This window comes from Drosophila miranda, assembly GCF_003369915.1.
Source record: "Drosophila miranda strain MSH22 chromosome Y unlocalized genomic scaffold, D.miranda_PacBio2.1 Contig_Y1_pilon, whole genome shotgun sequence".
Classification (NCBI taxonomy): Eukaryota; Metazoa; Arthropoda; class Insecta; order Diptera; family Drosophilidae; genus Drosophila; species Drosophila miranda.
Window position 1 is genome coordinate 52,413,359 of NW_022881603.1, and position 127,395 is coordinate 52,540,753.

General features: G+C 46.6%; 4 protein-coding genes and 1 pseudogene across 4 annotated transcripts; all 5 read right to left on the reverse strand.

The window, feature by feature from the left end:
* Positions 1–40,115: 40,115 nt before the first annotated feature.
* LOC117190570 (rho GTPase-activating protein 19-like) lies at positions 40,116–41,403 on the reverse strand. The gene is made up of 3 exons (XM_033395627.1): positions 41,289–41,403; positions 40,275–41,226; positions 40,116–40,199 (listed from the first exon to the last, which is right to left on the reverse strand). Exons 1-2 carry the CDS (start codon positions 41,329–41,331, stop codon positions 40,310–40,312), a joined length of 960 nt encoding a protein of 319 aa, XP_033251518.1. The 5' UTR covers positions 41,332–41,403; the 3' UTR covers positions 40,116–40,199; positions 40,275–40,309.
* A 5,083-nt stretch (positions 41,404–46,486) lies between these two features.
* On the reverse strand, positions 46,487–89,005 carry LOC117190569 (rho GTPase-activating protein 19-like). Its single transcript, XM_033395626.1, has 6 exons — positions 88,636–89,005; positions 88,349–88,569; positions 87,800–88,286; positions 64,664–64,768; positions 46,817–47,028; positions 46,487–46,746 (listed from the first exon to the last, which is right to left on the reverse strand). Exons 1-6 carry the CDS (start codon positions 88,770–88,772, stop codon positions 46,703–46,705), a joined length of 1,206 nt encoding a protein of 401 aa, XP_033251517.1. The 5' UTR covers positions 88,773–89,005; the 3' UTR covers positions 46,487–46,702.
* Positions 47,027–48,087, reverse strand: LOC117190571 (rho GTPase-activating protein 19-like). Its single transcript, XM_033395629.1, has 3 exons — positions 47,932–48,087; positions 47,645–47,865; positions 47,027–47,582 (listed from the first exon to the last, which is right to left on the reverse strand). The coding sequence occupies exons 1-3, from the start codon at positions 48,066–48,068 to the stop codon at positions 47,050–47,052; spliced, it is 891 nt and encodes a 296-aa protein (XP_033251520.1). The 5' UTR covers positions 48,069–48,087; the 3' UTR covers positions 47,027–47,049.
* Positions 89,006–90,204: 1,199 nt separating the features above from the next.
* Positions 90,205–94,117, reverse strand: LOC117191723 (annotated as a pseudogene).
* Positions 94,118–115,803: 21,686 nt separating this feature from the next.
* LOC117191724 (rho GTPase-activating protein 19-like) lies at positions 115,804–116,979 on the reverse strand. The gene is made up of 3 exons (XM_033396510.1): positions 116,686–116,979; positions 116,399–116,619; positions 115,804–116,336 (listed from the first exon to the last, which is right to left on the reverse strand). The coding sequence occupies exons 1-3, from the start codon at positions 116,820–116,822 to the stop codon at positions 115,804–115,806; spliced, it is 891 nt and encodes a 296-aa protein (XP_033252401.1). The 5' UTR covers positions 116,823–116,979.
* Between the last annotated feature and the right edge of the window lie 10,416 nt (positions 116,980–127,395).

Here is a 127,395-nt window from a genome sequence, read left to right on the forward strand (position 1 = left end):
TATTCGCACTTATTGACGAACTAAAGTTCCGCACGTGGCTGTTTTTTGGCGGTTATTTTGCAAATATTAATTTTCAAATAGCTGCACTGTTTTTGCACCAAATTAACACGCGACTTCACTGGCGAACAGCGCGTGATCGCGCGGCAATTATGATATATTTTCCACTCGGAAAAATCACTTCTTACTTGACTCAAACAACGGTATAGCGGAACGCTTGGAAAACACGTCTGCTTCGAGTAGCAGTCAGAAAGCAACTCGAGTAGATAGGGACAGAATGAATCTGATCTCTCAGCTTTATTTTACGTGGCGGTTCCTTAGGGAGGGATTTCAACCACGGCGTCTAATGTTTATTTGCAGCTTAGCCTCGATTAGTGCGATATATATACATATATCACGCCCCTAAAAGGAAGCTATAGCTATGTACATAGAGACTCTTCCGGTACCAATTGAAAGTATCCTGGTCGGGCATACAATCCCCCTTGGTGAGGGGCGAGGTGTATCTAACACGTCTTCCGATCTATGGGTCTCGGCACCCGGTTGAGAGCGCAACTCCACGAGGAGCCTAGCGGCTCTCCCGCGTAACGTTTGGGTATCAACCACAGCCACCACGATACTCCCACTAGGGGGCCGACCTCAATGTGCAGCCTTGGAACTTGGACTCAGCTCGATCCTCCCTTTTAGCCCCGACCGGCCTGGATAGGGAATCCACCCAGCCCGTGCGCCGCTTGCGCGTTCAGCAGCTGCTGTCGCCTGGAGAACGCCAGTCCGGCGAACCCGTCGAGAGTCCGCATTCTCTCCTGAGAAGCCGTCACATCGGAGAAGGTCCAGTCGCCATCCGTGTACTGCACTCCAAGTCCATCGAGGTCTCGCAAGTCTGTATAGAGGGGACAAGCACATAGGAAGTGCTGCCAATCCTCGCGTTCTGCGCCGCATAGACATACTGGCGTGTCGCTAAGGCTTCTTCCATGCAGAAATGCATTGAGCGATCCGTGGCCCGTCAGCAGGAACCCAGCGCGAAGCGTGAAGCCAAACCTTCGTTCGCTGTAGACGAAGCCTGCGTTCGTGATAAAGCGGTGCGTCACCCGACCTGGGGAGTCACCATCATCCCATCTGCGTTGCCACTCGCACAACAGGCCTTCGTCTAGTCGCGCCATCTTCTGCTTCCAGCTAAGATTTGCCAAATCTTCGCCGTACAGCCAATCGCTCTCCTCCAGCGGGTAATCACGCTTTAGTTTGAAGCTGATTGCCAGGCGTCTGGCAACCAGATCAAACGGGGGGCTTCAGCTAGTACATGCAGAGCCATGGTGGACACTGTTCGGCATACCGGTAGGCATCCAATCAGGACGATCCTTTGGCACGCAAGCAGATGCCTCCTGGCGTCGTCGTCACGACAGACCAAGCCGAGGCACCAAATAGTGCACAGGGCACCATGAGTCCGGCATATATTGTCCGCTTTGCGCGGGGACTGAGTCCCCAGTCAACCCGCAGTACGCGCGACAATGCCCCTACGACTCCGGGCAGCTTATCACGCAAGCCCGTGATGTGCGGGAGAAAGCTCAACCGCTCGCCGACCGTGATGCCTAGGTACCGATACTTGCGCTTATATGGCAGGCTTGCTCCAGCAAACCGTACCACTGGCGGCCGTCTAAGTATGCCTTTGAGCAGCATGATCGCCGTCTTGCTAGTTGAAACGGCAACGCCGACTTCAACTCCCCAAGCGCCTACGATGGACATTAACTCACCTCCTTTTTGTTCGAGCTCTGATCGGGCATTCCCTTCGATGAGCAAGTCGTCAGCATACGCGCTGAGCGCACCAAGGGGCTCTAAGCGCTGGAGCAACACGTCCATTAAGATGTTCCATATAAATGGACACTTATGGACCCCTGCGGGCAACCTCGTGTCACCGGAACAGTGGCTACTCCATGCCTACTGACGATGCTCGCACTCCGGCTGGAGAAGAAACTTCGCCACAAGCTTGCTTCTCGGCATCCCAGCTCAAGGAGGCGGCGTAGTGCAGCATTCCACTCGACGTTGTCGAAGGCTCCCTTGAAGTCCACGAAGACTCCGAGCACGTATTTCGACCGGCTGGCCGAAACAGTACTCACGACGTGTTTCCAAGCATCCTCCACACAACGTCCTTGGCGAAAGCCAAATTGCCATCTGCAGCCAACCGATTCACCATGATGCCCTCAAGCACTTTGCCCAGCACTGGCAACAGACAGATACCCCGATATGAGGTAGGATCGGTCCGGTCCTTATCGGGTCCCTTCAGGAGTGGAACCACCCTAGGATGCTTCCATTCCGTTGGGAAATACCCTGTCTCCAGGCAGCGGGAATACATCGCTGTCATGTGCTGAGGGATGGCACGCCACAATGCCTTGCAAATGGCACCAGTGATTCCGTCCATGCCGGGAGAGCGTCTGCTCTTTAACCTTGCGAAGCATGCATCAACCTCGAAAGCTTCGAGGGCCGGTGGAGCCTTGATCGGGATGGCAATGTGTGCATTCGACTCCGCAACAGGAAAGAAGTTGCGAAGGAGCACACCCGCACAGTCGCGACATGTTGCGACCAGCCTACCATCCGTTCGAAGGTATCCAATCTCCGTGCTCTTTTTGCGGCCTCGGCAAATCCTGTAGACGTGCCCCCATGGATCATCTCTGTTCTCTCCCACGAAGCGTCGCCAGTTGTCTTCCTTCGATCTCAGGATGATCTTCTTGTACTGCGCTGAGGAGATCCTCAACGCGAGCATAAGTTCCTCTGCTGCGTCGGTCTCGTGCCGACGAGCGTCCTGGAGCCTTCGCCTCAGTCTCCTGACCTCTCGGCGTTTGGAGTGTAGTTCGGCTGTCCACCAAACTACTTTTCTGGCGGCTCTCGGTTTGCTGCGTCCCAGCACTCTGTCGCACACACTGTGCACTACAGAGCGCAGTGCAGACACTTGGTTGTACAACGGGGATTCGGCGATGTCTTCCGGTAATTCGGCTGTCTCCCTTACCACTTCTTCCTCGAACAATCGCCAGCGCGCATTGGAAAGCTTTCAGGACGGCACAGGAGCAATGGGCTCAGCTGCGTCGTTCGGGTCAGTCGTCACCTCAACATGGATCGTGTTGTGATCGCTGGTGTCCCATTCCTTCACTTCCCAATCGTATGTGGCCCACATAGTCGCAGCTTGGTTGACGATTGTCACATCGATATCGCTTTGGCCTCTACGGTTATCGAATGTAAACACCCGACTGGCTTCATTGAGCACGCCGGCTCTCATCTCGGTTATCCACTCAGACAGCAGCTCACCCCGTGCATAGTTAGCTTGCCCCCGATTGTGTACGGAGAGTTTGCTAAGCCACGCTGGGGATACTGCGTTCGCGTCGAGCCCAAAGATGACAGGAGTGCGGCTGCCCAGCAGCAGCACCGCATCTAAGTACCTGAGGTACGGCGCCAAGTCGGTGTTGAATTGGCAGTACACGGAGCATAGGAAGATTGAGCCGAATCTTCCCGTAACTCTGACGCATACTCCAAAATCCGTGGTAAGGGTCTCCATTGGCATGCAGATGGCGTCCGGTTCGTCGACGATGATAGCAGCTTTTCCAGAAGGAAGGCCGGTAATCCGCCCTGCTCCATCAACGTACGGCTCCTGGACCAGTGCGAACTGATGGCCAGAGCTGCGCATGATGGCTCCGAGTTCCATCACAGCCGCTCGGCCACGGCCACAATTAGCTTTGATGAAGCTAAACATTAATGTGCCCCCGTTCTGTCCACACCGGTGGTACACGTTCTCCTTTAGGCGACATTGCGACACCTTGTGGTCGAAGCCTGCACATCTGTGGCAGGCGTATGTTCGGACCAAGGAGCGGCATGTACACGCACTCGTGCAACGCCTCCTGTGCCTTTGCGTCGACCTCTAGCGTCACGTTGATCGTGGCACCGTCGGTGACCGACAAGGGTTTACTAACCAGGTGAACCGAATTTTTAAATTCCGCGACAGTCATGGCCTCCTCCAGGTTCTTTGTGAAGAGCTCCTCCATGAACTCTTCAGGTGTGATGGACGTGTCCACGTCATACACCTCGACCTGAGGTTTGGTCTCCGGCCTCTTCTTAACCTACAGTCCTGCTTCGGTAAACTTGCTGCTGGCCACTACCTTCCTCAGTTCGCTCACTGAAGGGGTGCGAATAATCGCTCCTCCGCTCTTCAGCTCGCGAACCTCGTGAATCCGAGCATAAGACCCTAAACGGTTCATGCAAGGAATAATTCGATCTACAAAGTGGAAGGAACAACGGTATAAAATTTCTAGTCAGTCTAATAGGAATCGTGAAGTTTATGCAGCTCAACAGATCAGGGCTGTCTATGTCACCCCTGATCAAGTTGTGCATAAATATCACACCAAGCATTTTTCTACGGTTAACTAAGGATGGGAGGTTTACTAATAGTAGTCTACTAGAGTAAGATGGGAGTCTTACACCCGCATCCCAGTTAAGGCCCCGCAGAGCAAAGAGTAAAAAGTTTTTCTGTACTGATTCTATACGGTCCTGGTGTACTTTGTACTGAGGGCACCATACACAGGAGCCGTATTCTAAGATCGGACGAACAAGCGAGGTATAGAGAGTCTTTGTTATGTACACGCATTCGTGCAACGCCTCCTGTGCCTTCGCGTCGACCTCTAGCGTCACGTTGATCGTGGCGCCGTCGGTGACCGACCAGGGTTTACTGCCCAGGTGAACCGACTTTTTAAATTCCGCGACAGTCATGGTCTCCTCCAGGTTCTTCGTGAAGAGCTCCTCCATGAACTCTTCAGGTGTGATGGACGTGTCCACGTCATACACCACGACCTGAGGCTTGGTCTCCGGCCTCTTCTTAACCTCCAGTCCTGCTTCGGTAAACTTGCTGCTGGCCACTACCTTCCTCAGTTCGCTCACTGAACGGGTGCGAATAATCGCTCCTCCGCTCTTTAGCTCGCGAACCTCTTGAACGCCGACTCCAAGTGTCGGCACCACGGTCTTCTTTACTCGCTCCACAAGCTCCTTCCTGGTCTCCTCCGGGTTCTTGCTCCTTATTAGAGCAGACCAGGTATCCCTAGGCCTTGGGATCGGTGCAGCGACGGCGCTCGGTGCGGGCAGGCCTGGGAAGGCTGTCGCATACGCAGCGGTTGTGACGGCGGTGGTGCCCGTGTGGGCAGCAGCAGCGGGTCTCGGTGGAGGCGGCATCCTTGCCCTCTCCTCCAGGCGCACCTTTTCTCCAGCCAGGGCCATGACCAACTCGTCGTACCGGTTGGTGGCGACGAGGATTCCCATGGAAGCCTCTGGCGGCATCAGCCCCTTCAGCACAGCCTCGTTCACCGCCATCCTGATCGCAGACATTTCCGCGATGATGGCCGAGTAGCCTGCCGCGACAATGCCAGTTGCCGGGCATGTGGCAGCGGCAGCGGTGGTGGCAGCGATGGTAGCAGCGGCGGCAGAGGTACTGGCAGCGGGGGGGGCAGCGGCAGCGGCGGCGCCAGAGGTGCCTGGAGTCTCCTCAAAGGGGAGCGATGGTGGCGGCGATCTCTCGGCTGGGATCGGCAGCTCTCCGGCTAGCCCAATCCCAAGCCCGATCTTCTTGGCTCCCTTTTTGGCGGCTGAGGACTTCGGCCGACTCCGCCTGCGGGCGGGAACGCTCGACGACGAGCTCGCCCCTACACTAGCCAGGCTAGTGTCGCTGGCGTCGGCCTCCGTATCCACTTCCATACCCGGCGAGTTATGGCTCCCTCTATTGGCGTGACTCGACACTAAACGGCACTAGTGGAGACGCGAACCAAAAGTCTCAGCGGAGACACGAACCGCAAATTCTAGCGGAGAAAAACCCGAAAGTTTTTGCAGGCAGCGATGGTACCATCCGAAAAGCTCCGAACTCAAGCCAAAGCTTCGAACCAAAGCTTCGAACTCGAACGTGCTGACGAACTATTCCGACTTGTTGTCGAACTATTCGCACTTGTCGACGAACTAAGGTTCCGCACGTGGCTGTTTTTAGCGGTTATTTTGCAAATATTAACTTGCAAATAGCTGCTCTGTTTTTTCACCAAATTAACACGCGATTGCACTGGCGAACAGCGCGTGATCTCGCGGCAATTTTGATATATTTTCCACTTTTTACTTTACTCGAACGACGGTATAGCGGACCGCTTGAAAAACACGTCTGCTTCGAGTGGCAGTCAAAAAAGAGTAGATAGGGACAGAATGAATCTGATCTTTCAGCTTTATTTAACGTGGCGGATCCTCAGGGAGGGATTTCAACCACGGCGTCTAATGTTTATTTGCAGCTTAGCCTCGATTAGTGCGATATATATACATATATCACGCCATCACGCACCACCGCTACATACGCAGGAACCTGGTACGATGCGCCAGTTAGCGCCCCTAAAAAGAAGCTATAGCTATGTACATAGCGACTCTTCCGGTACCAATTGAAAGTATCCTGGTCGGGCATACAATCCCCATTGGTGGGGGGCGAGGAGTATCTAACACGTCTTCCGATCTATGGGTCTCGGCACCCGGTTGAGAGCGCAACTCCACGAGGAGCCTAGCGGCTCTCCCCGCGTAACGTTTGGGTATCAACCACAGCCACCACGATACTCCCACTAGGGGGCCGACCTCAATGTGCAGCCTTGGAACTGCACAACCCGTGGTACCGATCTTAAGGACTCAGCTCGATCCTACCTTTAAGCCCCGACCGGCCTGGATAGGGAATCCACCCAGCCCGTGCGCCGCTTGCGCGTTCAGCAGCTGCTGTCACCTGGAGAACGCCAGTCCGGCGAACCCGTCGAGAGTCCGCATTCTCTCCTGAGAAGCCGTCACATCGGAGAAGGTCCAGTCGCCATCCGTGTACTGCACTCCAAGTCCATCGAGGTCTCGCAAGTCTGCATAGAGGGACAAGCACATAGGAAGTGCTGCCAATCCTCGCGTTCTGCGCCGCATAGACATGCTGGCGTGTCGCTAAGGCTTCTTCTTTGGACGTTGACATGCAACGACTGCATCTTTCAAGAGGCGATGCAGTTACTGCACCGTCAAGTGGCCCGTGTGACACCAGCAGAAGGCTGTTACGCGCGGATCCCAGGCAAGGCGCAGCCCTCCTCCCGCCCAACCAACCGAGGGGCACTGCCGCATGACGCACGGTGCGTAGCCGAACCGAACGCGAACATGCAAGAAAGATAGCTATTAGACTAACATTCGAGGAAAATTAGTACTAAACTTACTAAGAAACTAAGCATGCAATCAAAATACAAATACCACTACAGTTACTAATTAATAGAAAGGTGTGTAAGGATTAATAATTTAATAAGAGGAAGAGAATTAGTGGTGGATATAATATGGTAGAGGGAATTATAATCCGAGCATAAGACCCTAAACGGTTCATGCAAGGAATAATTCGATCTACAAAGTGGAAGGAACAACGGTATAAAATTTCTACTCAGTCTAATAGGAATCGTGAAGTTTATGCGGCTCAACAGATCAGGGCTGTCTATGTCACCCCTGATCAAGTTGTGCATAAATATCACTCCAAGCATTTTTCTACGGTTAACTAAGGATGGGAGGTTTACTAATAGTAGTCTACTAGAGTAAGATGGGAGTCTTACACCCGCATCCCAGTTAAGGCCCCGCAGAGCAAAGAGTAAAAAGTTTTTCTGTACTGATTCTATACGGTCCTGGTGTACTTTGTACTGAGGGCACCATACACAGGAGCCGTATTCTAAGATCGGACGAACAAGCGAGGTATAGAGAGTCTTTGTTATATAGGGGTCGTCAAATTCCTTTGACCACCTCTTTATAAACCCAAGCACGCCCATGGCCTTATTTACCATGGTAGAAATGTGTTCGGAAAACTTTAACTTGGGGTCTAACATAACACCCAGATCATCCACCAGGGTAATTCTCTCAAGAGAACCACCAAATAGGGTGTAGGGAGCCAACAAAGGGCTAGAACGATGAAATGTCATAACTTTGCATTTCGAGGCATTAAGGTGTAACAAGTTTGCACAACACCATGACTGAAAGTTATTGAGATCGGATTGCAAGCGAGAATGAAATGAAATGTCCTTGTACTGGACACAGAGTTTAACATCATCCGCATACATAAGTACTCGAGAGTATGTCTTGTGGTACTCCCGAAGAAACCTTTACTGGTAAAGAGAGGGAGTTTTTGAAGAGGAGTCTTTGAGACCTAGAACAAAGATAGCTAGAAATCCATCTCAGGAGGTTGGGAAGAAACACTAAAAGGTCAAGTTAATGCGCTAAAAGGGAATGGTTTACAGAGTCGAATGCTTTACTAAAGTCGGTGTAAATAACATCCGTCTGTAAGTTACATTGAAAGCCTTTAATAATGAAAGAGGTAAACTCTAACAAGTTCGTGGTGGTTGATCGCCGCCTTATAAATCCATGCTGAGTTGGAGATATAAGTGACTTGCAGAGATGTTGCAAGTGCGGAGTTAAAACCTTCTAAAACATTTTAGGAATAGCGGATAACTTTGCTATACCTCTATAATTTTTTGCATCAGACTTGCTACCTTTTTTATGGAGAGGAATTATAAACGATTGCTTCCAGATCGGGGGGAAGCAAGAAGAATCAATGGACAGGTTGAATAGTTTATGCAAAGGTCCACACAGAGCCTCGGCGCAGTACCTGAGTACACAACCTGGAACCCCGTCTGGACCCGGTGAAAACACCGGCTTAACTAGTCGAAGATCATGAAGTAGGGAACATTCATTTAACAAGGGACCGAAAATGCCGTTCGACCTCGGTAAACCGTATGGGTACGGATGACCAGAGTAGCTTTCCTCAGAATAGGTGGTTTGGAAGAATTGGGCAAAAAGATCGGCAATTACCTGATCATTATTTGCCGACGTATTACAAAATGATAGCGAGGATGGGTGTGCGGACGTTCTACGCTTACTGTTTACGAAGCTGTAAAACTGTTTAGGGTCCTGAGAAAAACGTATTTTGCATCGAGATAGGTAGTTCTTATAGCATTGAGCATTAAGAACTGAAAAGTTTGACCGAGCTAATACATAGCGAGAGTGAGAAGTTCCATGCAGAAATGCATTGAGCGATCCGTGGCCCGTCAGCAGGAACCCAGCGCGCAGCGTGAAGCCAAACCTTCGTTCGCTGTAGACGAAGCCTGCGTTCGGGATGAAGCGGTGCGTCACCCGACCTGGGGAGTCACCATCATCCCATCTGCGCTCCCACTCGCACAACAGGCCTTCGTCTAGTCGCGCCATCTTCTGCTTCCAGCTAAGATTTGCCAAATCTTCGCCGTACAGCCAATCGTTCTCCTCCAGCGGGTAGTCACGCTTTAGTTTGAAGCTTATTGCCAGGCGTCTGGCAACCAGATCAAACGGGGGGCTCCAGCTAGTACTTGCAGCGCCATGGTGGACACTGTTCGGCATACCGGTAGGCATCCAATCAGGATGATCCTTTGGCACCCAAGCAGATGCCTCCTGGCAACCACTTGCGTCGTCGTCACGCCAGACCAAACCGAGGCACCAAATAGTGCGCAGGGCACCATGAGTCCGGCATATATTGTCCGCTTTGCGCGGGGACTGAGTCCCCAGTCAACACGCAGTACGCGCGACAATGCCCCTACGACTCCGGTCAGCTTATCACGCAAGCCCGTGATGTGCGGGAGAAAACTCAACCGCTCGCCGACCATGATGCCCAGGTACCGATACTTGCGCTTATATGGCAGGCTTGCTCCAGCAAACCGTACCACTGGCGGCCGTCTAAGTATGCTTTGAGCAGCATGATCGCCGTCTTGCTAGTTGAAACGGCAACGCCGACTTCAACTCCCCAAGCGCCTACGATGGACATTAACTCACCTCCTTTTTGTTCGAGCTCTGATCGGGCATTCCCTTCGATGAGGAGGAGCAAGTCGTCAGCATACGCGCTGAGCGCACCAAGGGGCTCTAAGCGCTGGAGCAACACGTCCATTAAGATGTTCCATATAAATGGACCACTTATGGACCCCTGCGGGCAACCTCGTGTCACCGGAACAGTGGCTACTCCATGCCTACTGACGATGCTCGCACTCCGGCCGGAGAAGAAACTTCGCCACAAGCTTGCTTCTCGGCATCCCAGCTCAAGGAGGCGGGGTAGTGCAGCATTCCACTCGACGTTGTCGAAGGCTCCCTTGAAGTCCACGAAGACTTCGAGCACGTATTTCGACCGGCTGGCCGAAACAGTACTCACGACGTGTTTCCAAGCATCCTCCACACAACGTCCTTGGCGAAAGCCAAATTGCCATCTGCAGCCAACCGATTCACCATGATGCCCTCAAGCACTTTGCCCAGCACTGGCAACAGACAGATACCCCGATATGAGGTAGGATCGGTCCGGTCCTTATCGGGTCCCTTCAGGAGTGGAACCACCCTAGGATGCTTCCATTCCGTTGGGAAATACCCTGTCTCCAGGCAGCGAGAATACATCGCTGTCATGTGCTGAGGGATGGCACGCCACAATGCCTTGCAAATGGCACCTGTGATGCCGTCCATGCCGGGAGAGCGTCTGCTCTTCAACCTGGCGACGCATGCATCAACCTCGAAAGCTTCGAGGGCCGGTGGAGCCTCGATCGGGATGGCAATGTGTGCATTCGACTCCGCAACAGGAAAGAAGTTGCGAAGGAGCACACCCGCACAGTCGCGCCATGTTGCGACCAGCCTACCATCCGTTCGAAGGCATCCAATCTCCGTGCTCTTTTTGCGACCTCGGCAAATCCTGTAGACGTGCCCCCATGGATCAGCCTTCGCCTCAGTCTCCTGACCTCTCGGCGTTTGGAGTGTAGTTCGGCAGTCCACCAAACTACTTTTCTCGCGGCTCTCGGTGTGCTGCGTCCCAGCACTCTGTCGCACACACTGTGCACTACAGAGCTCAGTGCAGACACTTGGTTGTCTAACGGCGATTCGGCGGTGTCTTCCGGTAATTCGGCTGTCTCCCTTACCACTTCCTCCTCGAACAATCGCCAGCGCGCATTGGAAAGCTTCCAGGACGGCACAGGAGCAATGTGCTCAACTGCGTCGTTCGGGTCAGTCGTCACCACAACATGGTGTAGTGGCCAGTGAAGCAAACCCAGATTAAATTCCCTAATAATTTCCCAGATATAAAGCAGATTCAAATCACGCGCCAACTTGATTAGTTCGAACACCAAGGCTTTAAAAACAGCTACTTCGAATATGGAGCTTTAATTGCTCGAATGTTCTTTTTCGTCTCTCGAGACCGAATTCCATGGAAGGGTCCCGTTAAAGCTCGTCTATGCCGCTTAAGCCGACAGCGACGGTGAACACGCGGATCAATTCCATTTTTCTCCCAAAACACTTCGGTTGTGCCTGCGCCAATAGTGCCAAACTCTAGTGGAAGTTCACGTGTCCCTGTATTACATAATACATACCAAATTACATAACTGCAAGTCGGCGGAGAATCGACTAAAAAGCAAGATCAAGCTATATTGTGTGGTGAAAGTGCAAAGTGCTACGTAGAGAAAAAGAAGAATCTCTTGGTCACTGGAGGTCTGCCGTGCTTTGGCGCTCTCACGCCTAACCCCCCCACGCAACCTCCAGTGTCTTATTTTTGGCCGCTTCGAATTACCAGCGTTTCCGTTGTACGGACGATCTGTATCGACTTTTGAATGCCCTCTAATCGTATCTTGCGAGATGCAAATCAACATCCTTGATGCGGAATCGACAACGCCTAGGAATTAAAGTGGAAATTTATGTCAGCTAAAATTGTGCAGAAGATGTGAATACAAGATCAGGAATCGGAATCTAGGGTGACCTGTGTCGTGGACAACATGTGATCATCGATTCGTGAGTACGAACATACCCGCGAAATAGCAGGGTATAGCAGCGGTGCAGCGTAATGAAAGGGAGAGCGTGATAACTCACACGCCAAGAGCGAGCTTTCGTTCGAAGAGAATTCGGACATATGCGGGCGTATGCACACACATATAAACGTGCATTAATTTGATCATCGACATTCTCTTTGCTTTGTCTTGTTCTTTTCTTCTGCTTGCATTCTTGTGTTTGCACTTCAATTAAATTTGACTTTAAATGTAAAATCATATAAACATATACAGTTATATTAAGGAATATCTTTCCTATAGAATTAATTTCTTTACCATATGTCTTAAGTCCTTTTCTAATCAACTCAATGTTAAGCCTTGATTCACTCTGGCAATGTCGGCCAAAATATCATTCTTTAATTCTTTACTATTTTTATATAATTAATATTGTTCCACAGCTACCGAAGCAGTTCATTGGGCCCAACGAGCTCGTCAAGGAAAGTGTTTGAATTTGGTAATGATCATTAGTTTCGTATTGAATGGAAATGTTGACCTTCGTGAGTAAAAAGGCTCAGTTTTGCTATGAATTGTATTTTATATTCTTAAGTTAATGAACCTTTTGTTATATATGAATCTTTTGAATCTTGATTAATATAACTATTTTGAATTAACATGAATTTGGAATAAATAACAACCGTTCTGTCTAAGTACATAATGCCAATGATGCATCGAGTGTAATAATGCAGCGGTAGTTACGGTAGGGGCCATGCCAACATCGTTCCACGCATTGCCGAAGGTAGGGAGGGTTTAGAGGAACTAGTGATCTCCTACACCTAGGACCACTAAATTAAATACGCGACTACCGGATTCCTTCTTGCCATCTATGCCGACCGGGGATTGATTACATTTGTTTTTTTTTGTTTTGATCAAAGTAGATTCTGTGTCAGTGCACTTAAATTTTTATAATATGGCGAGAACAAGGAAGTATAGGGATAGGAAAGACCCCGAACCCATCCGGCGAGCTGAGCCCAGAGCGCAGTATAGTGCACTAACCCCGATTCCCTTTCCTGCTGAGGCTGCATTGCCAACAAGATTAAACCAGCCCGTAGCCGTAACATTATAAAATGGCGCCCAACGTGGGGCCGAAGACGTAAAATTATAAAATGGCGCCCAACGTGGGGCCTGAAGACGAAACGACGTGTTATAATCGGGAAAGTGTAGAAAAGATACGATTATTTCCAGATGAGGATAATTCCGAACGGTTGGAGTAACCTTCACGGTTAAGATCTGTTAATACATCCATTAGCCTGTTAATTAGAAAATTCGGTATATCGTGTAGACGTGTAGTCAGCTTTTGGAATGGAGATTTCAATTCGACTGAGTAGGGATTGGTCTACCAAGAAATGACGGCGTGAACTGTATAGATGTCTGAATAAAATATTTTAGTAGAATAAAGATGTTAGTGCCGTGTATCTGAGCTGTGGAATTTGCGATTGCAATTCAGGATTTTGTATTGATCGACCCAACCAGACGCACGACCACTTTCAACTTTATAGGAACCTGACTTGTTCGGTACTTGGAATGGCGGGTCTTAGAGAAACTTTGAGTTCCCGACGAGGATCAGACATAGTCTAATAGGAACCTTTAATATCCATTTAATTCAATAATCATAGAGGCAGAAGAGAGGAGTTACACATCGACGTAGAATTGGCATTTGTGGAAAAGACAAAAAATATTTTGCTGATTGAAAAAAAAAAAAAAATTAAGAGGAAATATGGCCAGTAAAGATAATAGCTTTGAAACTGCATTAAATCAGCATGGCTATTGTCGCATTTACCACGATAAACTTGAGAAAGATCAATTGTTTGCCACGACACCGTGTCAACATCAATTTCACCATTCCTGTTTGACCGAGATGCTTAAGAAACAGAATACTTCCTTAATATGGAATGAAACCGCAACCAATGCTTTTGAAGAATTGAAACGAAGATTAACATCAGCTCCAATCCTCAGAACTCCTGAGTTTTCTAAGAAATTCATCTTATTGTGTGATGCTTTTGGTCTTTTGGTCTCGGGTGCGTCCTAGCTCAAGAAAATGAAGAAGGCTTCGAAATGCCAATTGGATACATGTCGGTTAAGTTATCCAAAGCTCAACGGAATTATTCCGTTACAGAACTAGAATGTCTAGCAGTTATTAAGGGAATTAAGAAATTTCGAGCTTACATAGAAGGCCAGGAATTCTTAGTAATAACCGACCATGCAGCATTGCAGTGGTTGATGCGACAAAAGGATTTGTCTGGAAGGCTCGCGCGATGGGCTATACAGTTACAGGGTTTTGATTTTCGCATTGAACACCGGAAGGGTTCACAAGATGTTATTGCTGACACTCTGTCAAGGCAAAATGAATCGTCAGTAGATGAGTTTATAGATCTAGGGCCGATCATCGATTTAGAGTCCGAGCATTTCACCTCGTTGGAATATCTTGATTTAATTGAACGCATTCAGCAGAACCAAGAGAAACTTCCAGATTTAAAAATAACAGATGGCTATGTATACAAACGCACCGAAGCTTCGATTGGAGATTCTGAATCTGACCACCAGTCGTGGAAATTATGGGTACCCTCTGGCCTAGTCAGTAGTGTTATCAAACAAGCCCATGATTCTCCTAGCGCATCACATGGCGGGATGGGTAAAACCGTTGAAAAACTTAAGAGATACCTGTTCTGGCCCAAGATGTTGGTTCAAATCCGAGAGTATGTGAATAATTGTGTCATTTGTAAACAGACCAAAAGTCCCAATATAGTATTACGACCACCATTGGGAAAGCCAATGCAATCAGAGAGACCATTCCAACGACTCTACATGGACCTGTTAGGTCCATACCCTCGTTCAAAGGCAGGGAATATCGGATTATTAATAATCGTGGATCATTGTACAAAATTCCATTTCCTCTGTCCATTGAAACGATTCACTTCCGGAAAGATTTGCGAGTACTTAGAAAATTCCATTTTCTTTACGTTTGGAGTGTCGGAATCCATCTTAACGGACAATGGTTCTCAATTTCGATCAGGATTCTTTGAGGCTTTTCTAACTCGATTTTCAATTAAACATATTTGTACCGCTTTTTATTTGCCTCAAGCGAATGCAAGCGAGCGCTTAAACCGATCGGTTTTGGCGGCGATCCGTGCGTACGTGGGGAAAGATCACACTACCTGGGATCAACGACTGAATGAGATTAACGGTGCTATTCGATCCAGTCTACATACAACCACCGGATATTCTCCTTACTTCCTTACGATTGGGCAAAACATGATTTTGAATGGCAAGGATTACGAATTGCTCAGGAAACTTAACTTGCTATCAGATGATTCTAGAGTTAATTACCCCGATGCTCTGCAGTTGGCAAGGTATGCAGCAAAGGTCAACAATGCAAAGGCTCATGCAACCAACGCGTGGGTATACAATTTGAGGAGTAGAAACATACAATTCAACGTCGGAGATCAGGTTTACGTTCGCAATTTCTCCCAAAGCAACGCCTCTAAACAATTCAGCCATAAATTAGCGCAGGTGTTTGTGACCGCAACAGTAACGAAAAGTCCTGTTTATTACGAATTATCGAACGAGAAAGGAAAGAAAATGGGAGTATAACTCGTAAAGGATATTCAAACCCGCTAATTCACTGTCCTTCTTTTCTTTTCGATTACGATCCCTGTCGATCACTCCGGCACATAATCTGGTGGTGGAGAGTGTAGTGGCCAGTGAAGCAAACCCAGATTAAATTCCCTACTTGATTAGTTCGAACACCAAGTCTTTAAAAACAGCTACTTCGAATATGGAGCTTTAATTGCTCGAATGTTCTTTTTCGTCTCTCGAGACCGAATTCCATGGAAGGGTCCCGTTAAAGCTCGTCTATGCCGCTTAAGCCGACAGCGACGGTGAACACGCGGATCAATTCCATTTTTCTCCCAAAACACTTCGGTTGTGCCTGTGCCAATAGTGCCAAACTCTAGTGGAAGTTCACGTGTCCCTGTATTACATAATACATACCAAATTACATAACTGCAAGTCGGCGGAGAATCGACTAAAAAGCAAGATCAAGCTATATTGTGTGGTGAAAGTGCAAAGTGCTACGTAGAGAAAAAGAAGAATCTCTTGGTCACTGGAGGTCTGCCGTGCTTTGGCGCTCTCACGCCTAACCCCCCACGCAACCTCCAGTGTCTTATTTTTGGCCGCTTCGAATTACCAGCGTTTCCGTTGTACGGACGATCTGTATCGACTTTTGAATGCCCTCTAATCGTATCTTGCGAGATGCAACTCAACATCCTTGATGCGGAATCGACAACGCCTAGGAATTAAAGTGGAAATTTATGTCAGCTAAAATTGTGCAGAAGATGTGAATACAAGATCAGGAATCGGAATCTAGGGTGACCTGTGTCGTGGACAACATGTGATCATCGATTCGTGAGTACGAACATACCCGCGAAATAGCAGGGTATAGCAGCGGTGCAGCGTAATGAAAGGGAGAGCGTGATAACTCACACGCCAAGAGCGAGCTTTCGTTCGAAGAGAATTCGGACATATGCGGGCGTATGCACACACATATAAACGTGCATAAATTTGATCATCGACATTATCTTTGCTTTGTCTTGTTCTTTTCTTCTGCTTGCATTCTTGTGTTTGCACTTCAATTAAATTTGACTTTAAATGTAAAATCATATAAACATATACAGTTATATTAAGGAATATCTTTCCTATAGAATTAATTTCTTTACCATATGTCTTAAGTCCTTTCCTAATCAACTCAATGTTAAGCCTTGATTCACTCTGGCAATGTCGGCCAAAATATCATTCTTTAATTCTTTACTATTTTTATATAATTAATATTGTTCCACAGCTACCGAAGCAGTTCATTGGGCCCAACGAGCTCGTCAAGGAAAGTGTTTGAATTTGGTAATGATCATTAGTTTCGTATTGAATGGAAATGTTGACCTTCGTGAGTAAAAAGGCTCAGTTTTGCTATGAATTGTATTTTATATTCTTAAGTTAATGAACCTTTTGTTATATATGAATCTTTTGAATCTTGATTAATAGAACTATTTTGAATTCACATGAATTTGGAATAAATAACAACCATTCTGTCTAAGTACATAATGCCAATGATGCATCGAGTGTAATAATGCAGCGGTAGTTACGGTAGGGGCCATGAAAACATCGTTCCACGCATTGCCGAAGGTAGGGAGGGTATAGAGGAACTAGTGATCTCCTACACCTAGGACCACTAAATTAAATACGCGACTACCGGATTCCTTCTTGCCATCTATGCCGACCGGGGATTGATTACATTTGTTTTTTTTTGTTTTGATCATATGGCGAGAACAAGGAAGTATAGGGATAGGAAAGACCCCGACCCCATCCGGCGAGCTGAGCCCAGAGCGCAGTATAGTGCACTAACCCCGATTCCCTTTCCTGCTGAGGCTGCATTGCCAACAAGATTTAACCAGCCCGTAGCCGTAACATTATATTGGATCATGTTGTGATCGCTGGTGTCCCATTCCTTCACTTCCCAATCGTATGTGGCCCACATAGTCGCAGCTTGGTTGACGATTGTCACATCGATATCGCTTTGGCCTCTACGGTTATCGAATGTAAACACCCGACTGGCTTCATTGAGCACGCCGGCTCTCATCTCGGTTATCCACTCAGACAGCAGCTCACCCCGTGCATAGTTAGCTTGCCCCCGATTGTGTCCGGAGAGCTTGCTAAACCACGCTGGGGATACTGCGTTCGCGTCGAGCCCAAAGATGACAGGAGTGCGGCTGCCCAGCAGCAGCACCGCATCTAAGTACCTGGGGTACGGCGCCAAGTCGGTGTCGAATTGGCAGTACACGGAGCATAGGAAGATTGAGCCGAATCTTCCCGTAACTCTGACGCATACTCCAAAATCCGTGGTAAGGGTCTCCATTGGCATGCAGATGGCGTCCGGTTCGTCGACGATGATAGCAGCTTTTCCTCGGCGGTCCTGGAATACTCGCATTCCAGAAGCAAGGCCGGTAATCCGCCCTGCTCCATCGACGTACGGCTCCTGGACCAGTGCGAACTGACGGCCAGAGCGGCGCAAGATGGCTCCGAGTTCCATCACAGCCGCTCGGCCACGGCCACAATTAGCTTTGATGAAGCTAAACATTAATGTCTAGCTTGCACCCTCGCCAGTTACGCTGCGTAGATCGGGCACGCCGCTGACAGCATGGAATATGCTGCAGGGTACCCCTAGAAGCGGCAGTTGCGGCAGTCCACGGGGTTGGGACACCGTGCAACGTTGTGGCCGTTCTGTCCACACCGGTGGCACACGTTCTCCTTTAGGCGACATTGCGACAACTTGTGGTCAAAGACTGCACATCTGTGGCAGGCGTATGGTCGGACCAAGGAGCGGCAGCGGCATCTAAACCACTTTTTTTTTTTTTGTGGACGTTGACATGCAATGACTGCATCTTTCAAGAGGCGATGCAGTTACTGCACCGTCAAGTGGCCCGTGTGACACCAGCAGAAGGCTGTTACGCGCGGATCCCAGGCAAAACGCAGCCCTCCTCCCGCCCAACCGACCGAGGGGCGCTGCCGCATGACGCGCGGTGCGTAGCCGAACCAAACGCGAACATGCAAGAAAGATAGCTATTAGACTAACATTCGAGGAAAATTAGTACTAAACTTACTAAGAAAATAAGCATGCAATCAAAGTACAAATACCACTACAGTTACTAATTAATAGAAAGGTGTGTAAGGATTAATAATTTAATAAGAGGAAGAGAATTAGTGGTGGATATAATATGGTAGAGGGAATTATAATCCGAGCATAAGACCCTAAACGGTTCATGCAAGGATTTATTCGATCTACAAAGTGGAAGGAACAACGGTATAAAATTTCTAGTCAGTCTAATAGGAATCGTGAAGTTTATGCAGCTCAACAGATCAGGGCTGTCTATGTCACCCCTGATCAAGTTGTGCATAAATATCACACCAAGCATTTTTCTACGGTTAACTAAGGATGGGAGGTTTACTAATAGTAGTCTACTAGAGTAAGATGGGAGTCTTACACCCGCATCCCAGTTAAGGCCCCGCAGAGCAAAGAGTAAAAAGTTTTTCTGTACTGATTCTATACGGTCCTGGTGTACTTTGTACTGAGGGCACCATACACAGGAGCCGTATTCTAAGATCGGACGAACAAGCGAGGTATAGAGAGTCTTTGTTATGTACACGCATTCGTGCAACGCCTCCTGTGCCTTCGCGTCGACCTCTAGCGTCACGTTGATCGTGGCGCCGTCGGTGACCGACCAGGGTTTACTGCCCAGGTGAACCGACTTTTTAAATTCCGCGACAGTCATGGTCTCCTCCAGGTTCTTCGTGAAGAGCTCCTCCATGTCCTCTTCAGGTGTGATGGACGTGTCCACGTCATACACCAAGACCTGAGGCTTGGTCTCCGGCCTCTTCTTAACCTCCAGTCCTGCTTCGGTAAACTTGCTGCTGGCCACTACCTTCCTCAGTTCGCTCACTGAACGGGTGCGAATAATCGCTCCTCCGCTCTTTAGCTCGCGAACCTCTTGAACGCCGACTCCAAGTGTCGGCACCACGGTCTTCTTTACTCGCTCCACAAGCTCCTTCCTGGTCTCCTCCGGGTTCTTGCTCCTTATTAGAGCAGACCAGGTATCCCTAGGCCTTGGGATCGGTGCAGCGACGGCGCTCGGTGCGGGCAGGCCTGGGAAGGCTGTCGCATACGCAGCGGTTGTGACGGCGGTGGTGCCCGTGTGGGCAGCAGCAGCGGGTCTCGGTGGAGGCGGCATCCTTGCCCTCTCCTCCAGGCGCACCTTTTCTCCAGCCAGGGCCATGACCAACTCGTCGTACCGGTTGGTGGCGACGAGGATTCCCATGGAAGCCTCTGGCAGCATCAGCCCCTTCAGACATTTCCGCGATGATGGCCGAGTAGCCTGCCGCGACAATGCCAGTTGCCGGGCATGTGGCAGCGGCAGCGGTGGTGGCAGCGATGGTAGCAGCGGCGGCAGAGGGACTGGCAGCGGGGGTGGCAGCGGCAGCGGCGGGGCCAGGGGTGCCTGGAGTCTCCTCAAAGGGGAGCGATGGTGGCGGCGATCTCTCGGCTGGGATCGGCAGCTCTCCGGCTAGCCCAATCCCAAGCCCGATCTTCTTGGCTCCCTTTTTGGCGGCTGAGGACTTCGGCCGACTCCGCCTGCGGGCGGGAACGCTCGACGACGAGCTCGCCCCTACACTAGCCAGGCTAGTGTCGCTGGCGTCGGCCTCCGTATCCACTTCCATACCCGGCGAGTTATGGCTCCCTCTATTGGCGTGACTCGACACTAAACGGCACTAGTGGAGACGCGAACCAAAAGTCTCAGCGGAGACACGAACCGCAAATTCTAGCGGAGAAAAACCCGAAAGTTTTTGCAGGCAGCGATGGTACCATCCGAAAAGCTCCGAACTCAAGCCAAAGCTTCGAATCAAAGCTTCGAACTCGAACGTGCTGACGAACTATTCCGACTTGTTGTCGAACTATTCGCACTTGTCGACGAACTAAGGTTCCGCACGTGGCTGTTTTTAGCGGTTATTTTGCAAATATTAATTTGCAAATAGCTGCTCTGTTTTTTCACCAAATTAACACGCGATTTCACTGGCGAACAGCGCGTGATCTCGCGGCAATTTTGATATATTTTCCACTTTTTACTTTACTCAAACGACGGTATAGCGGACCGCTTGAAAAACACGTCTGCTTCGAGTGGCAGTCAAAAAAGAGTAGATAGGGACAGAATGAATCTGATCTTTCAGCTTTATTTAACGTGGCGGATCCTCAGGGAGGGATTTCAACCACGGCGTCTAATGTTTATTTGCAGCTTAGCCTCGATTAGTGCGATATATATACATATATCACGCCATCACGCACCACCGCTACATACGCAGGAGCCTGGTACGATGCGCCAGTTAGCGCCCGTAAAAAGAAGCTATAGCTATGTACATAGCGACTCTTCCGGTACCAATTGAAAGTATCCTGGTCGGGCATACAATCCCCATTGGTGAGGGGCGAGGAGTATCTAACACGTCTTCCGATCTATGGGTCTCGGCACCCGGTTGAAAGCGCAACTCCACGAGGAGCCCAGCGGCTCTCCCCGCGTAACGTTTGGGTATCAACCACAGCCACCACGATACTCCCACTAGGGGGCCGACCTCAATGTGCAGCCTTGGAACTGCACAACCCGTGGTACCGATCTTAAGGACTCAGCTCGATCCTACCTTTAAGCCCCGACCGGCCTGGATAGGGAATCCACCCAGCCCGTGCGCCGCTTGCGCGTTCAGCAGCTGCTGTCACCTGGAGAACGCCAGTCCGGCGAACCCGTCGAGAGTCCGCATTCTCTCCTGAGAAGCCGTCACATCGGAGAAGGTCCAGTCGCCATCCGTGTACTGCACTCCAAGTCCATCGAGGTCTCGCAAGTCTGCATAGAGGGGACAAGCACATAGGAAGTGCTGCCAATCCTCGCGTTCTGCGCCGCATAGACATGCTGGCGTGTCGCTAAGGCTTCTTCTTTGGACGTTGACATGCAATGACTGCATCTTTCAAGAGGCGATGCAGTTACTGCACCGTCAAGTGGCCCGTGTGACACCAGCAGAAGGCTGTTACGCGCGGATCCCAGGCAAGGCGCAGCCCTCCTCCCGCCCAACCAACCGAGGGGCACTGCCGCATGACGCACGGTGCGTAGCCGAACCGAACGCGAACATGCAAGAAAGATAGCTATTAGACTAACATTCGAGGAAAATTAGTACTAAACTTACTAAGAAACTAAGCATGCAATCAAAATACAAATACCACTACAGTTACTAATTAATAGAAAGGTGTGTAAGGATTAATAATTTAATAAGAGGAAGAGAATTAGTGGTGGATATAATATGGTAGAGGGAATTATAATCCGAGCATAAGACCCTAAACGGTTCATGCAAGGAATAATTCGATCTACAAAGTGGAAGGAACAACGGTATAAAATTTCTACTCAGTCTAATAGGAATCGTGAAGTTTATGCGGCTCAACAGATCAGGGCTGTCTATGTCACCCCTGATCAAGTTGTGCATAAATATCACTCCAAGCATTTTTCTACGGTTAACTAAGGATGGGAGGTTTACTAATAGTAGTCTACTAGAGTAAGATGGGAGTCTTACACCCGCATCCCAGTTAAGGCCCCGCAGAGCAAAGAGTAAAAAGTTTTTCTGTACTGATTCTATACGGTCCTGGTGTACTTTGTACTGAGGGCACCATACACAGGAGCCGTATTCTAAGATCGGACGAACAAGCGAGGTATAGAGAGTCTTTGTTATATAGGGGTCGTCAAATTCCTTTGACCACCTCTTTATAAACCCAAGCACGCCCATGGCCTTATTTACCATGGTAGAAATGTGTTCGGAAAACTTTAACTTGGGGTCTAACATAACACCCAGATCATCCACCAGGGTAATTCTCTCAAGAGAACCACCAAATAGGGTGTAGGGAGCCAACAAAGGGCTAGAACGATGAAATGTCATAACTTTGCATTTCGAGGCATTAAGGTGTAACAAGTTTGCACAACACCATGACTGAAAGTTATTGAGATCGGATTGCAAGCGAGAATGAAATGAAATGTCCTTGTACTGGACACAGAGTTTAACATCATCCGCATACATAAGTACTCGAGAGTATGTTAATACTGAAGGTAAGTCATTAATAAAGAGTGTGAAGAGTAAGGGGCCTAGATGGCTGCCTTGTGGTACTCCCGAAGAAACCTTTACTGGTAAAGAGAGGGAGTTTTTGAAGAGGAGTCTTTGAGACCTACAACAAAGATAGCTAGAAATCCATCTCAGGAGGTTGGGAAGAAACCCTAAAAGGTCAAGTTAATGCGCTAAAAGGGAATGGTTTACAGAGTCGAATGCTTTACTAAAGTCGGTGTAAATAACATCCGTCTGTAAGTTACATTGAAAGCCTTTAATAATGAAAGAGGTAAACTCTAACAAGTTCGTGGTGGTTGATCGCCGCCTTATAAATCCATGCTGAGTTGGAGATATAAGTGACTTGCAGAGATGTTGCAAGTGCGGAGTTAAAACCTTCTAAAACATTTTAGGAATAGCGGATAACTTTTCAATACCTCTATAATTTTTTGCAACATTCTTGCTACCTTTTTTATGGAGAGGAATTATAAACGATTGCTTCCAGATCGGGGGAAGCAAGAAGAATCAATGGACAGGTTGAATAGTTTATGCAAAGGTCCACACAGAGCCTCGGCGCAGTACCTGAGTACACAATCTGGAACCCCGTCTGGACCCGGTGAAAACACCGGCTTAACTAGTCGAAGATCATGAAGTAGGGAACATTCATTTAACAAGGGACCGAAAATGCCGTTCGACCTCGGTAAACCGTATGGGTACGGATGACCAGAGTAGCTTTCCTCAGAATAGGTGGTTTGGAAGAATTGGGCAAAAAGATCGGCAATTGCCTGATCATTATTTGCCGACGTATTACAAAATGATAGCGAGGATGGGTGTGCGGACGTTCTACGCTTACTGTTTACGAAGCTGTAAAACTGTTTAGGGTCCTGAGAAAAACGTATCCTGCATCGAGATAGGTAGTTCTTATAGCATTGAGCATTAAGAACTGAAAAGTTTGACCGAGCTAATACATAGCGAGAGTGAGAAGTTCCATGCAGAAATGCATTGAGCGATCCGTGGCCCGTCAGCAGGAACCCAGCGCGCAGCGTGAAGCCAAACCTTCGTTCGCTGTAGACGAAGCCTGCGTTCGGGATGAAGCGGTGCGTCACCCGACCTGGGGAGTCACCATCATCCCATCTGCGCTCCCACTCGCACAACAGGCCTTCGTCTAGTCGCGCCATCTTCTGCTTCCAGCTAAGATTTGCCAAATCTTCGCCGTACAGCCAATCGTTCTCCTCCAGCGGGTAGTCACGCTTTAGTTTGAAGCTTATTGCCAGGCGTCTGGCAACCAGATCAAACGGGGGGGCTCCAGCTAGTACTTGCAGCGCCATGGTGGACACTGTTCGGCATACCGGTAGGCATCCAATCAGGATGATCCTTTGGCACGCAAGCAGATGCCTCCTGGCAACCACTTGCGTCGTCGTCACGACAGACCAAACCGAGGCACCAAATAGTGCGCAGGGCACCATGAGTCCGGCATATATTGTCCGCTTTGCGCGGGGACTGAGTCCCCAGTCAACACGCAGTACGCGCGACAATGCCCCTACGACTCCGGTCAGCTTATCACGCAAGCCCGTGATGTGCGGGAGAAAACTCAACCGCTCGCCGACCATGATGCCCAGGTACCGATACTTGCGCTTATATGGCAGGCTTGCTCCAGCAAACCGTACCACTGGCGGCCGTCTAAGTATGCTTTGAGCAGCATGATCGCCGTCTTGCTAGTTGAAACGGCAACGCCGACTTCAACTCCCCAAGCGCCTACGATGGACATTAACTCACCTCCTTTTTGTTCGAGCTCTGATCGGGCATTCCCTTCGATGAGGAGGAGCAAGTCGTCAGCATACGCGCTGAGCGCACCAAGGGGCTCTAAGCGCTGGAGCAACACGTCCATTAAGATGTTCCATATAAATGGACCACTTATGGACCCCTGCGGGCAACCTCGTGTCACCGGAACAGTGGCTACTCCATGCCTACTGACGATGCTCGCACTCCGGCCGGAGAAGAAACTTCGCCACAAGCTTGCTTCTCGGCATCCCAGCTCAAGGAGGCGGTGTAGTGCAGCATTCCACTCGACGTTGTCGAAGGCTCCCTTGAAGTCCACGAAGACTCCGAGCACGTATTTCGACCGGCTGGCCGAAACAGTACTCACGACGTGTTTCCAAGCATCCTCCACACAACGTCCTTGGCGAAAGCCAAATTGCCATCTGCAGCCATCCGGAATGGTGTCCTTCAGACGATTCACCATGATGCCCTCAAGCACTTTGCCCAGCTCTGGCAACAGACAGATACCCCGATATGAGGTAGGATCGGTCCGGTCCTTATCGGGTCCCTTCAGGAGTGGAACCACCCTAGGATGCTTCCATTCCGTTGGGAAATACCCTGTCTCCAGGCAGCGGGAATACATCGCTGTCATGTGCTGAGGGATGGCACGCCACAATGCCTTGCAAATGGCACCTGTGATGCCGTCCATGCCGGGAGAGCGTCTGCTCTTCAACCTGGCGACGCATGCATCAACCTCGAAAGCTTCGAGGGCCGGTGGAGCCTCGATCGGGATGGCAATGTGTGCATTCGACTCCGCAACAGGAAAGAAGTTGCGAAGGAGCACACCCGCACAGTCGCGCCATGTTGCGACCAGCCTACCATCCGTTCGAAGGCATCCAATCTCCGTGCTCTTTTTGCGACCTCGGCAAATCCTGTAGACGTGCCCCCATGGATCAGCCTTCGCCTCAGTCTCCTGACCTCTCGGCGTTTGGAGTGTAGTTCGGCAGTCCACCAAACTACTTTTCTCGCGGCTCTCGGTGTGCTGCGTCCCAGCACTCTGTCGCACACACTGTGCACTACAGAGCGCAGTGCAGACACTTGGTTGTCCAACGGCGATTCGGCGGTGTCTTCCGGTAATTCGGCTGTCTCCCTTACCACTTCCTTCTCGAACAATCGCCAGCGCGCATTGGAAAGCTTCCAGGACGGCACAGGAGCAATGTGCTCAACTGCGTCGTTCGGGTCAGTCGTCACCACAACATGGTGTAGTGGCCAGTGAAGCAAACCCAGATTAAATTCCCTAATAATTTCCCAGATATAAAGCAGATTCAAATCACGCGCCAACTTGATTAGTTCGAACACCAAGGCTTTAAAAACAGCTACTTCGAATATGGAGCTTTAATTGCTCGAATGTTCTTTTTCGTCTCTCGAGACCGAATTCCATGGAAGGGTCCCGTTAAAGCTCGTCTATGCCGCTTAAGCCGACAGCGACGGTGAACACGCGGATCAATTCCATTTTTCTCCCAAAACACTTCGGTTGTGCCTGTGCCAATAGTGCCAAACTCTAGTGGAAGTTCACGTGTCCCTGTATTACATAATACATACCAAATTACATAACTGCAAGTCGGCGGAGAATCGACTAAAAAGCAAGATCAAGCTATATTGTGTGGTGAAAGTGCAAAGTGCTACGTAGAGAAAAAGAAGAATCTCTTGGTCACTGGAGGTCTGCCGTGCTTTGGCGCTCTCACGCCTAACCCCCCCACGCAACCTCCAGTGTCTTATTTTTGGCCGCTTCGAATTACCAGCGTTTCCGTTGTACGGACGATCTGTATCGACTTTTGAATGCCCTCTAATCGTATCTTGCGAGATGCAACTCAACATCCTTGATGCGGAATCGACAACGCCTAGGAATTAAAGTGGAAATTTATGTCAGCTAAAATTGTGCAGAAGATGTGAATACAAGATCAGGAATCGGAATCTAGGGTGACCTGTGTCGTGGACAACATGTGATAATCGATTCGTGAGTACGAACATACCCGCGAAATAGCAGGGTATAGCAGCGGTGCAGCGTAATGAAAGGGAGAGCGTGATAACTCACACGCCAAGAGCGAGCTTTCGTTCGAAGAGAATTCGGACATATGCGGGCGTATGCACACACATATAAACGTGCATTAATTTGATCATCGACATTCTCTTTGCTTTGTCTTGTTCTTTTCTTCTGCTTGCATTCTTGTGTTTGCACTTCAATTAAATTTGACTTTAAATGTAAAATCATATAAACATATACAGTTATATTAAGGAATATCTTTCCTATAGAATTAATTTCTTTACCATATGTCTTAAGTCCTTTCCTAATCAACTCAATGTTAAGCCTTGATTCACTCTGGCAATGTCGGCCAAAATATCATTCTTTAATTCTTTACTATTTTTATATAATTAATATTGTTCCACAGCTACCGAAGCAGTTCATTGGGCCCAACGAGCTCGTCAAGGAAAGTGTTTGAATTTGGTAATGATCATTAGTTTCGTATTGAATGGAAATGTTGACCTTCGTGAGTAAAAAGGCTCAGTTTTGCTATGAATTGTATTTTATATTCTTAAGTTAATGAACCTTTTGTTATATATGAATCTTTTGAATCTTGATTAATATAACTATTTTGAATTAACATGAATTTGGAATAAATAACAACCGTTCTGTCTAAGTACATAATGCCAATGATGCATCGAGTGTAATAATGCAGCGGTAGTTACGGTAGGGGCCATGCCAACATCGTTCCACGTATTGCCGAAGGTAGGGAGGGTTTAGAGGAACTAGTGATCTCCTACACCTAGGACCACTAAATTAAATACGCGACTACCGGATTCCTTCTTGCCATCTATGCCGACCGGGGATTGATTACATTTGTTTTTTTTTGCTTTGATCAAAGTAGATTCTGTGTCAGTGCACTTAAATTTTTATAATATGGCGAGAACAAGGAAGTATAGGGATAGGAAAGACCCCGACCCCATCCGGCGAGCTGAGCCCAGAGCGCAGTATAGTGCACTAACCCCGATTCCTTTTCCTGCTGAGGCTGCATTGCCAACAAGATTAAACCAGCCCGTAGCCGTAACATTATAAAATGGCGCCCAACGTGGGGCCGAAGACGTAAAATTATAAAATGGCGCCCAACGTGGGGCCTGAAGACGAAGCGACGTGTTATAATCGGGAAAGTGTAGAAAAGATACGATTATTTCCAGATGAGGATAATTCCGAACGGTTGGAGTAACCTTCACGGTTAAGCTCTGTTAATACATCCATTAGCCTGTTAATTAGAAAATTCGGTATATCGTGTAGACGTGTAGTCAGCTTTTGGAATGGAGATTTCAATTCGACTGAGTAGGGATTGGTCTACCAAGAAATGACGGCGTGAACTGTATAGATGTCTGAATAAAATATTTTAGTAGAATAAAGATGTTAGTGCCGTGTATCTGAGCTGTGGAATTTGCGATTGCAATTCAGGATTTTGTATTGATCGACCCAACCAGACGCACGACCACTTTCAACTTTATAGGAACCTGACTTGTTCGGTACTTGGAATGGCGGGTCTTAGAGAAACTTTGAGTTTTTATTTATCTAAATATTCCCTAGTAATAATAGCTATATCTCTTGTGACGCTTTTCGTTCCTCCTTTTGTCCATTTAGCCTTGTCTTGGAGTTCTCGGTTAGTGTTTCTTTTTTCTTGTAACATGAATATAGTATCTGAATATAGTTTCTAATAAAATGATTGTTAAGATGAATATGTGCTAGACGTTACCGCAGTTGGGGGAACCATGCCGCTCTTGAGCGAAATAGGATGACCAATACCGGACACTCCAGGGATCCTGATATTATTATTGGCTCTTTCAGGATCATGGTAGGGTGGGCGTGGCACGACTCCGTGCCAGCAAAACAGAGATGTCCGCCGCGGTGGTAGATCCCTACTCCTTCTCTGCACTATCTTTGCCCCACTATACTTTCCGTACCCCTAACGATCCTTTCCTTGTCTGTCCCCCTCCCATTACCAAAAAGAGTACGCGAATTTTAATAAAATAATACCAGCAGGAGCGAAGCAACCTAACTGGAGGGTTACCCTAAAGAACCCATCCCCATTTCCGACCAGAGATCAGCCGTGGAAGCGAGCGCGTACTCCTTCTCAGTTAGCCGACCACCAGCTTCATCGTGCGAAGATTCTCTTCGTTACTCGTTACAATCTGTTGTCTTTCTGAATCCGTCATTTGTGGCTCCCTATGTTGTTGGACCTCACACTGTTGACCAACCGTCGGCGACTCTTGCTCTGACTCCATCTGTCGGGTCTCCCGATGTAGTCTTTTGGCAAATCGGCTCTTGAACATAGGCGTATTTAATGTCAGGCAGGCATAAACGTCATCATCCGAATCCGTTTCGATCGCGGCTCATTATCCAACAGCGGAGGCACATTATTTAGCCATTCTTTTACATTGTGTGCGTCCGCCTGTGTCAATGTAGGTAACAAGCATTTTCTGCTCCTGCTAGTGGTGGTACCTTTTGCTGTCGTCAATTGTTTTTGCTGTTGCTGGTCATTGTTTTGTTGTATGCCGGTTAAAGGTTCGGCATAAGTCAATGTGTTTGTTTTTGTTTTGGTGTTGGCGTAGGTCAGGGTAGCTTCGTTTGGTTTGCTGTTTGTGTTTGTGTTTCGTTTTGCGTTTTGTTTCGGCGTTGTCGGCTTTGTCGGCGGGAGAGAGCAAGCATCTCTCTTTTTGTCATGTGTGCTTGTGTGCATGTTTACGGCAAACGTTCTAGGGCATGCAGAGACGCGCTTTCGTTTTGTTTTTGCGCCGAGGGTTCAGATGCTGAGAGAGCGCAAGCGTCGCTCTCTATGATGCTTGAGTGAGTTGTTTCGATTGGGCGCGAAAACATATGGGCGTAGTTCTTGTTTTTATTGTGTGCATTTAAATGCTCTTTGGTGAGAGCCGCTATCTTTAGCAGCCGTTGCGCTTTCGCTTCTGGAAGCAATTTTTGTCGGCGTCTTTGTCGGTGTCTTTGATGATTGTTCATGTATGCAGGCTTCAGTTTTTTTTTTTTGGGATTGGCGGCATTTTTTTTACATATAGACTCCTGTCCAAGAAGCGACGCTCAAACTCCAGAACCGTCGCTCCCAAGGAACTCTGGGAACTCTCTGGCGATTCCATCTCCAACTCACCCGCTTCGGCTGATGATTTTCTTGCCGAGTTGTCCAATAAATCCATATTGTAGGTCGTCAATCTTGGAGCAAGTGCGTCAGTATGGTGGCCTGGTCCAGTTGCGTCAGTAGCCTTGCTTTTCTTTCCTCTTTTATTGCAGCTAGATTTTTGCTGCGTGGTCCAGAGTTTATTGAGTTTATTGGCTTCACTGTTGTGGAGATAATGTTTTTTATCCCCAATCGGCCAGCTGGCCGCAGCTGGCGGCTACGCTGGGATGATCGTCGAACGCAGCAATCGGCGCTTATTTACGAAGGCGGCTTGTCGTGATTACGTCTTGATCATCGGGAACCTCTGTAATTGCATAGAATGGCAGGAAATTTGGCAATGTAGAAACTGTTGAAAGTTGAATTTCATTTGGCGTGGATATGTAGGTTTTTAATATATGGAAAAGTTCGCGCTGCAGTTCCTGATTCTCCGATCGCAGTTTTTCCACTTGCACCTGGCACTCGAGCAGCTGCTTCCTGCATTGCTGCTCTAAGTTTTGGTACTCCAGCGTTGTGGGTCGAAAATCGTCAATAGAGATGCACGAGGAATTTTCAAAAGCGGTTAAAGCTGCACGCTTATTCTCCGAGCTATCAATGATTCCTGATACTATCCAACCAAGTTTTGTCTCCTGAAATGTTGGCAATTGGGCTGATAGTCGAATCTGTCCGACGCACATTAAATCGAAGAACAAGCCAGAACCTATCAACAGATCGATACGTTGGGGCTTGGAGAAATTAGGATCAGCTAGTTTTAGATTATTCGGCATTGGCCAATCCTTTGCGTCTACGCCGAAGTTAGGCTGCATTTCCGTAATTGAGTTGGTGACAATTGCAGCGAAGGAAGCTCGATAGCTTGCGTCCTGGGATTGTACAACTATATGTACAGACTTGCTCGAAGGTAGAATGGAATCTCCGATTCCAGAGATGTGAACATAAGACGAGCGATGATCCAACTGCAACTGATCAGCAAGTCTAGATGTTACAAAGTTTGCCTGTGATGCAGAATCCAAAATGTCACGACATGGGATAAGTGCTCCATAACGATCTGTTACATGGACGAGGGCAGTAGGTAGCAACACGTTCTGGCTAGGCTGAGATTTCTGGATCGAGGGGGGAGGGCTAGAACACCCGCTTGCTAGAAGCACAGTCGCGGCCTCTTGCTGGATCGATTCCTCGGCCGGTGAAGAGGAAGATAAAGCACCAGTTCCCGATGGAATGTGGAGTAGCGTGTGATGTTTGGCCTGGCAATGCCTGCAAAGTCCTGACCTGCACCTCTGCAATTCATGGCCTTTGTGGAGGCAGTTCAAACACAAGCGGCTCTTCTTTGCTTCTTTGTATCGTTCAAACGCAGAGAGATTCAGGAATGCCTGACATCTAGATATGTAATGCTCGGAGGAATTCCAATGGTTACATATGGGGTTAGGATGGTCGTTACTGGAGGTGATAAGGGTGACAGGTTTGTCTTCTCCCACCTGTTAACTAGGACTTGTTGCCATGGCTGATCCCAAATTCTCCAGCATCCGACATCTCGCTTCCAAAAATGAGGCCTTGCTTGACCACCGAGGCAATCCTGACGTCGGCAAGTTCTCTTCCCATTTCTCCTTTGTTTTGTGGTCCAGTTTCGTGCCTATGATGAAGATCAGCAACCCATCCGAAATCTCCTGCGGGGTCGCCAAGGTCTGAAGTGCACGCAAGTGCGAATTGATTTTGTCGCTGAGCGCGCGCAAGCCGATAGCTGAGCCCTTCTCCACCCCTTGCAGCCCGAAAATAGCCTTGACGTGTGCCTGAAAATGTAACAGTTTATTATCGAATCGCAACATTAGCAAATTCAACGCCTTGTCGTAATTCTCCTCAGAAAGTTCCAAGGAACGAATCGTATCCAGCGCAGCACCATCTAGACATCCACGAAGATATTGGAATTTTTCGATGATTGGTATACGATGGTCTTTGTGCACCATTGTCGCGAACATCGAGTGGAATTCTGGCCAATCCATATAGTTCCCCCCGAATCGCGGAAGCTGCAACTCGGGCATTCGAGCACGGCCTATACTATTATAGGCGAACAACGATGAATTCCCCTCGAGAGTATGCCGAGCCGTTGAATTGGCAACATTTACCGTGCAAGCAGCCATCAACTCCCGCGACAGCCTGGACCTAACCTTCACATAAACATTCGAAAAGTCCAGTCGGGCATCATGGGCTAACTGCAGGAAATCCAGCCTTTCAAGGCTCGTTTGAGCGGCATCGAAATCCGCATTCATTCGCTCGATTTGCTCTAAGCGAGCTTGAAGTTCTGCCTCATCTAGCTCGGCAAGCTCTTCCTTGGTGAGAAAGCGATCCATGGCCTTTAGTTGGCGCGCGATGGACTCGGCCTTGTGCTTGTAGAAATCTACATCACTCGGCATTGCTGCGTTCGCGACATTGGTAGGCTCAGGTGCTGCCATGTTGAGGTTTTAAAAGAGTCACTCAGCACGACCGAAAAAGACACCCTGTATACGTATAAACGGGGGAACCGAAAGCAAAGGGATTACAGCTAATGCCTTTAGCTGTGCGGCTGTGCGAGCTGTCCGATTCCGCTTTGTACTCCGCTTGTGTGTATTAGTGAGTTCGCTGCACTGCCTACCGCACTACAGTGACCGAATTGTCGCGACAGAGAAATTAATAGCCAGCAATGCGTGTATGTAGGTGTATGTAAGTGTGTTTTAGCACCGAATTGTGCTTAACCGCCGAAAATTTGCTAGGGCTAACAAATGTCGATCGCGAATGATTATTAATTGACACTGCAACTCAGAGATCACGTCGGGGTCACCAAATTTTATGTGGAGATAATGTTTTTTATCCCCAATCGGCCGACTAATTATTTCGAATTAAATAAAACTCGGCGCAGAAATAAAATTACGATATGTTCTTTAATGCGTGACATCCAAATTGCAAGTGTGGCTTGCCTGCCCTTTGCATTGCCGCTCCGATCGCTAAGCGCAGCTTCGCTCGGCCGACGTCGGTAGGCAGACGCAAAGCGGAGATAGCGAAGAGCGAGCTGGCAGAGAGCGTTTAGCAGGGCAAGCAAGCGCAAAGCTTTAACAAACAAATGAGTGACATAGACATAAGTAACAAACAAAATAAGCGGCTGAGGGCCAAGAATTGGGTGCTATTTGGCAAGCAGCTAATCGGCTGGGTTCTGCTCCGAACAACTGTATTACGGCGCCGATCACAGATGATTAGATTGATTTAATTGCAATTATTTGGCACATATAGTTCATTTCCCGGTTTATACATGTATTTTAAAGCATTTAAAATTCCACAAATAACAACAAAACACAAGTCACTTTTTTTTTTGTAATGTAATTTAATGCGAGTGCACGACCAAGTTGCGCACACTCGCCCGCCAGATTTGCTACTGGCGGAATTTATTTCAGCTTTTTCTTATTACCCTTACATTGGCAATTTACATTTAAGCTTGACTTACAACAATAATGTTCTTTTGAATTTTTGCGGGCAATTGACATTAACATTAACATCTAGAGACATGTTTACATTCTATCAGTCTGGCAGCCCTATTTTGACATTCGCAACAATTGACGTACATTTATACAAACAGGTGGTCACAAAGAGATGAGTAATGAACAAAATTGCAACATTAATGACATTTATAGACTAATTTAATTCTATTTATTTTCTATTTCAGGTACTGGAGGATCATCGTCGTCGTCTGGAGCACTGTGGATGGCACAGGGCGCATCCACCTCAGCGCTATATGTGCACGTGTGTGTGATGCAGCAGATCACGCATCTGCGGCATCAGAATTGGCAGAGGCTGGATTCAGGAGTTGGCGTGAATGGTGATGGTGATGGTGTTTGGCGAGCGACTCTGGTCCGGCCGCCCACGTTGCTTCTACCTGGAGATCTGGGGATTGGCACTGGTCCGGCCAATCAGGGTGCGTTGACCAGTGGAAATGGCCGCAAATGAGTGCGGATTGGCTGCATCCGAGTGGCTGCTGGTCCGCCCACCCAGGATACACTGTCGATGTAGATGGAGATGGAGCGCTGGCCAGAGTCATCTGTATTGGCTGGCCTCGTCGTTGGATTGCTGCTGCTGTTTTGTGATGATGATGGCGTGACGTCACGGCCATCGGTTGACGGCAGCGTAATCGGAGGGGCGTCCAAATTGGGCCCAACTTGCAACACAATGTTGCGGTTGGTGGCGAGGCAGGTACTGGAGAGGCTGATCTGTGAGTGTATTGTCAGGTAAGTGTGATTAGTAGAAGTATTGGCTATTTTGTGTTGATGCGTGAATTGATGTTTTTCTTCTTTTAGCAGCAGCCTGTGGACTGGATGTTGTTGGCGACGGCGATAGGGCCTTCAAATTTCGCCCATTTGGCAGGAATTTGATGGCGAAATTGATGTGGCACCTGCTGGAGATGCAGCTCTATCGGAGGCGTGGCAGGTACGTATGTTTTGTGTGTGCTTGGACCATTTTGTGTTGAAGTGTGTATTGATGTTTTTCTCCTTTTAGCGGCAGCCTGTGGACTGGATGTTGTTGGCGACGGCGATAGGGCCTTCAACTTTCGGCCATTTGGCAGAAAGTGGATGGTGAATTTGGTGTGGCACCTGCTGGAGAGGCAGCTCTATCGGAGGCGTGGCAGGTACGTATGTTTTGTGTGTGTTTGGACCATTTTGTGTTGATGTGTGTATTGACGTCATTTTTGGTTTGTTTACAGTGGCTGCTCTGGACCTGTGCGGTGGATTGTCACGAGCGTCGTCAATAAATCCTAAAATGTCGTCCAATTGGCATCAAATGTGTGGTGTTGATGACGGGGCAGCTGCTGAAGGGGCAGATCCGTCGGAGGCGTGGCAGGTACGTGTGATTATTGTGAGTTTTGTCCATATTTTGTTGGTATGCGAATTGACGTCATTTTGTTTTATTTCAGTGGCTGCTCTGGACCTGTGCGGGGGATAGTCAGGAGAGTCGTCAATATATTCTAAGAATGTCGTCAAATTAGCAGCAAAAGTTTGGTCTATTTGTCGTGGCATCTGCTGATGGGGCAGCTCTGTCGATGGCGTGTCAGGTGAGTACGTATTGGTCATTTTTCGTGGTTATGTGAGTTAATGTTTTCCATCTGTTTTTAGTGGCTGCCTCAGGACCGACTTTTGGGCTCAGTAGTCAGAGTAGAAGCTACCGTAGGCATCCATGATCTCTTCCGCTATCTCGTCGTCAAATGAATCGTGGTCCGTCCACTGGTCGTCGCCATCGTCGCTGAGTGCTTCGCAGTCCATATCAGAGTCCTCCGATACGGCTGCGGCGTCAGGTTGTGTATTGGCGGCGGGTCTTGGAGGTGTTGGTGCTGCTGCTGGTGTCTGTGTTGGAGGATTGGCCACTGCTGAGCCACTGCCCTTTGCTTCAGTCAGGTTTGTAATTAGTGTGGTAAGTTCTTGCAGTCTTTTCTCTAAATTTTCAATTTTAACGGCGTACTCTTTTAGCATTTCCACACACTTGCCATCGCATTGGACGGCTGGCTGCTGCTGATGCTGGGGATTTCTCGGTGTCTGGAAACGTTTTGGAGTTGTCTGCACCCGTTGATCGCGCTGGCATTGGCGCCCCTTGGCCTGTGGCTGGGAATGATGGCCGCGATGCTGGTGCTGCTGCTGGTGCTGCCGACCCAAATTGTGTCCGCGCTGCTGCTGTTTTTGTTACTGCTGCTGCTCATCCCTTAGCTTCTGCTGGATCTTGGCCAAATGGTTTTCGGCCGGATTGGCTTGCGCACCTCGGCTATACAAGGGCCTGCGGGTGTTGGGCGTTGCTGCTGCAGCTGGTGTTGGTGTTGGTGCTGCTGGTTTGGCCCCCTGTCGGCCGCTTGAATGCTGCTGTTGCTGTTGCTCTTGGTGTTGAGGCCGCTTCTTTTGAGATGGCTACTGCTGCTTGGGGGCGTGGATATGGGGCTGCTGTTGCTGTTGCTGGGAAGGACGACGACTGCTCTTCGGCTGTTGCCGTTCTGCCGCGCGTGGCTTCTGCTTCTGCTCAGCATTCCCAGACCGCAACACCCTGCCTCTGGTGCCTGTGTTTGCTGTCTGCTGTTGTTGTTGCTGGGATTGGCGACTCGGCTGCTGAGTTCGTCAGTTCGCACTGGTCCAGGAGCCGTACGTCGATGGAGCAGGGCGGATTCCTTCCTTCCTGCCTTCCTTCTGGAATGCGAGTATTCCTGGACCGCCGCGGAAAACATGCTATCATCGTCGACGAACCGGACGCCATCTGCATGCCAATGGAGACCCTTACCACGGATTTTGGAGTATGCGTCAGAGTTACGGGAAGATTCGGCTCAATCTTCCTATGCTTCGTGTACTGCCAATTCGACACCGACTTGGCGCCGTACCTCAGGTACTTAGATGCGGTGCTGCTGCTGGGCAGCCGCACTCCTGTCATCTTTGGGCTCGACGCGAACGCAGTATCCCCAGCGTGGTTTAGCAAGCTCTCCAGACACAATCGGGGGCAAGCTAACTATGCACGGGGTGAGCTGCTGTCTGAGTGGATAACCGAGATGAGAGCCGGCGTGCTCAATGAAGCCAGTCGGGTGTTTACATTCGATAACCGTAGAGGCCAAAGCGATATCGATGTGACAATCGTCAACCAAGCTGCGACTATGTGGGCCACATACGATTGGGAAGTGAAGGAATGGGACACCAGCGATCACAACATGATTCATGTTGTGGTGACGACTGACCCGAACGACGCAGTTGAGCCCATTGCTCCTGTGCCGTCCTGGAAGCTTTCCAATGCGCGCTGGCGATTGTTCGAGGAGGAAGTGGTAAGGGAGACAGCCGAATTACCGGAAGACACCGCCGAATCGCCGTTGGACAACCAAGTGTCTGCACTGCGCTCTGTAGTGCACAGTGTGTGCGACAGAGTGCTGGGACGCAGCACACCGAGAGCCGCGAGAAAAGTAGTTTGGTGGACTGCCGAACTACACTCCAAACGCCGAGAGGTCAGGAGACTGAGGCGAAGGCTCCAGGACGCTCGTCGGCACGAGACCGACGCAGCAGAGGAACTTGTGCTCGCGTTGAGGATCTCCTCAGCGCAGTACAAGAAGCTCATCCTGAGATCGAAGGAAGACAACTGGCGACGCTTCGTGGGAGAGAACAGAGATGATCCATGGGGGCACGTCTACAGGATTTGCCGAGGCCGCAAAAAGAGCACGGAGATTGGATGCCTTCGAACGGATGGTAGGCTGGTCGCAACATGGCGCGACTGTGCTGGTGTGCTCCTTCGCAACTTCTTTCCTGTTGCGGAGTCGAATGCACACATTGCCATCCCGATCGAGGCTCCACCGGCCCTCGAAGCTTTCGAGGTTGATGCATGCGTCGCCAGGTTGAAGAGCAGACGCTCTCCCGGCTTGGACGGCATCACAGGTGCCATTTGCAAGGCATTGTGGCGTGCCATCCCTCAGCACATGACAGCGATGTATTCCCGCTGCCTGGAGACAGGGTATTTCCCAACTGAATGGAAGCATCGTAGGGTGGTTCCACTCCTGAAGGGACCTGATAAGGACCGGACCGATCCTACCTCATATCGGGGTATCTGTCTGTTGCCAGTGCTGGGCAAAGTGCTTGAGGGCATCATGGTGAATCGTCTGAAGGACACCATTCCGGATGGCTGCAGATGGCAATTTGGCTTTCGCCAAGGACGTTGTGTGGAGGATGCTTGGAAACACGTCGTGAGTACTGTTTTGGCCAGCCGGTCGAAATACGTGCTCGGAGTCTTCGTGGACTTCAAGGGAGCGGACTTCAAGCTTGTGGCGAAGTTTCTTCTCCGGCCGGAGTGCGAGCATCGTCAGTAGGCATGGAGTAGCCACTGTTCCGGTGACACGAGGTTGCCCGCAGGGGTCCATAAGTGGTCCATTTATATGGAACATCTTAATGGACGTGTTGCTCCAGCGCTTAGAGCCCCTTGGTGCGCTCAGCGCGTATGCTGACGACTTGCTCCTCCTCATCGAAGGGAATGCCCGATCAGAGCTCGAACAAAAAGGAGGTGAGTTAATGTCCATCGTAGGCGCTTGGGGAGTTGAAGTCGGCGTTGCCGTTTCAACTAGCAAGACGGCGATCATGCTGCTCAAAGGCATACTTAGACGGCCGCCAGTGGTACGGTTTGCTGGAGCAAGCCTGCCATATAAGCGCAAGTATCGGTACCTAGGCATCACGGTCGGCGAGCGGTTGAGTTTTCTCCCGCACATCACGGGCTTGCGTGATAAGCTGACCGGAGTCGTAGGGGTTGACTGGGGACTCAGTCCCCGCGCAAAGCGGACAATATATGCCGGACTCATGGTGCCCTGCGCACTATTTGGTGCCTCGGTTTGGTCTGTCGTGACGACGACGCAAGTGGTTGCCAGGAGGCATCTGCTTGGGTGCCAAAGGATCATCCTGATTGGATGCCTACCGGTATGCCGAACAGTGTCCACCATGGCGCTGCAAGTACTAGCTGGAGCCCCCTCGTTTGATCTGGTTGCCAGACGCCTGGCAATCAGCATCAAACTAAAGCGTGACTAATCGCTGGAGGAGAGCGATTGGCTGTACGGCGAAGATTTGGCAAATCTTAGCTGGAAGCAGAAGATGGCGCGACTAGACGAAGGCCTGTTGTGCGAGTGGCAACGCAGATGGGATGATGGTGACACCCCATGTCGGGTGACGCACCGCTTCATCCCGAACGCAGGCTTCGTCTACAGCGAACGAAGGTTTGGCTTCACGCTGCGTGCTGGGTTCCTGCTGACGGGCCACGGATCGCTCAATGCATTTCTGCATGGAAGAAGCCTTAGCGACACGCCAGCATGTCTATGCGGCGCAGAACGCGAGGATTGGCAGCACTTCCTATCTGCTTGTCCCCTCTATGCAGACTTGCGAGACCTCGATGGACTTGGAGTGCAGTACACGGATGGCGACTGGACCTTCTCCGATGTGACGGCTTCTCAGGAGAGAATGCGGACTCTCGACGGGTTCGCCGGACTGGCGTTCTCCAGGCGACAGCAGCTGCTGAACGCGCAAGCGGCGCACGGGCTGGGTGGATTCCCTATCCAGGCCGGTCGGGGCTAAAAGGGAGGATCGAGCTGAGTCCTTAAGATCGGTTGTGCAGTTCCAAGGCTGCACATTGAGGTCGGCCCCCTAGTGGGAGTATCGTGGTGGCTGTGGTTGATACCCAAACGTTACGCAGGGAGAGCCGCTAGGCTCCTCGTGGAGTTGCGCTCTCAACCGGGTGCCGAGACCCATAGATCGGAAGACGTGTTAGATACACCTCGCCCCTCACCAAGGGGGATTGTATGCCCGACCAGGATACTTTCAATTGGTACCGGAAGAGTCGCTATGTACATAGCTATAGCTTCTTTTTAGGGGCGCTAACTGGCGCATCGTACCAGGGTCCTGCGTATGTAGCGGTGGTGCGTGATGGCGTGATATATGTATATATATCGCACTAATCGAGGCTAAGCTGCAAATAAACATTAGACGCCGTGGTTGAAATCCCTCCCTGAGGAACCGCCACGTAAAATAAAGCTGAGAGATCAGATTCATTCTGCTGATATGCCACCGCCACCTCCACCCACCCTTGGTCGAAATTGGTCCTTGGTCCTCCCAATACACACACCCCACCTATTGTTATAAGAACAATCAAGTGCCTCTATAACAATCCGTTCGCTACCAGTCGGCTATCTGGAGCTACTGATTATACTTTGCGCGGAACTTAGGCACTTTATATTTCATCTTGCTACGCTACGAAAATGGTATTTATTACACACAGATTGAATCAGTATCGGATCACCGCAAAATTATATATCTGCTATAGGAAACATCAGCCAGAACTATAATTTGTACTGGATCGTGCTTTAATATCACTATACGCTCATACATAAGTACCAAATATAGATGGTTGCGTTGCGTGGGAGCCCAACATCCATTTTGAAAGATACAGATTTATTGGTCATCTGACTTTAGGAGCACATGCATGCAGGATACTTCCAATTCTAGAAATCCAATATATCTATGTGGAATTCCACTTACAAGAGTATTTCATTTTCGGCGTAAGGCTTCATTTCCGGGGCATTTTTCTATTTATTGCATCGTGTGAAAGTAGATAATAGCATTACCTACCAAAATAATTGAATGGGCGTAAATCGCCTGGAGAGCATCTAATCTGGCTCTTAACACACATCATCGTACTCATCACGCCGAAAACACATGTAGGTAGGTTTCTAAACTGTGACAAAATTCCTATTCCAACGGTCACATGGCGGTCAAGTTATCAGGAAAGTGGCGTCCTCATTGATGTTGATCGTTTGGATTTGAATTTGTATACGCGCGTGGAGGAGCATCGAACGGGCAGTGGACACATTCAACCAGGTGGCAGCGAAGTGAAGCGGCTGGCCTGCTGATAATCGTCTATCGTTTGATATGGGTTGAACATTTCAAGTGTTCCACTGGGGAGAATCCGCTTTTCACCCGGTTCCTTGTTTTGTGTTAATGCAATAGAGGTGTTTTTCCCTAGATAACATTCTATTTTGTTTCAAGTATGGCACTGCACATACACACAAGCCATGGTTCGACGATAATTTACAGATAATTTCCAGTCATCATATCCTCAGAATGGATTAGTGCTTTGGGTACATTCAAGTCTTTATTACGTCGCATACAAAAGTGTTTACAGTTTCAGTTTAGCCGCATTTATGGCATAGCTGCAGGATGATCAAAATGGTGTTATATAACGAAACGGCTGGGTGCAGTGATCCATATGGATTTCTACTTCTTACGCTCTGCCTCCTCCATGGCGCGCATCATTTTGGCATCATGCTTTTCGTGACGCTCCCTTATGGCACGCTGGAGCTCCTCGCGATGACCGAGCGAGTGGAATCAATGAGCTGTGTCCCAAAGGAACGCAACGGAGTGGAGACAATGTGCTACCTTGTCCGTTTTGCTTGTTAAACTGCTTGATGAGGCGACGCTTCTTGGAGGACTCCGGAAGGCTCTGAATGTGCGCGTACAGCTGCGCCAGTGCAGTGTCCGTGTAATTGCTGTTGTTTGCCGCTGCCGTGGCGGCACGATCTACAAAAGTGTACACCGTGTTGACCGTCGAGTCGTCCGAGATGGATTTTTCAAGGGTTTGCTCCGGTGACATGGTTTTTTTGCGTTTGCGCTCAAGAAAGTACGCCCGAATATCGGTGGCTAGCTTTCCGGGAACTTCGAAGATTTCCAGACCCCGCTGAATCATGTAGGACACAATGCTGGACATCTTCTTCGCCGTATAGTGGAGCGCCTCAGGCGGCATTTGCCTGGGGCAAATCAGGTGCGGTGTAAACAAGATGGCCAAATTCTCCGCGGACATCTTGTTGCTCTCCTCACACGCTGCCACCGAATGGAGCATTTTAATAATGTGCTGCAGTAACTCGCGATGCTCTTCGGGGAGCAGGAGGAGCAGCTGCACCGAGTTGAGAAGATGTTGTTGGCGCTCTGCGGTAGCCGCCACCGGACCCCCCACTAATGCCTGGCTAAGCGGCGCTATCTGAAGATGTGCTGGATAGTGGGCGTCTGTAAGCAAAGGCTCTGGCAGCTCGGCCAGAAAGCTCTTAAAAACAGTGGAACAGTCGTGAGCCGAGAATCCTGTCAGTTCCAAATCCAAGGGCTGGTCGTGCTGTATGTGCATTCGTAGCTCGTTCTGCCTGGAAACGGCTCCTGTCTTGCGAAATAGTCCCTCCTGGGTGAGATCTGCAGAATAGCATTTCCGCATTTAGAATAATTCAATTTTCCGGACTCTCCCTGTCACTTACTCTTCTCCAGCATAAGAAACTCTTTGAGCTCCTCCAGGTGCATCAGAAAGCCTGCATCAATTTGTTGCTGCAGCGTTTCAGTGGGACTGTTGCCCGCCGATTTACTGCCTGCCCCAGCCGTGCAGCCTGTGGCAGGTCCGCGATTCTGCTTGGAGAGGCGATTCCACTTCTTTTAGCCTTGCTGGTGGAATTTAATTGCGGAAAATTGGGCGAGACGCGCTTCAAAAATTGAAATATTGAACTGGCAGAGCTGTCACTGGCGTCCAAAGAACATTTTGTGCGAAAACGCCATGTCAATGTTAAAGAATTATAAGCTGTACACTAATGCTTCTTTATTTACAGCTGAAATTAGTTAGTAAATCTCTTAAAGAACTCGAAATTACAAATTTCGGAACAGCCGATTGAGGCGCCCATACACATGGCGCCAAAGCTGGCCGATAAACCGGCTATATACTGTGGTAGGACCGATCCCTTGGACATGTTGTGTTCTGTTCTGTTCTGTTCTCCGTGATGCAAAAAATGGAACTGAAACTGACACGCAGACCGTTATTTGGCTTGACAAATTGCCCTGCATGAGATAACCAAAGCGTCGACGCTGGCGTACAACTGGCACGCTGGCAGAGGGGGAAATACTTGAAGTTGGAGAGAGTCGTAAATCAGATTCTACAGTTTCCCTTTAGAACGGCGGCGTAGGCAGAGGTGTGGAAAGCGCGCTTTAACGTAAGCAAAAGTCCCCAAAAAGCAATCGGAATCTGAAACAGCTAATTAAATGACTGCTGATATGCCACCGCCACCTCCACCCACCCCCAATACACACACCCCGCCTATTGTTATAAGAACAATCAAGTGCCTCTATAACAATCCGTTCGCTGCCAGTCGGCTATCTGGAGCTACTGATTATACTTTTGCGCGGAACTTAGGCACTTTATATTTCATCTTGCTACGCTACGAAAATGGTATTTATTACACACAGATAGAATCAGTATCGGATCACCGCAAAATTATATATATCTGCTATAGGAAACATCAGCCAGAACTATAATTTGTACTGGATCGTGCTTTAATATCACTATACGCTCATACATAAGTACCAAATATAGATGGTTGGGTATGTTGCGTGGGGAACCCAACATCCATTTTGAAAGATACAGATTTATTGGTCATCTGACTTTAGGAGCACATGCATGCAGGATACTTCCAATTCTAGAAATCCAATATATCTATGTGGAATTCCACTTACAAGAGCATTTCATTTTCGGCGTAAGGCTTCTGTGGAGATAATGTTTTTTATCCCCAATCGGCCGACTAATTATTTCGAATTAAACAAAACTCGGCGCAGAAATAAAATTACGATTTGTTCTTTAATGCGTGACATCCAAATTGCAAGTGTGGCTTGCCTGCCCTTTACATTGCCGCTCCGATCGCTAAGCGCAGCTTCGCTCGGCCGACGTCGGTAGGCAGACGCAAAGCGGAGATAGCGAAGAGCGAGCTGGCAGAGAGCGTTTAGCAGGACAAGCAAGCGGAAAGCTTTAACAAACAAATGAGTCACATAGACATAAGTAACAAACAAAATAAGCGGCTGAGGGCCAAGAATTAGGTGCTATTTGGCAAGCAGCTAATCGGCTGGGTTCTGCTCCGAACATTCACCCCCCGTTGGAAGGCAAAGGCTTTCAACAGATCCATCCTGAAGGGGCAGAACCGCTATTTTTCCAACGGCCCTCTTGAAGATGCTTGCTTGGGCGCAGCTGGCGGCTACGCTGGGATGATCGTCGAACGCAGCAATCGGCGCTTCTTTACGAAGGCGGCTTGTCGTGATTACGTCTTGATCATCGGGAACCTCTGTAATTGTATAGAATGGCAGGAAATTTGGCAATGTAGAAATTGTTGAAAGTTGAATTTCATTTAGCGTGGATATGTAGTTTTTTAATATATGGAAAAGTTCGCGCTGCAGTTCCTGATTCTCCTATCGCAGTTTTTCCACTTGCACCTGGCACTCGAGCAGCTGCTTCCTGCATTGCTGCTCTAAGTTTTGGTACTCCAGCGTTGTGGGTCGAAAATCGTCAATAGAGATGCACGAGGAATTTTCAAAAGCGGCTAAAGCTGCACGCTTATTCTCCGAGCTATCAATGCTTCCTGATACTATCCAACCAAGTTTTGTCTCCTGCAATGTTGGCAATTGGGCTGCTAGTCGAATCTGTCCGACGCACATTAAATCGAAGAACAAACCAGAACCTATCAACAGATCGATACGTTGGGGCTTGGAGAAATTAGGATCAGCTAGTTTTAGATTATTCGGCATTGGCCAATCCTTTGCGTCTAGGCCGAAGTTAGGCTGCATTTCCGTAATTGAGTTGGTGACAGTTGCAGCGAAGGAAGCTCGATAGCTTGCGTCCTGGGATTGTACAACTATATGTACAGACTTGCTCGAAGGTAGAATGGAATCTCCGATTCCAGAGATGTGAACAGCAAGTCTAGATGTTACAAAGTTTGCCTGTGATGCAGAATCCAAAATGGCACGACATGGGATAAGTGCTCCATAACGATCTGTTACATGGACGAGGGCAGTAGGTAGCAACACGTTCTGGCTAGGCTGAGATTTCTGGATGGAGGGGGGAGGGCTAGAACACCCGCTTGCTAGAAGCACAGTCGCGGCCTCTGGCTGGATCGATTCCTCGGCCGGTGAAGAGGAAGATGAAGCACCAGTTCCCGATGACATGTGGAGTAGCGTGTGATGTTTGGCCTGGCAATGCCTGCAAAGTCCTGACCTGCACCTCTGCAATTCATGGCCTTTGTTGAGGCAGTTCAAACACAAGCGGCTCTTCTTTGCTTCTTTGTATCGTTCAAACGCAGAGAGATTCAGGAATGCCTGACATCTAGATATGTAATGCTCGGAGGAATTGCAATGGATACATATGGGGTTAGGATGGTCGTTACTGGAGGTGATAAGGGTGACAGGTTTGTCTTCTCCCACTTGTTGCCATGGCTGATCCCAAATTCTCCAGCATCCGACATCTCGCTTCCAAAAATGAGGCCATGCTTGACCACCGAGGCAATCCTGACGTCGGCAAGTTCTCTTCCCATTTCTCCTTTGTTTTGTGGTCCAGTTTCGTGCCTATGATGAAGATCAGCAACCCATCCGAAATCTCCTGCGGGGTCGCCAAGGTCTGAAGTGCACGCAAGTGCGAATTGATTTTGTCGCTGAGCGCGCGCAAGCCGATAGCTGAGCCCTTCTCCACCCCTAGCAGCCCGAAAATAGCCTTGACGTGTGCCTGAAAATGTAACAGTTTATTATCGAATCGCAACATTAGAAAATTCAACGCCTTGTCGTAATTCTCCTCAGAAAGTTCCAAGGAACGAATCGTATCCAGCGCAGCACCATCTAGACATCCACGAAGATATTGGAATTTTTCGATGATTGGTATACGATGGTCTTTGTGCACCATTGTCGAGAACATCGAGTGGAATTCTGGCCAATCCATGTAGTTCCCCCCGAATCGCGGAAGCTGCAACTCGGGCATTCGAGAACGGCCTACGAACAACGACGAATTCCCCTCGAGAGTATGCCGAGCCGTTGAATTGGCAACATTTACCGTGCGAGCAGCCATCAACTCACGCGACAGCCTGGACCTAACCTTCACATAAACATTCGAAAAGTCCAGTCGGGCATCATGGGCTAATTGCAGGAAATCCAGCCTTTCAAGGCTCGTTTGAGCGGCATCGAAATCCGCATTCATTCGCTCGATTTGCTCTAAGCGAGCTTGAAGTTCTGCCTCATCTAACTCGGCAAGCTCTTCCTTGGTTAGAAAGCGATCCATGGCCTTTAGTTGGCGCGCGATGGACTCGGCCTTGTGCTTGTAGAAATCTACATCACTCGGCATTGCTGCGTTCGCGACATTGGTAGGCTTAGGTGCTGCCATGTTGAGGTTTTAAAAGAGTCACTCAGCACGACCGAAAAAGACACCCTGTATACGTATAAACGTGGGAACCGAAAGCAAAGGGATTACAGCTAATGCCCTTAGCTGTGCGGCTGTGCGAGCTGTCCGATTCCGCTTTGTACTCCGCTTGTGTGTATTAGTGAGTTCGCTGCACTGCACTGACCGAATTGTCGCGACAGAGAAATTAATAGCCAGCAATGCGTGTATGTAGGTGTATGTAAGTGTGTTTTAGCACCGAATTGTGCTTAACCGCCGAAAATTTGCTAGGGCTAACGAATGTCGATCGCGAATGATTATTAATTGACACTGCAACTCAGAGATCACGTCGGGGTCACCAAATTTTATGTGGAGATAATGTTTTTTATCCCCAATCGGCCGACTAATTATTTCGAATTAAACAAAACTCGGCGCAGAAATAAAATTACGATATGTTCTTTAATGCGTGACATCCAAATTGCAAGTGTGGCTTGCCTGCCCTTTACATTGCCGCTCCGATCGCTAAGAGCAGCTTCGCTCGGCCGACGTCGGTAGGCAGACGCAAAGCGGAGATAGCGAAGAGCGAGCTGGCAGTGAGCGTTTAGCAGGGCAAGCAAGCGCAAAGCTTTAACAAACAAATGAGTGACAAACAAAATAAGCGGCTGAGGGCCAAGAATTAGGTTCTATTTGGCAAGCAGCTAATCGGCTGGGTTCTGCTCCGAACAGCTTCATTTCCGGGGCATTTTTCTATTTATTGCATCGTGTGAAAGTAGATAATAGCATTACCTACCAAAATAATTGAATGGGCGTAAATCGCCTGGAGAGCATCTAATCTGGCTCTTAACACACATCATCGTACTCATCACGCCGAAAACACATGTAGGTAGGTTTCTAAACTGTGACAAAATTCCTATTCCAACGGTCACATGGCGGTCAAGTTATCAGGAAAGTGGCGTCCTCATTGATGTTGATCGTTTGGATTTGAATTTGTATACGCGTGTGGAGGAGCATCGAACGGGCAGTGGACACATTCAACCAGGTGGCAGCGAAGTGGAGCGGCTGGCCTGCTGATAATCGTCTATCGTTTGATATGGGTGGAACATTTCAAGTGTTCCACTGGGGAGAATCCGCTTTGCACCCGGTTCCTTGTTTTGTGTTAATGCAATAGAGGTGTTTTTCCCTAGATAACATTCTATTATGTTTCAAGTATGGCACTGCACATACACACAAGCCATGGTTCGACGATAATTTACAGATAATTTCCACTCATCATATCCTCAGAATGGATTAGTGCTTTGGGTACATTCAAGTCTTTATTACGTCGCATACAAAAGTGTTTACAGTTTCAGTTTAGCCGCATTTTTGGCATAGCTGCAGGATGATCGAAATGGTGTTATATAACGAAACGGCTGGGTGCAGTGATCCATATGGATTTCTACTTCTTACGCTCTGCCTCCTCCATGGCGCGCATCATTTTGGCATCATGCTTCTCGTGATGCTCCCTTATGGCACGCTGGAGCTCCTCGCGATGACCTGCAGCGGTGTGCCTGAAAGGAGCGAGTGGAATCAATGAGCTGTGTCCCAAAGGAACGCAACGGAGTGGAGACAATGTGCTACCTTGTCCGTTTTGCTTGTTAAACTGCTTGATGAGGCGACGCTTCTTGGAGGACTCCGGAAGGCTCTGAATGTGCGCGTACAGCTGCGCCAGTGCAGTGTCCGTGTAATTGCTGTTGTTTGCCGCTGCCGTGGCGGCACGATCTACAAAAGTGTACACCGTGTTGACCGTCGAGTCGTCCGAGATGGATTCTTCAAGGGTTTGCTCCGGTGACATGGTTTTTTTGCGTTTGCGCTCAAGAAAGTACGCCCGAATATCGGTGGCTAGGACACATGTAGGACACAATGCTGGACATCTTCTTCGCCGTATAGTGGAGCGCCTCAGGCGGCATTTGCCTGGGGCAAATCAGGTGCGGTGTAAACAAGATGGCCAAATTCTCCGCGGACATCTTGTTGCTCTCCTCACGCGCTGCCACCGAATGGAGCATTTTAATAATGTGCTGCAGTAACTCGCGATGCTCTTCGGGGAGCAGGAGAAGGAGCAGCTGCACCGAGTTGAGAAGATGTTGGCGCTCTGCGGTAGCCGCCACCTGACCCCCTATTAATGCCTGGCTAAGCGGCGCTATCTGAAGATGTGCTGGATAGTGGGCGTCTGTAAGCAAAGGCTCTGGCAGCTCGGCCAGAAAGCTCTTAAAAACAGTGGCACAGTCGTGAGCCGAGAATCCTGTCAGTTCCAAATCCAAGGGCTGGTCTTGCTGTATGTGCATTCGTAGCTCGTTCTGCCTGGAAACGGCTCCTGTCTTGCGAAATAGTCCCTCCTGGGTGAGATCTGCAGAATAGCATTTCCACATTTAGAATAATTCAATTTTCCGGACTCTCCCTGTCACTTACTCTTCTCCAGCATAAGAAACTCTTTGAGCTCCTCCAGGTGCATCAGAAAGCCTGCATCAATTTGTTGCTGCAGCGTTTCAGTGGGACTGTTGCCCGCCGACTTACTGCCTGCCCCAGCCGTGCAGCCTGTGGCAGGTCCGCGATTCTTCTTGGAGAGGCGATTCCACTTCTTTATCTTGCCCTTATCTTCGTAGACGATTTCATGGCACGGCATGTCGAACCTGCAACCCATAAATCGGTAAGCACTATATTTCGATGGGATGGCAGCGTCGCTCGTGGCAACTTACTCGTCGGTGTTTAGTTCCAGCTCGAAGGAGAGGTGCATGCGCACCAGAGACTTGTATTTTTCATAATTGCTGTTGCGCATGCGTGTCGCTAGGTCGCGGTCATTAAATTCATTGATGTTGGCGTATTCCATGTCCATTGTTATACGCAAGGGCGTATACAGGGCGACAGCAGTAGCCAAAGCAACAAAACAACAACAGCACAGCACAAACGAAAAGGACTTCCGTAGATTCGAATCCCAGCACTCACACGCTCACTTTAACAAATATTACTTTTCTAAAAGTACAATATAGAAGGTTTGTGGCCTGACAGCATATTTGTTGATAGCTTTGCTGGTGGAATTTAATTGCGGAAAATTGGGCGAGACGCGCTGCAAAAATTGAAATATTGAACTGGCAGAGCTGTCACTGGCGTCCAAAGAACATTTTGTGCGAAAACGCCATGTCAATGTTAAAGAATTATAAGCTGTACACTAATGCTTCTTTATTTACAGCTGAAATTAGTTAGTAAATCTCTTAAAGAACTCGAAATTACAAATTTCGGACCAGCCGATTGAGGCGCCCATACACATGGCGCCAAAGCTGGCCGATAAACCGGCTATATACTGTGGTAGGACCGATCCCTTGGACATGTTGTGTTCTGTTCTGTTCTGTTCTCCGTGATGCAAAAAATGGAACTGAAACTGACACGCAGACCGTTATTTGGCTTGACAAATTGCCCTGCATGAGATAACCAAAGCGTCGACGCTGGCGTACAACTGGCACGCTGGCAGAGGGGGAAATACTTGAAGTTGGAGAGAGTCGTAAATCAGATTCTACAGTTTCCCTTTAGAACGGCGGCGGAGGCAGAGGTGTGGAAAGCGCTCTTTAACGTAAGCAAAAGTCCCCAAAAAGCAATCGGAATCTGAAACAGCTAATTAAATGACTGCTGATATGCCACCGCCACCTCCACCCACCCCCAATACACCCCCCCCGCCTATTGTTATAAGAACAATCAAGTGCCTCTCTAACAATCCGTTCGCTGCCAGTCGGCTATCTGGAGCTACTGATTATACTTTTGCGCGGAACTTAGGCACTTTATATTTCATCTTGCTACGCTACGAAAATGGTATTTATTACACACAGATTGAATCAGTATCGGATCACCGCAAAATTATATATCTGCTATAGGAAACATCAGCCAGAACTATAATTTGTACTGGATCGTGCTTTAATATCACTATACGCTCATACATAAGTACCAAATATAGATGGTTGGGTATGTTGCGTGGGGAGCCCAACATCCATTTTGAAAGATACAGATTTATTGGTCATCTGACTTTAGGAGCACATGCAAATTAAATAACTGCGGTAGCGGATTGTGTTTTTAAAAAGTTTTTATTTTACTTCTAACTTCACTGATATAGATTTAAGTAGAGGGTCACAAAGGATTCCGGACAAAGGGTTTGCGCGATCTTAATTTTTAGCTCGACTTTGCGGTGTCGCTTCTGGATCAAGACTGACTTGAACTTTCTGATCTTTGCATCGTTGATCCCTTTCGGGAATAGTTTTTCTATAAACATTTCAATTGATTTCGCCATCCCGAGTATTGGATTTCGTCATCCAAAGAGAGAACTGTAAAATGCCTAAAGTGCAGGATCTGCAGAAAGCCGGGAGTGAGATTGTTTATGAGAAGCCGGGTGTGGGCAAACATTGGTTTTCCATTTAGGCGAGTGTCAAAGATTGGGATTGCGGCGGGAGCCCTTGAGATTGTACATCTTAGAAATCAATTAGGCGGAAGCCCAAGATTGAAATTGTTTTCGTTTTGGAAAGCCAAAGATTGTTTACAACTCGTATAAGAGCTCAATAGAATTGGGTACGTTAACTCCCCCCTTTCTTAAATGTTTCGTCCCGATACATTTTGAAGTTCTGATAGAGCTCTAATTTCTTCTGACAGTATTTGAATGTTGCTTTCCACTATTTCTTCTGACGGTATTCTTATTGATTTAATAAGTACAAATTTGGTTAATTTATAGCCGAAGTAAAATAACATTATCAATATCAAAATGATTAAGAATAATGTTGTTAATGGTAAGGCCGTATTACCTAATGTTATAAGGGGATTGTAAATATTAACATTATCAAAAGAAAATTGCTTATCATTCGATTGTATATAATCAACTAATTCAAAATCGCTATATCTATGATGCGATATATATCTTTGAATTTTACCCTTATCATTTATGTGGGTTATATTATTTATTACAATTGTGTTGTTGAATATAAGGAGATACGATCCTAACAAAGTAGTATTGTCTACGATATTTTTGCCTGAAACTAATATGGCACCATCCTGAATGATGTCTATTTCTTTGTTTTTTTCCCTTTTTTTAGTGCAGTTGGCTTTAAAGCCATTAAGTAAATTGGTGAAACAGGTCTTCTTTAAATTTATTTGTGCGTAATTGTTAAAAGTTTCACTTTTAAAATTATTCATTAAATAGTATTTCTCCTTACATTCACAAACTTTTTCACTTATAACTAACATTCCATCTGTGGAGATAATGTTTTTTATCCCCAATCGGCCGACTAATTATTTCGAATTAAATAAAACTCGGCGCAGAAATAAAATTACGATATGTTCTTTAATGCGTGACATCCAAATTGCAAGTGTGGCTTGCGTGCCCTTTACATTGCCGCTCCGATCGCTAAGCGCAGCTTCGCTCGGCCGACGTCGGTAGGCAGACGCAAAGCGGAGATAGCGAAGAGCGAGCTGGCAGAGAGCGTTTAGCAGGGCAAGCAAGCGCAGAGCTTTAACAAACAAATGAGTGACATAGACATAAGTAACAAACAAAATAAGCGGCTGAGGGCCAAGAATTAGGTGCTATTTGGCAAGCAGCTAATCGGCTGGGTTCTGCTCCGAACATTCACCCCCCGTTGGAAGGCAAAGGCTTTCAACAGATCCATCCTGAAGGGGCAGAACCGCTATTTTTCCAACGGCCCTCTTGAAAAGGCCTTTTTGAGTGCGGATGACGGCTACTCTGATGGTTCCATCTTTTCCTGGGATGACGCTCTCAATGCGGCCAAGCGGCCACCTTAATGGTGGCAGCGTTTCCTCCTTGATCATGACGAGCGCTCCTAGCTTGATGTTTGGAGACGATGACCGCCACTTGCTCCGCTCCTGAAGAATCGAAAGATACGCCGTGCTCCATTTTCTCCAAAACGCCTGCTTCATTTGACACAGCCGCTGCCATCGACTAAGTAGGTTGACCCGGAGATGCGCCACATCTGGCTCGTCGAATGCAGCTTTCGGGGCTCCATTGAGAAAGTGGTTTGGCGTGAGCACATCTAGATCATCGGGACTTTCTGTAATTGCATAAAGCGGACGGGAATTTAACAAAGCAGAGATTTCACAAGCCAAGGTCTGAATTTCATCAAGAGTAAAAATGTAGGTCCCGACGATGCGATGAAAATGATATTTAGCTGCTTTAACAGCCGCCTCCCACAAACCCCCAAAATGAGGTGAGCGAGGGGGGATGAATTTCCAGTCGATTCCACTAGAAACGCAGAGATGTGACACAGCCGACGTATGAGGATCGCTGAGGAACATTTGCCGAAGCTCCAAAAGCTCATTTTTTGCTCCTACAAAATTTGTAGCGTTGTCTGACCAGATGATTCGAGGTTTGGGACGTAGACTTATAAAACGCCTTAATGCTGCCAGAAAGGATTCTGTAGATAGATCCCGAACGACTTCCAAATGAGTTGCTTTGGTGCTAAAGCATACGAAGACAGCGATGTAACATTTGATAGGAGGCCTGCTTCTGACTTCCGACTTGTGATAAAAGGGTCCGCAAAAATCAACGCCCGTTGTGTGGAATGCTGGATTAGTCCTTACGCGATCCGCAGGCAAGTTTCCCATGATATGTTCCCTCAGCACTGGCTTCAAACGAAAGCATCTAACACATTTGCGAATGATTCCCGCAACATATTTGCGTCCGCCAATAGGCCAGAATTTTTGCCGAAGCAGTCCGAGCAATCCTTGAGCTCCTGCGTGGAGAAACCTTTCGTGAAAGAAGATAATAATTGAGACAGTGACAGGATGTCCCTTAGGAAGCAGGATCGGGTGCTTCGCGTCGTAGTCCAATTCGGCATTTTGGAGGCGGCCTCCAACACGCAGCAATCCAAAGCTATCCAGAAATGGATTCAGTGAGGCCATCGTGCTTTTTGGGGGTAGGGCCTGTTTGCTGGCGAGGGCCCTTATCTCTTCCGAAAATTGTTGCTGCTGTATTGCCCTTATGAGCAAATGCGTACCATTTTTGATGTCGATTACGGTAAGTTGACCCTTCGACCGCGCTATGCCTTTGTCCTTGAGAATGTAGAATCGATATATGTAAGCAAAGACGCGCTGCACGGATCCGAATGAGTTTTGAAATTTGCAATCGTACGATACATCCCTTTCGTTTGAAACAACCAATGCTGCATGACGACGTTCTGGTACATCGGTCGGCAATTGCAAGCCTGCAGGCCACTCTGAGCTCTCAAGACGCAAGAATGGTGGTCCAGAGATCCAAAGGCTGCTATCCATTAGTTCAGCGGGCGTGGCTCCACGTGATATGATGTCGGCAGGATTCAACTTTGTGGGCACGTGATGCCAAGTCATTCCAGCGGTGAGCTCCTGAATCCGCTGAACTCGATTAGAAACAAATATATTAAAATTCAATGGTGATTCTCGAATCCAGGCAAGGGCTATGGACGAATCCGACCAGCAATGTATTTGGCATGGAGCTGATAATCCCTTAACTATGGTGGACACTAGTTCGGCTAATACGAGGGCAGCGGACAGCTCAAGCTTGGGGATAGTCATACTTTTCAAGGGCGCGACTCTGGATTTAGAGCATAAGAGATGACTTTGCACAATGCCAAGAGCTTCCGAACGCATGTATACACAGGCGCCATATGCTGCTTGGCTCGCATCACAAAACGCGTGCATTTCTAATCTGGCTTGCTGCCGAAGCACGTAACGTGGAAACTTAAAGTTTTTAACCATCGACAACTGCGAAGTCAGCTCAATCCAAGTCGTATGTAGATCCTGGGGCAGGCTTTCGTCCCAATTCAATTTTAGGCTTTCGTTCCATAGCGACTGCATAAATATTTTAGCTTTTGTGATGATGGGAGAGATGAGCCCTAGAGGATCGTAGAACCTAGCTAGTGTAGACAGGACCGAACGCTTCGATATTGGGCCTGCAGCGGTTCCGACGTGAGCGAAGCTAAACAGAAGATTGTCCGTGGTGGGATCCCAAACTAGACCAAGCGCCTTGGTTACTTCAGTCCCGTCATGAAAGGTAAGGAACTTTTCGCGATCCGCTTCCGATACGCCTTCCAAAGCAGCGGGTTCATTGGAACACCATTTACGTATGGGAGAACATCCTTTCGAAAGTAGCTCCTTTACCTGCTGACGAATTTTGATGACAGAATCAATGCTGTCCCCTCCAGATATGAGATCATCGACATAGAAATCTCTTCGAACAACATCAGCGCCAAGCGGAAAACGCAACTCTTCATCATTTGCCAATTGATGCATAGCACGAATTGCTAAGAAAGCGGCAGGTTTGGTTCCGTAAGTAACAGTCTCCAACTTGAACACCTGAATCTCCTCCTTCGGGTCATTGCGCCATAGGATGCACTGCACGTGCGTATCGGGATGGGAAACGCGTACACAGCGGTACATTTTGCAGATATCGCCACACAAGGCGACTTTAAAAAAGCGGAAACGAAGCAGAGTTATCAGAATTTTAGGTTGGATGGTGGGTCTATCCTGCTTGTGGACGCAATGGTGAGGCAAGAAGTACTGCGGGAGGTCTGACTGCCGCGAAGCTGGCGACATTTGTCCTAAATCACGATACTCCTGAAGAAACTCCATATATTTTGCCTTAAGCTGTGCATTTTTTGCTAGCTTCCTCTCCAAATTGAGAAATCTACGTAGCGCCTGCTGATACGATTCTCCTAATTCCTCTAGACTGAATTTGGTTGGCAAACGCACGGAGTAAGCTCCGGACTCAAGGCGAATGCAGTTTGTGACGAAATGCTGTTCGCAATGAACATCTTCCTCCGAAATTGATGAGGGCGAATAATCTCCATCGACTTCCCAAAACCGCCTTACAATATCGCACAAATTAGTCTCGCAAGCGGAGATGACAGGGGGATCTTCAACGGCTGCTAGCGCCGCACGGGCTTTCTCAGAGTTTTTAATACTTCCTGACACTATCCAGCCAAGTTTCGTCTTCTGCAATGTTGGCAATTGGTCTGACAGTCGAATCTGTCCAACGCACATTAATTCGAAAAACAAACCAGCACCTATCAACAGATCGACACGCTGGGGCTTGGCGAAATTAGGATCAGCTAGTTTTAGGTTATTTGGCATTGGCCAATCCTTTGCGTCTAGGCCGAAGTTAGGCTGCATTCCTGTGATTGAGGCAGTGATAATTGCAGAGAGGAAACCGCGATAGCTTTCGTCTTGAGATTGCAGGACGATGTCCACATCCTTGCTGGATGGTAGAATTGACTCTCCAATACCGGCGATTTTAACGTGAGACGGGTGAGGATCTAACTGCAGCTGATTGGCGAGTCTCGATGTTATAAAGTTAACCTGAGAAGCGGAATCTAAAATGGCACGACATGGAATAAGCGATCCAAAACGGCCCCTGACATATACGATTGCAGTAGCTAGCAGCACGTTTTGGCTAGGCAGAGATTTTTGACTCGAGGGGGGAGGGCTAATATATTTGCTTGCTACTAGGGCACTTGCAGGATCATGCTGGGTCGATTCCGTGCTCGGCGACGGCAACTCAGCGTCAGAGCCCGACTGCATGTGGAGCAGTGTGTGATGCTTGGCTTGGCAATTTCTACATGCCCCTGACTTGCAGCGTTGCAATGAATGGCCTTTGTTGAGGCAGTTTAGACATAAATGGCGCTTCTTCACCTCCTTGTATCGAGAAAAAACAGGGAGATCTATAAATGCCTGGCATCGGGATATGTAGTGATCGGAGGATTTGCAATACTTGCATGTTGAGCTATTATGATCGTTAATGGAGGTGATTAGGGTGCTAGGTTTACTTTCTCCCACCTGCTGGCTAGGAATTGTTACCATAGCCGATCCCAAATTTTCCAGCATCCGACATCTTGCTTCCAAGAATGAGGCCATGCTTGACCACCGAGGCAATCCTGACGTCGGGAAGTTCTCTTCCCATTTCTCCTTGGTCTTGTGGTCCAATTTCGTGCCTATGATGAAGATCAGCAACCCATCGGAAATCTCCTGCGGGGTCGCCAAGGTCTGAAGTGCACGCAAGTGCGAATTGATTTTGTCGCTGAGCGCGCGCAAGCCGATAGCTGAGCCCTTCTCCACCCCTTGCAACCCGAAAATAGCCTTGACGTGTGCCTGAAAATGTAACAGTTTATTATCGAATCGCAACATTAGCAAATTCAACGCCTTGTCGTAATTCTCCTCAGAAAGTTCCAAGGAACGAATCGTATCCAGCGCAGCACCATCTAGACATCCACGAAGATATTGGAATTTTTCGATGATTGGTATACGATGGTCTTTGTGCACCATTGTCGAGAACATCGAGTGGAATTCTGGCCAATCCATGTAGTTCCCCCGAATCGCGGAAGCTGCAACTCGGGCATTCGAGAACGGCCTACGAACAACGACGAATTCCCCTCGAGAGTATGCCGAGCCGTTGAATTGGCAACATTTACCGTGCGAGCAGCCATCAACTCACGCGACAGCCTGGACCTAACCTTCACATAAACATTCGAAAAGTCCAGTCGGGCATCATGGGCTAACTGCAGGAAATCCAGCCTTTCAAGGCTCGTTTGAGCGGCATCGAAATCCGCATTCATTCGCTCGATTTGCTCTAAGCGAGCTTGAAGTTCTGCCTCATCTAACTCGGCAAGCCCTTCCTTGGTTAGAAAGCGATCCATGGCCTTTAGTTGGCGCGCGATGGACTCGGCCTTGTGCTTGTAGAAATCTACATCACTCGGCATTGCTGCGTTCGCGACATTGGTAGGCTCAGGTGCTGCCATGTTGAGGTTTTAAAAGAGTCACTCAGCACGACTGAAAAAGACACCCTGTATACGTATAAACGTGGGAACCGAAAGCAAAGGGATTACAGCTAATGCCTTTAGCTGTGCGGCTGTGCGAGCTGTCCGATTCCGCTTTGTACTCCGCTTGTGTGTATTAGTGAGTTCGCTGCACTGCCTACCGCACTGCACTGACCGAATTGTCGCGACAGAGAAATTAATAGCCAGCAATGCGTGTATGTAGGTGTATGTAAGTGTGTTTTAGCACCGAATTGTGCTTAACCGCCGAAAATTTGCTAGGGCTAGCGAATGTCGATCGCGAATGATTATTAATTGACACTGCAACTCAGAAATCACGTCGGGGTCACCAAATTTTATGTGGAGATAATGTTTTTTATCCCCAATCGGCCGACTAATTATTTCGAATTAAATAAAACTCGGCGCAGAAATAAAATTACGATATGTTCTTTAATGCGTGACATCCAAATTGCAAGTGTGGCTTGCCTGCCCTTTACATTGCCGCTCCGATCGCTAAGCGCAGCTTCGCTCGGCCGACGTCGGTAGGCAGACGCAAAGCGGAGATAGCGAAGAGCGAGCTGGCAGAGAGCGTTTAGCAGGGCAGGCAAGCAAGCGCAGAGCTTTAACAAACAAATGAGTGACATAGACATAAGTAACAAACAAAATAAGCGGCTGAGGGCCAAGAATTAGGTGCTATTTGGCAAGCAGCTAATCGGCTGGGTTCTGCTCCGAACACCATCATTTTGTGAGATGGCTCTTGCATGGTAAAACTTGCAAATATCTTTAATTTGAGGATATTTTATGTAAATGATTATTAAATCAGCATTTCGAATTATTTTAACCGTTGCAATGTCCAGCAGATCAGACAGTTCAACAGGATGTTTTTCATGCTTATAAATGTCCTCTATTTCGTTTTTATTTAAAATTTTTGTATTGAAAATGTTTACTTTTAAGAGGGTTATGGTATCAACTAAATTTAGTAGGTCAAAAGTTATTAATTTTAAACGATGCTTTCTCAGTATCGTTTCTTCATTGAAGATGACATTTTTTAATGAATTTGACAGCAATTCAATTTCTTTGAAAAATTTGGAATTTATTACAAATTGTTTATTATTATTTTCAGTTAATTCATTTACTTTATTTTGTATTTTCAAAAAGTCGTCATGATCAGGGCTGCCTGCTATCCATTTCCAAATGGTACCTAATTCATTTATTCCCCTTTCATTCCGTTTTGGAACTAATTCTGAAATCATTAATTTTAATAGACTTAAGTCCATTGATATTTCCCACTCATCGTCTGAATTAATTGATTTGCTGACATATTTGGATTCTTTATCAATTATCTCTCTATAAAAACTCAAATTAGTAATATGGAAAAGTTCAGCGTATGTTTCATAAGTGTAAACGTCTCTGTCGTCTTTGAGCAATAGATAGTCACTATGCGTATAGTCAATTACTTCCGAAGTCGTCAATATAACAAAAGTCAGTATTAGTATATTCGCATACATTTTCTGGAAAAAAAAAAATTTAATATTTGATGTTATCTTTATGTATAACTCTGTTTCTATTGTTGATTATAATTTTATTCGGTCGATTTTCCTTAACTACCTGCTTTTTGTATCGGGATTGAAGTTTATTTCTTTCCCCGAATTTCTTTTCATAAACTACTTCTCCTATTTTATAATCTTTTTCTCTTCTATCTTTGTTATGTAGCTTAAGCATTTTGGTCTGAGCTTCCTTAAGTAATATTGGATTATGCTTGTGTTCTATTTTGTTATACAATATGTCATATGGCATTTGATTGGTCGTTGAATGTATCGTCAGGTTATATTTCAGTGCCGCCCTTATTATTATTTCTGAATAATCTGTTAGATTTAGTTCATCCTTGATGCACCGCGCTATTTCTGTTAGTGTGGAATGTACCCTTTCTACCTGACCATTTGAGGTGCTGTGTCTGGGATCAGCATAATAAATAGTTAAGTTACTTCTTTGTATGAATGATCTAAATTGTGCTGAAGCAAAGCTTGGTTCGTTGTCAGTCATTAAAGATGTTGCTAACGGAAAGTGTTGCAAAATTTCCATTACCTTATTTTCAATGTTTAATTTACTTTGAATTTCCTTGACCACCAAGTATTTGGAATAAGAATCTATACAAGTTATGAATGTTAGGTTTTGGGCATAGTATATGTCTAAGTGTAATTGATCTCCTTCTTTTGCTGGAATGGGAGCTTCCCCAATTGGAATTTTTACAGGGTGTCTGTGATATTTGTTTTTGTTACAGATCTCACAATTTTTTATATATTCTTTTAATTTTTTGTGCAGGTTTGGCCAATAATACAACTTAGTTATTTGTTTGTAATTTTCGTCTAGTCCTCTATGGGCGCTGCAATGTGTTTCTTCTATAATTATAGCTTTATCTTCTGAATTTACTACATCTTGGAGGAACTTTCTCGTGAAGAGAAATTTATTTATGAAGTTTTCCTTTAGCTTATTTTGGATAAGGTATAAATCTTCTAAAGTGCAGTGTATTCCTGTGGTTAAGTGAGGCTGAATAAATTCTTTTAAAATGATTAGCAGATTGTCTACCGTATCAAATTCAATAATATGTCGGGTATTTTCATAAACTCTTACTAACTCATGAACTGTGAATCTCCCTTGCGCTAATAGTAGCTGCTGTTTAAATTGGTTTAGAGGCTTGCTAGTCTCTTGAATGACGTTTTCAAAACTACTCTCTGCTGAATGCTGAGTATTTATGTCTGATTCTGAATCTGTCTGGTCGACATCACTATCTGTCATATGATTTATTTTAATCCGAGATAAAGCGTCCGCTACTACGTTAGTTGAGCCTGGCTTATAAATGATTTTTGGTGTGAAACTTTCTATGAAGTAATAACAACGTTTCATTTCAACATTTGGATTTTTTTGCGACATTGCAAAGGACAAAGGTTGGTGATCTGTATGTATTTCAATTCCACTCACTCCGTATAAATAATTTCGCAAATTTTTTAATGCCCATACAATAGCTAATAATTCCTTTTTATTAGTAGCATATAATTGCTCGGTTTTACTTAAAGTTTTAGAAATAAATGTTATGGGATTCCCATCTTGCTATGTCCGATGCATCTGTGGTTAATGTGAATTTTTTATTGTAATCTGGTTGTACTAATTCAATATGTGCTATTAAACTGTCCTTTAAATTATTAAATGCTCCCATTGCTGGTTCATCCAGCTGTATTAATGTTTTCTTGGATGCCCTTTGTGAAACTTTCCCATTTACCATTTACCATTTACCATTTAGCCCATTTACTCCACTCAGATATTTTGTTAATAGTTTGGCAATTGTAGCATAATTTCGGACAAATTTTCTGTAATACCCTGTTAGTCCTAAGAAGCTACGTAGCTCTCTGATATTTTTAGGAATTGGATAGTTTTGTATTGTGGAGATTTTGTCTAGATCTGTTTTAATGATATTTTGGGAAACAATGTATCCCAGAAATTTGGTTTCCAATTGAAAGAATTTAGACTTTTCTAGGGAAATTTTCATGTTAGCGTTTTGCAATATCTGTATTATATGAATTAGTTCTTTATAATGTTGTTCTATAGTTTTTGAAAATATTATTATATCGTCCATATAGACGTGACAAGTTTTCCCAACTTGTTCTCTAAGTATATCGTCCATTGCCCTTTGGAAAATTCTGGGAGCGTTCGTCAATCCCATAGGCATTCTTAGAAATTCATATTTGCCGTTATTTATGGAAAAAGATGTTTTTTCAATATCTGATTCCCTCATTAAAATCTGATAGAAACCTGACTCTAAATCAATGGCCGAGAAATACTTTGCCTTACCTAAATTGGCAAGGATTACTGAAGGATCTTGCATAGGGTATCTATCCGGTATGGTGTTTTCATTAAGTTTCTTAAAGTCTATTACTAATCTATGTTTAGGAGCTCCGTCCTCATTTACTCCCTTCTTTGGTACTACTATTACCGGTGAATTATATGGGCTTTTACTAGGTCTGATTATACCTTCATCTATCATTTTACTTATTTCGTTATTAACGAAATCGTTAACCGAATAAGCGTATGGATACTGCTTGCCATATACCGGTCTATCATGTTCAGTGTTAATCTCTCCTTTTATATCCGTTCTAAACGGTAACTGTAAATTTATATTGGCATGGCCTTCTTCGATGATAGATACCATTTTCTCTCTGAGATTTTCTAAATTGTCCTCTTTGTAGGTTATTGTGTTATACAATTTCATTTTTTTCAATTCAGAATTCGCATAATTTTGAATGTCGGATATTTCTACGACGGCGCGTTCAGGATTTTTGCATCCCAAACTTTTAAATTGTTCATTGTCGGATAATTCAAAGACGGCGTGTTCAGGATTCTTTAATCCCAAACTATTTGAACTTTTAGTGTCGGATAATTCTACGACGTCGTGCTCAGGATATTTGAATCCCAAACTATTAAAACTTTGGATGTCGGATAATTCAACGACGGCGGGTTCAGGATATTTGAATCCCAAACTATTGACGGATAATTCTTCGTCGGCGTGCTCAGGATTTTTTGATCCCAAGCTATATAAACTTCCTTCTACCTTTACTGAATCACTTTTCATTTATTTTTCTTCTTCAAAATATTTTTTTATTATATATTCCTTCAACGGAAGGATGGTTTTTCCTTCTATAAAGGTTAATTTGTTTAAAGAGAGGACCTCGTCATATATTAGTTTCTCCTCATTGTCTTTATAACTTAAAGTCCCCTTTCCTGTATCAATAACAGCTCCGATTTTCTTTAATAGGTTAAATCCTATTAGTAAATCTGCCTCCATTTCATCTATTTCATAAAACACTTGTTTTGTGTTGAAAATAGTTATATTATGGAAATATTTAATTATTGAAAACCCATTCACTGTAGCAACTTTCTTATAAATTGCTAATTCTTTTTTATTTTCGTAAATTCCCTTTTTTATATAACAGGAAGTTGCTCCCGTATCTATCAAAACTTTTAATTCTCTGTTTATTTTTTTATCTACTCTTTTTAAGTAGGGCAGACCTACTTCGGGAGCTGATCTAAAAAATGGTCCTCCTCAATGTTATTCATCCGCATTGCTTTATTAGCCGGTTGTTCCGACATTTCGTTTGGCTTTCGTTTCTGCGCCTGATTTTCGTTAGACTGATTATTCGGTACTACGTTTGCCCTAAAATGCTGAGCTTGGTTATAATTGTTATTATTTCTCCTATAATAACCGTTAGTATTCTCCCGATAATTTCTATTATTATTATTTCCCCTGAATTGATTGCTGTTCTGTCGGTTCTTGATTTGTATCGATTCGTCTACATCCATTGGTTCTGGGGCCTGATTTTGTTGTCTATTACCCAAGAAATAGGGTTGTCCCCATGACATGTTATTCCTCTGAAGATCCCTTTTTTGGTCGAATGGTGAACTATTAGTCCTTGGTTGTCGTTGGTTGAATCTTAATGTATTGTAGTTATTATTCCCTGAATTTCTGGGGCCACTGAATTGGTAGGCAAATTGGGCCCGAATGTTATTTGACTGCAATTCCTGTACCTTTGCCAAGGCATTCGGTAAATCTGGGGGATTCAATGAAAATAGGATTTCTGCAATGCCGCCGTTTAGGCCAGTGACAAAAATGCGTAAGGCATTGTCTCTAATTTTCTTATTTGATTCTTTCGTGATTTCACTGTCCTTTCCCTGAGTCATTATTGTCTTATTTATTAACAAGGTCATTTTCTTGTTAACCTCGTTATAGAAATCTATTATTGAAAGGTTCCCTTGTCGGAGAACGCTTAACTCCTGTTCAATTATGTAAATTGGTCTCTTGTCACTGTAAACAAAGTCAAGTCATGAAAGTATGGCATCAAAATTTAAAACTGTCCCTTGGTTGGTCAGTGCGTCATGTGCTGGTCCTGTTATTTTGTTTCTCAAAATTGTTAAGGCAATATAATATTGCTTACTTCCTTTCTTATATAACTTCACTGCAGTTTCTGCAGCTTCCCTCCATCCTACGTATTGGTTTAATCCACCATTGAAAATTGGTAGGGATTCTATTACCTTTAATGTGTTGTCATCTTTTATTGTCTCGTCTATTGTTTCTGCCTGATAATCTGATACCTGATCGGATTTAGTTTCTATTTGTTGTTTTAAATTTACAATTTGCTCCTGTACTTGTGAAATTTGAAGTGCTATCAATTGTTTGACCAGTTCTGCAGTGAGATCGGTCCTTGTTTGGGAGTTAATCATTTTTAGTTTTTCAAAATCTAAAGTTTGTTGATCCACTTTAAATTTTTCTTATATGTTTGTTTTTATAATCTAATATAACCTAATTGAACTTATATATTTATTAATACAACTTTTGCTCACGAACTATCCGGTAGGGGTCGTCCTTCTTAGTTTGGCTGACAGATCTTCGAACGGGTCTTCCTTCTTGATTTGTCTGACAGGTCTTCGAACGGGTCTTCCTTCTTAAATTTCTTTGTTTATCTGGGTCTTCTGGGGGTCTTCCTTCTTTGGTTTAGCTGATAGTTTCACTTTCTTTGTGTTTTGGTTTGGTTGGTTTTGTTTAAAAACTTTGGTTTTTTTGGTTTTTTTGTATTTTTGAATTGTCTTGATTAGCTTTTGTATTTATTTGTATTTTGTATTGTATTTGTATTTGTATTTGTATTGTATATTGTATTTATTTTTGCACACCCTAAGCTCCGGTTTGTTTCCTTTTTATCTCACTTTTTCTTATCTTATATCTCACAGTCACTCCGCGTTTTTATATCTGAAGGATTTATTCCATTAATTAATTGTCCTTCGGGTTTCGGCACGACGCAACACTTTTATTATTCGGTGCTTTTTATACAACGTCGCCCCACGTTGGGCGCCAATTAAATAACTGCGGTAGCGGATTGTGTTTTTAAAAAGTTTTTATTTTACTTCTAACTTCACTGATATAGATTTAAGTAGAGGGTCGCAAAGGATTCCGGACAAAGGGTTTGCGCGATCTTAATTTTTAGCTCGACTTTGCGGTGTCGCTTCTGGATCAAGACTGACTTGAACTTTCTGATCTTTGCATCGTTGATCCCTTTCGGGAATAGTTTTTCTATAAACATTTCAATTGATTTCGCCATCCCGAGTATTGGATTTCGTCATCCAAAGAGAGAACTGTAAAATGCAGAACTGCAGAAAGCCGGGAGTGAGATTGTTTATGAGAAGCCGGGTGTCGGCAAACATTGGTTTTCCATTTAGGCGAGTGTCAAAGATTGGGATTGCGGCGGGAGCCCTTGAGATTGTACATCTTAGAAATCAATTAGGTGGAGGCCCAAGATTGAAATTGTTTTCGTTTTGGAAAGCCAAAGATTGTTTACAACTCGTATAAGAGCTCAATAGAATTGGGTACGTTAACTTGCATGCAGGATTGTTTACAACTCGTATAAGAGCTCAATAGAATTGGGTACGTTAACTTGCATGCAGGATACTTCCAATTCTAGAAATCCAATATATCTATGTGGAATTCCACTTACAAGAGTATTTCATTTTCGGCGTAAGGCTTCATTTCCGGGGCATTTTTCTGTTTATTGCATCGTGTGAAAGTAGATAATAGCATTACCTACCAAAATAATTGAATGGGCGTAAATCGCCTGGAGAGCATCTAATCTGGCTCTTAACACACATCATCGTACTCATCACGCCGAAAACACATGTAGGTAGGTTTCTAAACTGTGACAAAATTCCTATTCCAACGGTCACATGGCGGTCAAGTTATCAGGAAAGTGGCGTCCTCATTGATGTTGATCGTTTGGATTTGAATTTGTATACGCGTGTGGAGGAGCATCGAACGGGCAGTTGACACATTCAACCAGGTGGCAGCGAAGTGGAGCGGCTGGCCTGCTGATAATCGTCTATCGTTTGATATGGGTTGAACATTTCAAGTGTTCCACTGGGGAGAATCCGCTTTGCACCCGGTTCCTTGTTTTGTGTTAATGCAATAGAGGTGTTTTTCCCTAGATAACATTCTATTTTGTTTCAAGTATGGCACTGCACATACACACAAGCCATGGTTCGACGATAATTTACAGATAATTTCCACTCATCATATCCTCAGAATGGATTATTGCTTTGGGTACATTCAAGTCTTTATTACGTCGCATACAAGTGTTTACAGTTTCAGTTTAGCCGCATTTATGGCATAGCTGCAGGATGATCGAAATGGTGTTATATAACGAAACGGCTGGGTGCAGTGATCCATATGGGTTTCTACTTCTTACGCTCTGCCTCCTCCATGGCGCGCATCATTTTGGCATCATGCTTCTCGTGATGCTCCCTTATGGCACGCTGGAGCTCCTCGCGATGACCTGCAGCGGTGTGCCTGAAAGGAGCGAGTGGAATCAATGAGCTGTGTCCCAAAGGAACGCAACGGAGTGGAGACAATGTGCTACCTTGTCCGTTTTGCTTGTTAAACTGCTTGATGAGGCGACGCTTCTTGGAGGACTCCGGAAGGCTCTGAATGTGCGCGTACAGCTGCGCCAGTGCAGTGTCCGTGTAATTGCTGTTGTTTGCCGCTGCCGCGGCGGCACGATCTACAAAAGTGTACACCGTGTTGACCGTCGAGTCGTCCGAGATGGATTCTTCAAGGGTTTGCTCCGGTGACATGGTTTTTTTGCGTTTGCGCTCAAGAAAGTACGCCCGAATATCGGTGGCTAGCTTTCCGGGAACTTCGAAGATTTCCAGACCCTGCTGAATCATGTAGGACACAATGCTGGACATCTTCTTCGCCGTATAGTGGAGCGCCTTAGGCGGCATTTGCCTGGGGCAAATCAGGTGCGGTGTAAACAAGATAGCCAAATTCTCCGCGGACATCTTGTTGCTCTCCTCACGCGCTGCCACCGAATGGAGCATTTTAATAATGTGCTGCAGTAACTCGCGATGCTCTTCGGGGAGCAGGAGAAGGAGCAGCTGCACCGAGTTGAGAAGATGTTGTTGGCGCTCTGCGGTAGCCGCCACCTGACCCCCCATTAATGCCTGGCTAAGCGGCGCTATCTGAAGATGTGCTGGATAGTGGGCGTCTGTAAGCAAAGGCTCTGGCAGCTCGGCGAGAAAGCTCTTAAAAACAGTGGCACAGTCGTGAGCCGAGAATCCTGTCAGTTCCAAATCCAAGGGCTGGTCGTGCTGTATGTGCATTCGTAGCTCGTTCTGCCTGGAAACGGCTCCTGTCTTGCGAAATAGTACCTCCTGGGTGAGAACTGCAGAATAGCATTTCCGCATTTAGAATAATTCAATTTTCCGGACTCTCCCTGTCATAATTGCTGTTGCGCATGCGTGTCGCTAGGTCGCGGTCATTAAATTCATTGATGTTGGCGTATTCCATGTCCATTGTTATACGCAAGGGCGTATACAGGGCGACAGCAGTAGCCAAAGCAACAAAACAACAACAGCACAGCACAAACGAAAAGGACTTCCGTAGATTCGAATCCCAGCACTCACACGCTCACTTTAACAAATATTACTTTTCTAAAAGTACAATATAGAAGGTTTGTGGCCTGACAGCATATTTGTTGATAGCTTTACTGGTGGAATTTAATTGCGGAAAATTGGGCGAGACGCGCTGCAAAAATTGAAATATTGAACTGGCAGAGCTGTCACTGGCGTCCAAAGAACATTTTGTGCGAAAACGCCATGTCAATGTTAAAGAATTATAAGCTGTACACTAATGCTTCTTTATTTACAGCTGAAATTAGTTAGTAAATCTCTTAAAGAACTCGAAATTACAAATTTCGGACCAGCCGATTGAGGCGCCCATACACATGGCGCCAAAGCTGGCCGATAAACCGGCTATATACTGTGGTAGGACCGATCCCTTGGACATGTTGTGTTCTGTTCTGTTCTCCGTGATGCAAAAAATGGAACTGAAACTGACACGCAGACCGTTATTTGGCTTGACAAATTGCCCTGCATGAGATAACCAAAGCGTCGACGCTGGCGTACAACTGGCACGCTGGCAGAGGGGGAAATACTTGAAGTTGGAGAGAGTCGTAAATCAGATTCTACAGTTTCCCTTTAGAACGGCGGCGGAGGCAGAGGTGTGGAAAGCGCGCTTTAACGTAAGCAAAAGTCCCCAAAAAGCAATCGGAATCTGAAACAGCTAATTAAATGACTGCTGACATGCCACCAGTTGCTTTTTGACTGCCACTCGAAGCAGACGTGTTTTTCAAGCGGTCCGCTATACCGTCGTTCGAGTAAAGTAAAAAGTGATTTTTCCAAGTGGAAAATATATTAAAATTGCCGCGAGATCACGCGCTGTTCGCCAGTGAAATCGCGTGTTAATTTGGTGAAAAAACAGAGCAGCTATTTGCAAATTAATATTTGTAAAATAAACGCTAAAAACAGCCACGTGCGGAACCTTAGTTCGTCAACAAGTGCGAATAGTTCGACAACAAGTCGGAATAGTTCGTCAGCACGTTCGAGTTCGAAGCTTTGGCTTGAGTTCGGAGCTTTTCGGTTGGTGTCCCCGCTAAAACGTTCGGTTTTAGTCTCCGATAGAACTTGCGGTTCGTGTCTCCGCCGAGACTTCTGGTTCGCGTCTCCACTAGTGCCGTTTAGTGTCGAGTCACGCCAATAGAGGGAGCCATAACTAGCCGGGTATGGAAGTGGATACGGAGGCCGACGCCAGCGACACTAGCCTGGCTAGTGTAGGGGCGAGCTCGTCGTCGAGCGTTCCCGCCCGCAGGCGGGGTCGGCCGAAGTCCTCAGCCGCCAAAAAGGGAGCCAAAAAGATCGGTCTTGGGATTGGGATAGCCGGAGAGCTGCCGATCCCTGCCGAGAGATCGCCGCCACCATCGCTCCCCTTTGAGGAGGCTCCAGGCACCTCTGGCGCCGCCGCTGCCGCTGCCACCACCGCTGCCAGTACCTCTGCCGCCGCTGCTACCATCGCTGCCACCACCGCTGCTGCCACCGCTGCCACCACCGCTGCCGCTGCCACATGCCCGGCAACTGGCATTGTCGCGGCAGGCTACTCGGCCATCATTGCGGAAATGTCTGCGATCAGGATGGCGGTGAACGAGGCTGTGCTGAAGGGGCTGATGCCGCCAGAGGCTTCCATAGGAATCCTCGTCGCTACCAACCGGTACGACGAGTTGGTCATGGCCCTGGCTGGAGAAAAGGTGCGCCTGGAGGAGAGGGCAAGGATGCCGCCTCCACCGAGACCCGCTGCTGCTGCCCACACGGGCACCACCGCCGTCACAGCCGCTGCGTATGCGACAGCCTTCCCAGGCCTGCCCGCACCGAGCTCCGTCGCTGCACCGATCCCAAGGCCTAGGGATACCTGGTCTGCTCTAATAAGGAGCAAGAACCCGGAGGAGACCAGCAAGGAGCTTGTGGAGCGTGTAAAGAAGACCGTGGTGCCGGCACTTGGAGTCCGCGTTCACGAGGTTCGCGAGCTGAAGAGCGGAGGAGCGATTATTCGCACCCCTTCAGTGAGCGAACTGAGGAAGGTAGTGGCCAGCAGCAAATTCGCCGAAGCAGGACTGGTGGTCAAGAAGAGGCCGGAGACCAAGCCTCAGGTCGTGGTGTATGACGTGGACACGTCGATCACACCTGAAGAGTTCATGGAGGAGCTCTTCGCGAAGAACCTGGAGGAGACCATGACCGCCGCGGAATTTAAAAAGTCGGTTCACCTGGTCAGTCACCGACGGCGCCACGATCAACGTGACGCTAGAGGTCGACACGAAGGCACAGGAGGCGTTGCACGAATGCGTGTACATAAAGTGGTTCAGATGCCGCTGCCGCTCCTTGGTCCGAACATACGCCTGCCACAGATGTGCAGGCTTTGACCACAAGGTGTCGCAATGTCGGAGAACGTGTGCCACCGGTGTGGACAGAACGGCCACAACGTTGCACGGTGTCCCAACCCCGTGGACTGCCGCAACTGCCGCTTCAAGGGGTACCCTGCAGCACATTCCATGCTGTCAGCGGCGTGCCCGATCTACGCAGCGGTACTGGCGAGGGTGCAAGCTAGACATTAATGTTTAGCTTCATCCAAGCTAATTGTGGCCGTGGCCGAGCGGCTGTGATGGAACTCGGAGCCATCATGCGCAGCTCTGGCCGTCAGTTCGCACTGGTCCAGGAGCCGTACGTCGATGGAGCAGGGCGGATTACCGGCCTTCCTTCTGGAATGCGAGTATTCCAGGACCGCCGAGGAAAAGCTGCTATCATCGTCGACGAACCGGACGCCATCTGCATGCCAATGGAGACCCTTACCACGGATTTTGGAGTATGCGTCAGAGTTACGGGAAGATTCGGCTCAATCTTCCTATGCTCCGTGTACTGCCAATTCGACACCGACTTGGCGCCGTACCTCAGGTACTTAGATGCGGTGCTGCTGCTGGGCAGCCGCACTCCTGTCATCTTTGGGCTCGACGCGAACGCAGTATCCCCAGCGTGGTTTAGCAAGCTCTCCGGACACAATCGGGGGCAAGCTAACTATGCACGGGGTGAGCTGCTGTCTGAGTGGATAACCGAGATGAGAGCCGGCGTGCTCAATGAAGCCAGTCGGGTGTTTACATTCGATAACCGTAGAGGCCAAAGCGATATCGATGTGACAATCGTCAACCAAGCTGCGACTATGTGGGCCACATACGATTGGGAAGTGAAGGAATGGGACACCAGCGATCACAACATGATCCATGTTGTGGTGACGACTGACCCGAACGACGCAGTTGAGCCCATTGCTCCTGTGCCGTCCTGGAAGCTTTCCAATGCGCGCTGGCGATTGTTCGAGGAGGAAGTGGTAAGGGAGACAGCCGAATTACCGGAAGACACCGCCGAATCGCCGTTGGACAACCAAGTGTCTGCACTGCGCTCTGTAGTGCACAGTGTGTGCGACAGAGTGCTGGGACGCAGCACAACGAGAGCCGCGAGAAAAGTAGTTTGGTGGACTGCCGAACTACACTCCAAACGCCGAGAGGTCAGGAGACTGAGGCGAAGGCTCCAGGACGCTCGTCGGCACGAGACCGACGCAGCAGAGGAACTTGTGCTCGCGTTGAGGATCTCCTCAGCGCAGTACAAGAAGCTCATCCTGAGATCGAAGGAAGACAACTGGCGACGCTTCGTGGGAGAGAACAGAGATGATCCATGGGGGCACGTCTACACGATTTGCCGAGGCCGCAAAAAGAGCACGGAGATTGGATGCCTTCGAACGGATGGTAGGCTGGTCGCAACATGGCACGACTGCGCGGGTGTGCTCCTTCGCAACTTCTTTCCTGTTGCGGAGTCGAATGCACACATTGCCATCCCGATCGAGGCTCCACCGGCCCTCGAAGCTTTCGAGGTTGATGCATGCGTCGCCAGGTTGAAGAGCAGACGCTCTCCCGGCATGGACGGCATCACAGGTGCCATTTGCAAGGCATTGTGGCGTGCCATCCCTCAGCACATGACAGCGATGTATTCCCGCTGCCTGGAGACAAGGTATTTCCCAACGGAATGGAAGCATCCTAGGGTGGTTCCACTTCTGAAGGGACCCGATAAGGACCGGACCGATCCAACCTCATATCGGGGTATCTGTCTGTTGCCAGTGCTGGGCAAAGTGCTTGAGGGCATCATGGTGAATCGTCTGAAGGACACCATTCCGGATGGCTGCAGATGGCAATTTGGCTTTCGCCAAGGACGTTGTGTGGAGGATGCTTGGAAACACGTCGTGAGTACTGTTTCGGCCAGCCGGTCGAAATACGTGCTCGGAGTCTTCGTGGACTTCAAGGGAGCCTTCGACAACGTCGAGTGGAATGCTGCACTACGCCGCCTCCTTGAGCTGGGATGCCGAGAAGCAAGCTTGTGGCGAAGTTTCTTCTCCGGCCGGAGTGCGAGCATCGTCAGTAGGCATGGAGTAGCCACTGTTCCGGTGACACGAGGTTGCCCGCAGGGGTCCATAAGTGGTCCATTTATATGGAACATCTTAATGGACGTGTTGCTCCAGCGCTTAGAGCCCCTTGGTGCGCTCAGCGCGTATGCTGACGACTTGCTCCTCCTCATCGAAGGGAATGCCCGATCAGAGCTCGAACAAAAAGGAGGTGAGTTAATGTCCATCGTAGGCGCTTGGGGAGTTGAAGTCGGCGTTGCCGTTTCAACTAGCAAGACGGCGATCATGCTGCTCAAAGGCATACTTAGACGGCCGCCAGTGGTACGGTTTGCTGGAGCAAGCCTGCCATAGTTTGAGTTTTCTCCCGCACATCACGGGCTTGCGTGATAAGCTGACCGGAGTCGTAGGGGCATTGTCGCGCGTACTGCGGGTTGACTGGGGACTCAGTCCCCGCGCAAAGCGGACAATATATGCCGGACTCATGGTGCCCTGCGCACTATTTGGTGCCTCGGTTTGGTCTGTCGTGACGACGACGCAAGTGGTTGCCAGGAGGCATCTGCTTGCGTGCCAAAGGATCATCCTGATTGGATGCCTACCGGTATGCCGAACAGTGTCCACCATGGCGCTGCAAGTACTAGCTGGAGCCCCCCGTTTGATCTGGTTGCCAGACGCCTGGCAATCAGCTTCAAACTAAAGCGTGACTACCCGCTGGAGGAGAGCGATTGGCTGTACGGCGAAGATTTGGCAAATCTTAGCTGGAAACAGAAGATGGCGCGACTAGACGAAGGCCTGTTGTGCGAGTGGCAACGCAGATGGGATGATGGTGACTCCCCAGGTCGGGTGACGCACCGCTTCATCCCGAACGCAGGCTTCGTTTACAGCGAACGAAGGTTTGGCTTCACGCTGCGCGCTGGGTTCCTGCTGACGGGCCACGGATCGCTCAATGCATTTTTGCATGGAAGAAGCCTTAGCGACACGCCAGCATGTCTATGCGGCGCAGAACGCGAGGATTGGCAGCACTTCCTATGTGCTTGTCCCCTTTATGCAGACTTGCGAGACCTCGATGGACTTGGAGTGCAGTACACGGATGGCGACTGGACCTTCTCCGATGTGACGGCTTCTCAGGAGAGAATGCGGACTCTCGACGGGTTCGCCGGACTGGCGTTCTCCAGGCGACAGCAGCTGCTGAACGCGCAAGCGGCGCACGGGCTGGGTGGATTCCCTATCCAGGCCGATCGGGGCTAAAAGGGAGGATCGAGCTGAGTCCTTAAGATCGGTACCACGGGTTGTGCAGTTCCAAGGCTGCACATTGAGGTCGGCCCCCTAGTGGGAGTATCGTGGTGGCTGTGGTTGATACCCAAACGTTACGCGGGGAGAGCCGCTAGGCTCCTCGTGGAGTTGCGCTCTCAACCGGGTGCCGAGACCCATAGATCGGAAGACGTGTTAGATACACCTCGCCCCTCACCAAGGGGGATTGTATGCCCGACCAGGATACTTTCAATTGGTACCGGAAGAGTCGCTATGTACATAGCTATAGCTTCTCTTTACGGGCGCTAACTGGCGCATCGTACCAGGTTCCTGCGTATGTAGCGGTGGTGCGTGATGGCGTGATATATGTATATATATCGCACTAATCGAGGCTAAGCTGCAAATAAACATTAGACGCCGTGGTTGAAATCCCTCCCTGAGGAACCGCCACGTAAAATAAAGCTGAGAGATCAGATTCATTCTGCTGATATGCCACCGCCACCTCCACTCACCCCCAATACACACACCCCGCCTATTGTTATAAGAACAATCAAGTGCCTCTATAACAATCCGTTCGCTGCCAGTCGGCTATCTGGAGCTACTGATTATACTTTTGCGCGGAACTTAGGCACTTTATATTTCATCTTGCTACGCTACGAAAATGGTATTTATTACACACAGATTGAATCAGTATCGGATCACCGCAAAATTATATATCTGCTATAGGAAACATCAGCCAGAACTATAATTTGTACTGGATCGTGCTTTAATATCACTATACGCTTATACATAAGTACCAAATATAGATGGTTGGGTATGTTGCGTGGGGAGCCCAACATCCATTTTGAAAGATACAGATTTATTGGTCATCTGACTTTAGGAGCACATGCATGCAGGATACTTCCAATTCTAGAAATCCAATATATCTATGTGGAATTCCACTTACAAGAGTATTTCATTTTCGGCGTAAGGCTTCATTTCCGGGGCATTTTTCTATTTATTGCATCGTGTGAAAGTAGATAATACCATTACCTACCAAAATAATTGAATGGGCGTAAATCGCCTGGAGAGCATCTAATATGGCTCTTAACACACATCATCGTACTCATCACGCCGAAAACACATGTAGGTAGGTTTCTAAACTGTGACAAAATTCCTATTCCAACGGTCACATGGCGGTCAAGTTATCAGGAAAGTGGCGTCCTCATTAATGTTGATCGTTTGGATTTGAATTTGTATACGCGTGTGGAGGAGCATCGAACGGGCAGTGGACACATTCAACCAGGTGGCAGCGAAGTGGAGCGGCTGGCCTGCTGATAATCAAGTGTTCCACTGGGGAGAATCCGCTTTGCACCCGGTTCCTTGTTTTGTGTTAATGCAATAGAGGTGTTTTTCCCTAGATAACATTCTATTTTGTTTCAAGTATGATACTGCACATACACACAAGCCATGGTTCGACGATAATTTACAGATAATTTCCACTCATCATATCCTCAGAATGGATTAGTGCTTTGGGTACATTCAAGTCTTTATTACGTCGCATACAAAAGTGTTTACAGTTTCAGTTTAGCCGCATTTATGGCATAGCTGCAGGATGATCGAAATGGTGTTATATAACGAAACGGCTGGGTGCAGGGATCCATATGGATTTCTACTTCTTACGCTCTGCCTCCTACATGGCGCGCATCATTTTGGCATCATGCTTCTCGTGATGCTCCCTTATGGCACGCTGGAGCTCCTCGCGATGACCTGCAGCGGTGTGCCTGAAAGGAGCGAGTGGAATCAATGAGCTGTGTCCCAAAGGAACGCAACGGAGTGGAGACAATGTGCTACCTTGTCCGTTTTGCTTGTTAAACTGCTTGATGAGGCGACGCTTCTTGGAGGACTCCGGAAGGCTCTGCATGTGCGCGTACAGCTGCGCCAGTGCAGTGTCCGTGTAATTGCTTGTAACGGTTGCGGTTGGACAATACCGATTCAAAATAGGTTAGCGCTATGGTGCTCGGATATCGCATGCAATAACCTTGGGCCAATTATCGCTGCAGGGCATAGTATAGTTGGGGATGGTGCAAGCAAGCTCGAGGTAGGGAACAGCTGAGCTGAGCTGCCGTAGGTGCTGTGCAGCGCATCGAAACGGAGCTTTCGAAGCTGAGCTTTAAGATCGGTAAGCTCTTATTTAAGCAGTGCAGAAGCACAATTTGAATCTGTGCAGCCGGTGGCTATCTCCGCGTCGGTAGCAAATATATAACTAAATCGACCACGTGTAAGCCCAAAAGAAAAGAAAAGTAACCCAAATAAGTGCCACAAAGACAAACCGAAAAGAAATAAAACGGAACGGGGAAAATCCCACACGGTGGGCGCGCCGCAAAAATCGGCCGAAAATTAATAACCGTGCGCCGAGAAAACTGGCAAGAAACTACCCTGGCGAGAAGTGCATATTTGCCTCGCCTCGCCAGCAAGTGTTGTTCTTGTTGCAAACCCGTGCGTCCCGCAGCTCTGCCAGGAGAACCCAACGCTCGTGTCTCCGTGGAAAAGTCCGAAAAACCGGTATGTTAAAGTGCCCTGTAGGGAAAATTTAGATTTTTTTCTTAGCCCTGGCCCCGAGCGGTAGCCACCCGGCTCTCCCAAAGTTCTGCCCCACCCACACCAAACTCCCACCCTTGACGGGAGTACTCTTCGGAGTCGACCTTGGTGTGGGGCCGAGATTTGTTTTCCTTTTGGAGTCGTTGAAGCATCCACCTGCCCGGCGACATAACCTCCACCGGCCATAACCCTTGCGCCATATCTAACGTACGCGCATAGAGGGCATAGAGGGCATAGAGATCACCCCCCCCCCCCCCCCCCCCCCCCCCATATGCGCCGCTAACTCGCTGTCTGCGATGGCCCAGAAGACGCCGCCACGGATCCGGACCCAGATTTCGTAGCATTTATTTATTTATTTATTAAATTAACAAATTATCTGTTAATAATGGTACTTAGATTAAAGGCGGAAAAAGATAAGTTAAAAGTTAGCTAAATTTAAATGATTATAAATATTGCATGCAATTAGTTTAAGAGACAGTTCAGGGGATAGGGTTTGACAGAGGGAGTTATAATTATGGCATAAAACCCTAAAAGGTTCATGATCAGCATAATTAGACCTACATATGGGTAGACGGATAGGCCTAAAAGTACGGGTAGGTCTGGATGGAACGGCCAAGTCAATCTGACCCAAGAGAGTTTGGGAGTCAACAGTCCCAAGAAGGAGCTTGTGCACGAACATTACGCCATTGCATATTCTGCGATGGTGCAACGACGGCAGGTCGATAAGATTTAGCCTAGACCGGTAGGGTGGCAAGACTCTACCCGAGAACCAGTAAAAGTTCCGAAGGGCAAAAATTAAAAATTGCTTTTGCACGGATTCAATAACAGCCTGCTCCTCTTTATACTGCGGGCTCCACACACAAGAACAATACTCCAATATAGGACGTACTAACGAGATGTACAGTTGTTTCGTAACGTACGGGTCGTCAAACTCCTTGGACCAACGCTTGATGAACGCTAAAACACCCTTAGCTTTATTTACAGTTGCAGCTATATGGGTGTTGAAACACATCTTATGATCAAAAAGGACTCCGAGGTCAATTGAACTCGAAATTCGCTCAAGGACATGATTTCCTAGAACATATGAGACAAAATGAGGAGCGCGACGGTAAAATGTCATAAGTTTGCATTTGGAAAGGTTCAGAAAAAGAAGATTAGTTGAACACCACAATAGTAGTTCACTTAGATCAAGTTGAAGGCGTGTGTGCAAATACCAATCAGAGTAAGAAAGACAGATTTTGACATCATCAGCATACATTAGTGTAGTAGAGTATGTTATAACTTGAGGAAGGTCGTTCACAAATAAAATAAACAGAAGCGGGCCCAGATGACTTCCCTGTGGCACACCTGAAGTAACATTAACAGTATTTGACAACACGTTAGAAAACAAAACACGTTGAGTACGGTTAGAGAGATAGGACAAAATCCAATCTAGAAGATTCGTTGGGAACCCTAATAAAGAGAGCTTTTGAATAAGCAGAGCATGGTTCACAGAATCGAATGCCTTGCTGAAGTCCGTAAAAACTACATCCGTCTGCAAACCAATTTGAAAACCCCGGTGGATTAGGTTAGAAAACTCAAGAAGGTTAGTCGATATTGAACGATGTCTGAAAAAACCGTGTTGCGACGGAGATATCAAGCTGCAACAAAGATGTTGCAGTTGCCGGGTGACCAGGAACTCAAGAAGCTTCGGGATGGCGGAAAGCTTTGCGATACCACGATAGTTTTCAATGTTTGATCTTGAACCTTTTTTGTGAAGCGGAATGATGTAGGACTCATTCCAAATTACTGGGAGACAAGACTGTTCCAAGGAGAGGTTGAAGAGAAAGGTCAAGGGCTTGCAAAGGGACTGGGCACAGTGTTTTAAGATGCAACTTGGTACCTTATCTGGACCCGCAGAAAACGATATGTCCATAGATGACAAACCTTCCAGAACAACGCATTCCTCGAAAAAGGGCAGAAAAATGCTGTTAGCTTGAGGTAGCTGGTACGGATACGGAGTGGATGCGTGGTAAATATGAGACGAGTACGTTGTTTGGAAAAAGTTAGCGAATAAATTTGCAATACCAACAGCAGAAGCTTCTGTTTTGTTCTGGTAATGAAGGGACGGAGGAAAAACGTTTGACTTGCGCTTAGAATTAACGAACGAATAGAATTTTTTAGGATCACTACGAAAGTTACTACTACATTGTGAAAGGTAATGATTATAACACTGACTATTGTAGGCAAGGAACAGAGAGCGAGCGGAGGAGTATAGAGCTAAGGCCAACGTGGAGCCCGACTTCTGGTACTTTTTATAGAGCCGGGATTTATTATTTTTTAAGTATGACAAATACTTGGAGAACCAGGGAGGCTTGGACGATACAGGTACAGTGATATCTGGAACAAACGTATTAAGGGCGGAGTAAATAGAACTATAAAACGAGTTAACAGTTGCATCTATGTTCGGTAATGAATAAAGAAACGACCAATCAACACGCGAGAGATGTAGATCTAAATCAATAAAGTTTATTTTGCGAAAACACTTTATGTGACAAGGAGCCATGGAACTGTCAGCACCACCAGATTGTGTACACTCCAGTGATATCAAAAAAGTTGGATGGTAAGGATCTTCAGGGAGAGATATTGGGCTTGCTCTAGATACAGTAGCAATCGAATCTTTGAGAAGGAACTCATGCACAATTGTATGCTCAGGCCATATTGACGGTTCTAGAGAACAGGATAGTAAAGAATCAGGGAGAAGAATTTTAAAGGATGATATGTTGCGCTTATGTTTAAATGTAAATTTAGTCACAACTATATCAACAGCCGAAGTGTTAAGTTTAGCGGCAAGATGTTGTTTAACATCCTCCGTTGTAGCCTCAGGAATAAGACGAGAAACAAATATTGCTTTCCGAGGGACCACTGCTTTAAGTTGAAGTCCCGAGCGAGATCGAGATGGTGGAGCCACTCCTAAAAGAGATCTCGGTACAAGGGCAGAGGAATTGGCAGCAATGGCTGTAGCAGGAATTGGAGTAGGAATTGCAGCAGGAATTGGAGCAGGAATTGGCAAGACGTCGTCAGCAACCAGCACACCCGCACTAGGAGCACTCACCGCGTCAGAAGTGACGGCCACAGAAACTGCAGGGATGGGATTGATGCTGTTGGGGAGTTGGGTGCTCGAAGGAAGCACATTGCTCGGTGTAAAGAACTCCGGAGCCACCGTTGGCGGATTTACAGACAACGGCGTGGCATGACTACACGGAAATGCTTCCGATGGATGAAGGTGGGAGGCAGGCGTACCAATCGGATTAGGTTGCAAGAGATTGGTAACAATATGCGGAATTTTCCGTCTAGGCGATTCGCTCAAGAGTTTGAGCCCAAGAAACTGTGATTCAAGGGCAAGAAATTTCTCGTTGAGAGCCACAAATTGTTTCCGGACATCCAGAAACCCAGTTCGAGTCTGTCTCATAAATGTGCGCATTTCGGCCTCAATCTCCCGACAAGCCAGACATGACCAAGACAGGCCCATGCGTTTCGAGATCAGATCATTCAGCCGGCCAAAATTTCCACCACCAGCACATTTTATGTGGGCAAAATTGTCGCACAGCCAGCAGCTAAGAAATGAATCACCAATGATAACACCACCGAATTCACATTTCTTTGCACTGCAAACAATTGCCATTATGGACAGTAGTAGAATCACTGTGCACGAATAAAAGAAGAACGGAGTGAGATAGCAGGTAAAGTAGGAGAGCAGACAGCAGAGCGAGCCAGACAATCAGCTGCAGCGGCAATAATTCAAAGCAGATGATCCAACGAAGTGCAGAAAACGAGCAGTAAACTCACCAAAGCAGAGACACAAAAGAAAAGTCCACAGAGAGGGAGAGTATAGGCAATCCACAGAGAGTGAGAGCAACAATGCGAACAGCCCGCTTATGCTCACGAGAGAGTGTGGGCGATGCAACCGCTGATGCGCGAGAACAGTGCACACCGAAGAAGCGATAACGAAAAGCAGACTGGGCAAAAAACAATAACAAATTGCCTGCACGAGTCCGATGTGCTACGTTGCAATATTGAATTTATATTAAACACTTGTTTACAAACAAAACACTGGTGGTTAACACAAGGTAGAATCAAATTAAAGAGATGCGATAATAAATCAAAACAAAGACACAACCATGTTGTATGATATTTAGGCAAAGGGCGGAGAATGCGGGAGCAAGAAAAAACACAACCGGCTTAAGCAAGAGCTAGAAGCGAATGTAGCATAGCATAGTGTAGTTTTAATTGTAATTTTTTTTGGTTCCTTCTGAGCACTTATATGACTATGTAACTTTCGCTTACTCTGCGTCACAGTCCTACCTCGATAGGCGGGAATGTGAAAGTTCTCAAAACGGAATTTATTTTTGCGGGTTGGAGACCGAAAAACTTAATCATAAAGTAACAGACTACAAAAAAAAACAAAAACAACAATAAAAAAAAAACCTTTTTCATACCCGCCCCTATTTACCAATCCCCCTCCGACCTGGGCACACAATAACATGGTTTCCACAGCTCCACAACGAAAGGCGCCTTTCAGCGAGGGACCACTGTATTAAAGCCGTAAGTGACCCAATTTCAATTTCCTCTTTTGCGCCTGTCTTCGTCAAAATCTAAAACGCATGCGCAGCGGCCAGCCGCTGCTGATAAGAGAGCGCAACGCTTGCGTTCCACACGCTCGAAGCTTTTCGGTCTCTTCGGTGCCAATTCTGCTAAGCTTGCCTTGCTCGCATTCCCTGCATTCTTTTAATGCATGAAAACGTAGCCAAGCCACACTAACCAACATAGAAAAAAAAATCTCCTCAACCCAGGAAAAAGAAAAACCATAAATTTATAATGTTTAATTAAATTTCGTTTTGGCTCACCATTGCTGATCGCTGGTATGACCCCCGCTGCTTTTGAAAATTTTTTTGATTTTTGTTTTTTTTTCCTTTATACATACCTAATTTACTTATTTCGAATATCCTATATTATATTCCTATCTTTTCTATTTATACTCCACCGTTTATATATACCTATATCTATAAATTTTGTTTTCCTCCTTAGGGATTAAGCCTCCTAATTTTTTTTCATTCCACTAATTTTTTTTCTTGAGTTGCCTGCTGATTGTAGTTCAATACTTGTGTTATTGTTGGAAGTGAAACTTGGTTTGCTAGTTTTGGATTGAAGCTATGATGAAGTGCAACGAAATATATTGAATGTTATTAGCAATGAACATGGAGTAGACTTATCATTTCCAAGGGACAGTGTGACGTTATGGGGTAGGGTAAGAATTTTAGGGATTTCCAGAACCTTCGCACCACTGGAAATCATGGAAGGGTGGGTATAGAATCGTGTGGGTCGACTTCCATCGCAAGACCTCACGCCCGCGAGAGTTTGGAACACGCCGACGAAAGCCCCTAGTACTTTTCGGGTACGCCCTATGATTGTGCCATTTAATGTCCGTTATGCTCGGAATAGGCATAGTGTTGTTTTCGGAGTTCGCTCCCGGTAGAGTCACGGGATTCTAAAAAATTTAAAGTTTATGTAGTAGGAGTCGAGACGCGGTCAAACGAACCCCCCCCCCCAAGTTACCGAATGAGCACGGAACCAAAGAATCCCCCCCGGCCGTGACCTCGACATCCCCTCCAATCCATCCCCTACTCACGGATAGAAATATATCGTGGAAATGTTACATAAATTTTTGGCGCCCAACGTGGGGCAGGTTTTTTTCAATGCTAGCTACTGTCTATACCCAGTTGGACGCGAGGGTGTAACGTTGTTACATAAATTTTTGGCGCCCAACGTGGGTCCCTAGCCAAAGTTATAGTGACAGTAAAAAGTATTGGTAACTTTAGCAACAAAATCAGCTATTGGCTCGTCCCACCTATTGCTCGTTTGTATTCATATGCTTAATGCTGACTTTAGTTTTCTCTAAACGATCTGGTCATTGCTCCGATACAATTTCAGAATATTGCGGATTCTGCTTGGATCCTAATACTGGTTGTTCCTCTGAGTTTCATGGGGAAGTCGTCGAGTCTACGACGAAGGGAAGCTTAAGTGATCATCCGGAATTGAGAAAGTAGTTTCCGTGTTGACGCATCCTGTCGGGCTAGTCAAACTTGTTGTCTGGAATGTGTATATATCCTGCTTGCGTATTCATACCGAACAAGCGAGATTGGTTTAGGTCGCGTCCTCCAAGCTACAGTTAATTCAGCGGATATTAGTTTCAATAGATTGAATTGTGAGGTTGATTCGGATTTGGTATTGTTAATCTTTGCGCATAGCATACGGTTGCATACAATTGCAGAATATTGCATATTTGGTTTCGGCCGGATATCAGTACTGATTGTCCCTGTACGGGTGATGGGAGCACAGAGATGGCGGTCCCAGATTTGGTCTTCACTCATACCCTTACCATTGGCGGGTATTATTCCAGCGGCAGCGGTGGCTGCATATGGTTGTCTGGAACTAGCGCGTATGCTGCTTGCGTATCCTTGCCGAATCATATGTGGACACTTAAACCAGTGCACTGATACTAAGACAATGCAAATTAGAAACCATAGCCCAAACCAAATCAATTCTTTTGTCGCTGTTCCAAAGATTCCCAACTCCTATCCCTATCTTATTATGTCACCCATTAAATGTCACCCTAGGAAAAATTTGGTAGAATATAGTAAAAAAAAAAAAATAAATAAAACGAGGGGGAACGTTGTGAGTTGCTGCGTACACCGCAACTCTACAGTTATACCCGATACTAAGTCAGTATGGCTCTCCTGCGGCAGACGCCGCTAATATTGAACCACACGACAAAGAGTGCGTGCGAGAGAGACAGAAAATCAGTCTGAGCGTGACGTCGGGCGCTGCGTGGCCACTGCAAATTGATTTCTTGCTTTTGGCTACAAAAATGACCCGATATGATCCAGATTCAGCAATCTGATAGATATAGTCATTATCTATGATTCTGCATTTTTAGTTTTCTCGAATGTGCAATATTGTGGATGCAACAGATTTTCGTTCTTTGTGGGGGCGAAAGTGGGCGGGGCAAAGTTTTGAAATATTTTTGTAGCAGTGACATATCACAGATGTCTGGATCCAAAACATCGTTGCTCTAGCTCTTATAGTCTTTGAGCACTAGGCGCTGAAGGGGACGGACGGACGGACGGACGGACGGACGGACGGACGGACGGACGGACGGACGGACGGACGGACGGACGGACGGACGGACGGACAGACGGACAGACAGACAGGGCTCAATCGACTCGGCTATTGATGCTGATCAAGAATATATATACTTTATGGGGTCGGAAACGATTCCTTCTGGACGTTACACACATCCACTTTTACCACAAATCTAATATACCCCAATACTCATTTTGAGTATCGGGTATAAAAATCTTATAAAAAATGCCGCTACGACATAGTCCTCAGCAAAACAATCCGCTGAGTTCGGAAAACTTTTGCGGCATTGGTTGCTCCGAAATGTCCAATACTCAGCCGTGTTTTTGTACTCCGTGCAATCACGTTTTCCATAAAGCATGTCTGGAAGAATGGTTCCCTCATCACGATGATTGTCCGAACTGTAGCCGAGTATGTACGTTATCGCAAGCAAAACTAGTTGTTGGCAATTGTTCTCCAAACAAGCCGCAGCCGGAACCAACAGAATTACCCGGTCCCTCGGGAATTACTACTCGAAGTCTTGCCAAAGCTTTGGAGGTCGTACAGACCCCGGCAAATGGACATTTTCAGCCAGAGACGGGAAAGATATCCGAGGGAAATGGCAAGAATACCCAATTGAGCCAAATTGCAACTAGAACCACTAGGCCAACTCGTTCCAAAAGAACTCGAGCACCAGCCAAAAAGCAGGTACCGATGTTCCCGCCAGGTCGATCTTCCGGTCCGGAAGTAGTGTGTTTGTCGGGATTGGAGGCTAGCCGTAGCTCCAACCAGACTGAAGCTCCGTCAGCTAATGTCGCCACTCACTCTAGCCCTTGTGAAGCACCCAACGCACGGACAGCCCCTCTAAGCCAGCGGTTGGACTTGGATGTCCTCCAACAGATAATTGAGCGCACTGTGGCCAGAGCCATATCCACTTTGCAGATTCAGCCGCCAGCGAGTCCGCAGGAAGGGTATGCGAGGCCAAATATCCCAACACCAGTTTCATGTATAAACAGCATGACTAGCCTGCGAACGGCCAAGACGGCCAACATTATGCAAAAGTGGAATGTTCCTTTTGATGGTTCTACCGAAGGTTTAGGGGTAGAAGAATTCATTTACCGAGTCAAAACATTAACCGATGAAACCTTGGATAGCGATTTTCTCGGCCTTTGCAAACATTTGCACATCTTGCTGGTTGGCAAAGCGCGCGATTGGTATTGGAGATACCACAAGCAGGTAGATCGCATCGTTTGGACAGAATTTTGTGCAGCTCTTAGACAACAATATAAAGACTATCGTTCTGAGTTTATGAGCAAGGAATTGATTCGAGCTCGAAAGCAACACGTCGGAGAACCCTTCGTCGCTTTTCACGACGCCGTGGCTGGTCTTATAGATAAATTTGGCATTAAAATGGCGGAAGAGGAATTAATAGAAATATTAAAAGCAAATTTGCTTCCCGAAACCCGTCACAAAATCTTATATCAGTCCATTAGCTCAGTTGGTCAATTGAGAAGATTAGTACAGATGCATGAAAATCTAGTGCAGGAGTTACAGAAATCTGACAAGTCTCGGCCACCGGTCGGCCGTCGTTCGATACATAGTCTGGAGGAATCGCGCCCTGAAAGCGATCAAGAAGAGTATGAGGATATCAGCGTAGAGGCCATTCAAAGTTCGACGGCTAAGCGTTCTTGTTGGAATTGTGAGGAGCTTGGACATGTGTGGGAAAATTGTATGGCAGATAGGCGGATATTTTGTTACGGCTGTGGAGCTCCGAATGTCTATAAGCCGCAGTGCCAAACATGCATTCGTAGAGCTTCGGAAAACCGTCAGAAGGGTGCATCCAACAACAGCCGGATGCCCCCAAAAAACCACCATTAATCTTGCCCGTTGACTTAGAGCGAGACAAGAAGAGTTTGGCTTCTTGTTGTGAGAAAAGAAAGGAAACGAATACGATCGTAAAGAGAAGTTGTCGGTTTTTACCCTATCCCGAACGGATTCATAAATATTTAGAGGTTCGAAACAGAATTTTTAATGAGAAATGAGCAGTTATGCCGAAGTATCCTTTCTGGGTCGAACAGAACAGGGGCTGTTAGACACCGGCGCAAGTATCAGCTGTATAGGTGCTGAAGTAGCTCAGACTGATTTTTCATCCTTTTCTGAATATAAACTAATAAAAGCCACTGCAAAAACTGCAGATGGCCAAAGTCAACAGATACTGGGGGTATTAAATGTCATCATGCGTTATCGAACTATCGAGAAACCCATGAAGTTATATATAATTCCATCCCTGACACAAAATCTAATCCTAGGTCACGATTTTTGGAGATCCTTTTTGCAGCTGTCGAGATAAGCTCGAAAGACGATGAGGCAGCCGAACCAGATCCCTTACGGTATCCTTTAACTAGGCAGCAAAACCAACAACTCGAGGGAGTTAAACAGTTATTTCCCAACGCGACGGAGGGACTAGGGCGTACGGCCTTGCTTAAGCATCATATCGATGTAGGTCAGGCCGCCCCCGTAAAACAACGCTTTTACCCGGTTAGCCCAGCGGTGGAAAAGTTGCTTTATGCTGAGGTAGATCGCATGCTCCAACTAGGCGTTATCGAACCGTCATCCAGTGCTTGGAGTTCGCCAATGCGACTGGTTCTCAAGCCAAACAAAGTCGGTCTGTGTCTCGATGCTCAAAGACTGAATGAAGTCACCCGTAAGGATGCCTACCCATTACCAAGTATCGATGGTATTTTTTCCCGGTTGCCCAAGGCAAATATCATAACCAAGCTGGACCTAAAAGATGCATATTGGCAGATCGAACTCTCTGAGGATTCCAAGTCACTAACTGCTTTTACGGTCCCGGGAAGGCCTTTATATCAGTTTAAGGTTATGCCTTTTGGCCTGTGTAACGCTCCATCCACTATGTGTCGTTTGATGGATGAGATCATTCCCCCGGATTTGCGTTACTGCGTCTTTGGATACTTGGACGATCTCTGCATCGTATCAGCATATTTCTCTTCCCATCTAGCCGTGCTGGTACGACTCGCTGAACGGTTCAGAAAATCCAACCTGACTCTGAATATTAAGAAGAGTCAGTTCTGTGTCACCAGCGTAAATTATCTGGGATACGTCATCAGTAATGGAGGTATTTGCACTGATCCCTCCAAAGTAGCTTGTATAGCGAACTGGCCACCGCCAAGGAATCTAAAACAGGTTCGCGGCTTTCTTGGGGTCTGTGGCTGGTACCGGAGATTCATCCAGAATTTCTCTGAGCTATCCTGTCCTATCACCGAGCTTCTTTCCAACAAAAAGAAATTTATTTGGACCCCGGAAGCACAAGTCGCAATGGACTCTTTAAAAACCGTGTTGACTTCTGCTCCAGTGCTCGAAAACCCAGACTTCGAACAGAAATTTTTCCTCCACTGTGATGCTAGTGATTTTGGTATAGGAGCCGTGCTCGTGCAATTGGTGGATCTGCAGGAAAAGCCAATAGCGTTTATGTCGAAAAAGCTAAGTCGTGCGCAACGTAACTATAGCGTTACGGAGCGCGAGTGCTTGGCCGTAATTCTGGCCATCGAAAAATTCCGTTGCTATCTGGAACTGCAGGAATTCGAAGTGGTTACTGATCATTCCAGTTTGTTGTGGCTAATGCGCCAGCAAAACGTGTCGGGGAGGTTAGCTCGATGGATTTTTAGATTGCAGCAATTTAAATTCTCGATATCGCACCGAAAAGGAAAAGATCACATTGTCCCCGATGCTCTTTCCCGATTACATGAACCTGAAGCATCCGCAGTAGTGATGCCTTTCAGTATGAGAGCTACCAACAGTTAAAAGAACAGTATCAGAAAAATTCCTCTCAACTGCCCGATCTGAAGATTATCGACCAATTTCTGTACATTCGAACCGAACACGCAGATGGAAAGGCGGAGCAAGACAGTCGAACTTGGAAGTTATGGGTTCCCGAGCGATTGAAGACCGACGTTCTTAAACAAGCTCATGACAATCCTACTTCAGCGCATGCCGGCATGCAAAAGACCATAGAAAAAGTTCGAAGAAGTCTGTTTTGGCCCGGCTTAGCTAAAGATGTTCGAGAGTATATTCGTAGTTGTGAGGTGTGCAAAGCATGCAAAGCTCCTAATTATACTCTGCGGCCACCCATGGAACACCACATACCAACTTGTCGACCATTTCAACGATTATACATAGATCTGCTTGGACCTTATCCACGCAGCAAAAATGGACATGTTGCTTTGCTAATTGTTTTAGATCACTTCAGTAAATACCATTGGCTACACCCCCTGAAGAAATTTACTTCCGTAGTAATCCAAGAATTTCTGCTAAAGCATATCTTTCATGCATATGGGGTGCCTGAAACTATTGTTAGCGACAATGGAAAACAATTCAAAGCTACAGAATTCAACGCATTCTTGACAGAGCTGGGAATTAAACATATGTACACGGCACTATACTCTCCCCAAAGTAATACGGCGGAACGAGTAAATCGTTCATTGTTAACTGCCGTGCGAGCAAATCTTCAGCAGGATCAGACATACTGGGATCAGCATCTCTCAAGTATATCTTGTTCGCTGCGATCGTCACTACATCAGTCCTTAGGTTGTTCACCATATCGAGCCCTGTTTGGCTTAGATATGCTCACTCATGGGACGGATTATAAGCTTCTGAAGGATTTAGACTTGCTGGAAGAACCCGTTGTCTCGGTAGCTAGGTCAGACAATTTAGCTCTAATTCGAAAAGATATACAGGGCAATATTAAGAAAGCGTATGAGCGCAACGTTGCTCAATACAATTTACGAGCCAAGCCTGTGTCGTTCCGAGGTCAGGAAGTATTTCACCGAAATTTTTCCTTGAGCAAGTTCACGCAAAATTTTAATGCCAAATTGGCTCCTAAATTTCTGAAATGTCGCGTGCGGAAAAAACTGGGTAATTGTTTCTACCTCCTGGAAAATCTGCAGGGCCGAGAAATAGGAACCTTTCATGCGAAAGACATTCGATCCTGATTCCCGCTAATATTCCGTCTAACGGTGGCATATTATAGGGTGGTGTAACGGTTGCGGTTGGACAATACCGATTCAAAATAGGTTATCGCTATGGTGCTCGGATATCGCATGCAATAACCAAGATTTTTTTTCCTTTTGGAGTCGTTGAAGCATCCACCTGCCCGGCGACATAACCTCCACCGGCCATAACCCTTGCGCCATATCTAACGTACGCGCATAGAGGGCATAGAGGGCATAGAGATCACCCCCCTATGCGCCGCTAACTCGCTGTCTGCGACGGCCCAGAAGACGCCGCCACGGATCCGGACCCAGATTTCGTAGCATAGTGTAGTTTTAATTGTAATTTTTTTGTTTCCTTCTGAGCACTTATATGACTATGTAACTTTCCTTAACTCTGCGTCACAGTCCTACCTCGATAGGCGGGAATGTGAAAGTTCTCAAAACGGAATTTATTTTTGCGGGTTGGAGACCGAAAAACTTAATCATAAAGGAACAGACTACAAAAAAAAACAAAAACAACAATAAAAAAAAAACCTTTTTCATACCCCCCCTATTTACCAATCCCCCTCCGACCTGGGCACACATTAACATGGTTTCCACAGCTCCACAACGAAAGGCGCCTTTCAGCGAGGGACCACTGTATTAAAGCCGTAAGTGACCCAATTTCAATTTTCTCCTTTGCGCCTGTCTTCGTCAAAATCTAAAACGCATGCGCAGCGGCCAGCCGCTGCTGATAAGAGAGCGCAACGCTTGCGCTCCACACGCTCGAAGCTTTTCGGTCTCTTCGGTGCCAATTCTGCTAAGCTTGCCTTGCTCGCATTCCCTGCATTCTTTTAATGCATGGAAACGTAGCCAAGCCACACTAACCAACATAGAAAAAAAAATCTCCTCAACCCAGGAAAAAAAAAATCCATAAATTTATGTTTAATTAAATTTCGTTTTGGCTCACCATTGCTGATCGCTGGTATGACCCCCGCTGCTTTTGAAAATTTTTTTGATTTTTTTTTTTTTTCTTTATACATACCTAATTTACTTATTTCGAATATCCTATATTATATTCCTATCTTTTCTATTTATACTCCACCGTTTATATATACCTATATCTATAAATTTTGTTTTCCTCCTTAGGGATTAAGCCTCCTAATTTTTTTCATTCCACTAATTTTTTTTCTTGAGTTGCCTGCTGATTGTAGTTCAATACTTGTGTTATTGTTGGAAGTGAAACTTGATTTTGGTTAGTTTTGGATTGAAGCAACATGTCTATGATGAAGTACAACGAAATATATTGAATGTTATTAGCAATGAACATGGAGTAGACTTATCATTTCCAAGGGACAGGGTGACGTTATGGGGTAGGGTAAGAATTTTAGGGATTTCCAGAACCTTTGCACCACTGGAAATCATGGAAGGGTGGGTATAGAATCGTGTGGGTCGACTTCCATCGCAAGACCTCACGCCCGCGAGAGTTTGGAACACGCCGACGAAAGCCCCTAGTACTTTTCGGGTACGCCCTATGATTGTGCCATTTAATGTCCGTTATGCTCGGAATAGGCATAGTGTTGTTTTCGGAGTTCGCTCCCGGTAGAGTCACGGGATTCTAAAAAATTTAAAGTTTATGTAGTAGGAGTCGAGACGCGGTCAAACGAACCCCCCCCCCCAAGTTACCGAATGAGCACGGAACCAAAGAATCCCCCCGGCCGTGACCTCGACATCCCCTCCAATCCATCCCCTACTCACGGATAGAAATATATCGTGGAAATGTTACATGCTGTTGTTTGCCGCTGCCGTGGCGGCACGATCTTTAAAAGTGTACGCCGTGTTGACCGTCGAGTCGTCCGAGATGGATTCTTCAAGGGTTTGCTCCGGTGACATGGTTTTTTTGCGTTTGCGCTCAAGAAAGTACGCCCGAATATCGGTGGCTAGCTTTCCGGGAACTTCGAAGATGCTGGACATCTTCTTCGCCGTATAGTGGAGCGCCTTAGGCGGCATTTGCCTGGGGCAAATCAGGTGCGGTGTAAACAAGATGGCCAAATTCTCCGCGGACATCTTGTTGCTCTCCTCACGCGCTGCCACCGAATGGAGCATTTTAATAATGTGCTGCAGTAACTCGCGATGCTCTTCGGGGAGCAGGAGAAGGAGCAGCTGCACCGAGTTGAGAAGATGTTGTTGGCGCTCTGCGGTAGCCGCCACCTGACCCCCCATTAATGCCTGGCTAAGCGGCGCTATCTGAAGATGTGCTGGATAGTGGGCGTCTGTAAGCAAAGGCTCTGGCAGCTCGGCCAGAAAGCTCTTAAAAACAGTGGCACAGTCGTGAGCCGAGAATCCTGTCAGTTCCAAATCCAAGGGCTGGTCGTGCTGTATGTGCATTCGTAGTTCGTTCTGCCTGGAAACGGCTCCTGTCTTGCGAAATAGTCCCTCCTGGGAGAGATCTGCAGAATAGCATTTCCGCATTTAGAATAATTCAATTTTCCGGACTTTCCCTGTCACTTACTCTTCTCCAGCATAAAAAACTCTTTGAGCTCCTCCAGGTGCATCAGAAAGCCTGCATCAATTTGTTGCTGCAGCGTTTCAGTGGGACTGTTGCCCGCCGACTTACTGCCTGCCCCAGCCGTGCAGCCTGTGGCAGGCCCGCGATTCTTCTTGGAGAGGCGATTCCACTTCTTTATCTTGCCCTTATCTTCGTAGACGATTTCATGGCACGGCATGTCGAACCTGCAACCCATAAATCGGTAAGCACTATATTTCGATGGGATGGCAGCGTCGCTCGTGGCAACTTACTCGTCGGTGTTTAGTTCCAGCTCGAAGGAGAGGTGCATGCGCACCAGAGACTTGTATTTTTCATAATTGCTGTTGCGCATGCGTGTCGCTAGGTCGCGGTCATTAAATTCATTGATGTTGGCGTATTCCATGTCCATTGTTATACGCAAGGGCGTATACAGGGCGACAGCAGTAGCCAAAGCAACAAAACAACAACAGCACAGCACAAACGAAAAGGACTTCCGTAGATTCGAATCCCAGCACTCACACGCTCACTTTAACAAATATTACTTTTCTAAAAGTACAATATAGAAGGTTTGTGGCCTGACAGCATATTTGTTGATAGCTTTGCTGGTGGAATTTAATTGCGGAAAATTGGGCGAGAACGGCGGCGGAGGCAGAGGTGTGGAAAGCGCTCTTTAACGTAAGCAAAAGTCGCCAAAAAGCAATCGGAATCTGAAAGAGCTAATTAAATGACTGCTGATATGCCACCGCCACCTCCACCCACCCCCAATACACACACCCCGCCTATTGTTATAAGAACAATCAAGTGCCTCTCTAACAATCCGTTCGCTGCCAGTCGGCTATCTGGAGCTACTGATTATACTTTTGCGCGGAACTTAGGCACTTTATATTTCATCTTGCTACGCTACGAAAATGGTATTTATTACACACAGATTGAATCAGTATCGGATCACCGCAAAATTATATATCTGCTATAGGAAACATCAGCCAGAACTATAATTTGTACTGGATCGTGCTTTAATATCACTATACGCTCATACATAAGTACCAAATATAGATGGTTGGGTATGTTGCGTGGGGAGCCCAACATCCATTTTGAAAGATACAGATTTATTGGTCATCTGACTTTAGGAGCACATGCATGCAGGATACTTCCAATTCTAGAAATCCAATATATCTATCTGGAATTCCACTTACAAGAGTATTTCATTTTCGACGTAAGGCTTCATTTCCGGGGCATTTTTCTATTTATTGCATCGTGTGAAAGTAGATAATAGCATTACCTACCAAAATAATTGAATGGGCGTAAATCGCCTGGAGAGCATCTAATCTGGCTCTTAACACACATCATCGTACTCATCACGCCGAAAACACATGTAGGTAGGTTTCTAAACTGTGACAAAATTCCTATTCCAACGGTCACATGGCGGTCAAGTTATCACGAAAGTGGCGTCCTCATTGATGTTGATCGTTTGGATTTGAATTTGTATACGCGTGTGGAGGAGCATCGAACGGGCAGTGGACACATTCAACCAGGTGGCAGCGAAGTGGAGCGGCTGGCCTGCTGATAATCGTCTATCGTTTGATATGGGTTGAACATTTCAAGTGTTCCACTGGGGAGAATCCGCTTTGCACCCGATTCCTTGTTTTGTGTTAATGCAATAGAGGTGCATTCCTAGATAACATTCTATTTTGTTTCAAGTATGGCACTGCACATACACACAAGCCATGGTTCGACGATAATTTACAGATAACTTCCACTCATCATATCCTCAGAATGGATTAGTGCTTTGGGTACATTCAAGTCTTTATTACGTCGCATACAAAAATGCTTACAGTTTCAGTTTAGCCGCATTTATTGCATAGCTGCCGGATGATCGAAATGGTGTTATATAACGAAACGGCTGGGTGCAGTGATCCATATGGATTTCTACTTCTTACGCTCTGCCTCCTCCATGGCGCGCATCATTTTGGCATCATGCTTCTCGTGATGCTCCCTTATGGCACGCTGGAGCTCCTCGCGATGACCTGCAGCGGTGTGCCTGAAAGGAGCGAGTGGAATCAATGAGCTGTGTCCCAAAGGAACGCAACGGAGTGGAGACAATGTGCTACCTTGTCCGTTTTGCTTGTTAAACTGCTTGATGAGGCGACGCTTCTTGGAGGACTCCGGAAGGCTCTGAATGTGCGCGTACAGCTGCGCCAGTGCAGTGTCCGTGTAATTGCTGTTGTTTGCCGCTGCCGTGGCGGCACGATCTACAAAAGTGTACACCGTGTTGACCGTCGAGTCGTCCGAGATGGATTCTTCAAGGGTTTTCTCCGGTGACATGGTTTTTTTGCGTTTGCGCTCAAGAAAGTACGCCCGAATATCGGTGGCTAGCTTTCCGGGAACTTCGAAGATTTCCAGACCCTGCTGAATCATGTAGGACACAATCATGCTGGACATCTTCTTCGCCGTATAGTGGAGCGCATCAGGCGGCATTTGCCTGGGGCAAATCAGGTGCGGTGTAAACAAGATGGCCAAATTCTCCGCGGACATCTTGTTGCTCTCCTCACGCGCTGCCACCGAATGGAGCATTTTAATAATGTGCTGCAGTAACTCGCGATGCTCTTCGGGGAGCAGGAGAAGGAGCAGCTGCACCGAGTTGAGAAGATGTTGTTGGCGCTCTGCGGTAGCCGCCACCTGACCCCCATTAATGCCTGGCTAAGCGGCGCTATCTGAAGATGTGCTGGATAGTGGGCGTCTGTAAGCAAAGGCTCTGGCAGCTCGGCCAGAAAGCTCTTAAAAACAGTGGCACAGTCGTGAGCCGAGAATCCTGTCAGTTCCAAATCCAAGGGCTGGTCGTGCTGTATGTGCATTCGTAGTTCGTTCTGCCTGGAAACGGCTCCTGTCTTGCGAAATAGTCCCTCCTGGGAGAGATCTGCAGAATAGCATTTCCGCATTTAGAATAATTCAATTTTCCGGACTTTCCCTGTCACTTACTCTTCTCCAGCATAAAAAACTCTTTGAGCTCCTCCAGGTGCATCAGAAAGCCTGCATCAATTTGTTGCTGCAGCGTTTCAGTGGGACTGTTGCCCGCCGACTTACTGCCTGCCCCAGCCGTGCAGCCTGTGGCAGGCCCGCGATTCTTCTTGGAGAGGCGATTCCACTTCTTTATCTTGCCCTTATCTTCGTAGACGATTTCATGGCACGGCATGTCGAACCTGCAACCCATAAATCGGTAAGCACTATATTTCGATGGGATGGCAGCGTCGCTCGTGGCAACTTACTCGTCGGTGTTTAGTTCCAGCTCGAAGGAGAGGTGCATGCGCACCAGAGACTTGTATTTTTCATAATTGCTGTTGCGCATGCGTGTCGCTAGGTCGCGGTCATTAAATTCATTGATGTTGGCGTATTCCATGTCCATTGTTATACGCAAGGGCGTATACAGGGCGACAGCAGTAGCCAAAGCAACAAAACAACAACAGCACAGCACAAACGAAAAGGACTTCCGTAGATTCGAATCCCAGCACTCACACGCTCACTTTAACAAATATTACTTTTCTAAAAGTACAATATAGAAGGTTTGTGGCCTGACAGCATATTTGTTGATAGCTTTGCTGGTGGAATTTAATTGCGGAAAATTGGGCGAGACGCGCTGCAAAAATTGAAATATTGAACTGGCAGAGCTGTCACTGGCGTCCAAAGAACATTTTGTGCGAAAACGCCATGTCAATGTTAAAGAATTATAAGCTGTACATTAATGCTTCTTTATTTACAGCTGAAATTAGTTAATAAATCTCCTAAAGAACTCGAAATTACAAATTTCGGACCAGCCGATTGAGGCGCCCATACACATGGCGCCAAAGCTGGCCGATAAACCGGCTATATACTGTGGTAGGACCGATCCCTTGGACATGTTGTGTTCTGTTCTGTTCTCCGTGATGCAAAAAATGGAACTGAAACTGACACGCAGACCGTTATTTGGCTTGACAAATTGCCCTGCATGAGATAACCAAAGCGTCGACGCTGGCGTACAACTGGCACGCTGGCAGAGGGGGAAATACTTGAAGTTGGAGAGAGTCGTAAATCAGATTCTACAGTTTCCCTTTAGAACGGCGGCGGAGGCAGAGGTGTGGAAAGCGCGCTTTAACGTAAGCAAAAGTCCCCAAAAAGCAATCGGAATCTGAAACAGCTAATTAAATGACTGCTGATATGCCACCGCCACCTCCACCCACCCCCAATACACACACCCCGCCTATTGTTATAAGAACAATCAAGTGCCTCTATAACAATCCGTTCGCTGCCAGTCGGCTATCTGGAGCTACTGATTATACTTTTGCGCGGAACTTAGGCACTTTATATTTCATCTTGCTACGCTACGAAAATGGTATTTATTACACACAGATAGAATCAGTATCGGATCACCGCAAAGTTATATATCTGCTATAGGAAACATCAGCCAGAACTATAATCTGTACTGGATCGTGCTTTAATATCACTATACGCTCATACATAAGTACCAAATATAGATGGTTGGGTATGTTACGTGGGGAGCCCAACATCCATTTTGAAAGATACAGATTTATTGGTCATCTGACTTTAGGAGCACATGCATGCAGGATACTTCCAATTCTAGAAATCCAATATATCTATGTGGAATTCCACTTACAAGAGTATTTCATTTTCGGCGTAAGGCTTCATTTCCGGGGCATTTTTCTATTTATTGCATCGTGTGAAAGTAGATAATAGCATTACCTACCAAAATAATTGAATGGGCGTAAATCGCCTGGAGAGCATCTAATCTGGCTCTTAACACACATCATCGTACTCATCACGCCGAAAACACATGTAGGTAGGTTTCTAAACTGTGACAAAATTCCTATTCCAACGGTCACATGGCGGTCAAGTTATCAGGAAAGTGGCGTCCTCATTGATGTTGTTCGTTTGGATTTGAATTTGTATACGCGTGTGGAGGAGCATCGAACGGGCAGTGGACACATTCAACCAGGTGGCAGCGAAGTGGAGCGGCTGGCCTGCTGATAATCGTCTATCGTTTGATATGGGTTGAACATTTCAAGTGTTCCACTGGGGAGAATCCGCTTTGCACCCGGTTCCTTGTTTTGTGTTAATGCAATAGAGGTGTTTTTCCCTAGATAACATTCTATTTTGTTTCAAGTAGTGGAGTGGAGACAATGTGCTACCTTGTCCGTTTTGCTTGTTAAACTGCTTGATGAGGCGACGCTTCTTGGAGGACTCCGGAAGGCTCTGAATGTGCGCGTACAGCTGCGCCAGTGCAGTGTCCGTGTAATTGCTGTTGTTTGCCGCTGCCGTGGCGGCACGATCTACAAAAGTGTACACCGTGTTGACCGTCAAGTCGTCCGAGATGGATTCTTCAAGGGTTTGCTCCGGTGACATGGTTTTTTTGCGTTTGCGCTCAAGAAAGTACGCCCGAATATCGGTGGCTAGCTTTCCGGGAACTTCGAAGATTTCCAGACCCTGCTGAATCATGTAGGACACAATGCTGGACATCTTCTTCGCCGTATAGTGGAGCGCCTCAGGCGGCATTTGCCTGGGGCAAATCAGGTGCGGTGTAAACAAGATGGCCAAATTCTCCGCGGACATCTTGTTGCTCTCCTCACGCGCTGCCACCGAATGGAGCATTTTAATAATGTGCTGCAGTAACTCGCGATGCTCTTCGGGGAGCAGGAGAAGGAGCAGCTGCACCGAGTTGAGAAGATGTTGTTGGCGCTCTGCGGTAGCCGCCACCTGACCCCCCATTAATGTAGTAGTTTAAGTTGCTTGATGGCAACGAGTAACATTTATTTGATAAGTATGTTGGACTTAAAATTATAACAGCTCCAAATTTTACAAGTATGTTTGTGACTAATTATATGCGTGTACGTCTGATGCGTGGCTGAACTGACAACTGACTGATCTCTCTCTTTTGCTATCTGCTCTCTCAGAGCCGATTACTGCTCTATCCCGACGACACGACGAAAACACGACCGCTTCGTGTCTCTCTCTTTCCTTCGTTTCCTACATTCGGCTGTCCTGACGGACTATTCGCCTCGGATGGGTCTAGCCAAGGTTTCATATATTCTGAAACTGTAGAGGTCTTATAGGGACCCTCAGTATCCCCAATCTTCTCGGCTTCGTACCTTCCATGATTCTTTACCCTAACCACCTTATACGGCGCTAGATACTTTCCTTTTAGCTTTAATCCAGTACCATACTGAGTACGCTTGATAGCTACTAGCTCATTAACCTCATACTGTCTATCTAGTTTCCTTTTTAAGTCAAAACTCTTCTTGTTTTCCTTCTGTAACCGTGCAATGTTTTCAACTACTTCCTTTCTAATTTTTTCGCGGTCCTTGTTCAACTCTTCGATAAGTGATTCTTCCAATATTTCTTTTATTTTTGGATCTATTCCTATACGCATGTCTAGCCCAGTCAATATCTTGAAAGGTGTTACCTTGGTACTTCGCGGCTCAACACAGTTGATCATTTGCTGTACTTTTCCTAGATGCTTATACCAACTACCGGAATTCCCCTGACACAATTTCGACAACATAGGCACCACTATCTTGTGCATCCTTTCGACTTGACCATTCCCACGTGGAACGCCTGTGGCAATCATTAAATGCTGTATTTTCTCTCTCTCACAATATTCACGAAACAAATTGGACATAAACGCTGCACCCCTATCCGTCACTATTCTGTTCGGATTACCAAAACTAGTCCCCTGAATTTCCAAACACTTAACGACCTCTTCAACACCTGTACTACGTGTAGAATATAACCAAACAAACTTAGAAAATCCATCAACGACAACCAGTATATAATTGTACTGTTTTTTAGTCATTTCCATTGGTCCAACGTGATCAATGTGATACGTTTTTAACGGCCTATCACCCTTGTCTATTGGTTGCAAATCACCCTCACGTTTTCCTGTCTTTTCATTGACAATGATACACTCGTCACAACTATTTATTACGCGCCATACTTTGTCTTTTAACTTCGGAATATAATACTACTTTTCAATGATATCTTGTGACTTTTTAACTGAAAAATGTCCTTGGTTCTGTGCTATTGATATAATCTCATTTTCCAACTGAGCTGGTACTACGATAAGCTCCTTATCCGGATCCTTAAACAAAATCTGATTCCGAATATAATAATCCTCATATTCCTTGTCCTCCACAATACTTTTAACAGCCTTAACCCAATCGTCGGTTAGCTGAGCTTCTTTCAAACGATGAGCTATACTTTCGGTCACCATAAGACAAGATACACGACTCAACGCGTCAACGTGCCTCATCTTCGTTCCTGAGCGATGTTCTATAACATAATTAAAATCTTGTAGGTACATGGCCCAACGTGCTACTCTTAAAGGAACGTCTTTCTTTTTGATCGTCATTGTAAATGCATTACAATCTGTGACAATTTTGAACTTTATACCCAAAACGTATACACGCCATTTCGCTAAAGCTTCGATAATTGCCAGAACCTCAAGGTCATAAGCAGGATATTTCTCTTCACATGGCTTAGTCCTACGGCTCATATATTGAACTGGATGGAATTGGCTGTCTTCCAAACTCTTTTGCAGTAACACGGCTCCATACCCCCATTTTGATGCATCAGTATGGATTTCTGTCTCCAACTTCGGGTTGTACATTTCTAAAACAGGTCTACTAATCAATGCTCCCTTTAGTTGTTCAAACGCAACCTGATGTATCTCCTTAAATTCAAATTTAACATCCTTCCGCAGCAGATCTGTCAATGGTTTTGCAATAACAGCATAACCCTCAATAAACTTTCGGAAATAAGAAGTCAATCCTATGAAACGCTGCACTGCTTTTTTATCAACTGGCACTGGGAACTTTTCGACTGCCCTCGTCTTCTCATCACTTGGTCTTATCGTATTCTTTTCTATTATATACCCCAGAAAATTAACCTTTTGTCGTAACAGCTGACACTTTCTCCAATTTATACGTAGCCCATTCATTTCCGCTATCTTCAGTACTTTTCTCAACTTTAACAAACCCTCTTCTATATCTTGACTACAAATAATAACGTCATCCATATAGACTGCTGCTTCATTATTCTTTACCAAATCTCTCAACACAGCCATTATAAATCTGGTAAACACCGCTGAAGAATTTGAAATTCCAAATGGTACATATAAAAATTCGAAGTGACCATTCTGAGTCACAAAAGACGTATATTTTTGAGACTCGACTTCTACAGGCACATGGAAAAAACCATTCGTTAAATCCAACGTGGTGAAATACTTTGCACCCTGCAGTTTCTCCAACACTGTATCCATATGTGACATTGGAAAGTTATCGCGAACTATTTTCTCATTCAGCTTTCGGTAATCACAGCATAGTCTCTTGCTACCGTTCTTTTTGGGTACCAACACTACTGGTGATGCATACTCCGATGTACTTGGCTTTATAATCTTCTGAGCCAGCCACTCTTCCACTTGCTTGTCCACGATTTCCTGTTCACACAACGGTAATCGTCTCGGATGCTGGAAAACTGGTATCTCATCCACTAATACAATTTTAATTTTTATCTGCGCTTCTACATTTCTCTGAGGTTGGTACTTTCCTACCATACCCCTAACCTCTCTAGCATGTGCTTCACTGAGATGACCAACATCAATTGAAAACTCCTTCTCAACTTCGTCAATACTTGACATGCAAATGCCTTTATATTCATTAAACAATTCCACGCATGAGGACGATGCTACCTGATCAAGTTTCTTATCTTTATCCTCGCCACAAACTCTACGAACAAATCTTGTTCCTGTCTTAGAAACTTGCATGTCCACATGATCCAGAATAGTCCTTCCTAAAATGGCTTCAAAACCAATATCCTCGTCTGGAATGACATGAAATTCTACCTCCATTTCAATCTCATCGATTTTCACTGGTATCGAAAAGCTACCAAAAGTTACAACTTGACTATCTCCAATACCTGTTAAAAATTTCTCCTGGCCGATCAGTTCATGATTTCCAAATTTCAAAAATACCCTCCTGCGAATTAAACACAAATCTGCTCCAGTATCAATCAAACCTTGGAATACCAAATTCGCGTATTTAATATCCTTTAATTCCAAACCTGATGGAGTGAAAATACCTGACGGCTTATCAACGACTTCCTTATCTCGAATAATGTTCGTATTCGATCTCTTTTCTTGTCTGGTTTCGACCTTGACATTACAGCTTGCAGCACGGTGTCCTGGTTGGCCACATTTGAAACAACAAAAATCATTTTTGGGACAATCTTTCCTCAAATGCGATTTGTCTCCACACTTAAAACATTTCCTTAAATTCTCTGCCATCGACCCTTTCACCGAACTCTCACTTTTATTACTCAGCGGTCAATTCTTACTCATCGGCTTGGATCCGCCTCTAGCTTTCTGGTATACATTGATCTGAAATTTAAGCTCCTTTAAGTTTCTAGCTTGGTACAGCATTGCCTTACTTGCCCTAGCGTCTGGTATACCATCCACAAAATATTCGATTAAACTCTCATCATCTAGTTTAATTGGCTTGGCTATCTCCATTAACGCATACAAAAACTCATGCAACGACTCTCCTTTTTTCTGCTGGCGCTTTTGCAACATTCTATGTACTTCTACGGACGACAGTTTAACACTAAACTCATCCAACAGAGCTGCCTTCAACGAATTCCAGTTACGAATATCACGCAAACTACGAGCGAAAGATTTTGCTGCACCAACTAACAACTGCTTGGCATAAATGAATAATTGTAATTGACTCCATTGAACAGTAGCTGCGCATTCTTCTAATTCCTCTATCCATTGATTGATGTCGGGGTTATTAGAACCAGAAAATTGTGACACACTACCTTCCACGTCTTTTAGCGTAAACCAAGATTTATACTCTGCCTGTCGCATACCTGGTTGAACTGCTACGGTATCATCCACAGCTGTTACTACGGACTCATTCTCTGACTCTTCTTCATCCTCAACTAGAAAGCCGTGATGTATTAATAGTCTATCTTGCAAATCGCGCTTTCGTCCCGTCGTCTGCAACGCAAGCTCTCTTAACTTATCTCGCAAATGTGCGACTCTCAGTGTCATTATCTCTTCAACTTGCATCGTGACGATTTAAATACAAAATAATTGATATTAGCTTATATCTAAGAAAATGTAATTAAATCAACTTAAACAACCTTATTACTCCTTATTAACATCGACTCCGAAAACGCCTTTAAAGTCGTCACTGTTAACGATCGCTTCTCTGTTAGCGCTTACCTTACTATGGGTTTACCCTTGTTAACTCTCGCTTCTGCGCAGAACTTTCCAGACTCCAAATTTGACGCACACACACCACCACATCCAGATCTCGCTTGCCTGTCGATGTCGCTGTTGCCGTCCTCTCTTTGTTGCCTTGCCTTGCTCTCGCTGTTCGCCGTTAACTCGTTGTCGCTTCCCGAATCGTCGCTGCTTCTGCTGTTACAAAATGGTCGTCTCCTTGCTGCTTGTCTCTTCTTGTAGTTGTAGTCTCCGTCCGACGCAGTGCAACACAACAACAATCAATGTTCTTTGATTCTTGCTGTTTGCTGCCGCGTTTTGTCGCTTCTGCTTCCTTTGGAACGAACGCACTCAGATTGTCGTCTCTGTGCCGCTTGTCTCCTTGTAGCTCTAGCCTCTCAGACGCAATGCACAACAACAACAACGAAGGTTTTGATTCTTGCTGTGTTTGCTGCCGTCTGCCGTCGTTTTGTCGCTTCTGCTCTCTTTGGAACGAACGCGCTCAGATTGTCGTCTCTGTGCCGCTTGTCTCCTTGTAGCTCTAGCCTCTCAGACGCAATGCACAACAACAGCAACGAAGGTTTTAATTCTTGCTGTGTTTGCTGCCGTCTGCCGTCGTTTTGTTGCTTCTGCTGTCTTTGGAACGAACGCGCTCAGATTGTTGTCTCTGTGCCGCTTGTCTCCTTGTAGCTCTGGCCTCTCAGACGCAATGCACAACAACAACAACGAAGGTTTTGATTCTTGCTGTGTTTGCTGCCGTCTGCCGTAGTTTTGTCGCTCCAGCTCTCTTGAATGTCTGCTCACACTAATGCGCCTTCTTCGACAAGTGTCTCTCTCGCACTTGTAGGCCAGACTGCAATTCAATTTCGCACCGCGACCGATCTCTTGTGTCACCAGTCTCGTGTTCGCCAAAATTTCCAAATACACGCACAAATCTCACTTGCAAATGTTGTTGTCTTGGGCTTATTTTCGGACGAGCCCCCAATTTGTAGTAGTTTAAGTTGCTTGATGGCAACGAGTAACATTTATTTGATAAGTATGTTGGACTTAAAATTATAACAGCTCCAAGTTTTACAAGTATGTTTGTGACTAATTATATGCGTGTACGTCTGATGCGTGGCTGAACTGACAACTGACTGATCTCTCTCTCTTGCTATCGGCTCTCTCAGAGCCGATTACTGCTCTATCCCGACGACACGACGAAAACACGACCGCTTCGTGTCTCTCTCTTTCCTTCGTTTCCTACATTAATGCCTGGCTAAGCGGCGCTATCTGAAGATGTGCTGGATAGTGGGCGTCTGTAAGCAAAGGCTCTGGCAGCTCGGCCAGAAAGCTCTTAAAAACAGTGGCACAGTCGTGAGCCGAGAATCCTGTCAGTTCCAAATCCAAGGGCTGGTCGTGCTGTATGTGCATTCGTAGCTCGTTCTGCCTGGAAACGGCTCCTGTCTTGCGAAATAGTCCCTCCTGGGTGAGATCTGCAGAATAGCATTTCCGCATTTAGAATAATTCAATTTTCCGGACTCTCCCTGTCACTTACTCTTCTCCAGCATAAGAAACTCTTTGAGCTCCTCCAGGTGCATCAGAAAGCCTGCATCAATTTGTTGCTGCAGCGTTTCAGTGGGACTGTTGCCCGCCGACTTACTGCCTGCCCCAGCCGTGCAGCCTGTGGCAGGTCCGCGATTCTGCTTGGAGAGGCGATTCCACTTCTTTTAGCCTTGCTGGTGGAATTTAATTGCGGAAAATTGGGCGAGACGCGCTGCAAAAATTGAAATATTGAACTGGCAGAGCTTGTAATGTGCCAGAAATTCATATTCGTAGAGGTGTGAGATTGTATGTACGGATGGAGGTTGTACATACTTTTTTTGACGGTCAGACACCAATAGTATAGCAGGATTTCGGAACGTGTACCTCTAGCTATGCTCTAACTAGCTCGCCGGAATGTCGTGGGATCTTTCCTACTCTCCTATCTGCTATACGAACACATTCGCAAAGATGTTTTAGGTACTCTTGATTTAATGTTCAAAAGGAACTCTACAAAAGAAATCAAAAAGAAAAGAATGTGAATTTTAACTAACTGTTTAACCGACTACCGACAAATAGTCAGGCTATATTCCGTCGCTCTTGGGGAACTCAGATGGCTTTGATCCCTTCTCTACCCTCCCTACCTTTGTATGCCGTTTAATCGACAGCATAACCCTCATCGAGCGCATCTCTATTTGATCATCGGACTTCCTCAGGCTCTACTCAGGACAAACACGAAAGGTTTAATGTTCCATTATTATCTACTAATCATTATTTAATAATTCAAAATTTAAGGGTTTGGACTTCATGGTTTTCCAGATAAGTATAAACTTAGCATAAAGTAATTAAATAAAGAAGGAGGAAATAGTATCCAGTTATACCTAGTTATATGTATATATGTATATAGGACTTATGTGTAGAGAATATGGCGTAAAAGAAATTAAATTGGAAAGAAGAGAAAAATATGATAATTATATAACTAGAAGGCAAACGTGAAAGTAAAGTTAGTAGCCGATCCGCTTTAAATTATGGCACGGATATGGTTGTTTTATATACCGGAATAGAAGTTTTATAAGACAGATATATATTTCGAAAATACTCGAGAATTCCGTTTAAGGAAGTTTCGTAACTCACTCATACTTTATACGAATTATCCGGCGTGTCCGTTGAGCTCAAGGGGCGACGTAGGAACATATTCTGAGGAAGGAAGAAAAATTATGAATATACAGGTCTTCACTTCTAATTCGGATGAAACACCGATTTTCTTTCCCTTACCATACCCGTACGACGACGATTTGCCACTCAACGGCGGATCTTAAAAAAATGTGGTTTTCATTTGCGCTAATTTCTAATTATGGGTAATTATATACATTATTGGTTTTTTTTTTTCTTTTTAAATCTAAACAATACAAAAATAGTTAGTGCGTAGCCTAATCTTTAATAAATGGAAAATCTCATGACGAGACTCAAAACTAATACTTTGGTACATTTTCACACGACGACTATTAAACGGCAGTGTGGATCGCCGCAGAATAATGTTTTATTTTCACAGTTTGAGAGCCACTCCACACATTGCGAAGAACTACATGCGAAAGCCTTAGCCGCGCGCTTAATTCATAAGCGAGAAGGGTGACGAGGGCGGCATATTAGTTTCTCCGAACTCGCAAGAAAACTATTCTTCTCGTCTTACTCCAAAATGTACTTCAGCTCAAGTATGCCTCCACATAACTTCGGGTTTCACTCTAGTATATCTTCGGACGGCTCTTTCTGGTTTATTTGGTTGTAGTTATCGTTGGTTTATGTAGATGCTGGTTCCTGGGAAATCCGAGGTCTTTCCCAGATCTACTAAGAAATCGATGGACTTTGACGACCTCGTTCTTGGAGGGGGGGTCAATTGGTTTTTCTTTCCCAGTGTCGAACGTAGTAAGATTTCCAGCCCTATGATACGAGACTGTTAAAGCTGTGTCACTATTGTAAGGTCCAAATACCTTTTATTTTTTCTTAATCCAAAAGGAATAATGTAGTCCACCAGAACTTCAATTTACTTGGCACGTGTTTGATTGCACAACGTTTTCAAATTCACTTGGATCTATATATTTGTATAAAAAGACACATCCGAATTCGCACAGCTTCACTATAGCAATGATCTAGCCAGAAGTTCTATTACTTGCATTAGCCCTTACGATCGGAACTTTACCTTCCACAACCAACGGGGTAATCGTACGATTTTAGACAAAGCGTACACCTTGCTTCCCTAGATAACGGAGTAATCGTACGATGCTAAGCAAAGCTTACACATAGCTTCCACGACTAACGGAGTAATCGTATGATTTCTAGTAAAGCTTTAAAACATAACTCCCACAGATCCACGCTGCTTCTCTAAATTAGACATTAAGCTCTTCAATGGAAGCTTTAACTACTGCTCTCTTGTAATTGATCTCTTATCTTGTTTTTGTAAAGAGCAGAGTTAATGTTAAACGCGAGGGCCGTACTTCCCAAGCTGTTCTCTGGAGTTTTAGAGTCACAACTGGCCACTACACCACAGTTGAGGAAGCGCTAGTTTTAACTGGCGAAGCCTAAACGGAAAAAGGACAGTTGCCTAGTGTTTCACTTGTATGTCTTTGAGGTGAAATATTCCTAAGTTTTTACCCTGTTCGTTCTTCAGTTGATAATAGGATGAGCCAACTCGTCTAGATACCACGGCTGAAATAAAAACCGGCGCTAACTTTGCATTGAACTTTTTAATAGCATTGCTTTGGCAGAAATTGCGGGCAAGTACTGGCTCTCCAACCTTAAACTCTACTTTCCGACAGCGTAGATTATATCGCCTAGCATTTTGTTCATGTGACTCTTTCACCTTTTTCTTTGCCGATTCAGAATCATATTTTGTCCAAAGGTTAGGAAATAGGGCGAGTTCCCGGTGCTTTGGTAAATGTTGGATCTGAGAGCAGCACTGATTTCCGGTAATTTGGTATCCCAAGTGGAATGATCCCGGCTTATGTAAGCTCTTATAGCTGCTAACACCGATCTATTGAGTCTCTCACTGGCATTCGCCTGTGGTGAATATATCGCCGTACGAATATGTTGTATCCCAAAGCGGGTTAGAAAAGCCTGAAAGGCTCCAGAAACGAATTGAGATCCGTTATCTGTTAATATCACCTCGGGGACTCAAAATGTACAGAACAAATAATTTTCGAGGTAATCGCACACCCGATTGGAAGTAAACACCCTAAGGGGACATAGGAAATGAAATTTTGTGAAGTGATCTACGATAATAAGTAAACCAATATGCCCTTTCTTGGATCGGGGATATGGACCCAGCAAATCCATATAAAGCTTTTGAAACGGACGATCAGACACCATTGGTTTTCCCATGGGTGGTTTCAACACGGTGTTCGGGTGTTTGGTGTGACGACACACTTCACAATGAGTTACATGCTCACGTCTTTCTTTTTTCATTTTTGGCCAAAACAAATATCTTTTAATCTTTTCGATGGTTTTCCTTACTCCACTGTGAGCGGCATTGGGCGGATCATGAGCCCGCGAGATTACACCTTGGGTGAGTTCCCTAGGAATCCACAATTTCCAAGATAGATTATCTACACCATTATTTCCCTGATCAGGTTCGGTTCTTTTGTAGACAAAATCATTGAGAATCTTCAAGTCTGGTAATTTGTCTTGCTTAGCGCGAATGTTATCAATTAAGGTCATATATTCTGGTGATTTAAATTCTGCGGCAGACAGATCAACTATCGGACCCTGCTCTTCCATTTCAGAAACAGTAATTTCCTCTTTCCGCGATAGGGCATCCGCTACCACGTTTAGTGAGCCCTTCCGGTGCGTTATCTCAAAAGAGAATCCCTGTAGTTTTATGGCCCATCGAGCTAATCTACCAGACAACTCCTTCTGACGCATAAGCCATTGTAATGAGGCATGATCGGTTATCACCTCGAATGCCTGACCTTCTACATAAGCACGAAACTTTTTAATTCCCTTTATCACCGCTAAACATTCTAATTCCGTGACTGAGTAGTTTTTCTGAGCTTTAGATAGCTTCTCGGACATGAATGCTACGGGTAATTCTTCTCCTTCTTCGTTTTTCTGAGCTAACACACAACCAATTCCTACAGTACTAGCATCACATAACAGCAAAAAGGGTTTTGAGAAATCAGGAGTAGACAAAATGGGAGCTGACGTCAGGCACTGTTTAAGTTTTTCAAATGCCTGATTGGCCAAAGGGTTCCACGCATACGCTTTCGGTTTCTTTAATAGTTCTGTGAGGGCGCAACTTACCGTTGCATAATTGTCGACGAAACGACGGTACCACCCAGCAAGACCAAGGAATCGTCGCAATTGTTTTACCGTCTTGGGAACGGGGAATTCTTTAATAGCTTCAATTTTACTCGGATCCGTCTTTACCTGTCCGTATCCAATGATGAACCCCAGATACTTAATCTCACGCATGCAAAAGTGCGACTTGGCAATGTTTATCGTAAGATTAGCCTTTCGTAAGTGTACTGCAACTTCTCTCAGTAACATTAAATGGGATTCGAAATCGTCTGATAAAATTAGTAAGTCATCGAGGTAAACAAACACTCTCGTACGCAGGTTAGCAGGTATTACCTTATCCATTAAACGACAGAGGGTTTGTGAGGCATTGGTTAGACCAAAAGGCATAACTTTGTATTGATACAGCGGTCGGTTAGGTATGGTAAACGCGGTGTATTGGCGTGAAGACTCCTCTAGGGGAATTTGCCAATAAGCATGCTTCATGTCGAGTCCCGTTATGTATTTGGCAGGTGGCAATCGACTGAGTATCCCATCTATATGGGGAAGGGGTATGCATCTTTTCGGGTATATTTGTTGATCTCTCGAGAATCAAGGCATAACCTATTCTTGTTCCCTTTCTTTACTAGGACGCAATTGCTACTCCATGGACTATTTGAAGGTTCTATCACGCCCAGCTTAATCATCTTCTCTACTTCTTCGAACATCACTTTCTCTTTCGCGGGGGAAATGGGCCAATGTCGTTGTTTGACGGGTACTTCGGCATTGATTACCATAGAATGTTGTATTAGGTGTGTACGACCTGGTCCGTCGCATTCATATGACGGGAAGGTTCTTATTACCGCCTCTAATTGGTTCCTTTGTTCTTCATTTAGGGAATGCATTTTAGGCGTTTCCTTCATAATCGTGTCGTCTCTATTCTCCAAACAGCTCACAGCTCCTTCTCGGGTCAATAATTGGGATAGAAGACCGAAATCTTTCCAAAAGTCAACTCCTAAATAAACATCTTGCTTTAAATCTGGTATGATAAAGAACTCTACTTCCTTAACTATTTTACGGAATTCAATCGGGACCACCAATTTGGACACTACGGTACAAGCTTCGTTGCTGGCAGTGCGTATGGTTCCCAAACACTTCTGAGACTGTGGGTGATGTGCTAAAAAGGTTGCTGCTCTCCCACCCAAACAACTAATGGTTGCTCCTGAATCCAGCAAAGCCTTATAAGTTTGCCCTTCGATCATTACCTCCGTGTACAATCGGTTATCTGAACTCAGAATAACTGCTGAGACTAAACGTTTTCGAACAGATTGGACCTTTTTCCTGAACGCTCGTCTCCGGACCGTCGATCGTTTGGGCTTAACTATCAATTTAAACCAGGAATCTAACTCTTTGCTCTCCATCGTTTGAGTCGCTACATCTATACCTGTACAAATTTGGTGTAGTATCATATCCGGTTTTACGTCAACTACCCCTTCGGAAAGCCCTCTTAAGGTAGTTGGTTTACTTTCGTTTAGTTGCTGCTCTTGGTCGGATGTACTGACTGGGCTCCGGTCGGTACATCCCGTTTCAAGTTTTTCGCTGGGTTACATTTGACGCATCGAGGTTTATAAATAAATCTGCGAAACGTTTTCTTCCTCCATATCTTCATTGTCCGTAAGTATTTCTGCTACATTCGGTTTGCTGAATTTACCTCGTGGAAAAGGGTTATGGTTGTCTTTACAGAAGTTTTCATGCTTGCGAACTTCTTCTCTCAGGCCAGTTCGATCGCTGATTTTGAGATGCAAGAGTTCATATCTGAGGGCCGTTTTTGCGTTACGTTTTAAAATGTCTACTAACTTATTTTCGCTAACCTCGTGTGAGAGCCTGGACACTAATTCTTCGACGGCCGTCTGGTAATCGTCAAACGATTCACCCTCTCTCTGACGGCGTTTTCTAATCAACTCCCACAAGTCGAAATCATCTTTAGCATCATCGAATCGTTGTCTAAATGAGGCAGAAAAAGTTTGCCAAGAAAACTGTGGGTTCTTTCTATGGAAGTTCCAAAACCAATCGCTGGCTTTAGACGAGAAAAGCAGATGCATATTGTCACAGAGTAATTCGTAATCGTTATTTAAAGTGGAGGATGTAAGTGAACGAACCCTGTACAGGAATTCGTCGACGTGCATAGCGTCTTTGGATCCGTCAAACTTTAGTCGCCAACTGGCTAAGATATTAGCGGCCTTCCCAGGAGCTATTGCCCTGTTAGAGACATTTGGATGTGGTAATCCCCTTTCCCTTTCATTTTCTGAAGACAACGAGTTTCCTGTTATATTAGGCTCGTGATTTTGCCTTGTCGCTTGCACAGGCTTGCTATCTGAAGCTATAGTCATCCTACCTAATTGTCCGCGTAGATTTTCTTCGATCAGATTCTTAACGAATGAACTTAGTTCCACCATCATATCTTTCTGCTCACCTTTTATCAGGGCTTGTATAACCTCAAGGGTTCTTTCCGGCATATCTCCTTCGCCCGACCTATGGCTGATACTGCCCAAAGAATTATCCCGAAATTGTTGAGACTGCAACCTAGTATGCATCCCTCTGCGCGATGTAGTTCCCCGTCCCTGTTTAGGCCTAGCCCCTCTTGACTTTTGAAGTCCTCTTTCTGAAGCGTTTGACTCCGGGTTGGATCCCCCTTCTAACGGCACTATACCCGAACCCATGTCGGGTGGTAATTCGGCTGCTAGAGTATTCTCATCAAACGAAAGTTCCTCCGGATTCAACTCCGCCCTACATACGGGGCAATTTCTGTTATTTTTCACGAATTCTTTCATGCAAGTATCATGATACCTGTGCCCACAAGATGCAGTACATATTAGTTGACTTCTTCTTATGGCTTCTTGACATATACCACAGATCTGGGCGTCCACGTCACCCGACGCTTTGCCCCCTGGGGTACGTTGTACTGGTGACATGTTAAGGTAACCCAGTAATACGAGTTCTGATCACTAAATGTGGAAATCCCTAATTATAGGACCAAAGCTTCAATAAATTCTACCAAATTTTCCTAAATACCCAATATTTGTCCTTTTCGAGCCTGACTCCGTCCGATATACGCTTTCTCTTGTCGCCGGAATATAACCTCAATGAAATCTAAATTGGTCTATAGTATGTTTATGTGGTCAGTAACCTTGGCAATGGCTAATTTCCAAATCTATATCTAGAAAATTCGACTTCCGAAAGCCATCGATACTCTTCCCTCATGAACTCTTTTGGGGTTATCCTATTATAATTTGGCCGACCTATCCGCCTTTGTGAATAGCTGTCGTATATTCGCAAATTAATTCTGGTAACAACAAAAAAAAATATCAGTTTCCATCCCTTGCTACCTGGCGGATTCTATTTGGTTAGGTATTCCGAAACTCAGAATCTTAAGCCCAAAATTCCATCAATATCCTCCGTTACAGTAGTTGGACGGGAATTATTAATTTTAATGTGGAATTTAAAATTGCAACGAGCAAAGTTTTTGGGGGTTTTAACCAGTAGTAACTCGTACTCTGGCCCCACGTTGGGCGCCAATCTATGTAATGTGCCAGAAATTCATATTCGTAGAGGTGTGAGATTGTATGTACGGATGGAGGTTGTACATACTTTTTTTGACGGTCAGACACCAATAGTATAGCAGGATTTCGGAACGTGTACCTCTAGCTATGCTCTAACTAGCTCGCCGGAATGTCGTGGGATCTTTCCTACTCTCCTATCTGCTATACGAACACATCCGCAAAGATGTTTTAGGTACACTTGATTTAATGTTCAAAAGGAACTCTACAAAAGAAATCAAAAAGAAAAGAATGTGAATTTTAACTAACTGTTTAACCGACTACCGACAAATAGTCAGGCTATATTCCGTCGCTCTTGGGGAACTCAGATGACTTTGATCCCTTCTCTACCCTCCCTCCCTTTGTATGCCGTTTAATCGACAGCATAACCCTCATCGAGCGCATCTCTAATTGATCATCGGACTTCCTCAGGCTCTACTCAGGACAAACACGAAAGGTTTAATGTTCCATTATTATCTACTAATCATTATTTAATAATTCAAAATTTAAGGGTTTGGACTTCATGGTTTTCCAGATAAGTATAAACTTAGCATAAAGTAATTAAATAAAGAAGGAGGAAATAGTATCCAGTTATACCTAGTTATATGTATATATGTATATAGGACTTATGTGTAGAGAATATGGCGTAAAAGAAATTAAATTGGAAAGAAGAGAAAAATATGATAATTATATAACTAGAAGGCAAACGTGAAAGTAAAGTTAGTAGCCGATCCGCTTTAAATTATGGCACCGATATGGTTGTTTTATATACCGGAATAGAAGTTTTATAAGACAGATATATATTTCGAAAATACTCGAGAATTCCGTTTAAGGAAGTTTCGTAACTCACTCATACTTTATACGAATTATCCGGCGTGTCCGTTGAGCTCAAGGGGCGACGTAGGAACATATTCTGAGGAAGGGAGAAAAATTATGAATATACAGGTCTTCACTTCTAATTCGGATGAAACACCGATTTTCTTTCCATTTCCATACCCGTACGACGACGATTTGCCACTCAACGGCGGATCTTAAAAAAATGTGGTTTTCATTTGCGCTAATTTCTAATTATGGGTAATTATATACATTATTGGTTTTTTTTTTTTTCTTTTTAAATCTAAACAATAAAAAAATAGTTAGTGCGTAGCCTAATCTTTAATAAATGGAAAATCTCATGACGAGACTCAAAACTAATACTTTGGTACATTTTCACACGACGACTATTAAACGGCAGTGTGGATCGCCGCAGAATAATGTTTTATTTTCACAGTTTGAGAGCCACTCCACACATTGCGAAGAACTACATGCGAAAGCCTTAGCCGCGCGCTTAATTCATAAGCGAGAAGGGTGACGAGGGCGGCATATTAGTTTCTCCGAACTCGCAAGAAAACTATTCTTCTCGTCTTACTCCAAAATGTACTTCAGCTCAAGTATGCCTCCACATAACTTCGGGTTTCACTCTAGTATATCTTCGGACGGCTCTTTCTGGTTTATTTGGTTGTAGTTATCGTTGGTTTATGTAGATGCTGGTTCCTGGGAAATCCGAGGTCTTTCCCAGATCTACTAAGAAATCGATGGACTTTGACGACCTCGTTCTTGGAGGGGGGGTCAATTGGTTTTTCTTTCCCAGTGTCGAACGTAGTAAGATTTCCAGCCCTATGATACGAGACTGTTAAAGCTGTGTCACTATTGTAAGGTCCAAATACCTTTTATTTTTTCTTAATCCAAAAGGAATAATGTAGTCCACCAGAACTTCAATTTACTTGGCACGTGTTTGATTGCACAACGTTTTCAAATTCACTTGGATCTATATATTTGTATAAAAAGACACATCCGAATTCGCACAGCTTCACTATAGCAATGATCTAGCCAGAAGTTCTATTACTTGCATTAGCCCTTACGATCGGAACTTTACCTTCCACAACCAACGGGGTAATCGTACGATTTTAGACAAAGCGTACACCTTGCTTCCCTAGATAACGGAGTAATCGTACGATGCTAAGCAAAGCTTACACATAGCTTCCACGACTAACGGAGTAATCGTATGATTTCTAGTAAAGCTTTAAAACATAACTCCCACAGATCCACGCTGCTTCTCTAAATTAGACATTAAGCTCTTCAATGGAAGCTTTAACTACTGCTCTCTTGTAATTGATCTCTTATCTTGTTTTTGTAAAGAGCAGAGTTAATGTTAAACGCGAGGGCCGTACTTCCCAAGCTGTTCTCTGGAGTTTTAGAGTCACAACTGGTCACACTACAAGCTGTCACTGGCGTCCAAAGAACATTTTGTGCGAAAACGCCATGTCAATGTTAAAGAATTATAAGCTGTACACTAATGCTTCTTTATTTACAGCTGAAATTAGTTAGTAAATCTCTTAAAGAACTCGAAATTACAAATTTCGGACCAGCCGATTGAGGCGCCCATACACATGGCGCCAAAGCTGGCCGATAAACCGGCTATATACTGTGGTAGGACCGATCCCTTGGACATGTTGTGTTCTGTTCTGTTCTGTTCTCCGTGATGCAAAAAATGGAACTGAAACTGACACGCAGACCGTTATTTGGCTTGACAAATTGCCCTGCATGAGATAACCAAAGCGTCGACGCTGGCGTACAACTGGCACGCTGGCAGAGGGGGAAATACTTGAAGTTGGAGAGAGTCGTAAATCAGATTCTACAGTTTCCCTTTAGAACGGCGGCGGAGGCAGAGGTGTGGAAAGCGCGCTTTAACGTAAGCAAAAGTCCCCAAAAAGCAATCGGAATCTGAAACAGCTAATTAAATGACTGCTGATATGCCACCGCCACCTCCACCCACCCCCAATACACACACCCCGCCTATTGTTATAAGAACAATCAAGTGCCTCTATAACAATCCGTTCGCTGCCAGTCGGCTATCTGGAGCTACTGATTATACTTTTGCGCGGAACTTAGGCACTTTATATTTCATCTTGCTACGCTACGAAAATGGTATTTATTACACACAGATAGAATCAGTATCGGATCACCGCAAAATTATATATCTGCTATAGGAAACATCAGCCAGAACTATAATTTGTACTGGATCGTGCTTTAATATCACTATACGCTCATACATAAGTACCAAATATAGATGGTTGGGTATGTTGCGTGGGGAACCCAACATCCATTTTGAAAGATACAGATTTATTGGTCATCTGACTTTAGGAGCACATGCATGCAGGATACTTCCAATTCTAGAAATCCAATATATCTATGTGGAATTCCACTTACAAGAGTATTTCATTTTCGGCGTAAGGCTTCTGTGGAGATAATGTTTTTTATCCCCAATCGGCCGACTAATTATTTCGAATTAAACAAAACTCGGCGCAGAAATAAAATTACGATTTGTTCTTTAATGCGTGACATCCAAATTGCAAGTGTGGCTTGCCTGCCCTTTACATTGCCGCTCCGATCGCTAAGCGCAGCTTCGCTCGGCCGACGTCGGTAGGCAGACGCAAAGCGGAGATAGCGAAGAGCGAGCTGGCAGAGAGCGTTTAGCAGGGCAAGCAAGCGCAAAGCTTTAACAAACAAATGAGTGACATAGACATAAGTAACAAACAAAATAAGCGGCTGAGGGCCAAGAATTAGGTGCTATTTGGCAAGCAGCTAATCGGCTGGCTTCTGCTCCTAACTTTCATCCCCCGTTGGAAGGCAAAGGCTTTCAACAGATCCATCCTGAAGGGGCAGAACCGCTATTTTTCCAACGGCCCTCTTGAAGATGCTTGCTTGGGCGCAGCTGGCGGCTACGCTGGGATGATCGTCGAACGCAGCAATCGGCGCTTCTTTACGAAGGCGGCTTGTCGTGATTACGTCTTGATCATCGGGAACCTCTGTAATTGTATAGAATGGCAGGAAATTTGGCAATGTAGAAATTGTTGAAAGTTGAATTTCATTTAGCGTGGATATGTAGTTTTTTAATATATGGAAAAGTTCGCGCTGCAGTTCCTGATTCTCCGATCGCAGTTTTTCCACTTGCACCTGGCACTCGAGCAGCTGCTTCCTGCATTGCTGCTCTAAGTTTTGGTACTCCAGCGTTGTGGGTCGAAAATCGTCAATAGAGATGCACGAGGAATTTTCAAAAGCGGCTAAAGCTGCACGCTTATTCTCCGAGCTATCAATGCTTCCTGATACTATCCAACCAAGTTTTGTCTCCTGCAATGTTGGCAATTGGGCTGCTAGTCGAATCTGTCCGACGCACATTAAATCGAAGAACAAACCAGAACCTATCAACAGATCGATACGTTGGGGCTTGGAGAAATTAGGATCAGCTAGTTTTAGATTATTCGGCATTGGCCAATCCTTTGCGTCTACGCCGAAGTTAGGCTGCATTTCCGTAATTGAGTTGGTGACAATTGCAGCGAAGGAAGCTCGATAGCTTGCGTCCTGGGATTGTACAACTATATGTACAGACTTGCTCGAAGGTAGAATGGAATCTCCGATTCCAGAGATGTGAACAGCAAGTCTAGATGTTACAAAGTTTGCCTGTGATGCAGAATCCAAAATGGCACGACATGGGATAAGTGCTCCATAACGATCTGTTACATGGACGAGGGCAGTAGGTAGCAACACGTTCTGGCTAGGCTGAGATTTCTGGATGGAGGGGGAGGGCTAGAACACCCGCTTGCTAGAAGCACAGTCGCGGCCTCTTGCTGGATCGATTCCTCGGCCGGTGAAGAGGAAGATGAAGCACCAGTTCCCGATGACATGTGGAGTAGCGTGTGATGTTTGGCCTGGCAATGCCTGCAAAGTCCTGACCTGCACCTCTGCAATTCATGGCCTTTGTTGAGGCAGTTCAAACACAAGCGGCTCTTCTTTGCTTCTTTGTATCGTTCAAACGCAGAGAGATTCAGGAATGCCTGACATCTAGATATGTAATGCTCGGAGGAATTGCAATGGATACATATGGGGTTAGGATGGTCGTTACTGGAGGTGATAAGGGTGACAGGTTTGTCTTCTCCCACTTGTTGCCATGGCTGATCCCAAATTCTCCAGCATCCGACATCTCGCTTCCAAAAATGAGGCCATGCTTGACCACCGAGGCAATCCTGACGTCGGCAAGTTCTCTTCCCATTTCTCCTTTGTTTTGTGGTCCAGTTTCGTGCCTATGATGAAGATCAGCAACCCATCCGAAATCTCCTGCGGGGTCGCCAAGGTCTGAAGTGCACGCAAGTGCGAATTGATTTTGTCGCTGAGCGCGCGCAAGCCGATAGCTGAGCCCTTCTCCACCCCTTGCAGCCCGAAAATAGCCTTGACGGGTGCCTGAAAATGTAACAGTTTATTATCGAATCGCAACATTAGCAAATTCAACGCCTTGTCGTAATTCTCCTCAGAAAGTTCCAAGGAACGAATCGTATCCAGCGCAGCACCATCTAGACATCCACGAAGATATTGGAATTTTTCGATGATTGGTATACGATGGTCTTTGTGCACCATTGTCGAGAACATCGAGTGGAATTCTGGCCAATCCATGTAGTTCCCCCCGAATCGCGGAAGCTGCAACTCGGGCATTCGAGAACGGCCTATACTATTATAGGCGAACAACGACGAATTCCCCTCGAGAGTATGCCGAGCCGTTGAATTGGCAACATTTACCGTGCGAGCAGCCATCAACTCACGCGACAGCCTGGACCTAACCTTCACATAAACATTCGAAAAGTCCAGTCGGGCATCATGGGCTAACTGCAGGAAATCCAGCCTTTCAAGGCTCGTTTGAGCGGCATCGAAATCCGCATTCATTCGCTCGATTTGCTCTAAGCGAGCTTGAAGTTCTGCCTCATCTAACTCGGCAAGCTCTTCCTTGGTTAGAAAGCGATCCATGGCCTTTAGTTGGCGCGCGATGGACTCGGCCTTGTGCTTGTAGAAATCTACATCACTCGGCATTGCTGCGTTCGCGACATTGGTAGGCTCAGGTGCTGCCATGTTGAGGTTTTAAAAGAGTCACTCAGCACGACCGAAAAAGACACCCTGTATACGTATAAACGTGGGAACCGAAAGCAAAGGGATTACAGCTAATGCCTTTAGCTGTGCGGCTGTGCGAGCTGTCCGATTCCGCTTTGTACTCCGCTTGTGTGTATTAGTGAGTTCGCTGCACTGCCTACCGCACTGCACTGACCGAATTGTCGCGACAGAGAAATTAATAGCCAGCAATGCGTGTATGTAGGTGTATGTAAGTGTGTTTTAGCACCGAATTGTGCTTAACCGCCGAAAATTTGCTAGGGCTAACGAATGTCGATCGCGAATGATTATTAATTGACACTGCAACTCAGAGATCACGTCGGGGTCACCAAATTTTATGTGGAGATAATGTTTTTTATCCCCAATCGGCCGACTAATTATTTCGAATTAAATAAAACTCGGCGCAGAAATAAAATTACGATATGTTCTTTAATGCGTGACATCCAAATTGCAAGTGTGGCTTGCCTGCCCTTTACATTGCCGCTCCGATCGCTAAGAGCAGCTTCGCTCGGCCGACGTCGGTAGGCAGACGCAAAGCGGAGATAGCGAAGAGCGAGCTGGCAGTGAGCGTTTAGCAGGGCAAGCAAGCGCAAAGCTTTAACAAACAAATGAGTGACAAACAAAATAAGCGGCTGAGGGCCAAGAATTAGGTTCTATTTGGCAAGCAGCTAATCGGCTGGGTTCTGCTCCGAACAGCTTCATTTCCGGGGCATTTTTCTATTTATTGCATCGTGTGAAAGTAGATAATAGCATTACCTACCAAAATAATTGAATGGGCGTAAATCGCCTGGAGAGCATCTAATCTGGCTCTTAACACACATCATCGTACTCATCACGCCGAAAACACATGTAGGTAGGTTTCTAAACTGTGACAAAATTCCTATTCCAACGGTCACATGGCGGTCAAGTTATCAGGAAAGTGGCGTCCTCATTGATGTTGATCGTTTGGATTTGAATTTGTATACGCGTGTGGAGGAGCATCGAACGGGCAGTGGACACATTCAACCAGGTGGCAGCGAAGTGGAGCGGCTGGCCTGCTGATAATCGTCTATCGTTTGATATGGGTGGAACATTTCAAGTGTTCCACTGGGGAGAATCCGCTTTGCACCCGGTTCCTTGTTTTGTGTTAATGCAATAGAGGTGTTTTTCCCTAGATAACATTCTATTATGTTTCAAGTATGGCACTGCACATACACACAAGCCATGGTTCGACGATAATTTACAGATAATTTCCACTCATCATATCCTCAGAATGGATTAGTGCTTTGGGTACATTCAAGTCTTTATTACGTCGCATACAAAAGTGTTTACAGTTTCAGTTTAGCCGCATTTATGGCATAGCTGCAGGATGATCGAAATGGTGTTATATAACTAAACGGCTGGGTGCAGTGATCCATATGGATTTCTACTTCTTACGCTCTGCCTCCTCCATGGCACGCATCATTTTGGCATCATGCTTCTCGTGATGCTCCCTTATGGCACGCTGGAGCTCCTCGCGATGACCTGCAGCGGTGTGCCTGAAAGGAGCGAGTGGAATCAATGAGCTGTGTCCCAAAGGAACGCAACGGAGTGGAGACAATGTGCTACCTTGTCCGTTTTGCTTGTTAAACTGCTTGATGAGGCGACGCTTCTTGGAGGACTCCGGAAGGCTCTGAATGTGCGCGTACAGCTGCGCCAGTGCAGTGTCCGTGTAATTGCTGTTGTTTGCCGCTGCCGTGGCGGCACGATCTACAAAAGTGTACACCGTGTTGACCGTCGAGTCGTCCGAGATGGATTCTTCAAGGGTTTGCTCCGGTGACATGGTTTTTTTGCGTTTGCGCTCAAGAAAGTACGCCCGAATATCGGTGGCTAGGACACATGTAGGACACAATGCTGGACATCTTCTTCGCCGTATAGTGGAGCGCCTCAGGCGGCATTTGCCTGGGGCAAATCAGGTGCGGTGTAAACAAGATGGCCAAATTCTCCGCGGACATCTTGTTGCTCTCCTCACGCGCTGCCACCGAATGGAGCATTTTAATAATGTGCTGCAGTAACTCGCGATGCTCTTCGGGGAGCAGGAGAAGGAGCAGCTGCACCGAGTTGAGAAGATGTCGGCGATCTGCGGTAGCCGCCACCTGACCCCCCATTAATGCCTGGCTAAGCGGCGCTATCTGAAGATGTGCTGGATAGTGGGCGTCTGTAAGCAAAGGCTCTGGCAGCTCGGCCAGAAAGCTCTTAAAAACAGTGGCACAGTCGTGAGCCGAGAATCCTGTCAGTTCCAAATCCAAGGGCTGGTCTTGCTGTATGTGCATTCGTAGCTCGTTCTGCCTGGAAACGGCTCCTGTCTTGCGAAATAGTCCCTCCTGGGTGAGATCTGCAGAATAGCATTTCCGCATTTAGAATAATTCAATTTTCCGGACTCTCCCTGTCACTTACTCTTCTCCAGCATAAGAAACTCTTTGAGCTCCTCCAGGTGCATCAGAAAGCCTGCATCAATTTGTTGCTGCAGCGTTTCAGTGGGACTGTTGCCCGCCGACTTACTGCCTGCCCCAGCCGTGCAGCCTGTGGCAGGTCCGCGATTCTTCTTGGAGAGGCGATTCCACTTCTTTATCTTGCCCTTATCTTCGTAGACGATTTCATGGCACGGCATGTCGAACCTGCAACCCATAAATCGGTAAGCACTATATTTCGATGGGATGGCAGCGTCGCTCGTGGCAACTTACTCGTCGGTGTTTAGTTCCAGTTCGAAGGAGAGGTGCATGCGCACCAGAGACTTGTATTTTTCATAATTGCTGTTGCGCATGCGTGTCGCTAGGTCGCGGTCATTAAATTCATTGATGTTGGCGTATTCCATGTCCATTGTTATACGCAAGGGCGTATACAGGGCGACAGCAGTAGCCAAAGCAATAAAACAACAACAGCACAGCACAAACGAAAAGGACTTCCGTAGATTCGAATCCCAGCACTCACACGCTCACTTTAACAAATATTACTTTTCTAAAAGTACAACATAGAAGGTTTGTGGCCTGACAGCATATTTGTTGATAGCTTTGCTGGTAGGATTTAATTGCGGAAAATTGGGCGAGACGCGCTGCAAAAATTGAAATATTGAACTGGCAGAGCTGTCACTGGCGTCCAAAGAACATTTTGTGCGAAAACGCCAGGTCAATGTTAAAGAATTATAAGCTGTACACTAATGCTTCTTTATTTACAGCTGAAATTAGTTAGTAAATCTCTTAAAGAACTCGAAATTACAAATTTCGGACCAGCCGATTGAGGCGCCCATACACATGGCGCCAAAGCTGGCCGATAAACCGGCTATATACTGTAGTAGGACCGATCCCTTGGACATGTTGTGTTCTGTTCTGTTCTCCGTGATGCAAAAAATGGAACTGAAACTGACACGCAGACCGTTATTTGACTTGACAAATTGCCCTGCATGAGATAACCAAAGCGTCGACGCTGGCGTACAACTGCCACGCTGGCAGAGGGGGAAATACTTGAAGTTGGAGAGAGTCGTAAATCAGATTCTACAGTTTCCCTTTAGAACGGCGGCGGAGGCAGAGGTGTGGAAAGCGCGCTTTAACGTAAGCAAAAGTCCCCAAAAAGCAATCGGAATCTGAAACAGCTAATTAAATGACTGCTGATATGCCACCGCCACCTCCACTCACCCCCAATACACACACCCCGCATATTGTTATAAGAACAATCAAGTGCCTCTATAACAATCCGTTCGCTGCCAGTCGGCTATCTGGAGCTACTGATTATACTTTTGCGCGGAACTTAGGCACTTTATATTTCATCTTGCTACGCTACGAAAATGGTATTTATTACACACAGATTGAATCAGTATCGGATCACCGCAAAATTATATATCTGCTATAGGAAACATCAGCCAGAACTATAATTTGTACTGGATCGTGCTTTAATATCACTATACGCTCATACATAAGTACCAAATATAGATGGTTGGGTATGTTGCGTGGGGAGCCCAACATCCATTTTGAAAGATACAGATTTATTGGTCATCTGACTTTAGGAGCACATGCATGCAGGATACTTCCAATTCTAGAAATCCAATATATCTATCTGGAATTCCACTTACAAGAGTATTTCATTTTCGGCGTAAGGCTTCATTTCCGGGGCATTTTTCTATTTATTGCATCGTGTGAAAGTAGATAATAGCATTACCTACCAAAATAATTGAATGGGCGTAAATCGCCTGGAGAGCATCTAATCTGGCTCTTAACACACATCATCGTACTCATCACGCCGAAAACACTGTGAGGAACCGCGGTTCCCACAGGCCGAATTCGACCAAGGCATAGTCGGATAAAGGCGGTGGGACGGTCGGATAAAGGCTGATGGCCGGCTGGATAAGGCGAAGGTCAGCCCAGATACCCACGGATATCCGGGTGCGGCGAAGAGGCCAAGGGCCCCGAGAGAAGAAGTGTCCCGCTCTCGGAGCGAGAGAAACGCGAGAGGCAGGGGAGACGGCGGGATCGGGCCGGCAGCGATCCGACGCATGACCAAATATGGGCATGGGATCACGCCACCGGCCAGGCCCCGTTACGAAGGCCGTGGAAACCAGGAGACGGCGATGGAAAACTACCAACGCCGAGCCGGGGCCCGTCAAGGGGCTATAAAAGGAGGCTGCGGCAACGAAGCGGGGCTCTTTTTCCGTGGAGAAGTGATCGCGCGCGCACGTTGAAACCCCACCGAAACGTAAGAGTAATACCCGGTACGGTTCGAAGAAGTGCAGTGAAGTGAATAGCAACAGGAAGACAGGCCCCGCCTGCCCCAGAGTGAGTCTAAGTTAAGAGGTGATCCACAGTTGCCGGCGGAAGCTAAGAGGGGAGTGCGAGACGTAGAGTGCGGATTTGCGTGGCGGGCCAAAGCAATAGCGGAGGTCAAACTGCCCCAATCAATAGCCTCAACGCTGCCACACCCGACGAGAGCCCACGCGTGGTGGAGATCCATAGATAAGCTGAATTGTAGCATCTAGCCCTAAGTCCTAATATAAGTACGAATAAAGAGAAATTCGATTAAAGAGAAGGAAGGTCTTATCATTTGTCGTTGGGGGCAACAATAAAAATACGTTGCGACGAATCGGCCGACCGCTGAGCGAGCCCAGCAAACTCAAGCGAACCAAGAAGCAGGTCCGTTACAACTGGCGCGCAACGTGGGGCCTACAACGACAAATAGTAGGACAAAGGGAGGAGAAATATAGACGAGAGAATGGGGAAGGGACAATGGATCCACCGGTTGAGAAAGGAGGAGCTTGTCCAATGCGGCCACGCCTTCGGCGTGCGGCTGGAGGGCACAGTGGACGAAATGAGAAGAACATTTAAGGAGTGGATGAGGGAACACGAAGATGAGTCGGAGTGGGCCGATCTGATTGAGGTATGGGAGTGTCGGGCGGACAGGTCCTCGCCGACACCCCGGGCGGACGACAAACAAGCCGCGTACGAGCACCTGGCACCCCCACCCGGCGCAGCCGCGGCGGCGCTGTGGAGGTCCCCAGTCGACATACAGAGAGAATTGATCGCGAGTCTCTCAGTGCCAATACCGGAACGCTCGCACACAGGGACGCCTAGCAGGCCCCGCCACCAAGGAAGGGATCGAAGCCGGGAGACCGAAAGAGGGAGAACCGAACCAGCCACCATACGGCCAGCACACCTGGACTACGCTAGAGTGGCGAAACAGGTGAGAGAGTGGTCGTTCCGGTTCGACGGGACGACGAAGCCTCTCGAGTTCTTAGAGCAGGTCGAGTGGTCCGCCGAGACGTACGGTCTGGATCCGGATCTGATCCCAAGGGCGATGCCGGAGCTGCTAAAAGGGCGGGCGCTGATGTGGTTCGTGGCGAACAATCGACAGTGGAGAACGTGGAAAGAGTTCTCGTCCAGCTTCCAGGCTTACTTTCTGCCGCGGGGATATTTTGAGAAGTTGCTGCAGGAAGTGAGGATGCGGAAACAGAAATGGGGCGAGCCATTCTGTGGAGATAATGTTTTTTATCCCCAATCGGCCGACTAATTATTTCGAATTAAACAAAACTCGGCGCAGAAATAAAATTACGATATGTTCTTTAATGCGTGACATCCAAATTGCAAGTGTGGCTTGCCTGCCCTTTACATTGCCGCTCCGATCGCTAAGCGCAGCTTCGCTCGGCCGACGTCGGTAGGCAGACGCAAAGCGGAGATAGCGAAGAGCGAGCTGGCAGAGATCGTTTAGCAGGGCAAGCAAGCGCAGAGCTTTAACAAACAAATGAGTGACATAGACATAAGTAACAAACAAAATAAGCGGCTGAGGGCCAAGAATTAGGTGCTATTTGGCAAGCAGCTAATCGGCTGGGTTCTGCTCCGAACATTCACCCCCCGTTGGAAGGCAAAGGCTTTCAACAGATCCATCCTGAAGGGGCAGAACCGCTATTTTTCCAACGGACCTCTTGAAAAGGCCTTTTTGAGTGCGGATGACTGCTACTCTGATGGTTCCATCTTTTCCTGGGATGACGCTCTCAATGCGGCCAAGCGGCCACCTTAATGGAGGCAGCGTTTCCTCCTTGATCATGACGAGCGCTCCTAGCTTGATGTTTGGAGACGATGACCGCCACTTGCTCCGCTCCTGAAGAATCGAAAGATACGCCGTGCTCCATTTTCTCCAAAACGCCTGCTTCATTTGACACAGCCGCTGCCATCGACTAAGTAGGTTGACCCGGAGATGCGCCACATCTGGCTCGTCGAATGCAGCTTTCGGGGCTCCATTGAGAAAGTGGTTTGGCGTGAGCACATCTAGATCATCGGGACTTTCTGTAATTGCATAAAGCGGACGGGAATTTAACAAAGCAGAGATTTCACAAGCCAAGGTCTGAATTTCATCAAGAGTAAAAATGTAGGTCCCGACGATGCGATGAAAATGATATTTAGCTGCTTTAACAGCCGCCTCCCACAAACCCCCAAAATGAGGTGAGCGAGGGGGGATGAATTTTCAGTCGATTCCACTAGAAACGCAGAGATGTGACACAGCCGACGTATGAGGATCGCTGAGGAACATTTGCCGAAGCTCCAAAAGCTAATTTTTTGCTCCTGCAAAATTTGTAGCGTTGTCTGACCAGATGATTCGAGGTTTGGGACGTAGACTTATAAAACGCCTTAATGCTGCCAGAAAGGATTCTGTAGATAGATCCCGAACGACTTCCAAATGAGTTGCTTTGGTGCTAAAGCATACGAAGACAGCGATGTAACATTTGATAGGAGGCCTGCTTCTGACTTCCAACTTGTGATAAAAGGGTCCGCAAAAATCAACGCCCGTTGTGTGGAATGCTGGATTAGTCCTTACGCGATCCTCAGGCAAGTTTCCCATGATATGTTCCCTCAGCACTGGCTTCAAACGAAAGCATCTAACACATTTGCGAATGATTCCCGCAACATATTTGCGTCCACCAATAGGCCAGAATTTTTGCCGAAGCAGTCCGAGCAATCCTTGAGCTCCTGCGTGGAGAAACCTTTCGTGAAAGAAAATAATAATAGAGACAGTGACAGGATGTCCCTTAGGAAGCAGGATCGGGTGCTTCGCGTCGTAGTCCAATTCGGCATTTTGGAGGCGGCCTCCAACACGCAGCAATCCAAAGCTATCCAGAAAGGGATTCAGTGAGGCCATCGTGCTTTTTGGGGGTAGTGCCTGTTTGCTGGCGAGGGCCCTTATCTCTTCCGAAAATTGTTGCTGCTGTATTGCCCTTATGAGCAAATGCGTACCATTTTTGATGTCGATTACGGTAAGTTGACCCTTCGACCGCGCTATGCCTTTGTCCTTGAGAATGTAGAATCGGTATATGTAAGCGAAGACGCGCTGCATGGATCCGAATGAGTTTTGAAATTTGCAATCGTACGATACATCCCTTTCGTTTGAAACAACCAATGCTGCATGACGACGTTCTGGTACATCGGTCGGCAATTGCAAGCCTGCAGGCCACTCTGAGCTCTCAAGACGCAAGAATGGTGGTCCAGAGATCCAAAGGCTGCTATCCATCACGTGGATCCACGTGATATGATGTCGGCAGGATTCAACTTTGTGGGCACGTGATGCCAAGACATTCCAGCGGTGAGCTCCTGAATCCGCTGAACTCGATTAGAAACAAATATATTAAAATTCAATGGTGATTCTCGAATCCAGGCAAGGGCTATGGACGAATCCGACCAGCAATGTATTTGACATGGAGCTGATAATCCCTTAACTATGGTGGACACTAGTTCGGCTAATACGAGGGCAGCGGACAGCTCAAGCTTGGGGATAGTCATACTTTTCAAGGGCGCGACTCTGGATTTAGAGCATAAGAGATGACTTTGCACAATGCCAAGAGCTTCCGAACGCATGTATACACAGGCGCCATATGCTGCTTGGCTCGCATCACAAAACGCGTGCATTTCTAATCTGGCTTGCTGCCGAAGCACGTAACGTGGAAACTTAAAGTTTTTAACCATCGACAACTGCGAAGTCAGCTCAATCCAAGTCGTATGTAGATCCTGGGGCAGGCTTTCGTCCCAATTCAACTTTAGGCTTTCGTTCCATAGCGACTGCATAAATATTTTAGCTTTTGTGATGATGAGAGATGAGCCCTAGAGGATCGTAGAACCTAGCTAGTGTAGACAGGACCGAACGCTTCGAGGTTGGGCCTGCAGCGGTTCCGACGTGAGCGAAGCTAAACAGAAGATTGTCCGTGGTGGGATCCCAAACTAGACCAAGCGCCTTGGTTACTTCAGTCCCGTCATGAAAGGTAAGGAACTTTTCGCGATCCGCCTCCGATACGCCTTCCAAAGCAGCGTGTTCATTGGAACACCATTTACGTATGGGAAAACATCCTTTCGAAAGTAGCTCCTTTACCTGCTGACGAATCTTGATGACAGAATCAATGCTGTCCCCTCCAGATATGAGATCATCGACATAGAAATCTCTTCGAACAACATCAGCGCCAAGCGGAAAACGCAACTCTTCATCATTTGCCAATTGATGCATAGCACGAATTGCTAAGAAAGCGGCAGGTTTGGTTCCGTAAGTAACAGTCTCCAACTTGAACACCTGAATCTCCTCCTTCGGGTCATTGCGCCATAGGATGCACTGCACGTGCGTATCGGGATGGGAAACGCGTACACAGCGGTACATTTTGCAGTTATCGCCACACAAGGCGACTTTAAAAAAGCGGAAACGAAGCAGAGTTATCAGAATTTTAGGTTGGATGTTGGGTCCAGCCATTAGCGCATCATTCAGTGATACTCCAGACGCTGTTTTGGCAGATCCATCGAACACTACGCGTAATTTGGTGGTTGTACTAACCTGCTTGTGGACGCAATGGTGTGGCAAGAAGTACTGCGGGAGGTCTGACTGCCGCGAAGCTGGCGACATGTGTCCTAAATCACGATACTCCTGGAGAAACTCCATATATTTTGCCTTAAGCTGTGCATTTTTTGCTAGCTTCCTCTCCAAATTGAGAAATCTACGTAGCGCCTGCTGATACGATTCTCCTAATTCCTCTAGACTGAATTTGGTTGGCAAACGCACGGAGTAAGCTCCGGACTCTAGGCGAATGCAGTTTGTGACGAAATGCTGTTCGCAATGAACATCTTCCTCCGAAATTGATGAGGGCGAATAATCTCCATCGACTTCCCAAAACCGCCTTACAATATCGCACAAATTAGTCTCGCAAGCGGAGATGACAGGGGGATCTTCAACGGCTGCTAGCGCCGCACGGGCTTTCTCAGAGTTTTTAATACTTCCTGACACTATCCAGCCAAGTTTCTTCTTCTGCAATGTTGGCAATTGGTCTGACAGTCCCTTGCTGTCCAACGCACATTAATTCGAAGAACAAACCAGCACCTATCAACAGTTCGACACGCTGGGGCTTGGCGAAATTAGGATCAGCCAGTTTTAGATTATTTGGCATTGGCCAATCCTTTGCGTCTAGGCCGAAGTTAGGCTGCATTCCTGTGATTGAGGCAGTGATAATTGCAGAGAGGAAACCGCGATAGCTTTCGTCTTGAGATTGCAGGACGATGTCCACAGCCTTGCTGGATGGTAGAATTGACTCTCCAATACCGGCGATTTGAACGTGAGACGGGTGAGGATCTAACTGCAGCTGATTGGCGAGTCTCGATGTTATAAAGTTAACCTGAGAAGCGGAATCTAAAATGGCACGACATGGAATAAGCGATCCAAAACGGCCCCTGACATATACGATTGCAGTAGCTAGCAGCACGTTTTGGCTAGGCAGAGATTTTTGACTCGAAGGGGGAGGGCTAATATATTTGTTTGCTACTAGGGCACTTGCAGGATCATGCTGCAATTTCTACATGCCCCTGACTTGCAGCGTTGCAATGAATGGCCTTTGTTGAGGCAGTTTAGACATAAATGGCGCTTCTTCACCTCCTTGTATCGAGAAAAAACAGGGAGATCTATAAATGCCTGGCATCGGGATATTTAGTGATCGGAGGATTTGCAATGCTTGCATGTTGAGCTATTATGATTGTTAATGGAGGTGATTAGGGTGCTAGGTTTACTTTCTCCCACCTGATGGCTAGGAATTGTTACCATAGCCGATCCCAAATTTTCCAGCATCCGACATCTTGCTTCCAAGAATGAGGCCATGCTTGACCACCGAGGCAATCCTGACGTCGGCAAGTTCTCTTCCCATTTCTCCTTTGTTTTGTGGTCCAATTTCGTGCCTATGATGAAGATCAGCAACCCATCGGAAATCTCCTGCGGGGTCGCCAAGGTCTGAAGTGCACGCAAGTGCGAATTGATTTTATCGCTGAGCGCGCGTAAGCCGATAGCCGAGCCCTTCTCCACCCCTTGCAGCCCGAAAATAGCCTTGACGTGTGCCTGAAAATGTAACAGTTTATTATCGAATCGCAACATTAGCAAATTCAACGCCTTGTCGTAATTCTCCTCAGAAAGTTCCAAGGAACGAATCGTATCCAGCGCAGCACCATCTAGACATCCACGAAGATATTGGAATTTTTCGATGATTGGTATACGATGGTCTTTGTGCACCATTGTCGAGAACATCGCGTGGAATTCTGGCCAATCCATGTAGCTCCCACCGAATCGCGGAAGCTGCAACTCGGGCATTCGAGAACGGCCTATACTATTATAGGCGAACAACGACGAATTCCCCTCGAGAGTATGCCGAGCCGTTGAACTGGCAACATTTACCGTGCGAGCAGCCATCAACTCCCGCGACAGCCTGGACCTAACCTTGACATAAACATTCGAAAAGTCCAGCCGGGCATCATGGGCTAACTGCAGGAAATCCAGCCTTTCAAGGCTCGTTTGAGCGGCATCGAAATCCGCATTCATTCGCTCGATCTGCTCTAAGCGAGCTTGAAGTTCTGCCTCATCTAACTCGGCAAGCTCTTCCTTGGTGAGAAAGCGATCCATGGCCTTTAGTTGGCGCGCGATGGACTCGGCCTTGTGCTTGTAGAAATCTACATCACTCGGCATTGCTGCGTTCGCGACATTGGTAGGCTCAGGTGCTGCCATGTTGAGGTTTTAAAAGAGTCACTCAGCACGACCGAAAAAGACACCCTGTATACGTATAAACGTGGGAACCGAAAGCAAAGGGATTACAGCTAATGCCTTTAGCTGTGCGGCTGTGCGAGCTGTCCGATTCCGCTTTGTACTCCGCTTGTGTGTATTAGTGAGTTCGCTGCACTGCCTACCGCACTGCACTGACCGAATTGTCGCGACAGAGAAATTAATAGCCAGCAATGCGTGTATGTAGGTGTATGTAAGTGTGTTTTAGCACCGAATTGTGCTTAACCGCCGAAAATTTGCTAGGGCTAACGAATGTCGATCGCGAATGATTATTAATTGACACTGCAACTCAGAGATCACGTCGGGGTCACCAAATTTTATGTGGAGATAATGTTTTTTATCCCCAATCGGCCGACTAATTATTTCGAATTAAATAAAACTCGGCGCAGAAATAAAATTACGATATGTTCTTTAATGCGTGACATCCAAATTGCAAGTGTGGCTTGCCTGCCCTTTACATTGCCGCTTCGATCGCTAAGCGCAGCTTCGCTCGGCCGACGTCGGTAGGCAGACGCAAAGCGGAGATAGCGAAGAGCGAGCTGGCAGAGATCGTTTAGCAGGGCAAGCAAGCGCAGAGCTTTAACAAAGAAATAAGTGACATAGACATAAGTAACAAACAAAATAAGCGGCTGAGGGCCAAGAATTAGGTGCTATTGGCAAGCAGCTAATCGGCTGGGTTCTGCTCCGAACACATTCAAAGAGTATATGGTAGAGATGCAGACACTTATGCGACCCCTGAAATGTCCCCAAGAGGAGCAAACGGAGCTGATTCGTGAGAATAGCATGCCCGATCTGAGAGCGTATATGAGGCCGCACCGGTGCAAGGACCTCGACACCATGATGGAACTTGCAGACGAGTTCGAGGCGTTGGAGAGGGACCGCCTAGAGTTCCAACGGGAGAATCCAACCGTGAAAGCCCGGGCAGCGAATCCCTTCCACAAGCCAGCCGAGACGACGGCATGTCCGCGACCCACGCCGCGGAGGGCCGTGCCAGGGTCGCAAGAAACGGTCCCTCAAGCCTAGTCGGCAGGCTGACCAGCGAGGAGGAACAGTTATCCGCAGTAGTGGAGGTCGCGGGCATGGAGCTGCAAGCCACGGTGGATACAGGAGCTACCAGCAGTTTCGTGAGCCGCGAGCTGGCGGACCGACTAAAGGGTGAAGGCCGGGAGGCGGCGGCAAGGAAAAGGGTGAGGTTGGCGGATGGCCATAGCCAGGAGGTCACGTGCCAGATTGAAACGAAGGTATGCTTTGGGAACAAGGAGATCCCAATGGTACTACTCGTATTGCCGGGTGTGATTGATGAGTTAGTGTTGGGATGGGATTTTCTCCGCGCGGTCGGGGCAGTGTTGACCTGTGCAGGGCACAGGGTGGTGATCCCTGCCCAAGATCGGGAACGAGGAGACCAGGAGGAAAGACTGTCCGTGGCGAAGGCCGAAGCTGGAGACACGGCTCCGGACAACGAAACGGACACGACCCTAAGAGTGGCCGCCAGAGGGGTGTCAGCGGGCATGAGGCAGAATGAGGGGGCGAGGGAAGAGCCAGTGGAGGAATTCTTAGCCCGAGAGTTAGAGGCATTTTCCAAGATCGAGGGGGTGTCTAATGTGGCGGTGCACACAATCACCATGAGTGACCCGCAACCGATTAAGCAAAGATATTACCCGAAGAACCCCAAAATGCAGGCCGAGATCAACCAGAAAGTGGACGAACTATTAGAAATGGGATGCATAGAGCCGTCAAAGAGCCCCTACCGTTCGCCTATAGCAAATGGCAAATGGAGATTGTGCGTGGACTTTCGTCAAGTTAACGCGAGATCAGTAAAGGACGCGTACCCAATGCCCAGGATCGATTAC

Bases quoted from the DNA above. Each gene is read 5' to 3' on its own strand.
- LOC117191724 (XM_033396510.1), bottom strand. From the start codon at position 116,822: ATGGACATGGAATACGCCAACATCAATGAATTTAATGACCGCGACCTA. The intron at 116,620-116,685 runs GTAAGTTGCCAC...TATGGGTTGCAG, and splicing joins CTGGAACTAAACACCGACGA to GTTCGACATGCCGTGCCATG. The intron at 116,337-116,398 runs GTAAGTGACAGG...GCTATTCTGCAG, and splicing joins GTTTCTTATGCTGGAGAAGA to ATCTCACCCAGGAGGGACTA.
- LOC117190569 (XM_033395626.1), bottom strand. From the start codon at position 88,772: ATGGACATGGAATACGCCAACATCAATGAATTTAATGACCGCGACCTA. The intron at 88,287-88,348 runs GTAAGTGACAGG...GCTATTCTGCAG, and splicing joins GTTTTTTATGCTGGAGAAGA to ATCTCTCCCAGGAGGGACTA. The intron at 64,769-87,799 runs CTTCGAAGTTCC...GATGTCCAGCAT, and splicing joins GCGAAGAAGATGTCCAGCAT to TGTGTCCTACATGATTCAGC.
- LOC117190570 (XM_033395627.1), bottom strand. From the start codon at position 41,331: ATGCACCTGGAGGAGCTCAAAGAGTTTCTTATGCTGGAGAAGA. The intron at 41,227-41,288 runs GTAAGTGACAGG...GCTATTCTGCAG, and splicing joins GTTTCTTATGCTGGAGAAGA to ATCTCACCCAGGAGGGACTA.
- LOC117190571 (XM_033395629.1), bottom strand. From the start codon at position 48,068: ATGGACATGGAATACGCCAACATCAATGAATTTAATGACCGCGACCTA. The intron at 47,866-47,931 runs GTAAGTTGCCAC...TATGGGTTGCAG, and splicing joins CTGGAACTAAACACCGACGA to GTTCGACATGCCGTGCCATG. The intron at 47,583-47,644 runs GTAAGTGACAGG...GCTATTCTGCAG, and splicing joins GTTTCTTATGCTGGAGAAGA to ATCTCACCCAGGAGGGACTA.